Genomic DNA, 114,901 nt, shown 5'->3' with positions numbered 1-114,901 from the left:
GTGGATGTGAAAAGTCATCATGGATTCTGGACAAGATGGAGATAAAAAGAAACAACACCTCTAATCAGAGAAGAAGTCACCTTTAAGTTACCTGGATGTAAATGTTTATTGTGATCCTGCCTGCATGTCATCAGACCTGTGGTTCCAGTGGTCCGCAGTCTGATAATGATCGATAACAACAACCTCCAGCATCTCCTTACCATTATTAAGGACATACTGGGAGTCGTATATTCACGTATATGTTTATGGGGCTTTCTTGACAGTACAATTGATTTCTGTACTAAAATTAGTGATGTAGTCATGTACTTATGGTGATTCTGGTGATGCATTTGTGTACTAATGGTGGTACTGGTGTATTTATTTACTGATGGTGGTCGCCATGATGCATTCATATACCAATGATGGTTCTGCTGATGAGATATTCATGTACTGATGCTAGTGCTGATGAGATATTCATGTACTGATGGTGATTATGGTGCCGTATTCATGTACAGTGGGGAAAAAAGTATTTAGACAGATACCAACTGTGCAAGTTCTCCCACTTAAAAAGATGTGATAGGCCTGCTAGGTAGGCCCTAACTACTGTACGACCGTCAAAATTAAGAAAACAAATCCAGAAAATCACCTTGTCTGATTTGGCAGGATTTATTTTTCTAATTATGGTGTAAAATAAGTATTTGGCCATAACAAAAGTTCACCTCAATATTTTGTTATATATCCTTTGTTGGCAGTGAGAGAAGTCAAACGTTTTCTGTAAGTCTTCACATGGTTGGCACACACTGTCGGTGGTATGTTGGCCCATTCCTCAATGCACATCTCCTCTAGGGCAGTGATGTTTTGAGCCTGTCACTGGGCAACACAGACTTTCAAATCCCTCCAAAGGTTTTCTATGGGGTTGAAATTTGAAGACTGGCTAGGACACTCCAGGACCTTCATATGCTTCTTATGAAGCCACTCCTTTGTTGCCCTGGCGGTGTGCTTGGGATCATTATCATGCTGAAAGACCCATCCAAATTTCATCTTAAATGCCCTTGCTGATGGAAGGAGGTTTGCACTCAAAATCTCACAATACATGGCCCCTTTCATACTTTCATGTACTTGGATGAGGCATGGTGTTCTTTGGATGCAACTCTGCATTCCGAATTCTCCAAATATGCCGAGCTTTGTTTCCACCAAACAGTTCTACTTTGGTTTCATCAGACCATATAACATTCTCCCAATACTCTTCTGGATAATCCATATTCTCTCTAGCAAACTTCAGATGGGCCTGGACATATACTGGCTTAAGCAGGGAGACATGTCTGGCACTGCAGGATCTTGGTCCCTGGTGGCATAGTGTGTTACTGATGGTAGCCTTTGTTATGGTGGTCCAGCCCTATGCAGGTCATTCACTAGGTCCCCCATGTGGTTCTGGGATTTTTGATCACCGTTCTTGTGATCATTTTGATCCCTTGGGTGAGATCTTGCATGGAGCCCCAGACCGAGGGAGATTATCAGTGGTCTTGTATGTCTTTCATTTTCTTATTATTGCTCCACAGTTGATTTCATCACACCAAGCTGCTTGCCTATTGCAGATTCAGTCTTCCCAGCCTGTTGCAGGGCTACAATTTTGTTTATGGTGTCCTTCGACAGCTCTTTGGTGTTTACCATAATGGAGTTTGGAGTGTGACTGTTTGAGGTTGCGGACAGGTGTCTTTTATACTGATAACAAGTTCAAACAGGTGACATTATTACAGGTAATGAATGGAGGACAGAGGAGCCCCTTAAAGAAAAAGTTACAGGTCTTTGAGAGCCAGAAATTTTGCATGTTCTTAGGTGACCAAATACTTATTTTCCACCATAATTTGCAAAATAAATCTTGCCAAATCAGACAAGGTGATTTTCTGGATTTGTTTTCTCAATTTTTTCTCTCATAGTTGTGGTCTACCTAAGATGTCAATTACAGGCCTCTCATCTTTTTAAGTGGGAGAAATTGCACAATTTGTACACTGTACACTGTACTTAAGGTGGTTCTCATGATGTACTGATGGTGGTTCTCGTGACCTATTTATTTAATAATGATGGTTCTTGTGCCTTATGTACTATTGGTTGCTATGGTGTTCTATTTATGTGATGATGATGATTTCAGATTTATATTCATGTACTGCTGTGCTGATGGGTCTGGTGATGAATACAGCACCAGAGCAATCATCACTACATGAATCTTACCAGAACCACAACCAGTACAAGAATACAACATTAGACACCATTTTTTTGCTTTTGCTGGTATTTTTTGGTGAAAAAGGTAAAAATTTTAGTGTAAGTGCTTGTTAGAGCTTGTTATTTGACCTATCTGGCTGGAGACTGGGGTGCGTTAGGAGTCCTGTTACCTTAGTCTCTTACCCATTCCTTGGCTTGGGGGCTGAGGATTCATAGGTGAGGTGCACAATTGGCTTCATGTGCCTAAAGGACTAAAATACTGTGTTCCGGCGGTGCTTACAAGTGCTCAATAAAGATTTATGACTATTAAGAGCTTTAAGGGGTTAAGTGATATATTCAAATTTATGTTTTAGAATCCTTTTCCTCATTTCATTTTTTTAATTGTATTTGCAACTTCAGCTTTAATAATAATAAACACCACTCTTGCCAGTCTGAACCCAGAAGTTGACCGACCGATCATTTAAGTTATATCAGATTTAATGACTAGAAAAATGAATGTGCCTGCAGTCTAATTAATTCAGATTATGCTATATATAAGCGTATATATAAGCACTTCTGTGGAAACTGGTAACTTGATATCCAGTTTCTTTAGAGATGAGGGAATTCCTTGATCTAGTAAGACACCTGCAGGCTCTAGACATAAAATGATTAATACTTCCTAGTTGCTACTTTCTTTTTAGAATGTCATTTCAATTGCATTGAAAGTAAAATAAGAATTACAATTCTCTTAACCCTTCCATGATTGGAAATAGTTCATGCCTGAAGAAAAATGGAAACTTTTAAAATGCTGCAGTGTAAAGATGTTTTTTTTTTTACAGAACACATGGGGCTTCTCATTAATTATATTGTATTACTTATGTGAATCAGTTATACAATACTTTTGCAGGTCTTATATAGGAAAAATAGTCAGAAATGGGTAATTTGCTTTTCTTGGGGCTTGTTCATTGAATTAAATGTAATCCTTTTATTCTGTTATGTATAGAAATGTCAAACACACTCTTCAACTTTGAAATTGAAATGCCAGGAATGAACATTCATGGAATTATGAAAAACACAGGATCCATAAACATGATAATGATATGAAAGTAATTAAAAAATGGAAACTACAATTTGAAAACATCTCAACCATCTCAACCTTCAACATCAACAACCTTCTTAACCTTTCTGACTCTTTGACCCCGTGGCAACATTTCTCCAGCTCTAATTGAAACACCTGGACAGGGAAGTTTATAAACTCTTGCTCAGAATTGTCGGTGATATTTCTATTTTCCCCTGGTGTGGCTTGGAGCTATAGCTGTTGGCTATTTTCCTCTTTGGTGTTGCTGGAGGACGTCTGTGTTACATTTGAGTCTACACAAGATAAGTGTTGCCCTTGTTCATCTATCTCAGCTGTCTTTAGTGGTAGTGGGGATTGACTAGTGCTTACCCTGTCATTTTCTAAGTAGGGCTTATCGCTAGGGTCAGGCAGGAATAAGGTTCCTGCTCGCGATAGGTGCAGAACCTATATAGGGACGTTTAGGGCAGACAGGGTGACTTTAGATCTGCTAGGGGTCTCCACTCCCCCCTTCCCTAGTGTTGGGCTCCCTTCCCCTCATCCCTTTGTGTTGATCTTTTTTACACAGTGAGTGACAATTGGTTTATTCAACGCATTTCGAAGTACAGAGTGACTTCTTCTTCAGGAAAGACCACAAGTAGCTGGGACTTGTGATGTTTCCTGAAGAAGAAGTCACTCTGTACTTTGAAATACGTTGAATAAACCACCACTTTTTTTTTTTACTTCACTGGGATATACACTACCGTTCAAAAGTTTAGGGTCAATTAGAAATTTCCTTATTTTTGAAAGAAAAGCACAGTTTTTTCCAATGAAGCCAACATTAAATGATTCAGAAATACACTCTATACATTGCTAATGTGGTAAAGGACTATTCTAGCTGCAAACATCTGGTCTGTAATGCAATATCTTCATAGATGTATAAAGGGCCCATTTCCAACAACCATCACTCCAGTGTTCTTATGGTACTTTGTGTTTGCTAACTTTGCTAGAAGGCTAATGGATGGTTAGAATACCCTTGAAAACCCTTGTGCAAATATGTTAGCACAGTTGAAAACAGTTTGGCTGATTAGAGAACCTATAAACCTAACCTTCCTTTGAGATAGTTGAGAATCTGGAGCATTACATTTGCTGGTTCCATTAAATTCTCAAAATGGCCAGAAAAAAAGAAGTTTCATGTGAAACTCAACAGTCTATTCTTGTTCTTAGAAATGAAGGCTATTTCATTTGAGAAATTGCCAAGAAGCTGAAGATTTCCTACAACAGTGTGTATTTCTCCCTTCAAAAGGAGAGCGCAAACAGGCTCTAACCAGAGTAGAAAGAGAAGTGGGAGACCCTGCTGCACAACTGAACAACAAGACAAGTACATTAGAGTCTGTAGTTTGAGAAATTGATGCCTCACAGGTCCTTAACTGGCAGCTTCATTAAATAGTACAATCAAAATGCCAGTGTCAATGTCTACAGTGAAGAGGCGACTCCGGGATGCTGGCCTTCAGGGCAGAGTGTCAAAGAAAAATCCGTATCTAATAAAATCCTGTCTAATAAAAGTAAAATATTAATATGGGCAAAAGAACACAGACATTGGAAAGAGGAACATTTGGAAAAAGTGTGACAGACAAATCCAAGTTTGAGGTGTTTGGATCACACAGAAGAACATTTGTGAGACAGAGAACAACTGCAAAAATGCTGGAAGAGTGCCTGACGCCATCTGTCAAGCATGGTTGAGGTAATGTGATGGTCTGGGGTTGCTTTGGTGCTGGTGAAGTGAGAGATTTGTACAAGGTAAAATTGATTTTGAATAAGGAAGGCTATCACTCCATTTTGCAACTGTTACGAAACTGCAGCACAGAACTAGGAGAGATGGGGGAAAGCTGACCCTGCACTAAGACTAGGCTGAAACTCTACGATGGAGTGGGCAACCCATTCCTTGCGAATAGACCCACCGACGATCTTAGTCTAAACTCAGCGAAGACCTATAGATAAGGGGAAGGAGGTCCCTAAAAGATCTAAGGACTGGGTACAAAAAAAACAGGTCACCTCCTAATAGGAAACTCGGAGAAGGCTACAAACTGAAAACAGAAACAAAAGATAGCAGAACCAGAGATCCCAGAGCTGCAAAATATCAAACACAGAAAACTGCCTAAGCACCTAGCCAGAACTCTAGCAGATTAACACTGTTGTCCAGCAAGGAATCGGAGGCAGGTGCTGGGTAATAAAGGGTGATGCAATCACCTGACCAAGACAAGCCAGCACCAGGGGAAAAAGACCAGCAGCCAGAAAACCACAACAAGATGGCAGATGGTGAAAACAAAACAGATTCTAACAACAACGCCATGCCATACCCTGTGGACAGCACTTGATTGGAGCCAATTTCATCCTACAACAGGACAATTACCCAAAGCACACCTCCAAATTATGCAAGAACTATTTAGGGAATAAGCAGGCAGCTGGTATACTATCTATAATGGAGTGGCCAGTGCAGTCACCAGATCTCAATCCCATTGAGCTGTTGTGGAAGCAGTTCGACGAAACCAAGCCAAACCAACTTGTGGGAGGGGCTTCTGGAAGCATGGGGTGAAATTTCTCCAGATTACCTCAGCAAATTACAGTTATACGAAAAAGTTTGGGCACCCCTATTAATCTTAAGTTTAATGTTTTATAAAAATTGTTTTTTTTTGCAACAGCTATTTCAGTTTCATATATCTAATAGCTGTTGGACACAGTAATGTTTCTGCCTTGAAATGAGGTTTATTGTACTAACAGAAAATGTGCAATCTGCATTCAAACAAAATTTGACAGGTGCATAAGTATGGGCACCCCACCAGAAAAGTGACATTAATATTTAGTAGATCCTCCTTTTTGCAAAAATAACAGCCTCTAGTCACTTCCTGCCTGCAGCTTTTAATGAGTTCCTGGATCCTGGATGAAGGTCTTTTTGACCATTCCTCTTTACAAAACAATTCCAGGTCAGTTAAGTTTGATGGTTGCCAAGCATGGACAGCCCTCTTCAAATGATCCCACAGATGTTCAATGATATTCAGGTCTGGGGACTGGAATGGCCATTCCAGAACAGTGTAATTGTTCCTCTGCATGGATGCCTGAGTAGATTTGGAGTGGTGTTTTGGATCATTGTCTCGCTGAAAGATCCATCCCCTGCATAACTTCAACTTTGTTACTGATTCATGAACATTATTGTCAAGAACCTGCTGATACTGACAGGAATCCATGCATCCCTCAACTTCAACAAGATTCCCGGTGCCGGTATTGGTCACACAGCCTTTCTGATGTTTTTCTTGGCCTGCCACTTTTGGCCTTAACAAGAGCTGTACCTGTGTTCTTCCATTTCCTTACTATGTTCCTCACAGTGGAAATTGACAGGTTAGATCTCCGAGACAGCTTTTTGTATCCTTCTCCTGAACAACTATGTTTAATAATCTTTGTTTTCAGATCATTAGACAGTTGTTTTGAGGAGCCTATGATGCCACTCTTCAGAGGAGATTCAAACAGGAGAACAACTTGCAAGTGGCCACTTTAAGTAGCTTTTCTCATGATTGCATACACCTGGCTATGAAGTTCAAAGCTCAATGAGGTTAGAAAACCAAAAAAAGTGCTTTAGTAAGTGAGTAAAAAGTAGGTAGGAGTATTTAAAACAAGAAAATGATAAGGGTGCCAATACTTATGCACCTGTCAAATTTTGTTTGAATGCAGATTGCACATTTTCTGTTAGTACAATAAACCTCATTTCAAGGCAGAAACATTACTGTGTCCAACAGTTATTAGATATATGAAACTGAAATAGCTGTTGCAAGAAAAACTATTTTTATAAACCATTAAGCTTAAGATTAATAGGGGTGCCCAAGCTTTTTCATAACCCTTTTCATCTTTGGTGTCTTATGGTCACTTACTTACACATGGATCTGCTGCAGCTGATTTTCTATGTGACATACCTTCCCAACAGATTTAAGAGGTGAGTTTAATCTGAGCATAAAGCCTATGGAATCTCTCGGATAAGACTCTATTTTGTGCTGATTTCTCCCACAGCTCCTTAAAGATCTGATCAAGGCAGTTACATTTGCAATTGTAGACACTGCCCTACCTGCTGAGCTTACCCTGAAGGGGATTGACTAAGTGGCTACCTGGTTTTCGCTAGAGGCTTTGATTGTGAGTATAGGCTTTGACTGCAGGGTAGCCACCAGTTGCCACTCCAGGGCAGTGTCCATACCTGTAACAGCTTACCAATGGGTTAAGGCAGGGATATGTGCTACAGAGAGCACAGGCAAAGACATAAATGATCTGGGGTCAGGGCAGGTGGCACAGATTCTGAAGATGAAGCTTAGGTCAGGAGCGGAGAGATCAGAAAGAACAGTTAGGTGAGCCAGGTCGATAACAAGAGACAAAAGAGGAACACACCTCGACTGGATGCTAATACAAACTGCAGAGTAGAACCAAAGCTCAGGCAAGGAGTGGATAGAGTTGCCTAATCTGGCAACAGATAGACCAGGGAAACTAATCTCTGCAGGACACAGCAAGATTAAATTCCTGCAGAGACTGGCCATCCCTGCCTTTACCCAGGTGGAAGATGCAGCAGTGTTGTTGAGTGCTGCCAGAAGCAAGCTCAGTGAGACAGCCTGACATGAGGAGAAGCAGAGCGGTGACCGCAGTGAATAGGATGGTACTGAGAAGGCATGCGAGTTACTGGCATGAGAAGATGTCGAAGATATACTTGGGAGAGAAGTCCAAAAATGTTGTTTACCATGTCTTTCTGATGTATTCATAACAATACTAAAAATTCTGAGGTAAGAAAAACTTGCTCACACTGCTGCCTTCACTGCCTTTCTGATTTAGTGCAGGAATTGCTGAGATAAGAATCTGCTCAGATTGCTGTTTATAATGTTTTTAGGATGTATTCCTTGAGATACCAGGAGTGTTGAGTTATGAAGAGATTGCTTACACTGCTGTTCACCATGTATTTCTGTTATACTCCCAAAGATACCAAAGGTGCTGAGTTACGAACAGACCACTGACATCCATTATGTATTTCTGATGTAATCCTAGAGTTGCTAGAAATGCAGAGGTAAGAAGAGGTTGCTTACATTACGCAGTCCTTCTGATCTAATCCTGGAGATACTAGGGGTGCTCAAGTAAGAAGAGGTTGCTCATATGGCTGTCCATGATTCTTTCTGATGTAATCCTGTAGACACCAGTGGTGCTAGGGTAAGAAGAGGCTGCTCACACTGCTGTCCACACTTTCTGTCTGATGCAATCACAGAGATGCCAGGAATGCTGAGGTAAGAAGAGGCTACTAAAAAAGCTATAAACAATGCTTTTCTAAACTAAAACTGAAGATATTAGGAGTATTGAGGTAAGAAGAGGCTGCTCATGCTGCTGACCACACAGTCTTTAGATCTAATGCCGGAGTCACACTTAACCTATGAAAAATTGGTCCGTTTCTCTCAGCCAAGAGGCACACAAATGTACTCTGTATGGTCATCTGTGTGCAATGCGCTTGCAATGCGATGATGAGATTTCCTCGCATCTATGTATCCATATGACATCTGTATGACATACGTATGGCTTTACATTGCTCAGTGCTTTTCCCCAATGAAATTAAAGGTTTAATTGGCTGAAATCGCCAAACTCGGGCGATATATGCGTTAAATCGCACCATGCAGTGATTTCACTCGCACGTAGAATACGCCCGAGAAAAAAAATGGTGATATGAGCTGCCCCGTAAATTAACACTGGTCCGAGTGCTATGCAATGTTTTCTCACTAGTTACTCCGGCCTAATACTGGCTATGGCAGGAGTACTGAGGTAAGAAAATGTTGCACAGCTGTCCACTATGTGTGTCTGATCTAATTCGGCAGATAGCAAAAGTGTTCAGTTAAAAAAGGCTGATCACACTGTATTCTGCAATATCTTTCAGATCTACTACTAGAGATAACAAGGGTGTTGAGCAGTAGCATAGCTACTGGGGGGGCAGAGGGGGCCTTCGCCCCAGGCCCTGTCACATGAAGGGGCCCACTGGGAGCCGGCACTGCCACTTCTGTGACGAGGCACAATACAGCACAGGAGGAGAGCAGTAAAATGCCTGCTCCCCTGCCTGACGGAGATTCTGCACGCTGGTAGCACAGTGGCCAGTTGCAGATTCTCCCTCCTGCACTGTATTATGCTGAGCGACCTCAAGAGCGTCTCCCAGGCTGCAGGTTTCTTCCCTCCGCGTGCACACTAAGATTGGCTCAGGGTAGCACGCTGGGTCCTAGTGCCCACCTACATTTCACTCACTCAGATACTTCCTGGTCCTGCTGCAAACGTCATTGGTAAGTGGGGATAAAATGCATTAAATTGATAGGCCTTTCATAGTCACTAGGGGGTAAATGTGAGAGGATGGGGTGTTGTGGGGGCTTAGGTGGGGGAGGGGGACAGGGCACTGGGGGTGAATGTGAGAAGATAAGGGTATTGTGAGGTCTGAGGTGGGTGAGGGGCAACAACACTGGGGGGCTGATTAATATATGGTTTTGTTAAGAGACTATATGCACTCCATCACATGTAATAGTTGTTCTCTGGGAAGGGGGGGTAGGGGGCATATTATACTTACCAGCTGGGTAAGCCATGAGCTGCATCACATTTAAAGCATCACTGCAGCATTTTTTGTTATTTCACCGCTGAAGTGGTGCTTTAAGGCTATGTGCACTGTTGCGGATCCGCAGCGGATTTCCATCAGGTTTACAGTACCATGTAAACCAATGGAAAACAAAATCCGCAGTGCACATGCTGCAGAAAATACAGCGCGGAAACACTGCGTTGTATTTTTTACAGCATATCAATTCCGCAGGTGTAAAAACGCAGGCGAAATCTGCACAAAATCCGCTGGGAATCCGCAGGTGAAATGCAGGGTGTTTTTACTTGCGGATTTTGCAGAATCCAAATGGAAAAGTCCGCAATGTTATCCGCAACCTGTGCACATACCCTAAGAGGCGCAGTTACAGCTGCTGTGGCTGAAATCGTACCGATGCCGCCCCCTAGGCTGCAGTGAGGAATGAACTTAATTTCCTCCTGGCATCGTGACTCTCAGTGCAGGCGACGCACGGTGTCAGAACACTATTAACTATTATACTGTGTTTTGTATAGGGGAGCTGTGGGTGCATTATACTGTGTATAGGGAAGCTGTGGGATCATCATATTGTGGATAGGTGCAGCGCCGCAGAGATCTGGTCGTTGCAGTATGACGCTCTGCCACTAAGGGGAGTGATGGTACGTCTGATGGCACTGAAGGAATTCTCCTGACCAGGTATCACCAGAACACTTTACACTTCACACTCCGGCCACTAGGGGGAGAAAAAGGCTTTATTTATTGGGCCACTCCTCACACTGGTAAAACTAGGGGTTGGGGAGGAAGTTAGTCAGAAGCTGACTGGGTTGGATTCAGGCAACATCCCGTGGCAGGGGGTGTTGCAGGGAGAAGACACAGGGGGGTCCCTGTCAGGCGTGGGAACCTGGCAGGTGCCTAGCGAACAGAACAGAATGTAACGGAACTGCGCCTGCACTACCTTGCGGCGGTATCTTAAGAAAGAGACACGAAGGGAAGGATATTGTGGAACAGTGTAAATGAGCTCAAGCACTAAGGAGAGCCAGTAGGAGTCGTGCCATGAGACCGAGGCAACATCCTACTGAGGCGCGTAGCCGGTGGCCGGAACACCGCGGGAGTAACTGACTCTAGGCCTTACTTCGAACTCCGCAGGACAGTTAATTATAGGTTGGCTGTCAACCTTAAATTTCCTAAGAAGACATAGGGGGCAACAGTGGGAGAGGGGCGTCTCTAGGGTCCCGGAAGACCTCCAAGCCTTCCCATCATACGGGTGTGTCCTAGCCAAAACATACTGGGGGACAAGAAACTAGTAACATCTGGAACTAAAGAAAGAGAGAGAGCTGTAGAGAACGACGAACGAGAACAGCAGTTGTGAGGACTATTCCGAATGCTCAGCAGGGTAGGACTACAACACACAGGCGCTAGTGGTAGGCAACGATTTCCATCTGCGAAGGAGACTCTGGAAGTGCCCATCGGACCGGCCGGTCTCTGATAGCCCTGTTAAACGTGCTCTGGATTGAGGATCCTGAAGTCTACAGTAAAGAGGTAAAGAGACTGCAACCTTGTGTCCTCGTTGTTGCCTGCACCTCACACCATCACCCTCCATCTTACTGGGAAGCCCTGGGGACATACTTCACCTGTGGGAAGGTATACCATCCAGCTGCCATTCCATCACCCCAGCGGACCCCACAGCAGCGTCGTTCACCCTGACCGAACAGCACAGGTGGCGTCACGAACCCCTGACAGACTGCACCACATTTATTGGATGCCCCTTAGCAGGGTCGTGGACCGGGTCTAGCCACCGTGACAGCCTCAGAACCGAAGCAGAGAGGCCCGGTACCGAGAACGCGTGGCCCTGTGTCTGGGGGCGATCCATAGGGAAGCTGTGTGATCATAATATTGTCTATAGGGGAGCTGTGGGGGCATTATACTGTGTATAGGGAAGCTGTGGGTTCATCATACTGTGAAGAGGGGAGCAGTGGTGACATCATACTGTGTAGAGGGGAGCAGTGGTGACATCATACTGTGTATAGGGGAGCAGTGGGGACATCATACTGTGTATAGGAAAGCTGTGGAATAATCATACTGTCTAGAGGGGAGCTGTGGGCTCATCATACTGTGTATAGGGGAGCTGTAGTGACATCATACTGTATATAGGGGAGCAGTGGGGGCATCATACTGTGAATAGGGAAGCTGTGGAATAATCATACTGTGTAGAGGGGAGCTGTGGGCTCATCATACTGTGTATAGGGGAGCTGTGGTGACATCATACTGTGTATAGGGGAGCAGTGGAATCATCATATTGTGTATAGGGGAGCTGTAGGGGCATTATACTGTGTATGAGAAAGCTGTGGGCCCACCATACTGTGTATAGTCAAGCTGTACATGGAGGCTACTTAGGGGACATTATTAAATGTTAAGTGGGCACTTAAACATTATTGTCATATGGGCAGTCAGAGCACTGAGACCATCAAAATTTCATATGTGGTATTATTACTTTTTAGGGACAAAATGTGGAGGGCACTAGCACAGGGCATTAATGTTTTCTAGGGGTGAATTTTATTATCTAGAGAGCACAAAGGAGTCATTATTACTATGTAAGGGGCTCAGTGGTGGCATTATTATGTGGGGCAGCACCATTATTGTACTACACAGCAGGTGCAGTAACAGGGACACATACGGCAGCAGCGGCTCCGTATTGTGGTATCAGCAGAATGATTAGCTTGTGCAGGTTGGGAATAGATATGGACGGTGCTGGAAATCTGAGACATATGATGTGTCTTTGTTGTAATCTCTGCAGACAAGTCCTGGCTGGAGAAGTTCTTACGTTGCTCTGGGCCAGATGGAAAAGATGGGAAAAGTGAACAACTCCATAAGAAAGACCATCGGCTGTAAGTCACCATCTAAAACTGTCCAGTGATCTCTTGTATGGTCTGCAAGACTGGTATCTACCACTATATGGTCTCCATATAGTAATATCAGTGTTCATTTTTGTCTATAGATGTTTTTTCAGGCAGAGTGCGGTCATTTGCTGATGTTCCTCTATGCTCACAATTAGGGTGCACCATGTAACTGTAGTCAGGGGTACCTGGTTAGGGGCCCACTCAGATTTCCCCCCCCCCCCTAAGCTAAAACCCTAGCTACGCGTCTGGTGCTGAGGGAAGGTGAGGCTGCTCACAGCTTGACAGAACCTGGTATAGGCTATCTTCAGCAGCAGAACTTCCTACTAGGTTTCTGTCAGTATAGCAAGATTGAGGCAATTTTAATGTATTATAGTAATTGCCTCCCTAAACAAAACAAGTCTGATTTGCTAATTAAAGGGAATCTGTCATCATTCCCAAGAAGACTCATGGCTGTAGTAGCTCAAAAGGGTGCTTCTACTCAATACTGAGCAAAGAGTCTGAATACTTACGACCATGTGATATTTCAGTTTTTCTTTTTTTTGCAAAAATTCTACATTTCTGTTTTTTTTTTTCAAGATGGGGTGCATGTGTATATTAATGTGAAAAAAATGAACTTTTTTGATTTTACCAAATGGCTGCAATGAAACAAGGAGTGAAACATTTAAAGGGGTCTGAATACTTTCTGTACCCACTGTACAATTTTACTGTTTCTGCCTTTTCTATATTTACAGGGTCACAAACTTCATAGGTCTGACAGCTATATTACCAAGTAGAGCTAATTGAATGACATCATAATGACTGAATAAGTTGAATAAGAATGTAGTGTATGCTAAAAAACTAAGTGGATTTTAGTAATATAACAATCTGCAAATCTGAAAATTCAGTTCTGAAGTTAAGCATTTAAAAGTGGACATAAATATTGACCCCTTTGCTAAAGGCTGTATTAGATTCATGGGATAAGTCATCTATGTATGCTATGGATGAAATGGAATATTAGACTAGTCATATGGTCAAGATGCTGGGTCTAATTAGAGCCTGTATAGCTCTTACTTGCATACTATTATTTAAAGACAACACATATACAAATACATACACACAAAGACCTTTTATCGTGTCTAGTATTTTCTCATACGATTTTCTTTTAGTTATGGTTTGATGCCTAGGAGACCGACCACTTCTGATTTCTATCTTGTCAGCACTGTACTGAAGCTGGCAGGAATTCCGAGATAAAATTGTGTACCATTGTGCTGCAAAATTCAAATAAATGCTTAGGGTACCGTTACACTGAAACGACGTTGCAGCGATACGACAACGATGTTGTATCGCTGCAGCGTCGCTGTTTGGTCACTGGAGAGCTGTCACACAGACAGCTCTCCAGCGACCAATGATCCCGAGGTCCCCGGTAATCAGGGTAAACATCGGGTTACTAAGTGCAGGGCCGCGCTTAGTAACCCGATGTTTACCCTGGTTACCAGCGTAAACGTAAAAAAAACAAACATTACATACTTACATTCCGTGTCTGTCCTCCGGCGCTGTGCTTTCCTGCACTGTCAGCGCCGGTCAGCCGGAAAGCAGAGCGGTGACGTCACCGCTGTGCTTTCTGGCTGGCCGGCGCTGACACAGGATGCAGGAGGAGTGCAGGAAGCAGAGCGCCGGGGACAGACAGCTGAAGGTAAGTATGTAGTGTTTGTTTTTTTTACGTTTACGCTGGTAACCAGGGTAAACATCGGGTTACTAAGCACGGCCCTGCGCTTAGTAACCCGATGTTTACCCTGGTTACCAGTGAAGACATCGCTGAATCGGCATCACACACGACGAAATAAAGTTACTCCTACGGTGATCCGGCCACCGACTACGCGCCTCAGTAAGATGTTGCCTTCCTCTCTCGGCACGACTCTTACTGGCTCTCCTTTGTGCTGATCTCGTTTACACTGTTCCACAATATTCTTCCCTTCTTGTCTCTCTCTTAGGATACCGCCGCAAGGTGTGCAGGTGCGGTTCCGTTCCGTTCTGTTCCCTAGGCACCTGCCAGGTTCCCACGCCTGACAGGGACCCCCCTGTGCCTTCTCCCTTCAACACCCCCTGCCACGGGATGTTGCCTGGTTCCAACCCAGTCAGCTTCTGACTAACCCCTAGTTTTACCAGTGTGAGGAGTGGCCCAATAAATAAAGCCTTTTTCTCCCCCTAGTGGTCGGAGTGTGAAGTGTAATGTGTTCTGGTGATACCTGGTCAGGAGAACTCCTTAGTGCCATCAGACGTACCGCTGCTCCCCTTAGTGGCAGAGCGCTATACTGCAACGACCAGATCTCTGGGGCACTGCACATGCATAGTAGTACAATGCACAACCCATAGTCATACATAGTAGTATAATATACAGCCCTTAGTCATACATAGTAGTGTAATGCAGAGCCCATAGTCATATATTGTAGTAAAATGCACCCCCATAATCATACACATTAGTACAGTATAATACAAAGCCTATAGTCAAGTCATAATTGTAGAATTATGCACAGCTCATAGTCATACATAGTAGTATGGCCACTGATTAAACTGATTCAATTAAATAAATAAATATTCACCTTCCCATCACTTCCCTGCCACACGTGACCTCTTTTGAAGCAAGCATCTGACTTCAGCGTGCCAAGGGAGCGCATAATGTCAATACCATGTGACCGTGATCACGCGGACACCAAGGTCAGCTGCTGGCCTCTGAATGGCAGGCAGCGTTTATTGTAGCACATGTCCCGATAGTTCTGTGCGGTGCAATACACTTCAGCTGGATGTGCCTCCGAGGACACCCATTCAGTTGAAGTTTTTGCTAGCATCAGTGGACCCCTGACTCTCCGATCCCGGTCGGAGCAGCGACTGCTGCGACCTCGGTCATTACACCACTTGAAACATAGGTCAACACAATTAACAACTGTCCTCCTTTGTATCAAGGAAGACTGTTAGTGAGGAGGAAGCGAAGGGCATTTTCATCACACGTTTCAGCCAAAGTAGGATGAGTAGGATGATGTTACTTCTGAGAACAACACTGTCAGTCCTTGTTCTGCACAGAACTGTCTGATCCCCGAGCAATGTGTTATTAAATGTGCTGTTCTTTACTAATGGGTTACCATACGTTTCTATAGTGAGGTCAGTTTAACATTACTAAGGCTGTATTTATGTTAAAAAGGGGTTGGATAGAGTACTAGTAGACCTCAAAGTGTTAGAAGCTTATTTTCAGACTAATTATATTCAGTTTGTTGCAAATCTAATTTTGTGTTAAAAATCCAGGAACATGGAAAATTCAAAAAGATTTGATAATCTCTAGTAATGACAATTGAATTTGTTCATGAAACAGTAGCAGTTACATAATAACCACACTATGAAATATATATAGACATTGCAAGGACGCACAACCAGAATAGCCCTTTCAGCAAGCAAACAAATGCACATGCTGAGGCTTACTTATGAAAAGAATGTTATGAGAGAATATCCTGACAGCTGCAGGGATTACAGTAGGAAATAGTGGTTCCCCACAGATCATGGAGAAACTTCCTGTCCTTTATAAAATAGACTATTACTGGTATACACCTGCTAACTGTTAATTCTCGTAAGAAATAAATAGACCAGAAACAATTAACTCAACACGTGAATCACGAAGTGAAAACTAGCTTCAGTCATATGCTTGATTGCAGCCAATGGAACAAATAGGAAATGACTGTACTGACACAAATAATTATTTTTTTTTATACAGCAAGGCTTGTGTGTTCCACATTAGTTCTCTCAGCTCTCAGTTTTATTAAATAAATATTTATATGTAAAGGAAAATCAAATAATAAATTGAAATCTACAGTTGCTACAATATTGCTAATATACAACCTATAAAAGGATACCAGGTATCCAAAAACACCACTCAGAAGAGTATGTGATATTAAAATAAGTATACATTTTATTGCAAACTAATACGTATTAAAAAAGCATGAACCAAATGGTAACCGATACATGACAAATGAGGAATCAAAGAGGAAAAAAAATTAACAATATATAGACATCACTCAGGTCATAGCAGTGTCTCTGTTGGAAGACAGGTTGTATAGTCGCATCATGCAACAATGCAGCCTGCCATCTAGAATTAGCAGAGCTAGACCCATCATGGGACAAATGGATTATTATTAGTGACTGACGACCAAATAGGGAAATATTCGGATTCGGGAAAATCAGCACAAATAATGTCTAATATCCTTGTATTCGTACCGATTAATTAATCCAATGCAAGTCAATGGGAAAGCTAAATATATTTCTGCTAGACCCAATAATCAGATCTGGTAGCCAGGGAAAAAAACTGAAATGTACGGGAAAGATCTAAAACTAAATGGGAACAGCAGGGAGAAGATGCCTGCATTCCTTTCTGACTCACATATGGTATCTAGGAATAATGTCGTCGATTCGTCAGACTATCGCACTGGTTTTATGGATTTTTAAAAAGACATATGAAACCAAACCAATTAATTTTTTTAAAGGGAAAAATGCCAAGAAACATTTTTTGCTTCATAATAACATGTACAGTGCCTTGCAAAAGTATTCGGCCCCCTTGAACTTTTCAACCTTTTCCCACATGTCATGCTTCAAACATGAAGATACCAAATGTAAATTTTTGGGGAAGAATCAAGAAGTGGAACACAATTGTGAAGTTGAACGAAATTTGTTTGTTATTTTAAATTTTTGTGGAAAATCAAAAGCTGAAAAGTGGGGCGTGCAATATTATTCGGTCCCTTTAACTTAATATTTTGTTGCGCCACCTTTTGCTGCGATTACAGCTGCAAGTCGCTTGGGATATGTCAATGCCAATGCCAATGCCAAAGAGCTCAATTTTTGTCTCATCTGACCACAGCACCTTCTCCCAGTCACTCACAGAATCATCCAGGTGTTGATTGGCAAACTTAAGACGGGACTGCACATGTGTCTTCTTGAGAAGGGGGACCTTGCAGGCACTGCAGGATTTTAAACCTTCACGGTGTAACGTGTCACCAGTGATTTTCTTGGTGACTGTGGTCCCAGCTGCCTACAGATCATTAACAAGTTTATTTATTTTTACTCACTTATATAGCTTCATTAATTCCACAGCGCTTTACATACACGCAATTGACACTGTCCCCATTAGGGCTCACAATCTAAATTCCATATCAGTATGTATTTCGAATGTGGGAGGAAAGCGGAGTACCCAAAGGAAACCCACACAAACATGGGGAGAACATATAAACTCCTTGCAGATGTTGTCCTTGGTGGGATTTAAACCCAGGACCCCAGCACTGCAAGGCTGCAGTGCTAACCAGCAAGCCACCATGCTGCCCACAAGTTCCCTACATGTTGTTTTAGGCTGATCTCTCACCTTCCTCATGATCAATGATACCCCACGAAGTGCGATTTTGCATGAAGCCCCAGATTGATGTTGATTGCCAGTCATTTTGTATTTCTTAAATTTTCTGCAATAGTACACCAACAGTTGTCTCCTTCTCACCCAGCATCTTTCTCATGGTTTGGTAGCCCATTTCAGCTTTGTGCAGGTCTATGATCTTGTCCTTGACATCCATATAAAGCGCTTTCATCTTGCCCATGTTGTAGAGGTTAGAGTCTGACTGATTAATTGAGTCTGTGGACTGGAGTATTTTATTAAGGTTACAATGTAAGGAGCCAGAACTCTTAATGGTTGGTAGGGGATCAGATACTTATTTCTCACTGCAAATAAATTTATGTAATATGATTTTTGGATTTTGTTTTTGATAATGTTAGGGGTCGAGTTCCCACCTCTGCACACAGGGAATCTCGAACGATATCCGCTGCAGTCTCCCATTCTTCTCCAGCCACAGTAGAGCCTGCTCAGCAGAGACGTCGGTCACAGCATCGGGCTCAGCCTGATACGGTGCGGATGATTACTGCTGCCTTTCCAGGCTCAGCCATTGTAGCCAGTACTTGTCAGCGGCGAGCAGACGACTCTGGGACTAAGTCCTGCTTTTCCCCTTCTGAGCATGGCCAGGGTAAGACCTCTCATTGGAGGTCGAGGGTCACATGCTCAGGTACTGCAGCAGCTCCCATTGGTCCTCTAGGAAGGTCCTGAAGTTTCTCAGGTACTGTAGCAGCTCTCATTGGTCATTTAGGAAGGTCCTGAAGTTGCTGCTGCTTTAAAAGGTTTGCATGGCCGCGCGGCCATGTGCTAGTATTAACCTAAGTTATAAGCTCAGCGCCAGTGTGAACATGCTTGCATGTGGTCAGGGTTCGGCTGAAATAAGCCCCTAGAATACCGGCACCTCCGGTGAGGAGGTTTGTGTGTGCTATGCTGACTGCATGACCACTGTTGGCTCTATTAGGTAGCTGTTTCCCTGTGAGGTTAACAGGGCACAGCGTTCTCTTTTTGAAGTGAATCTGAAAAGTAACAGAGTTCGCTTATACCGCTGTATAGTACTGTCTTTTACTAGCAGCAGGTTCTCTCCTGCACGGTGGACCCCGGGTTGCGAACGCACCTACTACTATATATATATATATATATATATATATATATATATATATATATATATATATATATACTCGGTGCGCCAGGGTCTGGCTAGTAAATGGCAGATGGAGGGTAGGTTGGCGGCTCTCGAGCGCATAACCTCAGCTGTGGATGTAACTGCAGTTGCTGTTCTTGCTGCTAGCGTGGCTGCAGCAACCTTGTCCACTGCCACCCCTGTTCCGACTCTATATCGCCTCCCACTGCCAGAAAAATTTTCTGGTGATAGTAAATCTTGTAGGGGTTTCATGAGCCAGTGCTCTATACACCTCGAGCTTGTGGCCGCATGTTTCGACACAGAGCGAGCAAAGGTGGGATTTATTGTGTCTCTTTTGTCGGACAGGGCATTGGAGTGGGCTACTCTGCTGTGGGATTGTGGCGATCATGTGGCACAGAGTGCTCTGCTGTTCCTGACCACTCTAAAACAGGTCTTTTTAGGACCTCGAGTCACCCATGATTAGTGTTGAGCATTCCGATACCGCAAGTATCGGGTATCGGCCGATATTTGCGGTATCGGAATTCCGATACCGAATTCCGATACTTCCCGCGTATCGGATACCGGAATCGGAAGTTCCCAGAATTCAAACTGAACGCAGCAGCCAATGAGGAATGATTGGAAGTGTGGGCACATCCTGTTTAGCATGGTGGGCATGTAAGTACTGGCAAGGCTTGGATTGGCTGCTGAAATGATGTCACTCTGCACTATAAAAAACGCTGCCGCCATTTTGCGCTCACTCTGCTGTGATTTCAGTTAGGGACAGGACGCTGTGTTCTAACTGAGGGCCAGTCGAGCTAGCTAATTGCTTTATTTTCCTTTCCAAAGGCTAATTTAGCAAAACGCTGTGTGTTCTTCACTGTTCACCTTGCTCTTGCCTTGCAGCGCTGTTTTAACAGCGTTCTGCAAGGTCTCTGTGTGTGTGTGTGTGTGCAGCTCACTCTGTAGTCTGTGTGCAGCCATATACCCGGTTGTATTCAGCTCAGGGGGGGTTCACACTGCCTCACACAGTTGTCCTTTTTTGCTCTTAGTGCAGCCTGCTGCACATTTTTTCTCAAATTTCCTATTAGTGTTTTTCCACCAGTCTCCAGCTCTATTGTGGAAAAACACTACATAGGATAACCTAGAGGGGGGGTTTTGGGCCTTGCAGCGCCGTTTACGGCTGTCTGCACGGTCTCCGTGTGAGCCCAGCTCGCCCTGTAGTCTGTGTGCAGCCATAGCCGGTTGGATTCAGCTCAGGGTTCGTTACTGGCTCATACCTTGAGAAAAATTTTACTTTTTTTCAAATAGTGCAGCCTGTTTAAAATTTGAAAAAAAAAATTCCTATTAGTGTCTTTCCACTCGTATCCAGCTAAATAGTGGAAAAACACTATATAGGATAACCTAGAGGAGGGTTTTTTGGCCTTGCAGCGCCGTTTACGGCTGTCTGCACGGTCTCTGTGTGAGCGCAGCTCGCCCTGTAGTCTGTGTGCAGCCATAGCCGGTTGGATTCAGCTCAGGGTGCGTTACTGCCTCATATCTTGAAAAACAATTTCCTTTTTTTCAAATAGTGCAGCCAGTTTAAAATTTGAAAAAAAAAATTCCTATTAGTGTCTTTCCACTCGTATCCAGCTAAATAGTGGAAAAACACTATATAGGATAACCTAGAGGAGGTTTTTTTGGCCTTGCAGCGCCGTTTACGGCTGTCTGCACGGTCTCCGTGTGAGCCCAGCTCGCCCTGTAGTCTGTGTGCAGCCATAGCCGGTTGGATTCAGCTCAGGGTTCGTTACTGGCTCATACCTTGAGAAAAATTTTACTTTTTTTCAAATAGTGCAGCCTGTTTAAAATTTGAAAAAAAAAATTCCTATTAGTGTCTTTCCACTCGTATCCAGCTAAATAGTGGAAAAACACTATATAGGATAACCTAGAGGAGGGTTTTTTGGCCTTGCAGCGCCGTTTACGGCTGTCTGCACGGTCTCTGTGTGAGCGCAGCTCGCCCTGTAGTCTGTGTGCAGCCATAGCCGGTTGGATTCAGCTCAGGGTGCGTTACTGCCTCATACCTTGAAAAACAATTTCCTTTTTTTCAAATAGTGCAGCCAGTTTAAAATTTGAAAAAAAAAAATTCCTATTAGGGTCTTTCCACTCGTATCCAGCTAAATAGTGGAAAAACACTATATAGGATAACCGAGAGGAGGGTTTTTGGGCCTTGCAGCGCCGTTTACGGCTGTCTGCACGGTCTCCGTGTGATTTAAACTAGCTCTGTAGCCCGATCTGCACCAAAAAAAAAGTTAAGTTCACCAAACACAACTTAACACTTGTGTAGGCCACATTTGAAAAATAATAAAGTTTAGCCCACAATTTACAACATTAGTGTTTCTTACACCTGTTAGGAGGAGCATTTCAGGAATAAGCACACTAAGGCCTTAGTACTTTTCTGCTTATCTTTATCTGTCAACCAAGATGAAGAGGGCAGGGAGTAAGGCACGTGGGCGTGGGCGCGGAGCAGGGAGAGGAGCAGGGAGAGGACGTGGTGATTCTGTGCCTGCTGCGGGCGCCGGTGACTCGTCGTCACTCAGTTTCAGCAGGGAACAGTCCTTCATGCGCAGCTTTGTCGGAGAGCGCCGTGCACCGCTGCTACGTGAAGACCAAATTGAAGCCGTTGTCGGGTGGATGGCAGCTAACACCTCGGCATCGACTTCAGTTAGTGCCACATCCTCTCAGGCACAGAGCACTGGAGAGCAGCCATCTGTCTCTTCACCACCTGCCAAATTGGCCAGGCAGTCAGAGAGCCCAGGACAGGAGCCGTCTCTACTTCTGTTCTCTGAATCTCTTGGCTTGGAAACAGGGGGCCAGCCAAGCAGCATTGGAGAAATGGAAGAAGAGGCAGTGTGCAGTGATGCCCAAAAGCTTTATCTCTCTGACTCTGAAGAGGCAGGTGGGCCAGTGCCTCCGGTGACCACAGCGCAGTACTTATCTGATGATGAAACTCAGGTGCCGCTTTCTGATGCGTACTGTGCTGCCGAGACTACCCAGGAGGAGCAGTTGGTGGCAGAGGGTAGTGGAGATGATGAGGTCCTTGACCCATCGTGGCGTGAGGAACAGGAAGGTGGTGGGAGCAGCTCTGAGGAAGAGCTTCCCCTTACGGGCCAAAGAGGGAGAGGGAGGGCGAAGACTGCAGAGCCTGTAGCCTCCACTTTGGCACCCGTTAGGAGCCTGTCTCTTTCCAAAGCCAAAAAGGGCGCTCCCAAGACTTGCAGTGCCTGGTCCTTTTTTGACACAGTTGCAGATGACATTTGTTTTGTCAAATGCAAGCTGTGTCATCAGAAAGTAAAAAGAGGTAAAAGTGTCAGCAACCTCAATACCACAAATATGTGGAAACATGTGCGGAACAGGCATGCGGTGGAGTTACAGAAACACAGTGAAGACGTAGGCCAACCAACAGCGGCAGCTATCACCTCTTCATCTCGTGTTGCCTCTTCCTCCACTGTTGTCCAGAGACCTAGTGTAATTCCACCCACAGCACCACCTTCCCAGTCATCCTCACACTCCCAGTCTACTCTACAGCCATCGGTAGTCCAGGCATGGGAGAAAAGGCGGGCATTCTCGGCCAACCACCCCCGAGCACAGGCTCTGAATGCAGGCATTGCCAAACTGTTGTCCCTGGAAATGCTCTCGTTCAGGCTGGTGGAGACTGACAGCTTCCGTGACTTGATGGCATTGGCAGTCCCACAGTACAAGGTGCCCAGCCGCTTTTACTTCAGCAGGCAGGCTGTCCCTGCCCTGCACAGGCATGTTGAGGCAAACATAAAACAGGCGCTACTGAACGCCGTCAGTAGCAAGGTCCACCTCACCACCGATGCGTGGACCAGTCAGCATGGACAGGGGCGATATGTTTCCCTCACTGCCCATTAGGTTAATGTTGTTGAGCCAGGTACAGATCGTGCGAGTGGCGCAGGACGTGTCCTGCCCACTCCAAGGATTGCAGGAATCCAGTCTGTACGCATCGACTCCTCCTCTTACACCAGTTCCTCTGATTCCTCTCTGCAGGATCCATCACAGTCCACCTCCACATGGACCCGTGAACGTTTACCTATGACCGACATGAGCACAGCCGTGGCCAAACGTCAGCAGGCCGTCTTGAAACTAGTTTCATTGGGGCATCGAAGCCACACAGCACAGGAGCTCTGGAATGCCATCAAGCAGGAGAGCGATGTGTGGTTACTGCCAGCGAATCTCCAGCCAGGCATGGTAGTGTGTGACAATGGCCGAAATCTGGTGGCAGCTTTGGCCCTTGGCAACCTCACTCACATCCCATGTCTGGCACATGTGCTCAATTTGGTTGTGCAGAGTTTTCTGAGGGACTATCCGGATCTTGATGCCCTGCTGCACAAGGTCCGCCTAGAGTGTGCTCACTTGCGGCGTTCCAGCTTGGCCAGATCCCGCATTGCTGCTCTGCAGCGCCGATTCCGCCTTCCGGAACACCGCATCATATGTGACCTACCTACCCGGTGGAATTCCACGTTACATATGTTGGAGCGGTTGTGTGAGCAGCAGCAAGCAGTTATGGAGTACCAGCTGCATCAGGCGCAAAGAAGTCGCAGTCAGCGCCGATCAGACTTCACAACCACAGAGTGGGCCACTATGAAGGACGTCTGCCAGGTTTTGCGTCCTTTTGATTATTCCACGCGGATGGCAAGTGCAGATGATGCACTAGTCAGCATGACTGTCCCCCTTATCTGCCTGCTTCAGCAAACTTTGCAAGGGTTAAGGGATGATGTGGTGGAAGAGGTGGAGGATGAGGAGTCACCTTTTCCATCAGCTTCTGGAGAGTCAGCGCCACGTGGTTACTCACAAAGGGGTACGCAGGGGCCAATTTGTGAGGAGGATGAGGAGGAGTCAATGGAGGAGGAAGAGCTCCGTCCAGAGGAGGGAGCGACACAATTGTCCAGTGGTCAGTGTGTACAGCGAGGGTGGGGTGATGACGAGCGGGCAGAGATCATGTCTCAAGCAGGGGACAGCGTTTCTGGGCCAGTTGGCACTCTGCAGCACATGGTGGATTTCATGCTGCAGTGCCTGAGAAACGACCGCCGCATCGACCACATTCTCAACATGCCTGATTATTGGGTGTTCACCCTCCTCGATCCTCGCTACCGGGACAACGTCCAAAACCTCATCCCTGCGTTGACTCGGGAGCGTAAATTGCGGGAGTACCACGACACACTGGTGAATTCCATCATCTTCTCCTGTCCAACTGAGAGGAGTGCTGCTAGTGCTTTACAAAGCAGCTCAGTGCGTCGAGGCAGTGGGGGAGGCTCTGCCCAAAGAGGGAGCAGAAGCAGTGCCTCTGCCCAAGGCAAGCCCAGCATGGCACAACTCTGGCACACTTTTGTGTGCCCGCCCCAAATGTCTACACCATCACCGGCGGCTCCAGTCAGCAGGAGGCAACGGTTCCGTCAGATGGTGACAGACTACATGGCTTGCCCTCTTACTGTACTCCCAGACGGCTCTTCCCCGTTCAAGTTTTGGGTCTCTAAGCTGGATACATGGCCAGAGCTAAGCCAGTATGCATTGGAGGTGCTGGCTTGCCCTGCGGCTAGTGTCTTATCGGAACGTGTCTTTAGTGCCGCAGGTGGTGTACTAACAGACCGTCGCATGCGACTATCCTCCGATAACGTTGACCAGCTTACTTTCCTGAAAATGAACCAGGCCTGGATCTCGCAGGAATTTGCCACTCCTCTGCCTGATTAAGTAATTGGGTGTCATCCAGGTCTCCTGCTGTGTTCATCTTTCTACCACCTGAACTGCTATTCCTGGGCTCCAACACCGCCAGTTGCGGCTCAGAAGTGCAGGCTGCACAGTAAGAACATACGACCCAGTGTTATTGGGTTTCAGTAACGTCAGCTGATCCCCAGCTGTGTAGCCGGCAATGTGTCCTGCGACCGCCACGCTGGCACAACAACCTAAATGTAAGGGAACCTGTCCCCCCCCCCCGTCGTTTGTTACTGAAAGAGCCATCTTGTGCAGCAGTAATGCTGCACAAGGAAAAGGTAGCTCTTTTTTTTTAGCTCTTTGCACACGCAGAACTTAACACTTATAAAATGTGTTCACTGATACCGTTATACCGTCCCGGAGCTGGGACTTTCCTTCGTAATGTGACGCAGCACAGCCGTCATTCCTACCCCCTTGGTGCCATGCGCTGCCTCCTCAGCGTTGTTTTAAGCTGTCACGGAGCCTGCGCTGTTCTGTTATCCCTTGGGCATGCCCTATTTGCGCTGCCTGTCTTCTGACATAATTTGGTGTCAGGCTGGCTGCGCCTGTGCGGCCACGCTGCCCGAGATCCCGCCTCGCAGTGTCTTCTGATTGAGTCACACTGCGGGCCTGGGATCCATGGGCATGCGCAGTGCATATCTTCCCCTCGGGCTCTCGCTCATTTCCCTCCGCCTTCTTTAGACTGTGCGCCGTCAGCTGATCCCTAGCATGCCACGGCCGTGACACCGCACAGTCTGAAGAAGAGGGAAGGAGGGGAGTGAGAGTCGAGGTTATGCACTGTGCATGCCCATGGTTCCAAGGCCCGCAGTGGGATTACGTTAGACGAGACTGCGAGGTGGGATCTGGAGCAGCGTGGACGCACAGGCACTGACAGCCTGACACCAAATTATGTCAGAAGACAGGCAGCGCTAATTGGGCATGGCCAAGGGCTAACAGAACAGCGCAGGCTCCGTGACAGCTTAAAACAACACTGAGGAGGCAGCGCACGGCATCAAGGGGATAGGAATGACAGCTGTGCTGTGTCCCATTACGAAGGAAATTCGCACCTCCGGAACGGTTTAACGGTATAAAGGGACACATTTTTAGTGTTTACTTCGGTGTTTGCAAGGAGCATAATTAAAAGAGCAACCTTTTCCTTTTGCATCCTTAGTGCTGCACAAGATGGCTCTTTCAGCTACAAACGTCTTGGGGGGGGGGGGGGGGTTAAAGGTTCCCTTTCAACTTGCTCCAATCAGGCTTCGGCCTACACTCTGTTCCTCTGCTCCTCCTGCTGTCCCTGGGCTCTAACACCGCCAGTTGGTGCCTGGAAGTGCTGTGTGCACAGTCAACAGTCGCTCCTCTGTTATTGGGGTTCAGTAACGTCAGCTGATCCCCAGCTGTGTGTGCGGCAATACCTCCAATCTGCTCCTCCTGCTGTCCCTGGGCTCTAACACCGCCAGTTGGTGCCTGGAAGTGCTGTGTGCACAGTCAACAGTCGCTCCTCTGTTATTGGGGTTCAGTAACGTCAGCTGATCCCCAGCTGTGTGTGCGGCAATACCTCCAATCTGCTCCTCCTGCTGTCCCTGGGCTCTAACACCGCCAGTTGGTGCCTGGAAGTGCTGTGTGCACAGTCAACAGTCGCTCCTCTGTTCGTGGGGTTCAGTAACGTCAGCTGATCCCCAGCTGTGTGTGCGGCAATACCTCCAATCTGCTCCTCCTGCTGTCCCTGGGCTCTAACACCGCCAGTTGGTGCCTGGAAGTGCTGTGTGCACAGTCAACAGTCGCTCCTCTGTTATTGGGGTTCAGTAACGTCAGCTGATCCCCAGCTGTGTGTGCGGCAATACCTCCAATCTGCTCCTCTTGCTGTCCCTGGGCTCTAACACCGCCAGTTGGTGCCTGGAAGTGCTGTGTGCACAGTCAACAGTCGCTCCTCTGTTATTGGGGTTCAGTAACGTCAGCTGATCCCCAGCTGTGTGTGCGGCAATACCTCCAATCTGCTCCTCCTGCTGTCCCTGGGCTCTAACACCGCCAGTTGGTGCCTGGAAGTGCTGTGTGCACAGTTAACAGTCGCTCCTCTGTTATTGGGGTTCAGTAACGTCAGCTGATCCCCAGCTGTGTATCCGGAAACGTGTCATGCGACCGCCACGCTGGCACAACTAAAATGTAAGGGGACCTGTCCCCCCCCCAGGCGTTTGTTACTGAAAGAACCACCATGTGCAGCACTAATACTGCACAAGGGAAAGGTCGCTCTTGAAATTATGCACCTTGCAAACGCTGAACTACACACTCATGTAATGTGTCCCCTCACACCGTCCAACCGTCCCGGAGGTGGGACTTTCCTTTGTAATGTGACGCAGCACAGCCGTCATTGCTACCCCCTTGGCACCGTGCGCTGCCTCCTTAGCGTTGTTTGATTCCGTCATGGACCCTGCGCTGTTATGTTATCCCATGGCCATGCACAGTTTGCGCTGCCCATCCTCTGACATCATTTGTTGTCGTCCTGGCTGCGCCTGTGCGTCCACGCTGCCCGAAATCACACCTCGCAGTGTCGTCTAATGTGATCCCACAGTGGGCCTGGTATCCATGGCCATGCGCAGTGCATATACTAGCCTCTCACTCCCCTTCTTCACGCTTCTTCAGACTAGGCGGCATCAGCTGATCCCTAATAGCATGCCACGGCCGTGACGCCGCACAGTCTGAAGAAGCAGGAAGGAGGTGAGTGAGAGGCGATGATATGCACTGCGCATGCCCATGGATCCCTGGCCCGCTGTGGGACTACATTAGATGACACTGCAAGGTTGGATCTCGGGCAGCTTGGACGCACAGGCACTGCCAGCCTGACACCTACATGATGTCAGAAGACGGGCACCGCTAACTGTGCATGGCCAAGGGATGGGCAGCACGGTGGCGCAGTAGTTAGCACTGCAGCCTTGCAGTGCTGGAGTCCTGGGTTCTAATCCCACTCAGGACAACATCTGCAAAGAGTTTGTATGTTCTCTCCGTGTTTGCGTGGGTTTCCTCCGGGTACTCCGGTTTCCTCCCACATTTCAAAGACATACTTATAGGGAATTTAGATTGTGAGCCCCATTGGGGACAGCGATGATGATGATGTGTGCAACCTGTAAAGCGCTGCGGAATATGTTAGCGCTATATAAAAATAAAGATTATTATTATTATTATTATTAACATTACAGCGCGGGCTCCGTGACAGAACCAAACAACGTTGAGGAGGTGGCGCCCGGCACCAAGGGGGTTGGAATGACGGCTGTGCTGTGTCACATTACAAAGGAAAGTCCCACTTCCGGGATGGTTTGACGGTGTGAGGGGACACATTATATGAGTGTGTACTTCAGCGTTTGCAAGGAGCATAATTTTCGGAGCCACCATTTTCCATGTGCAGTATTACTGCTGTACAAGATGGCTCTTTCAGCAACAAATGCCTGGGGGGGGGGGGTGGGGGTTAAAGGTTCCCTTTCAACTTGCTCCACTGCAGGCTTCGGCCTACACTCTGCTCCTCTTTGATTCCCTGGGTTTCAACACTGTCAGTTGCCACCTGGAAGTGTTGTCTACACAGAAAAAACACTAGGTGATGTGTCAGTGGGGTTCAGCACCGCCAGCTGTTCCCCTGCTGTGTAGTCGGCAACGTGTCCAGCACAAGCCACGCTGGCACAACAGAACAAAAGCTGCCACCAGTGCAGGCTTCGGCCTACACTCTGCTCCTCTCCTCCTCCTGCTGACCCTGGGCTCAAACACCGCTAGTTTTTGCCCGGAAGTGCTAGCTGCACAGAGAAAAACACCAGCCAATGTGTTAGTGGGGTTCAGCAACGCCAGCTGTTCCCCTGCTGTGTAGCCGGCAACGTGACCTGCAAACGCCACGCAGGCACATGAACTGAAATTAAAGGGAACCTGGCCCCACCCCCCCAGGTGTTTCTATGTATAACAGCCACCTAGTACAGCAGTACTGCTGCATTTGTACAAGGTGGCTGACTTTTTCTCCTTGCCCACGTGGAACTCAACACGTACAAAATGTGTCTCATTGAGACCATTCCACTGTCCCTGAGGTGTGACTTTCCTTTCTAATGATACGCAGCACCCCCCTTGGTAGCGTTTCCCGTCTTTTGTCATCATGTTTAGCTGGCTGTGCCTGTGCATCCGCCCTGCTAGAAACAACGCCCCTCGTTGTCATATTTATTTTGTCAGCGAGGGTGTGGTTTATGGGCACGAGCAGTGCATATGTTCGCCTGTCTTAACTCATCTCCTTCCGCCTTCTTCAGACTGTGCGGCCTCCTGGCCGTGGTAGGCGATAAGGGATCAGCTGAGGCCGCCCAGTCTGGAGCAGGTGTAAGGACATGTGTAAGCGGCAAACCTATTTACTGCACAAGGCCACGAATCCCAGCCACGCAGTGTGATTTTTTGAAAACACACTGTGGGTCTGGGATTCATGTCCATCGCTAACCGCAACGGCCGACATGAAATGAGGTCAGAAGACAGGAAGCGCTCACAGCGCATGGCCAAGGGATCACAATAGCGCAGACTCCTGTACAGCAAATAACAACGCTCAGGAATCTGCGCACAGCAGCTAGGTGTAAATTTTGACACCTGTGCTGCATCTCCTTAAAAAGACAAGTCACGCCTCCACTACTGTTTGACAGTATAATGGGCTAAATAGTGTACGTGTTTTATTCAGCGTGTGCAAGGAGCAAAATTAAATAGAGCAACCTTTGACTTGTGCATCATTAATGCTGTTCAAGGTGTGGCTCTTGTACCTTGCAACACCTGAGGGGGGGGGTTAAAGGTAACCTTTGAAATTGGTTCAACTAGGCTTCGGCCTACACTCTGCTCCTCTACTCCTCCTGCTGACCTTGGGCTCAAACACCGCTAGTTTCTGCCCGGAACTGCTAGCTGCACAGAGAAAAACACCAGTCAATGTGTTTGTGGGGTTCAGCACCGCCAGCTGTTCCCCTGCTGTGTAGTCGGCATCGTGTCCAGCACAAGCCACGCTGGCACAACTGACCAAAAGCTGCCACCAGTGCAGGCTTCGGCCTACACTTTGCTCCTCTCCTCCTCCTGCTGTCCCTGGGCTCAAACAACGCCAGTTTCTGCCCGGACATGCTAGCTGCACAGAGAAAAACACCAGCCAATGTGTTAGTGAGGTTCAGCACCGCCAGCTGTTCCCCTGCTGTGTAGCTGGCAACGTGTCCTGCAAACGCCACGCAGGCACATGAACTGAAATTGAAGGGAGCCTGCCCCCCACCCCCCCAGGTGTTTCTATGTATAACAGCCACCTTGTACAGCAGTACTGCTGCATTTGTACAAGGTGGCTGACTTTTTCTCCTTGCACACGTGGAACTCAACACGTACAAAATGTGTCTCATTGAGACCATTCCACTGTCCCTGAGGTGTGACTTTCCTTTCTAATGATACGCAGCACCACCCTTGTTAGCGCTGCCCGTCTTTTGACATCATTGGTTAGCTGGCTGCGCCTGTGCGTCTGCCCTGCTCGAAACAACGCCCCTCGGTGTCTTATTTTTTTGAACAGCGAGGGTGTGATTGATGGGCATGTGCAGTGCATATGTTTGCCTGTGTTCACTCATCTCCTTCCGCCTTCTTCAGACTGGGTGTCCTCATGGCCGCGGCAGGCGATAAGGGATCAGATGAGGCCGCCCAGTCTGAAGCAGGTGTAAGGACATGTGTGAGCGTCAAACATATTTACTCAACAAGGCCACGAATCCCAGCCACGCAGTGTGATTTTTTGAAAACACACTGTGGGTCTGGGATTCATGTCCATCGCTAACCGTAACGGCCGACATTAAATGAGGTCAGAAGACAGGAAGCGCTCACAGCGCATGGCCAAGGGATCACAATAGCGCAGACTCCTGTACAGCAAATAACAACGCTCAGGAATCTGCGCACAGCAGCTAGGTGTAAATTTTGACACCTGTGCTGCAGCTCCTTAAAAAGACAAGTCACGCCTCCACTACTGTTTGACAGTATAATGGGCTAAATAGTGTACGTGTTTAATTCAGCGTGTGCAAGGAGCAAAAATTACATAGAGCAACCTTTGACTTGTGCATCATTAATGCTGTTCAAGGTGTGGCTCTTGTACCTTGCAACACCTGAGGGGGGGGTAAAGGTAACCTTTGAAATTGGTTCAACTAGGCTTCGGCCTACACTCTGCTCCTCTCCTCCTCCTGCTGACCCTGGGCTCAAACACCGCTAGTTTCTGCCCGGAACTGCTAGCTGCACAGAGAAAAACACCAGTCAATGTGTTCGTGGGGTTCAGCACCGCCAGCTGTTCCCCTGCTGTGTAGTCGGCATCGTGTCCAGCACAAGCCACGCTGGCACAACTGACCAAAAGCTGCCACCAGTGCAGGCTTCGGCCTACACTTTGCTCCTCTCCTCCTCCTGCTGACCCTGGGCTCAAACAACGCCAGTTTCTGCCCGGACATGCTAGCTGCACAGAGAAAAACACCAGCCAATGTGTTAGTGGGGTTCAGCACCGCCAGCTGTTCCCCTGCTGTGTAGCTGGCAACGTGTCCTGCAAACGCCACGCAGGCACATGAACTGAAATTGAAGGGAGCCTGCCCCCCACCCCCCCAGGTGTTTCTATGTATAACAGCCACCTTGTACAGCAGTACTGCTGCATTTGTACAAGGTGGCTGACTTTTTCTCCTTGCACACGTGGAACTCAACAAGTACAAAATGTGTCTCATTACAGACCATTACAATGTCCCTGAGGTGTGACTTTCCTTTTTAATGACACGCAGCACCCCCATTGTTAGCGCTGCCCGTCTCCTGACATCATTGGTTGGCTGGATGTGCCTGTGTGTCCCCCCTGCCCGACACAACGCCCCCCGTTGTCTCATATATTTTGACTGCGAGGGTGTGATTGATGGGCACGAGCAGTGCATATGTTCCCCTGTCTTCACTCCCCTCCTTCCGCCTTCTTCTGACTGTGCGGCCTCATGGCCGCGGCATGCGATAAGGGATCAGCTGAGGCCGCCCAGTCTGAAGCAGGTGTAAGGACATGTGTGAGCGGCGAACATATTTACTGCACAAGGCCACGAATCCCAGCACCGCAGTGTGACTTTAGGAAAAGCCACTGTGGGTCTGGGATTTATGGCCATCGTTAACCGCACCGGCCAACATGAAATGAGGTCATGAGACGGCCTGCACTAACAGGGTATTGCCAAGGGATAACACAAGAGCGCAGTTTCCTGTACTGCAAATAACAACGGTAAGGAATCTGCGCCCAGCACCTAGGTGTAAATTTGTACACCTGTGCTGCGTCTCCTTAAAAAGACTAGTAGTCACGCCTCCACTACTGTTTGACAGTATAATGGGCTAAATAGTGTACGTGTTTAATTCAGCGTGTGCAAGGAGCAAAATTAAATAGAGCAACCTTTGACTTGTGCATCATTAATGCTGTTCAAGGTGTGGCTCTTGTACCTTGCAACACCTGAGGGGGGGGTTAAAGGTAACCTTTGAAATTGGTTCAACTAGGCTTCGGCCTACACTCTGCTCCTCTCCTCCTCCTGCTGACCCTGGGCTCAAACACCGCTAGTTTTTGCCCGGAACTGCTAGCTGCACAGAGAAAAACACCAGTCAATGTGTTAGTGGGGTTCAGCAACGCCAGCTGTTCCCCTGCTGTGTAGTCGGCAACGTGTCCAGCACAAGCCACGCTGGCACAACAGAACAAAAGCTGCCACCAGTGCAGGCGTCGGCCTACACTTTGCTCCTCTCCTCCTCCTGCTGACCCTGGGCTCAAACAACGCCTGTTTCTGCCCGGACATGCTAGCTGCACAGAGAAAAACACCAGCCAATGTGTTAGTGGGGTTCAGCACCGCCAGCTGTTCCCCTGCTGTGTAGTCGGCAACGTGTCCAGCACAAGCCACGCTGGCACAACAGAACAAAAGCTGCCACCAGTGCAGGCTTCGGCCTACACTTTGCTCCTCTCCTCCTCCTGCTGACCCTGGGCTCAAACAACGCCTGTTTCTGCCCGGACATGCTAGCTGCACAGAGAAAAACACCAGCCAATGTGTTAGTGGGGTTCAGCACCGCCAGCTGTTCCCCTGCTGTGTAGTCGGCAACGTGTCCAGCACAAGCCACGCTGGCACAACCGACCAAAAGCTGCCACCAGTGCAGGCTTCGGCCTACACTTTGCTCCTCTCCTCCTCCTGCTGACCCTGGGCTCAAACAACGCCAGTTTCTGCCCGGACATGCTAGCTGCACAGAGAAAAACACCAGCCAATGTGTTAGTGGGGTTCAGCACCGCTAGCTGTTCCCCTGCTGTGTAGCTGGCAACGTGTCCTGCAAACGCCACGCAGGCACATGAACTGAAATTGAAGGGAGCCTGCCCCCCACCCCCAGGTGTTTCTATGTATAACAGCCACCTTGTACAGCAGTACTGCTGCATTTGTACAAGGTGGCTGACTTTTTGTCCTTGCCCACGTGGAACTCAAAACGTACAAAATGTGTCTCATTGAGACCATTCCACTGTCCCTGAGGTGTGACTTTCCTTTCTAATGATACGCAGCACCCCCCTTGGTAGCGCTTCCCGTCTTCTGACATCATTGGTTGGCTTGTTGCGCCTGTGCGTCCGCCCTGCCTGAAACAATGCTCCTCGTCTTATTTTGACTGCGAGGGTGTGATTGATGGGCACGAGCAGTGCATATCTTCACCTGTCTTAACTCATCTCCTTCCGCCTTCTTCAGACTGTGCAGCCTCATGGCCGCGGCATGCGAGAAGGGATCAGCAGAGGCCGCCCAGTCTGAAGCAGGTGTAAGGACGTGTGTGAGCGGCCAAAATATTTACTGCTCAAGGCCACGAATCACAGCACCGCAGTGTGACTTTATGAAAAGGCACTGTGGGTCTGGGATATATGGCCATCGTTAACCGCACCGGCCAACATGAAATGAGGTCATAAGACGGGCAGCTCTAACAGGGCATTGCCAAGGGATAACACAAGAGCGCAGACTCCTGTACAGCAAATAACAACGCTCAGGAAGCTGCGCCAAGCACCAAGGCGTTATTTGGGACACCTGTGCTGCGTCTCCTTAAAAAGCCAAGTCACGCATCCACTACAGTTTGACTGTAGAATGGGCTAAATTGTGTACGTCTTTCATTCAGCGTGTGCAAGTAGACAAATTAATAGAGCAACCTTTCACTTGTGCAGCATTAATACTGCACAAGGTGTGTCTCTTGTACTTTGTAACACCTGAGGGGGGTTAAAGGTTTCCTTTGAAATTGGTTCAAATAGGCTTCGGCCTACACTCTGCTCCTCTCCTCCTCCTCCTGCTTCAACACGGGCTCTAACATCGCTAGTTTTTGACCGCAAGTGCTAGCTGCACAGAGAAAAACACACGCCATTGTGTTAGTGGGGTTCAGCAACGCCAGCTGTTCCCCCACTGTGTAGCCGGCAAAGTGTCCTGCAAACGCAACGCAGACACAAAGCTGCCTCCAGTGCAGGCTTCGGCCTACACTCTGCTCCCCCTGCTTACCCTTAGCTCCAACACCGCTAGTTGGGGCTCTAGGAAGACAATCTTTAATAGGCAACGCATCTGGGTTCCAGCACCGCCAGCTGGTTCTCGGCAGTGTTTTTGTCACAGGTACTCCCTCGTGCCAAGCCTGGTTTCAGCACCGTCAGCTGTTTCCGGGTTGTGTCAAGCTCACTGAGACGCCTATGCTTGCCCCGTCGTGGTGCGGTCGGGTTAGCCAACTCCAGGGTGCCTCCAGTTTAGGAGCTTCCTATGTGGGCTGCGTGAACTGGTAGTCAAGGCTGGCTCTTGCACACTGGGGCAACGCATCTGGGTTCCAGCACCGCCAGCTGGTTCTCGGCCGTGTTCTTGTCACAGGTACTCCCTCGTGCCAAGCCTGGTTTCAGCACCGTCAGCTGTTTCCGGGTTGTGTCAAGCTCACTGAGACGCCTATGCTGGGGCAACGCATCTGGGTTCCAGCAACGCCAGCTGGTTCTCGGCAGTGTTTTTGACACAGGTACTCCCTCGTGCCAAGCCTGGTTTCAGCACCGTCAGCTGTTTCCGGGTTGTGTCAAGCTCACGCCTATGCTTGCCCCGTCGTGGTGCGGTCGGGTTAGCCAACTCCAGGGTGCCTCCAGTTTAGGAGCTTCCTATGTGGGCTGCGTGAACTGGTAGTCAAGGCTGGTTCTGTAGTGCCAGTAGGCCCAGCTCCCCCTGTAGGACTGTTGGGGTTCGATAAGTGCGGCTGCCTCGCGGCCTAGCTGTTCTCTCCTCTCCTGTGGGCCTTGGGGTCCACCACCTGGTTCCAGCACCGTCAGCTGGTTCCGGGCCGAGCCTTTGGCTTAGGTGCCTCCTCCTGGGTATCCGAGTTCCGCCAACGTCAGGCGGTCCTTGGTAGTGCTTTTAAGCGCGGGCACCTACAGCTTAGTAACCGGGTTCCAGCACCGCCAGCTGGTCCTCGGTCGTGCCATTGGCTCTTGCACACTGGGGCAACGCATCTGGGTTCCAGCACCGCCAGCTGGTTCTCGGCCGTGTTCTTGTCACAGGTACTCCCTCGTGCCAAGCCTGGTTTCAGCACCGTCAGCTGTTTCCAGGTTGTGTCAAGCTCACTGAGACGCCTATGCTTGCCCCGTCGTGGTGCGGTCGGGTTAGCCAACTCCAGGGTGCCTCCAGTTTAGGAGCTTCCTATGTGGGCTGCGTGAACTGGTAGTCAAGGCTGGTTCTGTAGTGCCAGTAGGCCCAGCTTCCCCTGTAGGACTGTTGGGGTTCGATAACTGCGGCTGCCTCGCGGCCTAGCTGTTCTCTCCTCTCCTGTGGGCCTTGGGGTCCACCACCTGGTTCCAGCACCGTCAGCTGGTTCCGGGCCGAGCCTTTGGCTTAGGTGCCTCCTCCTGGGTATCCGAGTTCCGCCAACGTCAGGCGGTCCTTGGTAGTGCTTTTAAGCGCGGGCACCTACAGCTTAGTAACCGGGTTCCAGCACCGCCAGCTGGTCCTCGGTCGTGCCATTGGCTCTTGCACACTGGGGCAACGCATCTGGGTTCCAGCACCGCCAGCTGGTTCTCGGCAGTGTTTTTGTCACAGGTACTCCCTCGTGCCAAACCTGGTTTCAGCACCGTCAGCTGTTTCTGGGGTGTGTCAAACTCGCTGAGACGCCTATGTTTGCCCCGTCGTGTTGCAGTCGGGTTAGCCAACTCCAGGGTGCCTCCAGTTTAGAAGCTTCCTATGTGGGCTGCGTGAACTGGTAGTCAAGGCTGGTTCTGTAGTGCCAGTAGGCCCAGCTCCCCCTGTAGGACTGTTGGGGTTCGGTAAAAGCGGCTGCCTCGCGGCCTAGCTGTTCTCTCCTCTCCTGTGGGCCTTCGGGTCCACCACCTGGTTCCAGCACCGTCAGCTGGTTCTCGGCAGTGTCTTTTGCTCTTGTACCTTCTGCTCCCCATCCTGGTTCCAGTACCGTCAGCTGGTTCCGGGCAGAGCCTTTGGCTTAGGTGCCTCCTTCTGGGTATCCAAGTTCCACCAACGTCAGGTGGTCCTTGGTAGTGCTTTCAGGCACGGGTACCTCCTGCTTAGTAACCGGGTTCCAGTAACGTCAGCTGGTCCTCGGTAGTTCCATTGGCTCTTGGACCTTCGGCTACCCATCCGGGTTCCAGTACCGTCAGCTGGTTCTCGGCAGTGTCTTTTGCTCTTGTACCTTCTGCTCCCCATCCTGGTTCCAGTAACGTCAGCTGGTTCCGGGCAGAGCCTTTGGCTTAGGTGCCTCCTTCTGGGTATCCGAGTTCCGCCAACGCCAGGCGGTCCTTGGTAGTGCTTTTTAGCACGGGTACCTCCTGCTTAGTAACCGGGTTCCAGTAACGTCAGCTGGTCCTCGGTAGTTCCATAGGCTCTTGAACCTTCGGGTAGCCATCCGAGTTCCAGTTCCATCAGCTGGTTCTTGGCATTTTCTCAGCCTTCTTGTACCTTCTGCTACATTTCCAAGTTTAAGACCCTAAAGTCGATGACCCGGAAGACCACCCCGATGACGACGACCCGGAAGACCACCCCGATGACGACGACGACGACCCGGAAGACCACCCCGATGAAGATGGCGGAGACGACGACGGCGGAGACGACGACGGCTGAGACGACGACGGCGGAGATGACGACACTGGAGACGACGACCCTGGAGACGACGACATGGAAGACCGAGAAGCAGAAGAACAAGAGGCTGCAGAACAAAGAGCAGAAGAACATTAAGCATAAGACTTAATATCAGAGCAAAAGATATTATCTAAATTATATGCAGAAGAAGACTAAGCAGTGTATGGGGGTGAGTCCGTTCCTCCTCGTGGTGCCCCTGGATAAAGCCTGATGCTGCAGGCCAAACTGAACGCGGACAAATGTAACTTTTGTGACTGGCAGAACGGAAGGTGTAATCTTCCAACTTTTATAGATAACAACTACGGGAATGCCTGTCACAAATGAGAATATGATGAAGTAGAATAGGAAGAATAATAACAGTGGAATAAAAAGAATATGTAGAATAGGAAGAATAATAATAGTTGAATAAAATGAATATGAAGAATGTAATAAAAAAAAAAATAGGTAGAAGATGAAGAAGAAGATGAATAAGGTGAAGAAGAAGTTGATGTCAAAGATGCTGATGATGATGAAGATGAAAGTGTGGGAAAAGTAAAAAAAAAAAAGAAAAAAAAGAAGGGGAAGGGCGTGGAATAGTGAAACATCATTATCTGACAAAATAAAAAAAAATTTACATACTCAATATCTTTTTCACTCCGAACGTCTTTAAAAAAAAAAAAACATGCTATTCTATTTGATTGGGCTAAACCTCATTGCCTTTAATGTCTCCGCCACCTCCCACAATACATCCTACATTATTCTTAGTTGTTTTCCTTGATGTAGAATGAACCTACAAGGAAAGAAAGGGTTTATTTTAATTCCGATATTTTGGTCCCATTGACTTGCATTGGGATCGGGTATCGGTATCGGCGATATCCGATATTTTTTGAATATCGGCCGATCCCAACCGATACCGATACTTTCTGATATCGGAAGGTATCGCTCAACACTACCCATGATACAGCACTCCAACTGTTGGCATTGACTCAGGGCTCATCCTTGGTCAGCCATTTTGCCGTCCACTTCCGTACCCAAGCATCTGAGTTGGAGTGCTTGGATAAAGTCCTTATCCCAAATGTTTTGGAGGGGGCTGGCTGACCAAGTGAAGGACGTTCTGGCCACTAGGGAGATTCCTGCCACACTGGCGGAGTTAATAGCTGTGTCCACTAGTATTGACCTCTGGTTTTACGAGCAGAGGATAGAGCAAGCCCAGTGTAGGCAAAGGTTTCAGCTGGCTCCCACCTTCGCCAAACCTTTGGAATCTCCGGTCCTGGTCCCTGAGTCACATGAGGCCATGGAGGTGTCACGAGCGAGATCTAAGTCCCGGACTGCTCGTACACTCAAGGTCTGTCATGTTTGCCAGCAGTCAGGACATCTTGCCACCAGATGTCCCCAGCGGTCAAAGAAATGTCAGCATCTAGTGGTAGTAGGTGGAGGTACACTAGACACAGCGATGCTTGCTTCCAAATTGTCCTTTAAGGGGACAAATACTATAGGCTCATTCTCTCACTCAGTAGAGCTCTGCGTGGATTCTGGGGCGGAAGGCAATTTAATGTCTTCAGCCTTCGCCCAACGTCACGCAATTCCCCTGGTAATGCTAGCTCAACCAGTTACCGTACGAGTGGTGAATGGGTCAACACTACCCTGTCAGATAACACACCAGACCATCCCTTTCACTCTGTCCATGTTGCCATCTCATCAGGAGATTATATCTCTGCTCGTCATTACTGAGGGAATTGATGAGGTCCTGTTAGCTATACCTTGGATACGGTACCACTCTCCTCATAATGAGTGGTCCACAGGCAGAATTTTGGGATGGGGTTAATCTTGTGGGGTAGATGTAAGAGGGAATGCGTTCAAGTTGCTGCTACCGAGGTACCCGCAGATCTATCCTCTCTCCCTAATCAATATTGGCCCTCAGCGGACGTGTTCTCCAAAAGGGCTGTGGAGACCCTTCCGCCTCACTGCCCCTATGACTGTCCTATAGACCTCTTGCCTGGTGCTGAGCCTCTCCGGGGTCGAGTCTATCCGTTATCTCTCCTGGAGATGGAGGCAATGTCACAGTACAGTCAGGAAAATCTGACAAGGGGATTCATTAGGAAGTCCGTGTCACGTGCAGGGGCCGGGTTCTTCTTCCTGCAGAAGAAGAATGGGGAATTACGTCCACGTATAGACTACAGGGGTCTTAATGCCATCACCGTTAAGAATAAATATCCCCTGCCCCTGATATCTGAACTGTTTGATAGGCTTCGGGGAGCAAGGGTATTTACTAAATTAGATCTGCGGGGTGCTTACAACCTGATTCGCATCCATGAGGAGGAAGAATGGAAGACAGCTTTAACACCAGGGATGGGCACTATGAATATCTAGTGATGCCCTTTGGGCTCTGTAATGCCTCAGCCATTTTCCAAGACTTTAAATGATATCTTCTGGGATATGCTCTCCACCTTGGTTGTAGTCTATCTGGCTGATATTCTCATCTACTCTCCAGATATTGACTCCCACCGGAGAGATGTTTGCAAAGTCTTCGACCTCTTACGAGCTAATTCCCTCTACGCCAAGTTGGAGAAATGTGTGTCTGAGCAGGAGTCCTTACCTTTCCTGGGCTATATCATCTCTACCCAGGGATTGGCTATGGATCCTGCCACACTACAAGCTGTGATGGACTGGCAAGAGCCCCATTCTCTTTAAGCAGTGTAGCACTTTATGGGGTTCATTAACTTTTATCACCAGTTCATTCCTCATTTCTCCACTTTGGTAGCTCCCTTGGTATCCCTCACCAAGAAGGGAGCAAATCCCAAATTGTGGTCTCAGGAGGTCTCCAAGGCCTTCACTTCTATTAAGTCCCATTTTGCTAGCGCTCCCATCCTAATCGCCCCAATGTAGATAAGCCATTTTTAATGGAGGTGGATGCCTCTTCTGTTGGTGCTGAAGCAGTCCTCATTCAAAAGGATGCTCAAGGTCGGACGCATCCTTGCTTCTTCTTTTCCAAGACCGTCACACCAGCGGAAAGGAATTATTCCATCGGGGACAGGGAGTTGCTAGGAATGAAGTTGGCCTTCTCTGAGTAGAGACATCTTTTGGAGGGAGCTCGCTTTCCTTTCTGAGTATTCACAGACCCCAAGAATTTGGTTTACCTACAGACAGCCCAGCTGTTAAATTCTTGCCAGGCAAGATGGTCCTTGTTCTCCTTCCATTTCACCCTCCAGTTCCTTTCCGAGGAGAACAACATTCGTGCCGACGCTCTCTCTCGCTCCGTTGTGTCATCTGAGGAGGAGGAAGAGGAGCCTCGACTTATTGTCCCTACCGAGAGTCTGAGAACTGTGGCTCCGATTTCGCTAGAGTCTGTACCGAATGGCAAGACTTTTGTACCATGCAGTCTGCGTCCACAGGTTCTCTCTTGGGCTCAATCGCCCAGTGTGGATGAATATTTTGGGTCTAAAAGGACATCTGACATACTGGTGGCCGCATATGGCCTGAGACGTCTCAGACTATGTCCAGGCATGTGTCTCCTGCGCCAAAAACAAGTCTCCTCGTCGATGGCCAGCTGGGTTGCTTTACCCCCTGCCGGTGGCGGACAGGCCCTGGGAGATGGTCAGGATGGATTTTGTGGTGGGCTTACCCAAGTCTTGTTAGCTGCACCATTATTTGTGTGATCACCGACCATTTTTGCAAAATGGTGCACTTGGTGCCTCTTCCACGGCTACCTTCTGCATGGGCGCTGGCAGCGTTGTTTATCAAACATATCTTTCGCCTACATGGTATGGCGGACAAAATTGTCAGTATCCGGGGTCCCTAGTTTGCGTCTCGATTCTGGAGAGAGCTTTGTCGTCTACTCAGCATTGAGTTGAATCTCTCCTCGGCATATCATCCCGAGACAAATGGGTTGGTAGAGAGAGCCAACAAGACGCTGGTCACATGTCTATGTAATTTTTTTCTGCCAGGCAGGATGACTGGACATCCTTGCTACCGTAGGTGGAGTTTGCGCTTAACAACGCCATAGCCGACTCCACCGGTCAGACTCCATTTCTCCTTAATTACGGCCAGCATCCGCGTGTTCCTGTGCCCATGCCCGTGTCTTCCGCCGACTCCCTGGTGGCAAACTAGCAGACACGGGACACTTGGGACCACACTCAGGATGCCATTCGGGCCTCCAAGGAGAGAATGAGGTTATCCAGCAATGTACATCGGCACCCCGCTCCGACCTTTGCTCCTGGCGACTTAGTGTGGCTCTCCACCCGTGACATCAGGCTGTGTGTTGAGTCCACTAAGTTTGCACCTCGCTACTTGGGTCCCTTCAAGGTCCTCGAACAGGTTAACCCTGTGGTCGATCGTCAGGCCCTTCCTCTACGACTAGGTATCACTGACTTCTTTCATGTGTCCCTTTTGAAGCCCATATGCATGTCCCGATTTTCCGAGTCATCTGCCGGGACAGGTTCATCTATGGGCGATTACGAGGTGAATACTATTTTGGGGTGCAAGGTGGTATGTGGCAAGAAATTTTATTTGGTGGACTGGAAGGGTTATGTCCCAGAGGACAGGTCTTGGGAGCCTGCAGAGCACATTCGAGCTCCACAGCTCATTGCAGCCTTCGAGCTTAGCGAGGTCCAAGGAGGGAGGGGCCCAAGGAGGGGGGTAATGTTAGGGGTCAAGTTCTCGCATCTACACAGGGGGAATCTTGAACCATCTCTGCTGCAGTCTCCCATTCTTCTCTAGCCACAGTGTAGCCTGCTGAGCGGAGACGTCGATCCCAGCATCTGGCCCAGCCTGATACGGTGCGGATGATTACTGCTGCCTTTCCAGGCTCAGCAATTGTAACCAGTACTGGTCAGCGGCGAGCAGATGTCTCTGGGACTAAGTCCTGCTTTTCCCCTTCTGAGCATGCCCAGTGTAAGACCTCTCATTGGAGGTCGAGGGCCACATGCTCAGGTACTGAAGCAGCTCCCATTGGTCCTCTAGGAAGGTCCTGAAGTTGCTAGGTACTGTAGCATCTCCCAATGGTCCTCTAGGAAGGTCTTGAAATTGCTGCAGCTATAAAAGGTTCGCATGGCCACATGGCCATGCGCTAGTATTAACCTAAGTTATTAGGTCAGCACCAGTGTGGTCATGCTTGCATGTGGTCAGGGTTTGGCTGAAATAAGCCCTTAGAATACCAGCACCTCAGGTGAGGAGTTTGTGTATGTGGTTTCAGGGTTTGGCTGAAATTACCCCCTAGAATACTGGCACCTCCAGTGAGGAGTTTTGTGTGTGCTATGCTGACTGCATGACCACTGTCGGCTCTATTAGGTAGCTGTTCCCCTGTGAGGTTAACAGGGCACAGTGTTCTCTTTCTCAAGCGAATCTGTGAAGTAACAGGATTTCGCTTATACCGCCATATAGTACTGTCTTTTAATAGCAGCAGGTACTCTCCTGCACGGTGGACCCCGGGTTGCGAATGCACCTACTACTCAATATATATATATATATATATATATATATATAGTTAGGTCCATATATATTTAGACAGAGACAACATTTTTCTAATTTTGGTTATAGACATTACCACAATGAATTTTAAACAAAACAATTCAGATGCAGTTGAAGTTCAGACGTTCAGCTTTCATTTGAGGGTATCCACATTAAAATTGGATGAAGGGTTTAGGAGTATCATCAATTAGAAAAATGTTGTCTCTGTCCAAATATATATGGACCTAACTGTATATATATATATATATATACATATATATATATATATATATATATATATATATATATGTATATATATATATATATATACTCGGTGCATTCCGCCAACCCTAACAAATATTCTTTCTCTCAATGTTAAAAGTAACCTACCCTTAAAATTATGGACTGCTCATGTCTTTGTCAAACTTACAAATTAGGCAAGGGATCAAATAATTATTTCCCTCACTGTATATTAAAAACTACGTTTGGGGTTTGGTACTGAACCATAGGCGTCCAGTATGGACCACGAACTTTACCGTTTGGATTTCGCTATGATCCAAACAAAGTACACCACATTCTCTGTAAAACATTCTTGAGGCAATGTGATGGCATGGTCATGCATGGATTCCAATAGCACTGGGTCACTACAGTTTATGCAGAATATGTTTTAATGAAATTCAATAAAATGTGTTAAAAAAGTTGAAAAGTTAACTTTGATTTTACATTTTATATAGTGATAATGGAAAGTCGTGAAAGAAAAAACTTGTATAAATGGTACATCTGTACACATAGTCTGTTATATTGAGGTTGTATTCTGTATGGATAAGTGTCAAATATAAAATTATAGCTTTAAACTAAGAGAAAAAAGAAAGGCAATTACTAAAGAGAAAGAGAAAAGAAATGAAAGGGAAGGGAAGAAAAGAAAAGAAAGCATCAGGGAGGAAGGAATCAGGGTGACGTTAGGGATGGATGATTACATATAACCGATTATGCTTGTTCAATGGGGAGGTTGTAGTTACTAATAAAGCTATGAAGTGAATAGGGATCTTTCCTTAAAAGAAGTTTAAGAGAACCAAATTCTGGAATACTGGTTCCAGTTATCATGGGCGTGTGCCATAAGAGATTCCATACGTTCTATACTATTCAGTACACATATCCATTCTTTGGTGGTGGGTATAACAGAGGATTTCCTGTGTCTGGGAATTATGATTTGAGCAGCAGTGAGGAAGAATCGTAGTTTGTATTTCTCAGCTGAAATAGTGGTATTGGGATGTAGAGAAAGAAGTGCAATCTGAGGCTAGGGGGTCAGACTAACGTGTCACTTGAAATTAGGTTTAAAAAGTTTGTGTCAAAATGGCTACATAAGGTATCAAATCCACCAACTATGGGTCATAGTGCGTACATTAGCCCCACATCTCCGGCACAAGCTGAAACATGGAGGATACCAGGAAAATTTTGTGTAAGAGTTCAGTACATCTATATCAGCGAATTAAGATATTTAAACGTTTTTTTCTTGAGCATGGCAAGATATGGACATCTTATGTGTCAATGCAAATATCTAGAGACGACCAGACCCGGACAGAGTAAACTGAAGATCATTTTGACAGATGTCAAGGGACCAAGGAACGCCATCTGAAAGGGCATAAGTGAGAATATTGGATAGGTTAGCAGAAGAGATTCAGAGAAGGTAGGGGAGTGAGGAGGTAGACCATTAGGGAAACAATGTTTGAAGGAAAGCACTTGGTTGTACATTTTCTAGCCAAGACAGAGATCTCTCTAGGCATGCTCAGTACAGGGCTGTAAAAGAGGGAAGTTTTGAGGAATCAGTCATCTTCTGCCCCAGCCGAACCTGATCAGAGTAATAATACCTTAAAAAGCAATAGTCTTTATTGATGATGTGATTGAAGACAGACGAATCTGGATGAATTCTATAGTGTACATGGCTTTTCTTTCTGCTCAGATTTAACCAAATGCAGAAAATTTGAATTGCGCTTCACAGTACAGATTGATAAGGACCCAAAATATACTACGAAAGTAGTCCAGTAGTTTTTTAAGACCAAAAAGTGGAATATTCTACAATCACTGAGTCAATCACCAGATCCCAATGCCCATAATTTCCTCACGATTAAGGTAAAACTTAAAGGGACTCTGTCACCTGAATTTGGAGGGAACAATCTTCAGCCATGGAGGCGGGGTTTTCGGGTGTTTGATTCACCCTTTCCTTACCCACTGGCTGCATGCTGGCTGCAATATTGGATTGAAGTTCATTCTCTGTCCTCCGTAGTACATGCCAGCACAAGGTAATCTTGCCTTGCACAGGGGTGTACTATGGAGGACAGAGAATGAACTTCAATCCAATATTGCAGCTAGCATGCAGCCAGCGGGTAAGGAAAGGGTGAATCAAACACCCGAAAACCCCGCCTCAATGGCTGAAGATTGTTCCCTCCAAATTCAGGTGACAGAGTCCCTTTAAAGCAGAAAGACCCACAAACAAGCAACAACTGAAATCAGCTGCAGTAAAGGCCTGGCAAAGCATCACAAAGGTGGAAATTCAACATTTGGTGACATCCGTGGCTTCCATACTTAAGACAGTCATAGCCTGCAGAGGATTCTCCACAACATGTTAAAAATGAACATTTTGTTTATGATAAATGTAATTTGTCCAATTGCTTTGAACTCCTGAAATGAGGATTCTTGGTAGAAAATGGTTGTATTTCCTAAATGTTTCACAAGATTATTATTATTATTGTTTATTGTTATAGCGCCATTTATTCCATGGCACTTTACATGTGAGGAGGGGTATACATAATAAAAACAAGTACAATAATCTTAAACAATACAAGTCACGACTGGTACAGTAGGAGAGAGACCCTGCCCGCGAGGGCTCACAATCTACAAGGGATGGGTGAGGATACAAGATATTTTTTTCTTAACTTTGTTAATTAAACCTGAAGGTTAACCATTCAATTGCATCTCAGGTGTTTTATTTTTTTTTTTAAAGTAGTGGTATGCAGAGTCCAAATCATGAAGGTCCAAATATTTCTGGACCTAACTGTAGTCTTGCCCGCAAAGATAGCGTAAATCCCTAAGCAAATCCACATAAAAATATCCACAGTTAGCCACCTCATGGCAATGATTGTCACTAATATCTGGGTTTCACCAAAAATGCTGGCTTCTTACATGGAATGTCAGAAGAAGCCAATATTAATGGGATGTTCTGGAAGAAGCCAGGATTGTGATCTGCGGCAGTGGGGTTGCATTGTGATTTACATGCTCAACACTGACACATCTATGTGGAATAATTACAGGACCTGACTTGGTTATTTTTATAGTTATTTTTCTTGGATCTTACAATGGTGGTGATTTTATGACCTCACCGAATGCTGACATTATTTTAGCTTGGTGTTGTAACACTGTGATTTTTTTCTAACTTTGTTGAGCATACTAAGGATTTGGGGACTTTTTCACTTTTAGCAGCAAATGGATTAAACATCGACACACCTGTTTGCATGTTTGTTGTAAAAAAAAAATGTTTTGTATGCATCTATATAGATTCAGAATGGCACAGAGGTATATTATAGGTTTGTTGCAGGCTTTGGATATCATATAAAAAATGCAATACAATACAATGCAATACAAAATGATCCATAGCCAACTTTACATGAAGTACATTTATCTTATATAATTATTTTTTTTAAATAATATTGCAAAATAAAATGTTTAACTCTGCTTAACAATTTTGCATATGACTTTTTTAACATATGCCAAAATGTATCAATATTAAGCATAATGCAACAATGTGAATTTATTTTTTTTTTTGACTGCATGCTTTTATTTTAGTGTAGTCCTTAAAATGTAAATGTAGAAACAGGGCTCCCCCTACAGCCTGTGCTAATCATGGTCAAGGTTATTTGATTCTGTGGTGAGCAAGCCTGAATAACATTGACCTTTACTTCCCAGTGACTAAAGATTTTTCAGCTGGGCATAATGATCTCATTATATCACTCAATCCATATCTCTTGTTATTCTCCCGTGATATTCTTTATATATACATATATATATAATATATGCACAAATATAAAGACATCTTTGTTTTGGCTGAGCTTTAAAATGCGGTGATCTGCAAAAAAAAAAGTTAAATTCCTATGATGCATAAGAAATAATCACATATAGAGTTCTTTATCTTATCTTTTCATTCTTTTAGTCTTAGCAGAAAATGTTGCCACCAAGAAATATAATAATATTCTAATTCTATATTTTTTAAAAAGATTTATTTCTTAAGAGGCTGGAAAGTAACCAATGCAATATGTTACAAAGAAATGTTCTTTTAACCTGTTGTTCATTTGCTTTTTCACCATGGTACATTAGAATAATTAACATATGGCCTGCTAAATTTTGTAGTTCCATTATTGCGATCAATCTATATAATGTGTAATCAAATCTATGCACCAGCATTGTAACACTGCAATAAAAAAAATGATCGCAACGCCAAATTTTTAGCAAGGAAATCATAAAAACTATTTCAACCGCCTGCAACCCAAGTAATCCTTGCTCTATTTTTAGTGACTTAAATCCCCAGCTACAGCAATGCTCTGATGGTCGGAATAAGAAGATTGTGAAAGTGTGAGGGATTAGCCAGTAGCATTGTATGACAAAGCAATACACTTGCCACTGATAAGACAGAGCAGGAGGAAAAGAGAATTCATAATTTAGACAAATGTTATATTTTCATAATACGTGTTGGGATTATTTTGAAAACATTTAGGCATTGATGCATTTTCAGATTATCTGAATTATTTTCATCTGAGATCTTTTATGCTGCTATTGTAGCCCAAATAAACACTCTGTACTGTACACTAATCACTCTGTGAAAAGACACAATATATTTACATGCGTGATGTTATGAAACACAAAATTACAGATCACTTTGCTGAAAATGGAAGTAAACCCCAAGTTTAGGTAAATATTATCTATCTATGTACACAGGTGGTCAAAATTGTTGGTACCCCTCATTTAATGAAAGAAAAACCCATAATGGTCACAGAAATAACTTAAATCTGACAAAGTAATAATAAATAAAACATCTATGGAAACTAACAAATTAAAGTCAGACATTGCTTTTCATCCATGCTTCCACAAAATTAAAAAAAATAAAACTCATGAAAAAGGCCTGGACAGAAATGATGGTACCCTTGAAAATATTGTGACAAAAGGGACGTGCTAAATCACGGTGTGTCCACTAGCTAGCAACACAGGTGTCTACAATCTTGGAATCAGTGAGTGGGCCTGTATATAGGGCTACAGATACTCACTGTGCTGTTTGGTGACATGGTGTGTATCACACTCAACATGGACCAGAAGAAGCGAAGGAAAAAGTTGTACCAGGAGATTAGAAAGAAAATTATGCACAAACATGTTAAAGGTAAAAGTTATAAGACCATCTCCAAGCAGCTTGATGTTCCTGTAACTACGGTTCACATATTTTTCAGAAATTTAAGATCCATGGGACTGTGGCCAACCTACCTGAACATGGCCGCAGGAGGAAAACTGATGACAAATCAAATACATGGATAATATGAATGGTAACAAAAGAGCCCAGAAAAACTTCTAAACAGATTAAAGGTGAACTTCAAGCTGAAGGAACATCAGTGTCAGATCGCACTATACGTGGTTTTATGAACCAAAGGGGACTTCACGGGAGACAACCAAGGAGGATACCATTGTTGAAAAAAAAAGAATAAAAAAGCCAGACTGGAATTTGCCAAACTACATGTTGACAACACAAAGCTCCTGGGAGAATGTCCTATGGACAGATGAGACAAAAATTGAACTTTTTGGCAAGGCACACGTCACGCTGCAGCTATGCAGGTAACTGCAACTTCCACTAGATGGCAATAGAGTGGAAGGATAGTAACAAATTCTGCAAGGGGAGACCTGCAGTGCTCTAGCAAAGCTACCATCAGGTGGCAGCAGAATAGTCAAACAAGCCGAGTCAAAACCTAGACCGTCATGCATTAAAATGGGAAAAAACAAGCACAGAGTCAGTGGAGAGCCAAAGGGTCAATACCAGACAAAAAGCAGAAGTACCAGGGACCAGAGGCAAAGTCAAGTCAAAGTCAAAGCTGAGTCAAACATCGGGAAATCCAAAAGCAATCAGGAAACACTAAGACAGGACTGGCAGAGAAGGAGGAATAGACATGGACAAGGTCAGAAAGTGCAACGGGACCAAACAGGGTACTACCAGAGTCAGATACTCATGCCACAGGCAGAAAATATAACTGATACCACCTGCAGGATGCAGTGGAGCTAAATAGCAAACCTGAATCTAGAATGAGGCAGAGAAAAGTTTACCCTTGACATGATCAGCCCGGGAAAAAGGCAGACAGGACTCAAAACCTGAATTGGATTATGACAGCACATCAGATCTATGTTCATAGATGGAAAAATGAAGCATATCAAGAAAACAACACTGTCCCTTCTGTGAAACATGGAGGATGTTCTGAGGCTGCTTTGCTGCATCTGGCACAGGGTGTCTAGAATCTGTGAAGGGCACAATGAAATCTCAAGACTATCAAGGGATTCTAGAGAGAAATGTGCTGCCCAGTGTCAGAAAGCTTGGTCTCAGTCACAAGTCATGGGTTTTGCAACAGAATAATGACCCAAAATACACAGCTAAAAAACACCCAAGAATGGCTAAGAGGAAAACATTGGACTATTCTGAGTGTGGCCTTCTATGTGCCCTGATTTAAATCCTATTGAGCATCTTTGGAAAGAGCTGAAACATGCCATATGGACAAGGCAACCTTCAAACAAGAGACAACTGGAGCAGTTTGATCTCAAGGAGTGGGTCAAAATACCTGTCGCGAGGTGCAGAAGTCTCATTGATAGCTACAAGAATCAGTGATTGCCTCAAAAGGTTGTGCAACAAAATATTAAGTTAAGAGTACCATAACTTCTGTCCAGGCCTATTTCATGAGTTTAATTTTTATTTTTTAAATTCTGTGGAAGCATGGTTGAAAACCAATGTCTGACTTTCATTCGTTCATTTTCATAGATCTTTTATTTATTATTACTTTTGACAGATTCAAGTTATATCTGTGACCATTGAGGGTTTTTCTATCATTAAATGAGGGGTACCAACAATTTTGACCACGTGTGTATCTATGTCTATCTATACACTATTGTGCAAAAGATCACTTTACTGAAAATGGAAGTATACCCCAAGATTAAGTAACTATTATCTATCTATCTATCTATCTATCTATCTATCTATCTATCTATCTATCTATCTATCTATCTATCTATCTATCTATCTATCTATCTATCTACAGTATCTGTCTGTCTGTCTATCTAGCTATCTATCCACCTATTGCTCATATCTATCTGTTATCTATCTACAGTTGGGAAAAAAAGTATTAAGTCAGCCACCAATTGTGCAAGTTCTCCCACTTAAACAGATGAGAGAGTCCTGTAATTGACATCATAAGTAGACCTCAACTATGAGAGTCAAAATGAGAATACAAATCTAGAAAATCACTTTTTCTGATTTGGCAAGATTTATTTTGCAAATTAGGGTGGAAAATAAGTATTTGGTCACCTAAAAACATGCAAGATTTCTGATTCTCACAGACCTGTAACTTCTTCTTTAAGGGGCTTCTCTGTCCTCCAATCATTACCTGTAGTAATGGCACCAGTTTGAACTTGCTACACTCCAAACTCCACTATGGTGAAGACCAATGACATGTCGAAGAGCTAAATACTTTTTTTTTTGTACAAATTTGCTAAAGTTGACACATTAGAACTTCAATCACAATGCCACACATTGGAAGCAGTGGCGTAAATCATAGCACTATTAAACCTTGAAGTAGAGGAAAATTACTCTGTGGAGTGAGGATTAATGCTTCCATCAGTTTGGGTTTAGGATTGGCAAAGAGATCTTTCCTTGCCTGACTGCATTGTGCCAACCTGTAAGGTTTGCTTGGGATGGTATAATGCTATGGGGTTTTTCACTGGTCAGCCTAAATACTTTAGTTCCAGTGAAGGGAAATCTTAATGCTTTAGCATGCCAAGACATTTTGGACATTTGTATGCTTCCAACTTAGTGGGAAAATTTTGGGAAATTTCCTTTGCTGTTCCAGTATAACTTTGTTGCTTATGCACAAAGAAAGGGTTGTAAAGGCATGACTAGGTGAGTTTGATGTGATAGAACTTTGACTGGCCTGCATACAGCTCAACCCCTTTCAGCACTTTTGAGATGAAGCAGAACTGAAACTGTAAGCTAGGGACACTTATCAAACATTTAAAAAATTGCAGCTGTGTAGTGTAACGGAAACGCATGTTTCAAGGTTATAGAATCACACTGCAAAGATTCATATTGCTGCTCTAGATCTATACAAAATTACCTTGATCAAGGCAGAGTGGCATGCTGGTATTCTTTCTGGCACATGGCATACAGTGGTGTTTTACTCCATCAACCCTCCCTAATCACATCCGTATTATGGTTAAAGGAAACCTGACAGTAGCCCAGGTCCCCCAAACTGCCATTATGTATTTATTAGTATGTTAACACCCTTCCTATCAATCCCTTTTGATTGTGTCATTGATTTCTGTATATTGCAAAAAAAACATTTTTATAACTGTGCTGTGGATATGCAAATTAGTAGGTGACTCGTTGTGGGAACATTGTTTTCCCCAGGCTAGTAAACTCACAAACCATGCCTCCCTAACAATGTGCAGTATGCCTGGCGTACATACCCTGGCTTCATCAGTGCACTGAGCATGTCGGGGTGGCAGCAGTGACATAGGACATAGTCGTTAGTTTTACAGAGTTAGTTTTACAGAGCCCGCGTTAATGGCTGGCTGAGTCCAATGCCACTCTTGCAAATCTTGCTACTCATGCCCCTGGGGTGTGTTCACATGACTAGTCAGATGACTCGTCTGGAGAAAACAATGTCAACCGCTCACCTACTAATTAGAATTTAGCCTATCTATATGATTGTCTAACGTCCACTTCCGTCTGTTTGTCTGTCTGTAACGGAAATCCTGTGTCGCTGATTGGTTGTGCCCAGCCGGCCGCTACCAATCAGCAACAGGCACAGTCCGGCCGCGAATTGGCCCCCCCTTCTCCCCTACAGTCAGTGCCCCTCCATACTCCCCTCCAGTCAGCGCTCACATAGCCTTTTAGCAGTCCGTTAAACGGACTTCGTTACACTGCGGCATAGCGCGGTGTAACGCAATCCGTTAAGCTGCTATTAACCCTATAAGTGTGACCAAATTTTTACTATTGATGCTGCCTATGCAGCATCAATAGTAAAAACATATAATGTTAAAAATAATAATTTAAAAAAATCATTATATTCTCACCTTTCTGCGTCCGCGGCAGCCTTTCTCGCTCCTCGCGATGCTCCGGTCCCAAGAATGCATTGCGGCAATGACCCCAGATGACATAGCGGTCTCGTGGGACCGCTACATCATCATGGGTTGTTGCCGCAAGGCATTACTGGGAGCGGAGCGTCGCGAGAAGCATCGCTAAAGGCTGGGCTGGATCCGGGGGCCGCCAGAAGGTGAGTATATAACTATTTTTTATTTTTATTTTTTTTTAACAGGGATATGGTGCCCACATTGCTATATACTATGTGGGCTGTGTTATATACTGCGTGGGCTGTGTTATATACTACATCGGTGTGCTATATACTACATGGCTGTGCAATATACTATGTGGGCTGTGCAATATACTACGTGGCTGTGTTATATACTATGTGGGCTGTGTTATATACTGCATGGCATGTGCTATATACTACACGGGCTGTGTTATATACTGCATAGGCTGGGTTCTATACTGCATGGGCTGTGTTATATACTACGTCGCTGTGCTGTATACTCTGTGGGCTGTGTTATATACTGTGTGGCTGTGCAATATACTACGTGGCTGTGCTATATACTACGTGGCTGTGTTATAATCGGGCCACCATCTAGTACAATTATAAAATGCTTGTTTGCAACATGCAGACATCAATTAGATACTAAAAAGGGAAAGAATGTTTGGAAAAATGGCATGATGGCATTTTGGTGGACCTGGGCAAGCTGTCAGTTTCCCTTTAAGTGGGTCCTTACAGAATACCAGCCAATAGACCACACTGCAAAAAAGACACAGGTTGGCAAAAATCAGCTTGTGCCTGCTACCATGCTGTAAGAAAGTAGGAAGTTATTTTGGATGGCTTACTGTGCCTTGTCTATTATTGAATCAATTCCACACAGAAAGGAAGCAATTTCTGATAACAGAACGAATTTATAGAATGACAGTATATATAATTTGCCAATATTCAAGGAGAGATACACTTTGAGATCTCCAGAACTGAGTCTTTTAAAGTTATCAGAATCTAAACATTCAGGTCGTTTTTATAATATGCAAAACTACAGCATAATGTTGTGAAGTTACATTATTTTTTAAGATAGTATTCGAGTTTCCTCTTAGATTAGAGAGAGTCTGTCACCCCAATTTATACATTCATATTAAAATATCACTTTTTTTTTAATCAAGTACATTTTTATTAATTTCATAGCAGTTACACATATATGAATGACATTTTCAACCCAAGGTGTTTAATCCACCCACCGACATACCCTGAAAACCTCCCCCTTAACATTTGTTATTCAGAATACCATATCATAGATATACGACCATACAAAACAGAATAAATCAGGCCGGTCAAGACCAGGAAAGTCGAAAGGCACACAGCCGACTGGCGCTTGTAAATGCAATATGTAGTGATTCCACAGCAACTGATACACATCTAACAAGATCCTATGAAAAGTTTCCCTGTCTCAACAGTACACGGTTCATCTACATATCTCAGTATGCAAGTGAGAGGATTACTAGTCACCGTTCATCAATAGGCTTATTCTACATGGCCCAAAACTGCTCCCCAATAAAAGTGCAGATACGGGCATGACCTGTTGGGCGCACCTTGGGCATCCAGATTATTATTATTATTATACATTTTTATAGCGCCATTTATTCCATGGCACTTTCCATGTGAATACGGGGAAAATACAGAGAAAAAACAAGGCACATAGGTACATAAGGAGGGAGGACCCTGCTTGCGAGGGCTCATAGTCTGCAGGATTCATGTCTAAGACCTATTTTAAACAAAATTTCAGGTGATCTGTATACTCTCTGAATGACATAGAGCTGCGAGAGTCGTTTGGGCTCACTAAGCGAAAGATTGGGTTTGTATTCCAGCACCGAAGCTGAAAAAATTACTTGTACAGATTTTAATTATTTTGCTTTACACACAAAAAACATTTTATTGAATATGTAAATGAGGAGTCCTCAGTGAAACCTTGATATGGCCAAGAGCTCAGTGCACCACTTTGTCCCTCAAAGTAGCTCTCTTATTATTATTATTTAATTATTTATATCGCACCATTGATTGCATGGTGCTGTACATGAAAAGGGGTTACATACAAATTACAGAGATCACTTACAGTAAGCAAACTAACAATTACAGACTGATACAGAGGGGCGAGGACGATGCACTTGTGGGCTTACATTCTACATGATGGTGGGGAAGGAGACAATAGTTTGAGGGTTGCAGGAGCTCCAGTGTTGGTGAGGAGGTAGCTTCGATAGTGGTGAGGAGGCAGCGGGGTCAGTGCAGGCTGTAGGCTTTCCTGAAGAGATGGGTTTTCAGGTTCCGTCTGAAGGATCTGAATGTGGTTGATAGTCGGATGTGTTGGGGCAAAGAATTCCAGAGGATGGGGGATATTTGGGAGAAGTCTTGGAGGTGGTTGGGTGAGTAGCAAATTTGGAGGAGACAGGTTGTGGATGGCTTTGTAGGTTAGTGTTAGTAATTTGAACTGGATACACTGAGGAAATGGGAGCCAGTTCAGAGATATGCAGAGGGGGGAAGAGGAGGAGTAGTGAGGAGAGAGATGAATTAGTCAGGCAGCAGAGTTAAGGATGGACTGGAGAGGTGCAAGGATGTTAGAAGGGAGGCCACAGAAAAGGATGTTGCAGTACTCAAGGCAGGAGATGATGAGGGCATGCACAAGCATTTTAGTTGATTGACAGTTGAGGAAAGGATGGATTCTGGAGATATTTTTGAGCTGGAGGCGACAGGAGGTGGAAAGAGCTTGGATGTGTGGTTTGAAGAACAGGGCAGAGTCAAGGGTTAGGCTAGGTTCCCATTGCGTCAATGGGACCACGCTAACAGACAGCGTTGCACGGCGAAATTAACACCGTGCAACGCGTCCGTTAGCGCGTCCATTCACAGCAATGGGGACCCGCATCACTAGCGCATGCCATTTTCGGCACGTGCTTGCGATGTGCCGGTGTTTTGTGGCGCGCCGCGGACGCTGCTTGCAGCGTCCGAGGCGCGTCCAAGGTCCGTTCCCCGCTCTTGCAGATCGGAGATCTGCGAGAGTGGGGACGTTTAACAAGACCCCTTTACAAAACATTGCGTTAGCACAATCTGCTAGCACTAGGCGCTAAACGGATTGCACTAACGCAATCTGAACCTAGCCTTACTCCGAGGCAGCGGACTTCCGGTACGAGTGAAAGCGTGATGTCTTTAATTGCGATAGATTGGTCAAGTAAGGAAGATCTATGAGATGGAGGAAAGATAAGGAGTTCAGATTTGTCCACATTGAGTTTAAGGAAGCAAGAGTAAAAGGAGGATATGGCTGATAGACACCCGGGGATTCTGGACAGCAGAGAGGTGACGTCTGGGCCAGAAAGGTAGATCTGAGTGTCATCGGCATAAAGGTGGTACTGGAATCCATGGGACTTTGAGTTGTCCAAGGCCAAGTGTATAGATTGAGAAGAGTAGGGGTCCTAGAACAGAGAAAAAAAAGGATATTTGTTTTAGCTCCTTGGGTAAAAATCTACAAAATTTATTCCAATAATTAAAACATGACAATGGACATGCTTCAAGACCGCACCATGTGTGCACACAGGAATAGCAAGTGACGCGTTTCGATCGCAAGAGCGATCTTCATTGGAATACATTTTGAAGATTTTTACCCAAAGATCTGGAACAAAGACCCTTTTTTTCTCTGTTGCATATCATTTCATCAGGACAGAGTTCCCATGCACCTGGAATGTGGTGGGCTGGCTTTATTTACTTTTGTACCTTCTGTCCTAGAACAGAGCCTTGGGAGACTCCAACAGAGAGAGGGTGGGATGAGGAGGTAGTGTGGGAGTGGGAGACGCTGAATGTGCGGTTGGAAAGGAATTGAGGAGATCCAGGATAGGATGAGGTCTTTGATGCCAAAGTAGGAGAGGATCTGTAGTAGGAGGCAGTGGTCAACTGTATCAAAAGCAGAGGACATGTCTAGAAGGAAGAGTACAGAGTATTAGCTTTGGCTGTAAGTAGGCCGTTAGTAATTTTGGTCAGGGCTATCTCATTTGAGTGATGGGGCAGAAACCAGATTGTAGATTGTCAAAGAACAAGTTAGATGAGAGGTGGGAGGAAAGTTCAGCATGCACGTGCTGCTCCAGGAGTTTGGAAGCGAATGGAGCAGCAATATTGGGTGATAGTTGAACATAGCAGTTGGATCGGGGGTTGGCTTTTTAAAGATAGATGTGATTGTGGCATGTTTGAAAGCAGAAGGGAAGGTGCCAGAAGTTAGTGATAGGTTGAAGAGGTGGGTTAGGGATGAGATAAGAGTGGTGGTGAGGTTGGGGAGGAGGTGGGATGGGATGGGGTCGAGCGCAAAGGTGGGAGGTGCTATTTGGAGAGGAGACAATTAAGCCCCCTTCAGTGATGTTGGATAGGGAGGTTACGGGGTTTGGGCATTGGTCTGGTATACAAAGGGGTTGTGGTGCTTGAACAATGAAGACTTGCCTTGTTTGGTCGATCTTATTTTTAAAGTGTGTGGCAAAGTCCCCAGCTGAGATGAGGGAGGATGGAGGGGGCAGTGGGAGGCGGAGGAGGGAGTTAAACGTTTTGAATAACTGATGCGAGAGTGCCATTCTGAATTAAATCCTCAGCCCTGAACATAGAATTGGGTGGCATATAGTGATAAGAGGGGGATAAGAATGCATCTGCACACTACCACCATGTGTGCTCACGGCTAGAAGAGTGTCAGTGCGTGAAGAGCTGAGCTGATGGTTCAATTCAGACAGAGGTTCAATGGAGTAGAGTCAATCAACATAAGGGGATGTGCAAATGGATTGTTTTTCGGGAGTGAAATGGTGCAGTGAGCTCTTGGTCACGTGAAGGGTGCACCAAAGACCCCTAATTTACATGTATAGTAAAACATCACTACAAGTGTGATTGTTATAGGAGTCGTGCCCTCTTTTTGATTATATAAATGATTTCATTTTTGGGTTTTGAGGGTGACAGACTCCCTTTAATCCAAGTGAAATTATTTTGTCAGTCCATTACAAAAATGTAGAAACATTTGGCAGGGTGTAATCTTATGTCTAATTGTTAAACATAAGATGCTTTCTTCTATCACTTGACGACATTTTGCTGTGGCTTAATAAAGATTTAGATAGTGATAAAATAAATTGAATCACAGCCTGTTCAGGAAAGGACTATGATTTGTAGAGCTCAATGTTCCTACTGCAACTCACTCTCTGCCAAATGGGTGTTGCCAACTTTGAAACTGCTGGCATCATTGAGCATTCACCCTGCCAGCATTGTAAAAGATCAGTTGCAGAATTCTTTCTATGCTCAACTAAATAGTTATTAACTATGGTCTAGGAATTAGCTTTGTCAAAAACATTATAGTCTAATATATAACATCAAGCTGAGCGCGTGCTCTGTCTATTGCGATCACAAAGACTATCAGATGACATAATTGTATTTACTCTGAAGACTATTTTAACTGGATACAAGCTATGTATCTATCTTATTTTAGTGGTCTCTCTTTGGAGAAAGGAGGCTGTAATAGAGCAATTGAGGCAGGAATAGAAGCCTATCCTCTTCAGCGATGAGTCTAGCTTTTGCTTGGATGCAATGACTGTGGATTGGTCTGAAGACCATGTGAAAAAGGTATTCATGAGGGAATGTAATACTGCGTCTACTCTATCAATATAATGGTGTAGGGTGGCATAATGTATGGTAGCTAGTGTTGAGCATTCCGATACCGCAAGTATCGGGTATCGGCCGATACTTGCGGTATCGGAATTCCGATACCGAGATCCGATATTTTTGTGATATCGGGTATCGGTATCGGAAGTGTAAAATAAAGAATTAAAATAAAAAATATTGTTATATTCACCTCTCCGGCGGCCCCTGGACATCTGCGCGAGGAACCGGCGTCCAGCACGGCTTCTTTCTTCAAAATGCGCGCCTTTAGGACCTGTGGTATGACGTCCCGGCTTCTGATTGGTCGCGTGCCGCCCATGTGACCGCCACGCGACCAATCAGAAGCCGCGACGTCATTCCTCAGCTAAAGTCCTAGAATGAGCGCCTTTTAGGACCTGAGGAATGACGTCGCGGCTTCTGATTGGTCGCGTGGCAGTCACATGGGCGGCACGCGACCAATCAGAAGCCGGGACGTCATTCCACAGGTCCTAAAGGCGCGCATTTTGAAGAAAGAAGCCGTGCCGGACGCCGGATCCTCCCGCTGATGTCCAGGGGCCGCCGGAGAGGTGAATATAACAATATTTTTTATTTTAATTCTTTATTTTACACTTTAATATGGATCCCAGGGCCTGAAGGAGAGTTTCCTCTCCTTCAGACCCTGGGATCCATGAGGATACATTCCGATACTTGATGTCCCATTGATTTGTATTGGTATCGGATATCGGTATCGGCGATATCCGATATTTTTCGGGTATCGGCCGATACTATCCGATACCGATACTTTCAAGTATCGGACGGTATCGCTCAACACTAATGGTAGCCAGACACCTCCAGTCTTAATTATAGTTACACGAACAGCTCGGCATTACATTGATTTGGTGTAAAACCAGTTGTACAAACATTTCTTCAAAATTTCTCAGGAGCCATTTTTCCCTGGGCCACCTGTTGCTTGCACTATTGTGAGCAGCATGGTTGTCCAAAATGTGCTACCATGGCTTGCAATCTCTCTGTGCTTGTCTCTCATCAAGCATATTTGAGACATGATTGTTCGGCAATTGCAAAAGAGCAGCCAGTAGCAGATCTTAATGATTTGTGTGCCCTAATGTATTTAGCATGGAAGAACATCCCCAGACAACCATTATTAACTGCCAAAGCGTGGGTGAGCATATACAGCTCTGGCAGAAATTAAAAGACCACTGCAAAATGTTCAGTTTTTTGTCTGATTTTTCTTTATAGGTATAGTTTTGAGTAAAATGTAAATTGTTCTTTTATTCTATAAACTTATAACAACATGTCTCCGAATTTCCAAGCAATAAATTTTGTATTTTTTTTTTGACAAAGAAAAATGGTCAAAATTAAAAAAATAAAAATAGTGCTTTCAGACCTCAAATAAAGCAAAGAAAACAAGTTCATAATCATTTATAAACAACAATACTAATGTTTTAACTCAGGAAGAGTTCATAAATCAATATTTTGTGTAATAACCATGATTTTTAATCACAGCTTTCATGCGTCTTGGCATGCTTTCCACCAGTCTTTCACACTGCTTCTGGTGCAAAAATTTAAGCAGTTCTTCTTCGTTTGATGGCTTGTGACTATCCTTCATCCTCTTGATTACATTCCAGAGGTTTTAAATGTGGTTCAGGTCAGAAAATTGGGCTGCCCATGACAGGGTTTTGAGATGCCAGAGCTGTATACTGTATATATACAAAGTGTTAGGTCTCAAGTTCCTGAAGCTGCACAGGGGAAATCTCGAACCACCTCCGCTGGGTATCCCATTCTTCTCCAGCTGCCGTGGAGCCTGCTCAGTGGAGACGTCAATCCCAGAGTCTGGCTCAAGCAGATACTGTGAGCTTGGTTACTGCTGCCCTTCCAGGCTCAGCCATTGTAGCCAGTACTGGTCAGCGGCGAGCAGACGCTTCTGGGACTAAGTCCTGCTTTTCTCCTTCTGTGCATGCCCAAGGGAAGACCTTTCATTGGAGGTCGAGGGTCACATGCTCAGGTCCTTTTGCAGCTCCTATTGGTCTACTAGGAAGGTCCTGAAGAAGCTACAACTATAAAAGGTTTGCATGGCCGCACGGCCATGCGCTAGTATCAATTGTGTTTGGTTGTTACCAGTGGATACTCTACCACTCAGTCATATGTGGAGAGTCTGTTTAGCTCTGGGGCTGTACACTCAAGCAGGCAGCTAGTGTCAGTGAGGGCAATTAGCCTTGGCTTAGCATCTGGTTCCTTCATGTGTGCGGTTAGCACAGAAGAGTTCCAGAGCAAGCACAACCCTAGTTAGGGTAATAGTTTTCTGTGTACAGCGCGACTCTGTGAAGCAACAGAGGTCGCTCAGTGTCCATCCGCCATTACTTAGCAGCAGGTATCTCTGCATGGTGGACCCCGGGCTGCGAACGCACCTCGTATCTACCTCTCATTACTCGGTGCGTTCCGCTAGCCCTAGCACACAGTGGTTTGAAAAAGTATTCTTACCCTGTGAACTTTTCAACATTTTTCTCATTGAACTCACAAACTTAGATGTATTTTATTGGGAATTTAAGTAGTTTGCTGACACAAAGTAGCAACTAATTGCGAAGTTTAATGTGAATGATACATGGTTTTCTAAATATTTTAATAATGTGGATCTGAAAATTGTGACTTTTAAGTTTTTTTAGGGACCAGATCTCATTTGAAATTACTTTGAGGGGCCTATGTAAAAGAAAACACAAAAGTGTCATTTTAAAAACATCACTTCTCAAAGAGCTTGACGCCTCATTCAATAAGTTTATTAATCCTTCAGGTGCTTCACCAAAATTAAAGTGATTTGGAAGGAAAAAATGAAAAAAAAAATTTTTCACATAAAGTGTTGCTTTAGCCCCAAATTTTACATTTTCAAAAGGATAGCAGGAAGAAATGAACTATGCAATTTGTTGTGGAATTCCTCCGATAACACATATGTGGTTGAAAACCACTGTTTGGGCGCACGGCAGGGCTTAGAAAATAAGGAGCACCATTTGACTTTTGGAATGCAAAATTGGCTGGAATAGTTAGCAGATGCCATATTTTGTTTGCAGAGCAACCCAGAAGTAACTCCATTTTGGAGACTAGCCCCTCAAAGAATTTATTTAGAGGTGTGTTGAGCACCTTGAATCCGAAGGTGCTTTGCAGAATTTTATAATCTTTATCTGTCAAAAATAAAACAATACTTTTTTTTCCACACATATGTTGTTTTGTCCTAATTTTTTCATTTTTTCAAGTGATCCCGTTTTGGAATCTACACGTCACAGAACTTATTTAGAGGTGTGGTGAGCACCTTGAACCCATAGGTACTTCACAATTTTATAATGTTTAGCTGTGAAAATGAAAAAAAATAATAATTTTTCTCACAAAAATTTTGTTTTAGTCCCAAATTTTTTACATTCACAAGGTTGTCATAAGAAAATCGACCATGCAATTTTTTGTTCATGCCTCCTGTTTTTGAAAGATTGCATAGAATCAGCACACCACAACTTTCTGAATACACCATAGCATCTCCGCCTGCACCTCCCTCATGGTCCAGCAGTTTGTCCGCTTCACTGTACTCCGCCCTATCTCAGTACTGCAGCCAGCCCTCGGTCCAGAAGTTGTGGTCATGTAAGAGATTGTTTCCTCCTACAAATGACAAAGCTAAAAGGTTGAACTCCACCATGTCAAATCTGTTGGAAACAGAAATGCTGCCTTTCCATATGGTAGATACAGATGGTTTTCGAAAGCTGATGGCCGTCGCAGTCCCCAATACCAGTTGAACAGTCACCTTTGGCTCTCTAAGTAAGCTTTGCCTGCGCTACACCAGCATGTCGCAGACAACATCACCTTTTCCTTGACTAAATATATGTCTGCCAGGGTGAATTTCACCACAGACACTTGGAACGCAGAACAGATGTGGCGCATATCACGTTTACGGAGAGGTCACAGATTGTGGATCTCTGCACCCTACTGCACAGTTTCAAAATGGCTGCTAAGATGGTTAGGACCGATGATGACTGTCTTCACACAGGCGGGTGCAAAGGGAGGGTGGATTAATGCAACTGAGTGCTTGCTGATGATACCAGACAGACTGTTAGTGAAGGTGCAAGAGCCAAGGAACAAGTGGAGGAGGAAAAGGTAATTGGTGAGCAAGTGTCAAGAGATGAAGATCTGCAACACGATCCCTGTATAGTTATGATTTGAAATAGTGCTGACTACTGGGTTGTCACTCTATTAGATCCACATTATAAGACAAATTTTGCCAGATGTTTCTTGCTCTGGAAAGGAACCCGGGAATGCTGGAATATCAAAACATACTTTTAGAAAACCTTAAGAGAGGTTTTCCCCAAGACAGCAGTGAGGCATACAATGTGCATCGCAGCACTAGAATTCCAACTTCTGGTACATCAATTCGTCAATGCCAAACATTAGCAGCAGTAGAGTAAGTGCCAGAAGCAATTTCTGTGAGTACTTTGACACTTTTTTTGACCAGATCCTGCACCAGTACAACAGGAACAGTCCAACTCTAACACATGATCAATGACTGGAGAGGATTATGCAGCAGTATATAGACCTCAATATCAATACCATCAGGGAGGGTTTGGACTGGATGAGTGACCTGAGCTCTCCTCTCACGCTTTTGTGGTTTTATCATGCTCAGCAGCCAGCGTTCTCTCTGAACGTATCTGCACTGTTGGTGGTGTCCTGATGGATAAGCACAGCTGGCTGTCCTCTAAAAGTGTAGACCCCCTAACTTTCCTCACAATGAACAAGTCATGGATCTCCAAGGAATTTTTCACCCCAATAGCAGACTGTACACACTCGTCGATGTTGTAGTTTTTAGTGTGCTGCATTGATATCGCATAATTTCAGTCTGTCATATCTTTAGTGGGGCTTCAGTACCTGATGTTGCTGCTGCTGCAGATGCTATCACTAATTTGTGGAAATGTGAACAGTCCTGGTTGGGGCTCCATCTGCTGGATTTGCTGTAGTGAAAGACAAAAAGCGCCCGAGAAAGTTCTACTGGACAATGTACTCAGATTCTAGTGTGAATGAGGAATCAAATCAGTCAAGTTTCTCAGTGGATAAGAATGACATGAATGCAGGTTCTCCTGTTAAACCTTTAGGAGGAAAATTATAAGAGGCTGCCAAAGGTGCAAGGCGGCAACCGGACCGCAAATGGAAACAAGTGTCATGGAGACAATAGTAGATGAATCAGACTCAGACAACACTATTGTCTATCTTATAGATTATCAACTAGATAAAAATTCTGTCTCAGTTCTTTCTAAAAGCCTGGCGATTTGTATTACAGTTAGGTCCATATATATTTGGACAGAGACAACATTTTTTTAATTTTGGTTATAGACATCACCACAATGAATTTTAAACAAAACAAATCAGATGTTGTTGAAGTTCAGACTTTCAGCTTTCATTTGAGGGTATCCACATTAAAATTGGATGAATGGTTTAGAAGTTTCAGCTCCTTAACATGTGCCACCCTGTTTTTAAATGGACTAAAAGTAATTGGACAATTGACTCCAAGGCTATTTCATGGACAGGTGGGGGCAATCCCTTCGTTATGTCATTCTCAATTAAGCAGATAAAAGGCCTGGAGTTGATTTGAGGTGTGGTGCTTGCATTTGGAAGGTTTTGCTGTGAAGTAAACATGCGGTCAAAGGAGCTCTCCATGCAGGTGAAACAAGCCATCCTTAAGCTGTGAAAACAGAAAAAAACCCATCCGAGAAATTGATACAATATTAGGAGTGGCAAAATCTACAGTTTGGTACATCCTGAGAAAGAAAGAAAGCACTGGTGAACTCCTCAATGCAAAAAGACCTGGGCGCCCAGGGAAGACAACAGTGGTGGATGATCACAGAATAATCTCCATGGTGAACAGAAACCCCTTCACAACAGCCAACCAAGTGAACAACACTCTCTAGGAGGTAGGGGTATCAATATCCAAATCTATCATAAAGAGAAGACTGCATGAAAGTAAATACAGAGGGTTCACTGCACGGTGCAAGCCACTCATAAGCATCAAGAATAAAAAGGCTAGACTGGACTTTGCTAAAAAACATCTAAAAAAGCCAGCAGAGTTCTGGAAGATTATTCTTTGGACCGATGAAACAAAGATCAACCTCTACCAGAATGATGGAAAGAGAAAAGTATGGTGAAGGTGTGGTACAGCTCATGAATGATCCAAAGCATACCACATCATCTGTAAAACACGGCGCAGTCAGTGTGATGGCTTGGGCATGCATGGCTGCCAGTGGCACTGGGTTTCTAGTGTTTATTGATGATGTGACGCAGGACAGAAGCAGCTGAATGAATTCTGAGGTATTCAGAGACATACTGTGTGCTCAGATCCAGCCAAATGCAGCAAACTGTTTGGTCGTCGTTTCATACTACAGACGGACAATGACCCAAAACATAAAGTCAAAACAACCCAGGAGTTTATTAAAGCAAAGAAGTGGAATATTCTTCATTGGCCAAGTCAGTCACCTGATCTCAACCCAATTGAGCATGCATTTTACTTATTAAAAACTAAACTTCAGACAGAAAGGCCCACAAACAAACAGCAACTGAAAACTACCGCAGTGAAGGCCTGGCAGAGCATCAAAAAGGAAGAAACACAGCGTCTGGTGATGTCCATGAGTTCAAGACTTCAGGCAGTCATTGCCAACAAAGGGTTTTCAACCAAGTACTAAAAATGAACATTTTATTTAAAATTATTGAATCTGTCCAATTACTTTTGATCCCTTTAAAAACAGGGTGGCACATGTTAAGGAGCTGAAACTCCTAAACCCTTCATCCAATTTTAATGTGGAGACCCTCAAATGAAAGCTGAAAGTCTAAACTTCAACTGCATCTGAATGGTTTTGTTTAAAATTCATTGTGGTAATGTCTATAACCAAAATTAGAAAAATTTTGTCTCTGTCCAAATATATATGGACCTAACTGTACCAGCGAGTTTGACATTGTGGACTTTAAAACTGATTTAATTAAAGCAATTCACAAAATATATTTGCATAAATCTTGTGTTTCCTCCCAGGCATGTCCCCCACCTCTTCCCACTCCAGGAGAAATATCCTGTAGGACTGGGCCACTGGGTTTTAGGGTGCATGATGATAAGTCTGAGAACTTAACTGTAGTAGCAGATGATGCTGCTTTATTATTGAGCATCAATGATGAAAACCATACACCAGAGAATAAGGTCTGTAGTTCTCCAATTAAACCTTTTGTTGGAGGAGTCCAATCAAATTACATGCCCCCAATACCACCATGTAATACCATTGAGATTTTCTATGAGCAACTCATAATAGACATGGAGGCACTCATATATCCCAAACTACTTTCCAATCTCACCTTGGTGGAATAAAGGGCATTGAAAATGATAAAAAGTTGGGACGATTCGATAGACAGTCAGACAAGGGTGGCAATTTGGCACTACTCACAATGGAATATTTTTTACAAGAGGCGCATAAGCAGCTGGCTGACACAGACACCTACACGACGTTTCCCTGTGATCACACAAGTAGATACCGTAGACAACTGCAATCTTTTCTAAAACACTATGTTTATCTAGGCACTATCACAAGCCAAAAAGCTGAAAAGTTGTTTCCCGAATGTCCTAAAAAGCCACATTGGTACTTCATACCAAAACTCCACAAGTAAAGAATCCATCCCCCAGGCCATTCCGTAGTGTCCGTGATAGGGTCTCTGACCAAGCCCATTTTCCAGTATGCTGACTGGCTGCTATTAAAAAGTGCACTTTCTTTTTTAAAGGATAGTGGTGATTTTTTACGCATTATCCAGGGTTTCACCTGGCAAGAAGACTTCACACTCACGTCCACCAGAATCCCCCAGGACCAAGGGGTAGATTGGATACATTCGGTCATTCTTAACACGGACAAAGCTGGGGATTTTATTGACTTCACATGTGGAACGTTAAAGTTTATTCTGAAACATAACACCTTTACATTTTTAGACGCATGGTACCTAAAAAAAACGACGCAGCCATGGACACACCAGTAGTGTGCACATTTGCTAATTTATTTTTGGCTGTGCTTGAGGGAGAGGTTGTCTACACAGGGCGGAACCACTTTTTGAAATACATCAGATTATACTTGGACTATGTGGACAACATCTTGATAGTATGGGCAGGAACTGAGGAATTTTTTCAGGATTTTGTCCACTACCTAAATACTGTAAACACCATAAACATGAAGTTCATCTCCATTTTTGGAGGGTTAGAGTTGGTTTTCTTGGATGTCAGAACTAGCATAGTGGATGGTAACATAAGAACAGAAGTACATAGGAAACCTACAGCTTTTAATTCCTTTCTACACTTTTCTAGCGCACATCCACCTCACGCAAAAGCAGCCTTACCTTATAGCCAGTTTTTAAGGTTAAGAAGTAAAATAGTGACCGCACATGCTTTTTGGAACAGGCTATTGACTTTAAAGGTAAATTAGATAAAAGGAGTTATTCATCTAAGTCCGTAGATGAGGCAATAAACAGAGTGGCAGCTTCATCCCAAAAAAGTCTGTTAGGTCTTAATAGTGACCATGATATCCCAAGTAAGAAAAATGAAAAAAGGTTTGTTTTTTGTTTTCAGTTTGGCCCCATGGACAGCCATATCAAGGCGTCTATAAACAAGCACTAGCACATCTGGAGCAAAGATGCAGATTTGACGGATATAGTGTCCCGTAGACCTTTAATTGCTAAGAAAAGAAGTACCAACTTGAAGGACCAGTTAGTACAAACTAGTCCTTCATTGTAAAAAAAAGTCATGCAATTACAGCCCAGGCATCTCAGAATTAGTCTCCAGGAAGAAGGTGGAGGAAGTCCCCCCCAGCCTCCCAAGGAAGGGAGAAGAAGAAACGGCTTTCATTGGCTTTCAACTTTATATGCAAAGCCTTTATGAATGTATGAGTATATCAACTACACTTTCAAAATATTTTAATTAAAAAAATTGTCTGGATTTAATTGGTTATTCATAGAGTATTACATGCTTTGTGTTATATTACGGTGGTTTTCAAAACTCAAAGAAAAAAAATCTGGATTCAATTAGTCATCCATACAATTTAACATGCTTTGTGTACAATTACAGTGGTTTAACCCCTTTACCCCCAAGGGTGGTTTGCACGTTAATGACCAGGCCAATTTTTACAATTCTGACCACTGTCCCTTTATGAGGTTATAACTCCGAAACGCTTCAACGGATCCTGGTGATTCTGACATTGTTTTCTCGTGACATATTGTACTTCATGATAGTGGTAAAATTTCTTTGATAGTACCTGCGTTTATTTGTGAAAAAAACGGAAATTTGGCGAAAATTTTGAAAATTTCGCAATTTTCAAACTTTGAATTTTTATGCAATTAAATCACAGAGATATGTCACACAAAATACTTAATAAGTAACATTTCCCACATGTCTCCTTTACATCAGCATAATTTTGGAACCAATTTATTTTTTTGTTAGGGAGTTATAAGGGTTAAAAGTTGACCAGCAATTTCTCATTTTTACAACACCATTTTTTTTTAGGGACCACGTCTCATTTGAAGTCATTTTGAGGGGTCTATATGATAGAAAATGCCCAAGTGTGACACCATTCTAAAAACTGCACCCCTCAAGGTGCTCAAAACCACATTCAAGAAGTTTATTAACCCTTCAGGTGTTTAATAGGAATTTTTGGAATGTTTAAATAAAAATGAACATTTAACTTTTTTACACAAAAAATTTACTTCAGCTCCAATTTGTTTTATTTTACCAAGGGTAACAGGAGAAATTGGACCCAAAAAGTTGTTGTCCAATTTGTCCTGAGTGCGCTGATATCCCATATGTGGCAGTAAACCACTGTTTGGGCGCATGGGAGAGCTCGGAAGGGAAGGAGCGCTATTTGACTTTTCAATGCAAAATTGACAGGAATTGAGATGGGACGCCATGTTGCGTTTGGAGAGCCACTGATGTGCCTAAACATTGAAACCCCCCACAAGTGACACCATTTTGGAAAGTAGACCCCCTAAGGAACTTATCTGGATGTGTGGTGAGCACTTTGACCCACCAAGTGCTTCACAGAAGTTTATAATGCAGAACCGTAAAAATAAAAAATCATATTTTTTCACAAAAATTATATTTTTGCCCCCAATTTTTTATTTTTCCAAGGGTAAGAGAAGAAATTGGACCTCAAAAGTTGTTGTCCAATTTGTCCTGAGTACGCTGATACCCCATATGTGGCAGTAAACCACTGTTTGGGCGCATGGGAGAGCTCGGAAGGGAAGGAGCGCAGTTTGACTTTTCAATGCAAAATTGACAGAAATTGAGATGGGACGCCATGTTGCGTTTGGAGAGCCACTGATGTGCCTAAACATTGAAACCCCCCACAAGTGACACCATTTTGGAAAGTAGACCCCCTAAGGAACTTATCTAGAGGTGTGGTGAGCACTTTGACCCACCAAGTGCTTCACAGAAGTTTATAATGCAGAACCGTAAAAATAAAAAATCATATTTTTTCACAAAAATTATATTTTTGCCCCCAATTTTTTATTTTTCCAAGGGTAAGAGAAGAAATTGGACCTCAAAAGTTGTTGTCCAATTTGTCCCGAGTACGCTGATACCCCATATGTGGCAGTAAACCACTGTTTGGGCGCATGGGAGAGCTCGGAAGGGAAGGAGCGCCGTTTGACTTTTCAATGCAAAATTGACAGGAATTGAGATGGGACGCCATGTTGCGTTTGGAGAGCCACTGATGTGCCTAAACATTGAAACCCCCCACAAGTGACACCATTTTGGAAAGTAGACCCCCTAAGGAACTTATCTGGATGTGTGGTGAGCACTTTGACCCACCAAGGGCTTCACAGAAGTTTATAATGCAGAGCCATAAAAATAAAACAAATTTTTTTTCCCACAAAAATTATTTTTTAGCCCCCAGTTTTGTATTTTCCCTAGGGTAACAGGAGAAATTGGACCCCAAAAGTTGTTGTCCAATTTGTCCTGAGTACGCTGATACCCCATATGTGGGGGGGAACCACCGTTTGGGCGCATGGGAGGGTTCGGAAGGGAAGGAGCGCCATTTGGAATGCAGACTTAGATGGAATGGTCTGCAGGCGTCACATTGCGTTTGCATAGCCCCTAATGTACCTAAACAGTAGAAACCCCCCACAAGTGACACCATTTTGGAAAGTAGACCCCCTAAGGAACTCATCTTGATGTGTTGTGAGAGCTTTGAACCCCCAAGTATTTCACTACAGTTTATAACGCAGAGCCATGCAAATAAAAAATATTTTTTTTTCCACAAAAATTATATTTTAGCCCCCAGTTTTGTATTTTTCCAAGGTTAGCAGGAGAAATTGGACCCTAAACGTTGTTGTCCAATTTGTCCTGAGTACGCTGATACCCGATATGTGGGGGGGAACCACCGTTTGGGCGCATGGGAGGGCTCGGAAGGGAAGGAGCATCATTTGGAATGCAGACTTAGATGGATTGGTCTGCAGGCGTCACATTGCGTTTGCAGAGCCCCTAATGTACCTAAACAGTAGAAACCCCCCACAAGTGACCCCATATTGGAAACTAGACCCCTCAATGAACTTATCTAGATGTGTTGTGAGAACTTTGAACCCCCAAGTGTTTCACTACAGTTTATAACGCAGAGCCGTGAAAATAAAAAATCTTTTTGTTTTCCCACAAAAATTATTTTTTAGCCCCCAGTTTTGTATTTTCCCAAGGGTAACAGGAGAAATTGGTCCACAAAAGTTGTTGTCCAATTTGTCCTGAGTACGCTGATACCCCATATGTTGGGGTAAACCCCTGTTTGGGCACACAGGAGAGCTCGGAAGGGAAGGAGCACTGTTTTACTTTTTCAACGCAGAATTGGCTGGAATTGAGATCGGACGCCATGTCGTGTTTGGAGAGCCCCTGATGTGCCGAAACAGTGGAAACCCCCCAATTATAACTGAAACCCTAATCTAAACACACCCCTAACCCTAATTCCAACGGTAACCCTAACCACACCTCTAACCCTGACACACCCCTAACCCTAATCCCAAACCTATTCCCAACTGTAAATGTAATCTAAACCCTAACCCTAACTTTAGCCCCAACCCTAACTGTAGCCCCAACCCTAACCCTAACCCTAGCCCTAACCCTAGCCCTAACCCTAGCCCTAGCCCTAACCCTAGCCCTAACCCTAGCCCTAACCCTAGCCCTAACCCTAACCCTAACCCTAGCCCTAACCCTAACCCTAACCCTAGCCCTAACCCTAGCCCTAACCCTAGCCCTAACCCTAACCCTAGCCCTAGCCCTAACCCTAGCCCTAACCCTAGCCCTAGCCCTAACCCTAGCCCTAACCCTAGCCCTAATGGGAAAATGGAAATAAATACATTTTTTTTTATTTTTCCCTAACTAAGGGGGTGATGAAGGGGGGTTTGATTTACTTTTATAGCGAGTTTTTTAGCGGATTTTTATGATTGGCAGCCGTCACACACTGAAAGACCCTTTTTATTGCAAAAAATATTTTTTGCAATACCACATTTTGAGAGCTATAATTTTTCCATATTTTGGTCCACAGAGTCATGTGAGGTCTTGTTTTTTGCGGGACGAGTTGACGTTTTTATTGAAAACATTTTTGGGCACGTGACATTTTTTTATCGCCTTTTATTCCGATTTTTGTGAGGAAGAATGACCAAAAGCCAGCTATTCATGAATTTCTATTGGGGGAGGCGTTTATACCGTTCCGCGTTTGGTAAAATTGATAAATCAGTTTTATTCTTCGGGTCAGTACGATTACAGCGATACCTTATTTATATCATTTTTTTATGGTTTGGTGCTTTTATACGATATTTTATAGAAAAAATAATTCTTTTTGCATCGCTTTATTCTCAGGACTATAACTTTTTTAATTTTTTGCTCATGATGCTGTATTGTGGCTCGTTTTTTGCGGGACAAGATGACATTTTCAGCGTTACCATGGTTATTTATATCTGTCTTTTTGATCGCGTGCTATTCCACTTTTTGTTCGGCGGTATGATAATAAAGCGTTGTTTTTTTGCCTCGTTTTTTTTTTTTTTTTCTTACGGTGTTTACTGAAGGGGTTAACTAGTGGGACAGTTTTATAGGTCGGGTCGTTACGGACGCGGCGATACTAAATATGTGTACTTTTATTGTTTTTTTTTTTTTTTTTAGATGAAGAAATGTATTTATGGGAATAATATTTTTTTTTTTTTTTTCATTATTTTGGAATATTTTTTTTTATTTTTTTTACACATTTGGAAAATTTTTTTTTTACTTTGTCCCAGGGGGGGACATCACAGATCAGTGATCTGACAGTTTGCACAGCACTCTGTCAGATCACTGATCTGACATGCAGCTCTGCAGCCTTCACAGTGCCTGCTCTAAGCAGGCTCTGTGAAGCCACCTCCCTCCCTGCAGGACCCGGATCCGCGGCCATCTTGGATCCGGGGCTCGAGCAGGGAGGGAGGTGAGGAGACCCTCGCAGCAACGCGATCACATCGCGTTGCTGCGGGGGGCTCAGGGAAGCCCGCAGGGAGCCCCCTCCCTGCGCGGTGCTTCCCTGCACCGCCGGCACATCGCGATCATCTTTGATCGCGGTGTGCCAGGGGTTAATGTGCCGGGGGCGGTCCGTGACCGCTCCTGGCACATAGTGCCGGATGTCAGCTGCGATAAGCAGCTGACACCCGGCCGCGATCGGCCGCGCTCCCCCCGTGAGCGCGGCCGATCGGCTATGACTTACTATCCCGTCCAGGGTCAGATAAGCCCAGGGCACCTCGACGGGATAGTACGTCTAAGGTCACAGAGGGGTTAAAATTTATAAAAAACACTTGACCTGGTGCAGTTGACAAAATATTTTTCTGCCAAAAATGTACTTTTGCCACTCATAATATTTATCCTGCTTTGTGTGAAATATTGTTGGTTTTTAAAAAAAAGGAAAATTGGCCTGCAACAGTTGTACAAATCTGGTTGTCCAAAAATTGACTATTGCTATATATACTGCAGAACTTGGGTTTGCATGAAATTTTGTTGATTTGAAATAAAAACCAAAACGGGCCTGTTACAGATGTGAAAATCTGGTTGTTAAAAAATTGACTTTTGTCTTATATACTGTAGAACTTGTTTTTTTGTGAAATTTCATTGGGTGGTTTCATTCAGACAAGTGTTTCTGATAGAAGGTTCAGGAACAAACACTTACCTCACAGATACCTGATCAGATGCACCAATCACAGCCCTCTCTTTTTTGTTTCTTTCTTTAAACAGACAGACTAAGCTAACACAAGTACCATGCTTGGCCACGTGCTCAAATTAGTTGTTCAGTGGTTTCTGAAAGTATACCCAGAATTGCCAGAGCTTCTGGTCAAGCTACACTGCGCCAGCACCCATTTTTACAAGTCAGCTACAGCTGCTCCGCTGTTGCAGTGCTGCAGAAGAGCATGCAAGTGACAGCTCACTGACTGGTGTGTGATGTGACTATGCACTGGAACTCCACACTGCACATGCTTGCAAGACTTTGTGAGCAGCATAGGACAGTTGTACAATACCTATTCCAACACGCGCATCGGTATTCTGGTCTGCTTCCGCACATAACAACTGCAGACATGGATGTCTGACATTTATGCTGTTCTCCAAAACTTTGAGGACTATGCTAAGCTGGTGAGCAGTGAAGACGCCATCATCAGCACAATTATCCCACTTCTATGCATACTTAAATAGTCACTGCTGACAGTTAATCATGAAGCTTTGCATGCGGACTATGTGGAGATGGAGGAAGAAAAGAGGCAGGGAAATACTACCCAGCCAGGCTCATCTTATCTGCTCAGCATGGATAGAGTAACAATGAGGAGGTTAAGGCTGAGGAAGAGAAGGAGAAACAGGAGCTAGCTGAGCAGAGACTAGTACCCACACAATCTATGTCCCATCTCTACTACGTGGATGGGCTGAGGAGGGGAATGAGGAGGAGGAGATGGAGAGTAGTCATCATGGTGGAGATAGGGAAGTGTTGGATTTATGTACTTTTGCCTTTCTCGTGAGACTCGAGTTACATTCATCTTCTCCAAAAAAAATGAGTACTGGTTGTTAACCCTGCTAGATCCACATGACAAGGAGAACTCTCTCCCAGATTCCAGGCCCTGATGACCGGGTATTTTTGACAAGCAGGGAAAGGTTTTTAAAGCTGGTTAAGTAATACCTGTCTGACAAAACCGTTATTCCTCCATGACTTTCTGCTATTGGGTCTCAAAGCTGGGTACGTAGCATGAGTTTTCCCATTAGGGTCTTTGTGAGTGGGTTATTAGTATGGCCTGGGGGGTCATACCAGACAGGACCATTTGCCTGTCAACAAAGTGTTGACAGGCTCACTCTGATAAAAATGAACAAAGCTTGGATTAGCCCTGACTTTTCCACACATCACCATATACAGTTGTGCTCAAAAGTTTATATACCCTGGCAGAATTTTTGCTTTCTTGCCCTTTTTTTCTGAGAATATGAATAATAACACTAGAACTTTTTCTCCTCTCATAGTTAGGTGAATCCATTTCTTGTCAAACTACTGTGTTTTCTCTTTTTAAATCATAATGACAACCCAAAACATCCAAATGACCCTGATCAAAAGTTCACATACCCTGGTGATTTTGGCCTGATAACATGCACAGAAGTTGCCAAAAATGGATTTGAATGGCTATTAAAGATAACATCCTCACATGTGACCTGTTTTCTTGTAATCAGTGTGTGTGCATAAAAGCTGAGTGAGTTTCTGAGATCCAGACAGACTCTTGCATCTTTCATTCAGCCACTGACGTTTCTGGATTGTGAGTCATTGGGAAAGCAAAAGAATTGTCAACTGAATTACAAGAAAAGTTAGTTGAACTGTATAAAACAGGAAAAGAATATAAAAAGATATGCAAGGAATTGATAATGCCAGTCAGCAGCATTCAAACTGTGATTAACAACTGGAAAATCAGGGGCTCCGTAAAAACAAAATCATGGACAGGTAGAACAACACAAATTTTGTTAACAACTGCCAGGAAAATTGTTCGGGATGCAAAGAAACACCCACAAATAACATTAGCTGAAATTCTGGACTCTCTGAAAACTAGCGGTGTGGCTGTTTCAAGATGCACAATAAGGAGGCAATTAAATAAAAATGGGCTGCATGGTCAAATCGCCAAAAGAAAGCCATTAATGCGCAAATGCCACAAGGTATCTCTCCTATAATATGCAAAACAGCACAGAGATAAGCCTCAAAACTTCTGAAACAAGGTAATTTGGAGTGATGAGACGAAAATTGAACTTTTTGGCCAAAACCATAAACATTTGGAGAGAGGTCAACAAGGCCTATAATGAAAGGCACACCATTCCTACTATAAAGCTCTGAGCTAGATCGCTTATGTTTTGGGGATGTGTGAGCTACAAAGGCATAGAAAATTTGGTCAAATTTGAAGTAAAGATAAATGCAGCACCTTATCAGCAAATACTGGAGGCAAATTTGCAATCATCAGACCAGAAGCTGCACAAGGGACATTCTTGGATGTTCCAACATGATAACGATCAAAAACACAAGGCCAAGTTGACCTGTCATTGGCTACAGCAGAACAAAGTGAAGTTCTGCTGTGGCCATCTCAGTCTCCGGACCATTGAGCAACTCTGGGGAAATCTCAATCACGCAGTTCTCAGGAATTTACTGGAACTGGAGGCTTTTTGCCAAGAAGAGTTTGCAGCTTTACCATGTAAAAAAATAAAAAACCTCATCCACAATTACCACAAAAGACTTCAAGCTGTCGTTGATGTTAGAAGGGGGCAATACAAGGTATTAAGAAATGGGGTATGTAAACTTTTGATAAGGATCATATGGCTGTTTTGGTTTGCCATTATGATTTAAAAAGAGAAAACACAGTAGTTTCACAATAAATGGCTTCACCCAACCACTAACCATGAGGGGAGAAAAAGTTTTGGTTTTATCATTCATAATCTCTGAAAAAAGGCCAAAAAAGCAAAAAGTCTAGCGGGGTATGTAAACTTTTGAGCACAACATTAGCAGCAGCACATAAAGTGTTTTTAATCTTCAATATTTGAATGAGGCCATCTAGTTGTTACCTTCAAAGTTAACCCCTTCATGACCCAGCCTATTTTGACCTTAAAGACCTTGCCGTTTTTTGCAATTCTGACCAGTGTCCCTTTATGAGGTAATAACTCAGGAACGCTTCAACGGATCCTAGCGGTTCTGAGATTGTTTTTTCGTGACATATTGGGCTTCATGTTAGTGGTAAATTTAGGTCAATAAATTCTGCGTTTATTTGTGATAAAAACGGAAATTTGGCGAAAATTTTGAAAATTTTGCAATTTTCACATTTTGAATTTTTATTCTGTTAAACCAGAGAGATATATGACACAAAATAGTTAATAAATAACATTTCCCACATGTTTACTTTACATCAGCACAATTTTGGAAACAAAATTTTTTTTGTTAGGAAGTTATAAGGGTTAAAATTTGACCAGCGATTTGTCATTTTTACAACGAAATTTACAAAACCATTTTTTTTAGGGACCACCTCACATTTGAAGTCAGTTTGAGGGGTCTATGTGGCTGAAAATACCCAAAAGTGACACCATTCTAAAAACTGCACCCCTCAAGGTACTCAAAACCACATTCAAGAAGTTTATTAACCCTTCAGGTGCTTCACAGCAGCAGAAGCAACATGGAAGGAAAAAATGAACATTTAACTTTTTAGTCACAAAAATTATCTTTTAGCAACAATTTTTTTATTTTCCCAATGGTAAAAGGAGAAACTGAACCACGAAAGTTGTTGTCCAATTTGTCCTGAGTACGCTGATACCTCATATGTGGGGGTAAACCACTGTTTGGGCGCACGGCAGGGCTTGGAAGGGAAGGAGCGCCATTTGACTTTTTGAATCAAAAATTGGCTCCACTCTTTAGCGGACACCATGTCACGTTTGGAAAGCCCCCGTGTGCCTAAAAATTGGAGCTCCCCCACAAGTGACCCCATTTTGGAAACTAGACATCCCAAGGAACTTATCTAGATGCATAGTGAGCACTTTGAACCCCCAGGTGCTTCACAAATTGATCCGTAAAAATGAAAAAGTACTTTTTTTTCACAAAAAAATTCTTTTAGCCTCAATTTTTTCATTTTCACATGGGCAACAGGATAAAATGGATCCTAAAATGTGTTGGGCAATTTCTCCTGAGTACACCAATACCTCACATGTGGGGGTAAACCACTGTTTGGGCACATGGTAAGGCTCGGAAGGGAAGGAGCGCCATTTGACTTTTTGAATGAAAAATTATTTCCATCGTTAGCGGACACCATGTCGCGTTTGGATAGCTCCTGTGTGCCTAAACATTGGCGCTCCCCCACAAGTGACCCCATTTTGGAAACTAGACCCCCCAAGGAACTTATTTAGATGCCTAGTGAGCACTTTAAACCCTCAGGTGCTTCACAAATTGATCTGTAAAAATGAAAAAGTACTTTTTTTTCACAAAAAAATTTTTTCGCCTCAATTTTTTCATTTTCACATGGGCAGTAGGATAAAATGGATCATAAAATTTGTTGGGCAATTTCTCCCGAGTACGCCGATACCTCATATGTGGGGGTAAACCACTGTTTGGGCACTCGGCAGGGCTCGGAAGGGAAGGCGCGCCATTTGACTTTTTGAATGGAAAATTAGCTCCAATTGTTAGCGGACACCATGTCGCGTTTGGAGAGCCCCTGTGTGCCTAAACATTGGAGCTCCCCCACAAGTGACCCCATTTTGGAAACTAGACCCCCCAAGGAACTTATCTAGATGCATATTGAGCACTTTAAACCCCCAGGTGCTTCACAGAAGTTTATAACGCAGAGCCATGAAAATAAAAAATAATTTTTCTTTCCTCAAAAATGATTTTTTAGCCTGGAATTTCCTATTTTGCCAAGGATAATAGGAGAAATTGGACCCCAAATATTGTTGTCCAGTTTGTCCTGAGTATGCTGATACCCCATATGAGGGGGTAAACCACTGTTTGGGCGCACGGCAGGTCTCGGAAGGGATGGCACGCCATTTGGCTTTTTAAATGGAAAATTAGCTCCAATCATTAGCGGACACCATGTCACGTTTGGAGAGCCCCTGTGTGCCTAAACATTGGAGATCCCCCAGAAATGACACCATTTTGGAAACTAGACCCCCAAAGGAACTAATCTAGATGTGTGGTGAGGACTTTGAACCCCCAAGTGCGTCACAGAAGTTTATAACGCAGAGCCATGAAAATAAAAAAAAAAAATTATTTTCTCAAAAATGATCTTTTAGCCTGCAATTTTTTATTTTCCCAAGGGTAACAGGAGAAATTTGACCCCAAAAGTTGTTGTCCAGTTTCTCCTGAGTACGCTGATACCCCATATGTGGGGGTAAATCACTGTTTGGGCACATGCCGGGGCTCGGAAATGAAGTAGTGACGTTTTGAAATGCAGACTTTGATGGAATGCTCTGTGGGCGTCACGTTGCGTTTGCAGAGCCCCTGATGTGGCTTAACAGTAGAAACCCCCCACAAGTGACCCCATTTTGGAAACTAGACCCCCAAAGGAACTTATCTAGATGTGTGGTGAGCACTTTGAACCCCCAAGTGCTTCATTGAAGTTTATAATGCAGAGCCGTGAAAATAATAAATACGTTTTCTTTCCTCAAAAATAATTATTTAGCCCAGAATTTTTTATTTTCCCAAGGGTTACAGAAGAAATTGGACCCCAAAAGTTGTTGTCCAGTTTCTCCTGAGTACGCTGATACCCCATATGTGGGGGTAAACCACTGTTTGGGCACATGCCGAGGCTCGGAAGTGAAGTAGTGACGTTTTGAAATGCAGACTTTGATGGAATGCTCTGTGGGCGTCACGTTGCGTTTGCAGAGCCCCTGATGTGGCTTAACAGTAGAAACCCCCCACAAGTGACCCCATTTTGGAAACTAGACCCCCAAAGGAACTTATCTAGATGTGTGGTGAGCACTTTGAACCCCCAAGTGCTTCATAGAAGTTTATAATGCAGAGCCGTGAAAATAATAAATACGTTTTCTTTCCTCAAAAATAATTATTTAGCCCAGAATTTTTTATTTTCCCAAGGGTTACAGAAGAAATTGGACCCCAAAAGTTGTTGTCCAGTTTCTCCTGAGTACGCTGATACCCCATATGTGGGGGTAAACCCCTGTTTGGGCACATGCCGAGGCTCGGAAGTGAAGTAGTGACGTTTTGAAATGCAGACTTTGATGGAATGCTCTGTGGGCGTCACGTTGCGTTTGCAGAGCCCCTGATGTGGCTTAACAGTAGAAACCCCCCACAAGTGACCCCATTTTTGAAACTAGACCCCGAAAGGAACTTAGCTAGATGTGTGGTGAGCACTTTGAACCCCCAAGCGCTTCATAGAAGTTTATAATGCAGAGCCGTGAAAATAATAAATACGTTTTCTTTCCTCAAAAATAATTATTTAGCCCAGAATTTTTTATTTTCCCAAGGGTTACAGGAGAAATTGGACCACAAAAGTTGTTGTCCAATTTCTCCTGAATACGCTGATACCCCATGAGTGGGGGTAAACCACTGTTTGGGCACACGTCGGGGCTCAGAAGGGAAGTAGTGACTTTTGAAATGCAGACTTTGATGGAATGGTCTACGGGTGTCACGTTGCGTTTGCAGAGCCCCTGGTGTGCCTAAACAGTAGAAACCCCCACAAGTGACCCCATTTTAGAAACTAGACCCCCCAAGGAACTTATCTAGATATGTGGTGAGCACTTTGAACCCCCAAGTGCTTCACAGACGTTTACAACGCAGAGCCGTGAAAATAAAAAATCATTTTTCTTTCCTCAAAAATTATGTTTTAGCAAGCATTTTTTTAGATTCACAAGGGTAACAGGAGAAATTGGACCCCAGTAATTGTTGCGCAGTTTGTCTTGAGTATGCTGGTACCCCATATGTGGGGGTAAACCACTGTTTGGGCACACGTCGGGGCTCAGAAGTGAGGGAGCACCATTTGACTTTTTGAATACGAGATTGGCTGGAATCAATGGTGGCGCCATGTTGCGTTTGGAGACCTCTGATGTGCCTAAACAGTGGTAACCCCTCAATTCTACCTCCAACACTAACCCCAACACACCCCTAACTCTAATCCCAACTGTAGCCATAACCCTAATCACAACCCTAACCGCAACACACCCCTAACCACAACCCTAACCCCAACACACCCCTAACCCTAACCACAACCCTAATTCCAACCCTAACCCTAAGGCTATGTGCCCACGTTGCGGATTCGTGTGAGATATTTCCGCACCATTTTTGAAAAATCCGCGGGTAAAAGGCACTGCGTTTTACCTGCGGATTTTCCGCGGATTTCCAGTGTTTTTTGTGCGGATTTCACCTGCGGATTCCTATTGAGGAACAGGTGTAAAACGCTGCGGAATCTGCACAAAGAATTGACATGCTGCGGAAAATACAACGCAGCGTTTCCGCGCGGTATTTTCCGCACCATGGGCACAGCGGATTTGGTTTTTCATATGTTTACATGGTACTGTAAACCTGATGGAACACTGCTGCGAATCCGCAGCCAAATCCGCACCGTGTGCACATAGCCTAATTCTAAAGGTATGTGCACACGCTGCGGAAAACGCTGCGGATCCGCAGCAGTTTCCCATGAGTTTACAGTTCAATGTAAACCTACGGGAAACAAAAATCGCTGTACACATGCTGCGGAAAAACTGCACGGAAACGCAGCGGTTTACATTCCGCAGCATGTCACTTCTTTTGTGCGGATTCCGCAGCGGTTTTACAACTGCTCCAATAGAAAATCGCAGTTGTAAAACCGCAGTGAAATGCGCAGAAAAAAACGCGGTAAATCCGCCATAAATCCGCAGCGGTTTAGCACTGCGGATTTATCAAATCCACAGCGGAAAAATCCGCAGAGGACCAGAATACGTGTGCACATACCGAAACCCTAACCCTAGCCCTAACCCTAGCCCTAACCCTACCCCTACCCCTAGCCCTAACCCTACCCCTAACCCTACCCCTAACCCTACCCCTAACCCTAACCCTACCCCTAAACCCTACCCCTAACCCTACCCCTAACCCTATTCTAACATTAGTGGAAAAAAAAAATTTCTTTATTTTTTTATTGTCCCTACCTATGGGGGTGACAAAGGGGGGGGTCATTTATTATTTTTTTTATTTTGATCACTGAGATAGATTATATCTCAGTGATCAAAATGCACTTTGGAACGAATCTGCCGGCCGGCAGATTCGGCGGGCGCACTGCACATGCGCCCGCCATTTTGGAAGATGGCGGCGCCCAGGGAGAAGACGGACGGGACCCCGGCTGGATCGGTAAGTATGATGGGGTGGAGGGGGACCACGGGGGGGGGGATCGGAGCACGGAGGGGGGATCTGAGCACGGGGGGGGATCTGAGCACGGGGGGGGGAATCGGAGCGCGGGAGGGGTGGAACGGAGCACGGGGGGGCTGGAACGGAGCACGGGGGGGCTGGAACGGAGCACGGGGGGGTGGAACGGAGCACCGGGGGGTGTGGATCGGAGTGCAGGGGGGGTGATTGGAGCACGGGGGGGTGATTGGAGCACGGGGGGAGCGGACAAGAGCACGGGGGGGAGCAGAGCACTGGACGGAGGGGAGCCGGAGCAGTGTACTGGCCAGATCGGGGGGCTGCGGGGGCGATCGGTGGGGTGGGGTGGGGGCACATTAGTATTTCCAGCCATGGCCGATGATATTTCAGCATCGGCCATGGCTGGATTGTAATATTTCACCCGTTATAATAGGTGAAATATTACAAATCGCTCTGATTGGCAGTTTCACTTTCAACAGCCAATCAGAGCGATCGTAGCCACGAGGGGGTGAAGCCACCCCCCCTGGGCTAAACTACGACTCCCCCTGTCCCTGCAGATCGGGTGAAATGGGAGTTAACCCTTTCACCGGATCTGCAGGGACGCGATCTTTCCATGACGCCGCATAGGCGTCATGGGTCGGAATGGCACCGACTTTCATGACGCCTACGTGGCGTCATGGGTCGGGAAGGGGTTAAGAGTGACTGGATGACCCTTTTTAAAAGTTTGTCTTGGCTTTGCACTGTGTGAAAAGCCTTTATGAGTGTAGAAGTACCACAGCTACACTTTGTTCAAAATATTTGAATGAGGTACTTCAGTTGGTGCCTTGAAGGGTGTATAGATGACCTGCTTCTAATTTTTAGCAGGCTTTGCAAAAAGTTCAAACTCTTTATTAGTGTAGAAATACGACTATACTTTGCTCACCATATTTGAAATGGGCATTACAGTTGGTGCGATCAATGGTGTATGGAAGACCCTGCTTAGAATTTTTGGCAGGCTTTGCAGTTATTGCATAGGCTATATGAGTCTAGGAGTACCACTACAGTACATGGAAATTTTAACAAAATGTGTATGAGGCCCTCCTTTATAATAATTTTATTTATATAAGTCCAACATATTCCACAGAACTTTACCTTTTAGATGGGACATGTACAGACAATAAAAAACATTACAAAATATCAATAATCACACAAATCAACAGATACCAAGAGGAGTGAGGGCTCTGCTTACAATCTATGAGGAAATAGGGGAGACAAGAAAGGTGGATGGTAACAATTGCTTTTGTTGTATGGTCCAGCCATCAATATAATAAATAGGGTGTTCATGTATTTAGTGGATGTAGTGTGTGTGAACAGATGATATGCGGGTCCTTGTTTTGAAGAAAATTTTGTAATGGTAAAACAGGGATAGTTAGATTGTGTTGAGGTGATAGGCCAATTGTCATCTGGTGACCAACGACCTTCTGACAGCAAAACGTAACAGTGACCACTCTCTGCTCATTCTTCTTGACCTTTCTGCAGCTTTTGACACTGTTGACCACCCTCCCCAACTCTCTATGCTCCAGTCACTAGGCATTAAGAACAGTGCTCTCTCCTGGTTCTCTTCCTATCTTTCGGACCGCTCCTTTAGTGTTCTGTTCTCTGGCTACACTTCATCTCCTCTTCCTTTCACTGTCGGGGTACCTCAGGGCTCAGTCCTTGGCCCCCTTCTCTTCTCCCTCTACACAGCCCCAATTGGACAGACCATCAGCAGATTTGGCTTTCAGTACATCTTTATGCTGATGACACACAACTATACACGTCATCCCCTGACCTTACCCCCGCTGTACTACAGAACGCCACTGACTGTCTGTCTGCAGTCTCCAACACCATGTCCGCTCTCTATCTGAAACTCAACCTCTCCAAAACTGAACTTCTTCTGCTCCCGCCATCTACTAACCTCCCTAAATCTGATATTTCCCTCTCCGTGGGTGGCACCTTTATAACACCCCGGCAGCAGGCACGCTGTCTGGGTGTTATGTTTGACTCCGATCCCTCCTTCACCTCCCATATACAATCTCTTGCCCACTCGTACCGCTTACACCTAAACAACATCTCTAGAATCTGCCCTTTTCTCACCATTGAAACAACGAAAACCCTCACTGTTGCCCTGATCCACTCCCACCTGGACCACTGTAACGCTCTTTTAATTGGCCTCCCCCTCACTCGACTTTCCTCTCTCCAGTCCATCCTTAATGCAGCAGCTAGGGTCGTCCATCTGGCTTATCATTACTCGGACGCGTCCGCTCTTCGCCAGTCGGTACACTGGCTGCCCATTCATTACAGGATACAATTCAAAGTACTTGTTCTTACCCACAAAGCTCTCCACAGTGCAGCACCCCCTTACATCTCCTCCCTCATTTCTGTCTATCGGCCTAACCGACCGCTGCGCTCTGCAAATGACTTTCGACTAACCTCTGCACTAATCCATACCTCCCACTCCCGACTCCAAGACTCCTCCCATACTGCGCCAATCCTCTGGAATGCTCTACCCCAAGATATTAGGACCATCCACAATTTGCATAGTTTTAGGCGCTCACTCAAAACACATTTGTTCAGAGCGGCCTGCCACGTTCCCTAATCAAAGTCATTTTATGTTTGTGTGCGTGTAGCCCATTCACTATCTCCATCTGTCCCTCATCCCCTGAAGATGGCTGGACCATCATTGTAAATACATCACTGTAATTACACACCTTTACTTTGTATCTCCCCCACCTCATTGTAGATTGTAAGCTCTCACGAGCAGGGTCGTCTTATTTCGCTTTAATTATTGCATTGTTAACGTTGTTACTTATGACTGTTGTGTTTGAAACTGTTAAACTGTAAAGTGCTGCGGAATACGTTGGCGCTATATAAATAAAGATTATTATTATTATTATTATTATTTATGTCTAATAAAGGGTGTATCTGAGTCCATTGTAGTCCCTAATTTTTGGCAGTTCTTACTTCCATCATAAATTACACTGACATTTCCAATTTTTTAAATAAAATGTTCAGTTTTGGTTTATTTAAATAATTTTTTTTTAAAATCCTAACATTTTGCCTTATATACAAGTCATTATACAGGAAAATATGTTTCTTAACATTTTTTTCCTGTAAACTCCAAGTTCTCTGGTTTTGAATGTTTAATTGTCACTCCTTAAAGTTGAGTAAAAGTGTAACACAGTTGTTCTCAGCAGTGATCTGGGAGTCAGATGTGGTTCCAGAGGTCTTCCCTATGCTGTTCTCCTTCCATTCAGCACGTTTTCAATCCATTTCAACACTTTCACTGAGCCCCAGACCTCCTTGTAGGGTTTGCCGTAAAAAAATGCTCGTGAAATGCTCAGATTTCCCTTTGACTCCCATTATACTTGTTACTCAAAACAAGCATCTGAGCATTATGATTTGCTTGGTTTGAGTAACGAGCATCCAAGGATTGTAGTGCTTTTCATCCCTAGTATGGAATAAAGTGTAATTCTCATGGATTTGTCTAAAAAAAGACAAAGTTCTGGCTTTTCTCTTACTGGTTTATATCGGCCTATTCTGCTCTAGCTGCCGAGCACCCTGGATGATACCATTACAGGTGTGATGAGCTGTTGGTTTCCTTATATTGGTTTCTTATTTTTGGCTCTTTTTACTTTACAAAGAGCACAAGTTTGCCCTTTCCAAAATGTTGCTATTAAATCCTCAAATCAGCTCTAATAACTAAGGCCTTGATCACACATTATGTGCATACCTTGTGCTTTGAACCCAACCTAGGAAATTACCAAAAAAAAGGTGACAACTAAAAATACTGCGAACTTCTATTGTTTTTTACTCATTAGCCCTAAAGCAAACTGCATGCTGGCTAATTGGAAGGCTATAGTCCAGTTGATTGGATACTAAACTTTGCTTTCTTCAACTTACTAACATAAGTCTTTCAGTAATATTACTGGTGATACTCAAACAAATTGTCATCAGGCCGGAATTAGAGAAAAACATACACTAGCTGTTAGTGTATTTAGGGAACGATAGGGAATTTTCAAAGCAAATATATTATAAAATAGCTTAGCTCATGAGACTAAATCGATACAGAGTTACCATAGCAGAAAAATTAATTTGCCTTTGGACCGCCCATTTAAAGTCATTGGACATACAAAAAATATTTTAAAGGTCCATATAATTTTTCTTTTTTCTCTGTAGATCTTAATAATAAAGCTTATAAAAAGTCTAAGAACAGTGAAAGTTCACAACATTTTAAATGTCAAAGCGATCTATTGTTAATATAGAAAAAGATAATAATTTACATAAAGAGTTTGCAGAGTGTTTAGGCTCCAGTGATCATTTTAAAGCAAGTGAATCAATTATACTGACATGGGTTTATGTGCTTGCATGTTCTAAATTGCAGCTTTATAAGAGGGCACATGAGAACAAAATAGATAACATATTTTCAAAGTGCACTGTAAACAAGCTAAGTTTGAGAAAAATGGTAATATTTAAGAATTAATCTATAAATGCTTCACTACATTTGTGTTTGCTTTAAATTAATCTAATCCTTTGCAAATTAACAAAACCATCAGATATATTGTCAAAAATCTTGTAATGTGAACATGGAAGATTTTATTTAAAATTTGCAGCAGGAATATCCATGCACAGAGCGTAATATATTGGAAAATATGTGCAATGCCATACACCTGCGATAAGTTGTGAGAAATAATATTTAGGTAAAGTTTATCAAACACTATGCATAGAAATTATCGAGAACATTTAGCTTTGTGCACCATTCTTGCCATTCATTAATGGCACAGCTTGGCAGTTTTAGCTTAACCACTGGTAAACCTAACAATTACAGGACTAATACATTTTTTTAGTCTTCAAACTAAAAATTGTTTAACTTTTATGTCCTACAAAAGCACAAAGAGATGATAAACTAGTGGTCAAACTGGTCATAGAAGTGCAAAGTCCTCATCGTGTCATAGTTTGGTGCTATCTCTTCATGCTGACCGCTTCTACCACTTCCACCAGCACAATGATTTTGTCCGCAGGGCTGACATCAGGGGCAGAGGGACGTACCAATGGTGTAACCAGTGCAGCTGCACAGAAACCCAATAAGTGAGGGGAACCATTTCCTAGGGCTGGTGTAAATAACCGGCCCAGCTGGCAAGTGCGTTGGTCTTGGACAAACGGGGATTAGCCCACTCCCTGTTAGCAGTGGTGTAAATACCTGCATCGCAAGTAGGTATTTACACCCAACTCGACCGCTGGTCTGGCAAGTGAGGGTCCTGCAGATGCCAGCAAATACTTCAGCTTGATATGTGTCTTCGGACACACATTCAGCAGAAGTGTATCTCAGCACACAGACCCAATACAAGCTGGTGGCCAATCAGAGTCTAGCAGCAGAAAGCAGCATGCACATGACAGGGGGTGCATGATAGTGACGTTATACGCTCCAGACGCTTGCATGCTGAAGTCAGCTTCCAGCTTCAAAAAAGGAGCCCGCAAGTTAGAGGGAATGAATGCGAGATGATTTTTTTTTTTAAATCAGCGGGTGCATGGTGGCCATACTACTACATGGATGACTATGGGTTGTGCATTATACTGCATTGATGACTATGGGCTGTGCTTTATGCTACATGGATGTCTATGGGATGTGCATTATACACATGTATGGCTATAGGCTGTACAATATACTACATTGATGACTATTGGCTGTGGATTATACCACATGGATGAATATGTGCATTATTTATGGAGGTGCATTATACTATATAAAGAACTATGGGCCTTGCATTATTTTATATGAAAGATATGGGCTGTGTATATAATACTAATATGGCTGACTATGGACTGTGCATTATACAGTTGTGCTCAAAAAGTTTACATTCCCTGGCAGAATTTTTGCTTTCTTGGCTTTTTTCAAAGAATATGAATGATAACACCAAAACTACTGTGTTTTCTCTTTCTAAATCATAATGACAATCCAAAACATCCAAATGACCCTGATCAAAAGTTCACATACCCTGGTGAATTTACCTGATAACATGCACAAAAGTTGACACGTAATTCTGGTGTTTCTAATTTTTTTCTCGCTATGCCATTTAGCGATCAGGTTAATCCTTTTTTTTATTGATAAATCGGGCAATTCTGAAAGCAGCAATACTAAATATGTTTATTTTTTAATGTTTTATTTTGAATGGGGCGAAAGGGGGGTGATTTAAACTTTTATTTTTTTCTCACATTTTTTTTTACTTTTTTTTTTACTTTTGTCATGCTTCAATAGTCTCCATGGGAGGCTAGAAGCTGGCACAAATCGATCGACTCAACTACATAGGAGCAGTCATCAGATCGCTCCTATGTAGCTTAATTCCTGCATTGCTATGAGCGCCGACCACAGGGTGGCGCTCATAGCAATCTGGCATCAGCAACCATAAAGGTCTCATGGACCTCTATGGTTACGATCATGTGATGGGGGTCGGAGGTGCGCTCATTTCCGGTCCGATGGCTGAAAGCGCCAGATAAATGCCGTTGTCAGCGTTTGACAGCGACATTTAATGAGTTAATAGCGGCAGGTGAATCGCGATTTCATCCGCCACTATTGCGGGTACATGTCAACTGTTCAAAGCAGCTGACATGTCCCTGCTTTCATGCGGGCTCACCGCCGGAGCCCGCATCAAAGCGGGGGTTCTGATCTCGGACGTACTATCCCGTTCGAGGTCAGAAAGGGGTTAAGGAATTGATAATGCCAGTCAGCAGCGTTCAAACTGTGATCAAGAAATGGAAAATCAGGGGCTCTGTAGAAGCAAAACCACGGTCAGGTAGACCAACAAAAATGTCGCCCACAACTGCCAGGAAAAGTGTTCGGGATGCAAAGAAAACCCCACAAATAACATCAGCTGAAATACAGGACTCTCTGAAAACAAGTAGTGTGGCTTGTTCAAGATGCACAATAAGGAGGCACTTGAAGAAAAATGGGCAGCGTGATCGAGTCACCAGAAGAAAGCCATTACTGCGCAAATGCCACAAAGTATCTTGCCTACAATAAACAAAACAGCACGAAGACAAGCCTCAAACCTTCTAGAAAAAGGTCATTTGGAGTGATGATACCAAAATTTAACTTTTGGGCCACAGCCGTAAATGTTACATTTTAAGAGACGTCAACAAGGCCTATGATAAAAGGAACACCATTCTTACTGTAAAGCACCGAGCTGTATCGCTGATGTTTTGGGAATGTGTGAGCTACAAAGGCACAGAAAACTTGGTCAAAGTTAAAGGAAAGATGAATGCAGCACGTTATCAGCAAATACTGGATGCAAATTTGCACTCATCAGTGTGGAAGCTGCACATGGGACATACTTGGACATTCCAACATGACAACGATCTAAAACACAATTCCAATTCAACCTGTCAGTGGCTACAGCAGAACAAAGTGGAGGTCCTGGAGTGGCCATCTCAGTCTCTTGACCTCAATATCATTGAGCCACTCTGGGGGGATATCAAGTGTGCAGTTCATGCTAGACAGTCAGAGAATTTACAGGAACTGGAGGCTTTTTACCAAGAACAGTGGGCAGCTTTACCATCTGAGAAAATAAAGAACCTGATGCACAAATACCTCAAAAGACTTCGAGCTGGCATTGATGTTAGAGGGGGGCAATACACAGTATTAAGAAATGGGGTATGTGGACTTGTGATCAGGGTCATTTGGATCTTTTCGGTTGTCATTAGGATTTAAAAAGAAAAAACATAGCAGTTTGACAATAAATGGCTTCACCCAACCACTAACTATGAGTGGAGAAAATGTTTTGGTGTTATCTTTCATATTCTCTGAAAAAAGGCCAAAAAAGCAAAAAGTCTGCACATGTATGTAAACTTTTGAGCACAACTGAATACGGAGGTGCATTACTCTATATAGAGGAATATGGAGGACTAAGAGTATGGCATTATATTATATGGATGACTATGAGCTGTGCATTATACCATATGGAGGACTATGGTCTGTGCATTATACAATATGGATAACTATAGGCTGTGCATTATAATTTATTTATGGCATTGTAGAATTTACAATAGAAAATATTCATGCAATGTAAGAAGTAAGTGAAATCTTTGGCATTGTACTATACCTATATTTCTCTGCCGAATCTGTGCATCATGAGTTGTTGTCAGTGTTAATGGGGCCCACTGAGACGCCATGAAAACCTGGAGCCAGCCCTGCCACTTCCACTTTCAAAACAGGTGTGATTGTACATTATAAGGATCTATTAGACTCGAAAGGGTCCATATATTGTCCTTGCACTGGGGCTGTCTTTGTTTTGTGTCCGCCCCTGCCTCAAATGCGAAAAGTGTAGGCTACATTGCCAGTTTTAAATGTTTGTTTCCTAATCTGGATTTACTTTTTCCTGGTCCTGAATGTGAACTATAGTTGGGACCTGTTTCTGTTCGTAACTTCTCTCTTCGATCTTCCACTGTACTCATTCACATTTGCTACATCAATGGTTTGAGGCCTTGTGACTACTGCCTCTTTACTATGTACCCATCTAATGTTGCATCACTGTTACTAAACCCTGGATTACCTGATTACCCTTCTGAATACTGCTTCTGTACCACATGAACAGCTATAGTATGTCATAGGGCTCTACTGTGCTTATTACCCTAATGACTACTTCTATTCAACATTCCCAGTTCTGTAGCCTCACCATTGGTGAATCCAAAACTTCTTGGTACTATTACTATTACTACTATTTCCGAAAATGCTACTGCTTCTATATGTATTGCATGCTTTATGGTCAAAGTGAACATGCATTTATGTGCTGCATGTATACCAACTTAAACCAAGCTTAATTCTTTTTTTGCTTTTATATGTAAAGCTATTTCATCAGCCTCCAAATTGTTTGGTTTCCCTAAGGCTACTTCCACACCCATTATGTCCTTTTGTCATCCGTTTTGTGCATCAGACTAGGCCATTAACCTTCACCCCCAGGCTATTTTCCATTTTTTGTTTTAATTTTTTCTTCCCTTTCTTCCAAGAGCCATAGCTTTTTTATAATTCCATAAATATAGCCATATCAGGGCTTGTTTTTTGCTGGACAAGTTGGACTTTTGAAAGGCATATCAATGATTGAATGGAAACTCAATGATTTTACCATATGTATGGAGGACACGGGTTGTGGATGGCTTTGTATGCCATGATTAGGGTTTCATGTTCCGCCCATCTGATCAGCTATTTAGAGTCAATGGATAAAAATAATTCAGACAGTTTATCTACTTCAGTTTTTAAATAGATGAGAAAGTAACGGATGAACCATGATTGCAAAATGGAGACAACACAGATACAACATAGATAAAAAATGATCCTCTTCTCACGGATGTAACAACGGAATAGGATGTGTTAGTGTAGCCTTACAATGGCGTTATCAAGCAAATCAAAACCCTTAGTAAGAACCTCATCTGAAACATCTAAGTCCTGGTTACTTGTGCTTTATGTGTGCTGTAGTGAACTGGATTTTTCATTTCATTTAACTTGTAGCAAAATAATATAAATAAATATTATTTTATCTTCCTTAAATTTTGAAACAAAGAAAAATTGAAATAAAAAATTGAGTAGATTTGAACTTAATTTTTTTTTATTGTAGCTTAAAGGGATTGTACGAGGTTTGTAGGTAACCCACTATCCTTTAACTTCCCAATCACACAGTTCACAAAAGAAGATGATCTGGGCGAAACGCGCGTCGGGGCGCACGAGGAAGGATCGGTAGGCTCTCACTCGGTACCGCTATATTCAACTGGGGATTTATCTCCTAAGGTATTTATGGCACCATATATATAGCGGTCTTAAATGCTGATACAATGACGATTGGATTTACTTACTATTGATAGGGAGATTTAGTATGGATCACCATGGCCCGCATATGTCTATAGTATAGGATATCAATGGTAATATGGGAAACACAAACATTGGTTTATTTAACTATGTGATGAATGGATTGAAATAACAGTAGGTTTGAGCCTCATTGATCTTTCTTTGGATACTTTGTTTAAGATGTCATGTGGCCTTATTTTTATGTAGTATATATTAATAAAGATTTAATATTTTTAATAGTATATATGGGTCTCTTCTTGCAGCTAAATTAATCTAAGTCTGCTTTTGGATTGTTCACAAAGAGTTGTAGTCACTCATGCACACCTCCACTACATTTATTCTCTTTAGGACCACCGAAGGTAACCAAGTCCAGAATTTGGCTGGTATGTGGCAGTCCAAATAAAAATGAATGGTGAGAAGGTGCGCTGTTGTGAATTCTGTGGCAGAGCTCCCTCCTGTGGTAACAAGTGGTACTTCGGCTGATTCTCTCTGTAAGCTTCCGTTGGTGGAGGGAAGTGGTACTGCGGCTTCTGAGTTTCCTCCCTCAGGTGATGTGGTGAGGTCGTTAGGTGCTGCTCTACTTAACTCCACCTAGTGCTTTGATCCTGGCTTCCTGTCAATGTTCCAGTATTGGACTTGTTTTCCTCCTGGATCGTTCCTGTGGCCTGCTGCTCTGCATAGCTAAGTTTTCCTTTGCTATTTTGTTTGCTTTTCTTCTGTCCAGCTTATCTATTTGTTTGCTGGAAGCTCTGGGACGCAGAGGGTGTACCTCCATGCCGTTAGTTCGGTACGGAGGGTCTTTTTGCCCCCGTTGCATGGTTTTTAGGGTTTTGTGTTGACCGCAAAGTTACCTTTCCTATCCTCGCTCTGTTCAGAAAGTCGGGCCTCACTTTGCTAAATCTATTTCATCTCTACGTTTGTCTTTTCATCTTACTCACAGTCATTATATGTGGGGGGCTGCCTTTTCCTTTGGGGTATTTCTCTGAGGCAAGGTAGGCTTTTTTTCTATCTTCAGGCTAGCTAGTTTCTCAGGCTGTGCTGAGTTGCATAGGTAGTGTTAGGCGCAATCCACGGCTGCCTCTAGTGTTGCTGGATAGGATTAGGGATTGCGGTCAACAGAGTTCCCACGTCTCAGAGCTCGTTCTATGTTTTTGGATTATTGTCAGATCACTGTATGTGCTCTGACCTCTATGTTCACTGTGGTACTGAATTGCCTAATCATAACAGTACAGGAAGCCAAAGTACTAATGATTCTCAATAGAGGGAAAAAAAGAAGTTCTGAGACCATTTTTTTTTCTCTGCACTGTGTTTTGCCTTTTTTTCCCCTAGACATTTGGGTGGTTCAGGACACAGGTGTAGCAATGGACATTAGAAGTCTGTCTTCATGTGTGGATCAGCTCTCGGCAAGAGTACAAAAGATTTAAGACACTATTGATCAGAAATCTATGTTAGAACCAAGAATTCCTATTCCTGATTTGTTTTTTGGTGATAGAACTAAGTTTCTGAGTTTCAAAAATAATTGTAAACTATTTCTGGCCTTGAAACCTCGCTCCTCTGGTGATCCAGTTCAACAGGTTTTGATCATTATTTCTTTTTTGCGTGGCGACCCTCAGGACTGGGCATTTTCTCTTGTGCCAGGAGATCCTGCATTAAGTAATATCGATGCGTTTTTCCTGGCGCCCGGATTGCTGTACGATGAGCCTAATTCTGTGGATCAGGCAGAAAAAAATTTGCTGGCTCTTTGTCAGGGTCAGGATGAGATAGAGTTATATTGTCAGAAATTTAGAAAGTGGTCCGTGCTCACTCATTGGAATGAATCTGCGCTGGCAGCTATGTTCAGAAAGGGTCTCTCTGAAGCCCTTAAGGATGTCATGGTGGGATTTCCTATGCCTGCTGGTTTGAATGAGTCTATGTCTTTGGCCATTCAGATTGGTCGACGCTTGCGTAAGCGTAAATCTGTGCACCATTTGGCGGTATTACCTGAGCTTAAACCTGAGCCTATGCAGTGCGATAGGACTTTGACCAGAGTTGAACGGCAAGAACACAGACGTCTGAATAGGCTGTGTTTCTACTGTGGTGATTCCACTCATGCTATCTCTGATTGTCCTAAGCGCACTAAGCGGTTCGCTAGGTTTGCCACCATTGGTACTGTACAGTCAAAATTTCTTCTGTCCGTTACCTTGATCTGCTCTTTGTCATCGTATTCTGTCATGGCATTTGTGGATTCAGGCGCTGCCCTGAATTTGGTGGACTTGGAGTATGCTAAGCATTGTGGGTTTTTCTTGGAGCCCTTGCAGTGTCCTATTCCATTGAGAGGAATTGATGCTACGCCTTTGGCCAAGAATAAGCCTCAGTACTGGACCCAGCTGACCATGTGCATGGCTCCTGCACATCAGGAGGTTATTCGCTTTCTGGTGTTGCATAATCTGCATGATGTGGTCGTGTTGGGGTTGCCATGGCTACAAGTCCATAATCCAGTATTAGATTGGAAATCCATGTCAGTGTCCAGCTGGGGTTGTCAGGGGGTACATGGTGATGTTCCATTTCTGTCAATTTCGTCATCCACCCCTTCTGAGGTTCCAGAGTTCTTGTCTGATTACCGGGATGTATTTGATGAGCCCAAGTCCGATGCCCTACCTCCGCATAGGGATTGTGATTGTGCTATCAATTTGATTCCTGGTAGTAAGTTCCCAAAAGGCAGATTGTTTAATTTATCTGTGCCTGAGCACGCCGCTATGCGCAGTTATGTGAAGGAGTCCCTGGAGAAGGGGCATATTCGCCCGTCATCGTCGCCATTAGGAGCAGGGTTCTTTTTTGTAGCCAAGAAGGATGGTTCGCTGAAACCTTGTATAGATTACCGCCTTCTAAATAAGATCACGGTTAAATTTCAGTACCCCTTGCCGTTGTTATCTGATTTGTTTGCTCGGATTAAGGGGGCTAGTTGGTTCACCAAGATAGATCTTCGTGGTGTGTATAATCTTGTGCAAATTAAGCGAGGCGATGAATGGAAAACTGCATTTAATACGCCCAAGGGTCATTTTGAGTATCTAGTAATGCCATTCGGACTTGCCAATGCTCCATCAGTGTTTCAGTCCTGTATGCATGACATCTTCCGACAGTACCTGGATAAATTCCTGATTGTGTACTTGGATGACATTTTGATCTTCTCGGATGATTGGGAGTCTCATGTGAAGCAGGTCAGAACGGTTTTTCAGGTCCTGCGTGCTAATTCTTTGTTTGTGAAGGGATCAAAGTGTCTCTTTGGTGTGCAGAAGGTTTCATTTTTGGGGTTCATCTTTTCCCCTTCTACTATCGAGATGGATCCTGTTAAGGTCCAAGCCATCCATGATTGGACTCAGCCGACATCTCTGAAAAGTCTGCAAAAGTTCCTGGGCTTTGCTAATTTTTATCGTCGCTTCATCTGCAATTTTTCTAGTATTGCTAAACCATTGACCGATTTGACCAAGAAGGGTGCTGATGTGGTCAATTGGTCTTCTGCTGCTGTGGAAGCTTTTCAAGAGTTGAAGCGTCGTTTTTATTCTGCCCCTGTGTTGTGTCAACCAGATGTTTCGCTTCCGTTCCAGGTCGAGGTTGATGCTTCTGAGATTGGAGCAGGGGCTGTTTTGTCGCAGAGAGGTTCTGATTGCTCAGTGATGAAACCGTGCGCCTTCTTTTCCAGGAAGTTTTCGCCTGCTGAGCGAAATTATGATGTGGGCAACCGAGAGTTGCTGGCCATGAAGTGGGCATTCGAGGAGTGGCGTCATTGGCTTGAAGGAGCTAAGCATCACGTGGTGGTCTTGACTGATCATAAGAACTTGACTTATCTCGAGTCCGCCAAGCGGTTGAATCCTAGACAAGCTCGTTGGTCATTGTTTTTTGCCCGTTTTCACTTTGTGATTTCATACCTTCCGGGCTCTAAAAATGTGAAGGCGGATGCTCTTTCTAGGAGTTTGGTGCCCGACTCTCCGTGTGTATCTGAGCCGGCGGGTATCCTCAAAGAGGGAGTAATTGTGTCTGCCATCTCCCCTGATTTGCGGCGAGTGCTGCAAAAATTTCAGGCTAATAAACCTGATCGTTGTCCAGCGGAGAAACTGTTTGTCCCTGATAGGTGGACGAATAAAGTTATCTCTGAGGTTCATTGTTCGGTCTTGGCTGGTCATCCTGGAATCTTTGGTACCAGAGAGTTAGTGGCTAGATCCTTTTGGTGGCCATCTCTGTCGCGGGATGTGCGTACTTTTGTGCAGACCTGTGGGATTTGTGCTCGGGGTAAGCCCTGCTGCTCTCGTGCCAGTGGGTTGCTTTTGCCCTTGCCAGTCCCGAAGAGGCCTTGGACACATCTCTATGGATTTTATTTCAGATCTTCCCGTTTCTCAAAAGATGTCAGTCATTTGGGTGGTCTGTGATCGCTTTTCTAAGATGGTCCATTTGGTACCCTTGTCTAAATTGCCTTCCTCCTCTGATTTGGTGCCATTGTTCTTCCAGCATGTGGTTCGTTTACATGGCATTCCAGAGAATATCGTTTCTGACAGAGGTTCCCAGTTTGTTTCGAGGTTTTGGCGAGCTTTTTGTGGTAGGATGGGCATTGACTTGTCTTTTTCCTCGGCTTTCCATCCTCAGACTAATGGCCAGACCGAATGAACCAATCAGACCTTGGAAACATATCTGAGATGTTTTGTTTCTGCTGATCAGGATGACTGGGTGTCCTTTTTGCCTTTGGCTGAGTTCGCCCTTAATAATCGGGCTAGCTCGGCTACCTTGGTTTCGCCATTTTTCTGCAACTCTGGGTTCCATCCTCGTTTCTCGTCAGGACAGGTTGAGTCTTCGGACTGTCCTGGTGTGGATACTGTGGTGGACAGGTTGCAGCAGATTTGGACTCAGGTAGTGGACAATTTGACCTTGTCCCAGGAGAAGGCTCAACGTTTTGCTAATCGCAGACGCTGTGTGGGTCCCAGACTTCGTGTTGGGGATCTGGTTTGGTTATCTTCTCGTCATATTCCTATGAAGGTTTCCTCTCCTAAGTTTAAACCTCGTTTCATTGGTCCGTATAGGATTTCTGAGGTTCTTAATCCTGTGTCTTTTCGTCTGACCCTTCCAGATTCTTTTTCCATACATAACGTATTCCATAGGTCATTGTTGCGGAGATACGTGGCACCTATGGTTCCTTCTGTTGACCCTCCTGCCCCGGTTTTGGTGGAGGGGGAGTTGGAGTATATTGTGGAGAAGATTTTGGATTCTCGTGTTTCGAGACGGAAACTCCAGTATCTGGTTAAGTGGAAGGGTTATGCTCAGGAAGATAATTCCTGGGTCTTTGCCTCTGATGTCCATGCTCCCGATCTTGTTCGTGCCTTTCATGTGGCTCATCCTGGTCGGCCTGGGGGCTCTGGTGAGGGTTCGGCGACCCCTCCTCAAGGGGGTGGTACTGTTGTGAATTCTGTGGCAGAGCTCCCTCCTGTAGTCACAAGTGGTACTTCGGCTGATTCTCTCTGTAAGCTTCCGTTGGTGGAGGGAAGTGGTACTGCGGCTTCTGAGTTTCCTCCCTCAGGTGATGTGGTGAGGTCGTTAGGTGCTGCTCTACTTAACTCCACCTAGTGCTTTGATCCTGGCTTCCTGTCAATGTTCCAGTATTGGACTTGTTTTCCTCCTGGATCGTTTCTGTGGCCTGCTGCTCTGCATAGCTAAGTTTTCCTTTGCTATTTTGTTTGCTTTTCTTCTGTCCAGCTTATCTATTTGTTTGCTGGAAGCTCTGGGACGCAGAGGGTGTGTTAGGGGTCGAGTTCCCGCTTCTGCACAGGGGGAATCTCGAGCCACTTCCGCTGCGGTCTCCCATTCTTGTCCAGCCGCAGTGGAGCCTGCTCAGCAAGGACATCGGTCCCAGCGTCTTGCTCATTCTCACTCTGTTCTGAGAGTTAGTGCTGCTTCTCCAGTCTCTGCCATTAAAGTCAGTGCTGGTCAGCAGCGAGCGGACTTCTCTGGGACTAAGTCCTTGTCTGCATGTACTGAGCATGCCCAGCGTAAGGTCTCCCGTTGGAGATCGAGGGTCATGTGCTCAGGCTCTGCAGCACATTCCATTGGTCCTCTTGGCAGGTCCTAGAAGGGCAAAAGTGCTGTGGCCACTTCCTGTGCTGCTGCTATATAAACTGCGCATGACCGCACGGCCATGCGCTAGTATTGTCTTACAATTGCTTATGTGTGTATGTTGTGAGTGCAAGTCGTCCTTGGAAACCCCTACCCTATTGAATGTCTGTTCGCGGAAGGTGTATGGCTGCTACCTAGCGCCCGACTTAGCCTACAGCACTAAACACACATCACAGCGTCCTGTAGCTGTGCCTGCCAGTACGGCGCCGTGCGCCTGCCTTGCGCTTTCCATACCCGAGTCTGGGTGGTTAGTGGCGTCCGTTAGTGCGGCATCGCTCGCACTCTTGTGCACTTAGATTTCTTAAGGTTCTCTACACACCCAGTTGCGGTGTTACGCCAGCAAGGGTCTAATCGGGCTCCAATCCCTTCTGGGGTTAAGTCCGCTGACCACTTGCTCGCGCACTAGTGCGGTACTGCGGTCCTGTGAATTAACAGGATCGCTTTCTTCACGCTGGGTGAGGTTTAACCCACGCGTGTATACTTTAGTGTACCGCCATATTGTCTGCTAATTGCTAGCAGCAGGTTCTCACCTGCACGGTGGACCCCGGACTGCGAACGCACCTTTATCATCTGTCTTGGTGCGTTCCGCCAGTCCTAACAGAATACTAGCGCCAGGGTCTGGCTAGTAAAATGGCGGACGATCAGCGTTTACAGCGGTACATCCAGCAGTTGGAGGGAAGGTTGGCGGCTTTTGAGCGTTCAACCTCAGCTGTGGATGTTACTGCTGTCGCTGTTCAGGCTGCAAATGTGGCTGCAGCTACCTTGTCCACTGCCGCTCCTGTACCGACGCTATCTCACCTCCCGCTACCAGAGAAATTTTCTGGTGACAGTAAATCCTGTAGGGGTTTCGTGAGTCAGTGCTCAATACATCTCGAGCTTCTGGCCTCTCGTTTCCCTACAGAGCGGGCTAAGGTGGGCTTTATAATTTCTTTATTGTCGGACAGGGCGTTGCAGTGGGCTACGCCGCTGTGGGAGCGTGGCGATCATGTGGTGCAGAGTGCTCCGTTATTCCTGAGCACTCTGAAACAGGTCTTTCTAGGACCTCGTGTCACCCATGACACGGCGCTCCAACTGTTGGCACTGACTCAGGGCTCGTCCTTGGTCAGCCTTTTTGCTGTCCATTTCCGCACTCTGGCATCTGAGCTGGAGTGGTCGGATAAAGCCCTTATCCCTATATTTTGGAGGGGGCTGGCTGACCACGTTAAGGACGCTCTGGCCACTAGGGAGATTCCCGCCACACTGGAGGAGTTAATAGCAGTATCTACTCGCATTGACCTCCGTTTTCACGAGCGGAGGTTAGAGCGAGCCCAGTGTAGGCAGAGGTTTCGGCTGGCTCCCACCTTCGCCAAACCTTTGGAATCTCCAGTTCAGGCTCCTGAGTTCCAGGGACCTAAGGTGGTGTCACGAGCGGGATCTAAGTCCCGGAATGCTCGTGCACTCCAGGGTTGCCATGTTTGCCAACAGTCAGTACATCTTGCCACCAGATGTCATCAGCGGTCAAGGAAACGTCAGCGTCTAGTGGTAGTAGGTGGAGGTGCACTAGACACTGCGACGTTTGCCTCCAAATTGTCCTTTAAGGGGACAATAACATTGGGCTCATCCTCCCACTCGGTAGACCTCTGCGTGGATTCTGGGGCGGAGGGCAATTTTATGTCTTCTGCCTTCACCCAACGTCACGCAATACCCCTGGTTATGCTATCCCAACCAGTAACGGTACGAGTGGTGAATGGGTCGACACTCCCCGCACAGATAACACATCAGACCATCCCTGTTACTCTGTCCCTGTCGCCATCCCATCAGGAGATTATTTCTCTGCTCGTCATTCCTGAGGGTATTGATGAGGTCCTGTTGGGGATACCTTGGCTACGGTACCACTCTCCTCACATCGAGTGGTCCTCAGGCAGAATTCTGGGATGGGGTGAATCATGTGGGGGTAGGTGTCACCGAGAGTGCCTTCAGGTTGCTACTACTGAGGTACCCGCAGATCTATCCTCTCTCCCCAAGCAATATTGGTCTTATGCAGACGTGTTCTCCAAGAAGGCGGCGGAGACCCTTCCGCCCCATCGCCCCTATGACTGTCCTATCGATCTCTTGCCTGGTGCTGAGCCTCCCCGGGGTCGAGTCTATCCATTATCTCTCCCGGAAACGGAGGCAATGTCTCAGTACATACAAGAGAATCTGGCAAGAGGGTTCATTAGGAAGTCAGTGTCACCTGCTGGGGCAGGGTTCTTCTTCGTGCAGAAGAAGAATGGAGAACTACGTCCATGCATAGACTACAGGGGTCTTAATGCTATCACAGTTAAGAACAAGTACCCTTTGCCGTTGATATCTGAGCTTTTCGATAGGCTTCGGGGAGCTAGAGTGTTTACGAAACTAGATCTGCGGGGTGCTTACAACCTGATTCGCATCCGTGAGGGGGACGAGTGGAAAACGGCATTTAACACCAGAGATGGGCATTATGAGTATCTGGCAAGACTTTTGTGCCCATTAATTTGCGACCGGAGGTTCTCTCTTGGGCTCATTCGTCCAGGGTGGGTGGACACTTTGGGACAAAGAGGACATCTGAGCTACTGGCGAGGACCTACTGGTGGCCGCATATGGTCCGGGATGTCAGGGATTATGTTCTGGCGTGTGTCTCCTGCGCCAAAAATAAATCTCCGCGTCAAAGGCCAGCTGGTCTGCTCTATCCCTTGCCGGTGGCAGATAGGCCCTGGGAGATGGTCGGGATGGACTTTGTTGTGGGTTTGCCCAAGTCTCGCGGCTGTACCATCATTTGGGTCATCACCGATCATTTCTCAAAAATGGTGCATTTGGTGCCGCTGCCGCGGTTACCTTCTGCACGGGCCTTGGCAGCGTTGTTCATCAGACATATCTTCCGCCTACATGGTGTGCCAGACAAAATTGTCAGTGACCGGGGTCCCCAGTTTGCGTCTCGGTTCTGGAGAGAGCTCTGTCGTCTTCTCTGTATTGAGTTGAATCTTTCTTCCGCTTATCATCCCGAGACGAATGGGTTGGTAGAGAGGGCCAACCAGACCTTGGTCACATACCTGCGACATTTTGTTTCAGCCAGGCAGGATGACTGGGCATCCTTGTTATCAGGGGCAGAGTTTGCACTGAACAACGCCGTTGCCGACTCCACTGGACAAACCCCATTCCTCCTCAACTATGGTCAGCATCCACGGGTACCTGTGCCTATGCCCGTGTCTTCCGCCGACTCCAGGGTGGCAGACTGGGCTGTGGAGGCACGGGATATTTGGGACCGCACTCAGGATGCCATTCAGGCCTCTAAGGAGAGAATGAGGTCCTCCGCTGATGCTCATCGGCGCCCCGCCCCGACCTTTGCTCCTGGCGACTTGGTGTGGCTCTCCGCCCGTAACATCAGGCTGCGAGTTGAGTCCAATAAATTTGCTCCTCGCTACTTGGGTCCATTCAAGGTCCTCGAGCAGGTTAATCCTGTGGTCTATCGTTTGGCCCTTCCGCCACGCCTGGGTATCACCGACACCTTTCATGTGTCCCTCTTGAAACCCGTGTATATGTCCCGCTTTTCCGAGTCATCTGCTGGGACATCGGGTTCGTCTACGGACGATTATGAGGTGAACGCTATTTTGGGGTGCAAGGTGGTGCGTGGTAAAAAATTTTATTTGGTGGACTGGAAGGGTTATGGCCCCGAGGACAGGTCCTGGGAGCCTGTTGAGCACATTCGGGCTCCGCAGCTCATTGCTGCCTTCGAACGTAGCGAGGCCCAAGGAGGGGGGGGCCCTAGGAGGGGGGGTAATGTTAGGGGTCGAGTTCCCGCTTCTGCACAGGGGGAATCTCGAGCCACTTCCGCTGCGGTCTCCCATTCTTGTCCAGCCGCAGTGGAGCCTGCTCAGCAAGGACGTCGGTCCCAGCGTCTTGCTCATTCTCACTCTGTTCTGAGAGTTAGTGCTGCTTCTCCAGTCTCTGCCATTAAAGTCAGTGCTGGTCAGCAGCGAGCGGACTTCTCTGGGACTAAGTCCTTGTCTGCATGTACTGAGCATGCCCAGCGTAAGGTCTCCCGTTGGAGATCGAGGGTCATGTGCTCAGGCTCTGCAGCACATTCCATTGGTCCTCTTGGCAGGTCCTAGAAGGGCAAAAGTGCTGTGGCCACTTCCTGTGCTGCTGCTATATAAACTGCGCATGACCGCACGGCCATGCGCTAGTATTGTCTTACAATTGCTTATGTGTGTATGTTGTGAGTGCAAGTCGTCCTTGGAAACCCCTACCCTATTGAATGTCTGTTCGCGGAAGGTGTATGGCTGCTACCTAGCGCCCGACTTAGCCTACAGCACTAAACACACATCACAGCGTCCTGTAGCTGTGCCTGCCAGTACGGCGCCGTGCGCCTGCCTAGCGCTTTCCATACCCGAGTCTGGGTGGTTAGTGGCGTCCGTTAGTGCGGCATCGCTCGCACTCTTGTGCACTTAGATTTCTTAAGGTTCTCTACACACCCAGTTGCGGTGTTACGCCAGCAAGGGTCTAATCGGGCTCCAATCCCTTCTGGGGTTAAGTCCGCTGACCACTTGCTCGCGCACTAGTGCGGTACTGCGGTCCTGTGAATTAACAGGATCGCTTTCTTCACGCTGGGTGAGGTTTAACCCACGCGTGTATACTTTAGTGTACCGCCATATTGTCTGCTAATTGCTAGCAGCAGGTTCTCACCTGCACGGTGGACCCCGGACTGCGAACGCACCTTTATCATCTGTCTTGGTGCGTTCCGCCAGTCCTAACAGGGTGTACCTCCGTGCCGTTAGTTCGGTACGGAGGGTCTTTTTGCCCCCTTTGCGTGGTTTTTAGGGTTTTGTGTTGACCGCAAAGTTACCTTTCCTATCCTCGCTCTGTTCAGAAAGTCGGGCCTCACTTTGCTAAATCTATTTCATCTCTACGTTTGTCTTTTCATCTTACTCACAGTCATTATATGTGGGGGGCTGCCTTTTCCTTTGGGGTATTTCTCTGAGGCAAGGTAGGCTTTTTTTCTATCTTCAGGCTAGCTAGTTTCTCAGGCTGTGCCGAGTTGCATAGGTAGCGTTAGGCGCAATCCACGGCTGCCTCTAGTGTTGTTGGATAGGATTAGGGATTGCGGTCAACAGAGGTCCCACGTCTCAGAGCTCGTTCTATGTTTTTGGATTATTGTCAGATCACTGTATGTGCTCTGACCTCTATGTTCACTGTGGTACTGAATTGCCTAATCATAACAGTGCGCATGATTGGCAAAGAGATCATTCAAATGGAGCTTTCATATACTCTATTTTCAGGATTCGTGGGGGTTCCAGAGATTGGAACCCTAGCGATCTGGAACTTAAAAATAGAGAATAATGTCCAAGCTTGGTAGAGCCCATGTAATTTTGCTTTATTCATGTTCTCCATTATAGTGCAAGATTTTACATTGCACTTCCTGCAGTATCCCAGTCTGTTGTGGTTACATGTAATTTATTTTTAATTGTAAAAAACAAATGTTTAAGGTGTTAGAAAGGTAACTCATCTAATAAAATAAATATCATATTTCCATTTTATCATGATGTTGACACTATTTAACTATGTTGTTTTCTTCTAAAATGGAAAATTCAGCAGAACGGGCTTGTAATGTATTAAATATCAACATGAGTGGGTGGGTTGCGTTATCTGAATACTAAATGGGAACATGAATTGGATTTTAAAATGCCAAACCAATTGAGATTGGTTATGTGACTCTTGGAAGCAATTGCTACTTCTCTCGTAAACAGTACTTATTTTTGATTTTAAATGGATGAGCGAGTTCTTTGTGTGGGACTATTCTTTAAATATTTATTTCCTTTGTTTTTAAGAGACCTATAAATGCATCCAAGATCTGTGTATAACTCTGTGTATAACTCCTGTAGATTCTTCTGCTGTTAATTTATTGTACACAAACATCAAGATTACATTAATTATATATATATATATATATATATATATATATATATATAGATAGATAGATAGATAGATAGATAGATAGATAGATAGATATAGATATACTGTATACAGTTAGGTCCATATATATTTGGACAGAGACAACATTTTTCTAATTTTGGTAATAGAAATTACCAAAATGAATTTTAAACAAAACAATTCAGATGCAGTTGAAGTTCAGACTTTCACTTTTCATTTGAGGGTATCCACATTAAAATTGGATGAAAGGTTTAAGAGTTTCAGCTCCTTATCATGTGCCACCCTGTTTTTAAAGGGACCAAAAGTAATTGGACAATTGACTCCAAGGCTATTTCATAGACCGGTGTGGGCAATCCCTTCCTTATGTCATTCTCAAATAAGCAGATAAAAGGCCTGGAGATGATTTGAGGTGCGGTGCTTGCATTTGGAATGTTTTGCTGTGAAGTAAACATGCGGTCAAAGGAGCTCTCCATGCAGGTGAAACAAGCCATCCTTAAGCTTGCGAAAACAGAAAAAACCCATCCGAGAAATTGCTACAATATTAGGAGTGGCAAAATCTACAGTTTGGTACATCCTGAGAAAGAAAGAAAGCACTGGTGAACTCATCAATGCAAAAAGACCTGGGCGCCCACGGAAGACAACAGTGGTGGATGATCGCAGAATAATCTCCATGATGAAGAGAAACCCCTTCACTACAGCCAACCAAGTGAACAACACTCTCCAGGAGGTCGGCGTATCAGTATCCAAATCTACTATAAAGAGAAGACTGCATGATGGTAAATACAGAGGGTTCACTGCACAGTGCAAGCCACTCATAAACATCAAGAATAAAAAGGCTAGACTGGACTTTGCTAAAAAAAACATCTAAAAAAGCCAGCACAGTTCTGGAAGAACATTCTTTGGACAGATGAAACCAAGATCAACCTCTACCAGAATGATGGAAAGAGAAAAGTATGGCGAAGGCGTGGTACAGCTCATGATCCAAAGCAATCCACATCATCTGTAAACCACGGCGGAGGCAGTGTGATGGCTTGAGCATGCATGGCTGCCAGAGGCACTGGGTCACTAGTGTTTATTGATGATGTGACACAGGACAGAAGCAGCCGAATGAATTCTGAGGTGTTCAGAGCCATACTGTGTGCTCAAATCCAGCCAAATGCAGCCAAACTGATTGGTCGTCGTTTCATACTACAGATGGACAATGACCCAAAACATAAAGCCAAAGCAACCCTGTAATTTATTAAAGCAAAGAAGTGGAATATTCTTAAATGGCCAAGTCAATCACCTGATCTCAACCCAATTGAGCATGCATTTCACTTGTTAAAGACTAAACTTCAGAAAGAAAGGCCCACAAACAAACAGTAACTGAAAACTATCAAAGTGAAGGCCTGGCAGAGCATCAAAAAGGAGGAACCACAGCGTCTGGTGATGTCCATGAGTTCAAGACTTCAGCCAGTCATTGCCAACAAAGGGTTTTCAACCAAGTACTAGAAATGAACATTTTATTTACAATTATTGAATCTGTCCAATTACTTTTGGTCCCTTTACCAACAGGGTTGCACATGTTAAGGAGCTAAAACTCCTAAACCATTCATCCAATTTTAATGTGGATACCCTCAAATGAAATCTGAAAGTCTGAACTTCAGCTGCATCTGAATTGTTTTGCTTAAAATTCAATGTGGTAATGTCTATAACCAAAATTAGAAAAATGTTGTCTCTGTCCAAATATATATGGACCTAACTGTATATATATATATGCAAAAAAAATCTTAATTGTATTTAAGGCACATGCAAATAATTAAGTATTTATGCCAATTCAAAATTATAAATATGCAAAGTACAAATACTGTAATATTAAACCACTAGGTGGAGAGAATGACATTTGTAATCGCATTGCAAATGGCACTGATCAAGGGGGAGATATATTACATGAACAGTCAATTCTTAAATTTGATGTGATGGAAGTAAAACAAAATTGCCAACCATGAGTTACTGAGAGGCTTTCATAATTGGGAAAGGCTCGATGACTGGAACTAATCAAAACTACTTCTCGTTGGGTGTTTAGTATCAAAAGTGGTTCAAGAAAAGATAATATATGAATTGTCCATCGTGGCACCAGCAAACATATTCAGGAAAGTGCCCCAGTGCAAGAACAACATATGAGTACTTCGCAGCCCAATAGCTCATCATAATGCACAATTTGACCTGCTTTGTAGGTCGTAGTTGGTATCCTCATCTATTGGGCGCCTGTGTGACTGCACAGATTGCACCAATGATATGTATATCCTTGGATTTCAGTACACCTGTGAAGCTTTAATACAGACCAAACTCCATAGGAGACTGAGATTTACACTATATATTGCAATAGTGTGGTATAGCGGTAAATAGTAAACCATGAAGAGCAAAAGGGTAACAATGTTTTGAACTTTTGACTTTCAGGCTCCATATCTCATTACTCACTTCTGCTTTGAACTTGAGACTGCCAAAATTTTATAGACAATCATCTTGACAATCTCATACTTAAATTTGACTTGTGAACTATTTATTATGTGATTAGTCCCTTGTAGATTGTGAGCCCTCGCGGGCAGGGTCCTCATTCCTCCTGTACCAGTTATGACTTGTATTGTTTAAGATTATTGTACTTGTTTTCATTATGTATACCCCTCCTCACATGTAAAGTGCCATGGAATAAATGGAGCTATAACAATAAATAATAATAATAATAATAATAATAGTTATGCAGATTCTTGTCACTTGTCACAAGTGTTTGATTGGATTATGGTCTGGGGACTGTGGGGACCATTCCGGAACCCCTACTTCATTGTCATTGAACCAATTATTTGACATTCTCGACATATGCTTCATGTTGTAGTGCTGTTGGAACACTGTGTAGTCCTTTTCCTACCCATAGTACTGTAGTGTCTCATCTTGTAGGATACCCAAATTTCTCAGCACTGAGACCATCATCGATCCTGGTCAAGTATCCAATGCTTTTGGCTGTGAAACAGCCCCATATCATCAGGCTTCCTCCACCAAACTTGGCATTTCCTTCTATTTTGCAATCCATTAGCCTCTTTTTCCTTTTTCTTTCAGACCCATAAACACCTATGAGAGCCTAGTCTATTGATTTTCGTGTTATCGCTCTAAATCACCCACTTCAAATCTTTAAATGTCCACTTTTTGTACTTGGTAGCAAACTTGATCCGACGCTTCTTATGAAAACATTGAAGTTGAGCCTTCTTCACCTTTTTCTGGCCACCATTCCAGACTTGTATAATTGAGTCGCACGGCGCTTGCATCAATGTCCGTAATCTCACTATCATGAAGCATACAAGCCACCCCCGCTGCCGTGTTTGTCGCACCACAACTGATAGACCTTGGGATTAGCCAATTTGTTGACTTCGACATTTTGCCTGGATCTCCATATTTTGGATTTTGACTGACTTCATTTTGTATTTTTCCAACTGTTATGGCACCCACATGATGCCGTTTTACAATTTTCTTAGCCAAGAGACTGGTAGCAATGAGCTGGATGATGCTTTTTCTCTTTTCTTGGGAAATTATCTTCACAGCTGCTCCTCGATTCGAACCAATAACCTTTCATTTGGTTATCAATCTAATAATAAACTGAGTTATTAGAGAATGTGAGTACATGTTTGTATTTTGTAATATTCAGGAAGAAAAATATTTTTCCACCACCAGGAGCAAAACAGTAACAATGCAGTGACATGAAAGGAATCTACATATCTAATCATATGCAAAATAGTTGCAAGTCAAATTTATGTATGAGATAGCCAAGTTCATGGTCTACAAAATTATGGTAGTCTCATGATTAAGCAGTAGTGGATGATGTAAATCTTCAATAATTCACAGTTTCAAGATTGAATGTCAAAATAAATGGTGTAATTCCAAGCAACTAATCCCAAAAGAAACAAGTCACTATGTGGGTATTTTGACAGAAAAAAAGAATGTCTGGCTCATGGAAGAAGATGAGAAAAAAAACAAAGCATAAAAATAAACAAATCATCTTTTATCTTTATGGGTTTAAGAAGAACCTGTCACATCTAGAAATGCTATTTACCTGTAGTTATAGAGAGAAATCTGCAAGTAAATATAGAGAGAAAGATGCAACAGCCGCCTGTACCACCCAGATGACTGAAAGTGAGTGGCAGCAGGGAGAATAAAACTTCAGTTTCTTCCTGCAGCCATGCTTTCAGTAAGCTGGCTACAGAGGATTTAAATATTATTTTTCTTCTGATTAACCCTTTTTAACTGAAGATAAAGAGGGTTTCTGGGTGTGACAGTTTTTTAACAGGAAAATACACCCTGCTACAAGGTAAATATTTTAAAAAAATGATCTGAGGGATATAATAGAGAATTTCCTTGATGTTAATCAAATTGGAATTGTTGAAAAAAAGCCCATGAAGGCCCAACCTCACAATTTACTGGATCGTAAAGGGAACCTGTCACCCCACGGGCATCAGGGGATTATCTACAGTATTGCATTCTGTAATGCTCTAGATAAGCCCCTGATGTATCCTGAAAGATAAGAAAAAGAGGTTATATTATACTCACCCAGGTGCGGTCCCATTGCGGTCCGGGTCCGATGGGCGTCGCGGTCCGGGGACTCCTATCTTCTTACGATGACGTCCTCTTCTTGTGTTCACGCTGCAGCTCCTTCAAAGTACTGCAGTACGCAGGCGCCGGGAAAAGTCAGAGAGGCCCAGCGCCTGGGCACTGCAGTACTTTGCTCTGCCCTCAACAGGGCTGACAAAGTACGCCTGCAACGGAGCTGCAGCGTGAAGACAAGAAGAGGACGTCATCGTAAGATGATAGAAGGCCCCGGACAGCGATGTCCATCGGACCCGGACCGCAGCGGGACAGCCCCTGGGTGAGTATAATATAACCTGTTTTTCTCATCTTTCAGGATACATCGGGGGCTTATCTACAGCATTGCAGAATGCTGTAGATAAGCCCCTGATGCCAGTGGCTGCAGCTCATCTTCGATTTTTGGGGTGACAGGTTCCCTTTAAGGATCTTCTACTGTTTGTAATTTTAAAGCTATGGCAAATTTGTGAAATCTTGAACATTTCAGAATACATTCAATGTCTACAAAAATATATATATTCTTTTTTTTATTGGCAACTCTTGTGCGGGATATAGGGATTGTAATTATTTTACTTTTCAATTTTTAACTTTGCTAATGTGCTCATATCAGTACACACAGATACTGCTTATCGTCTGTCCGTCACATTTTGGTTTTACAATTCATTTAGAATTATTTTTGGCTACCTATGATTTCTTGATAGCCCAGGAAAAAAACAGATTGGCAACATAAATACCAAATGTATGCTAAAGAGTTTTCGTTCTGCATATGCTTGACCAGTGTATACATACCATATTGCAGATCAATGGTAATTGCCTTGGTAGTCAATAACAGATGTTTAAAGACATCTTCCTGCCTCTCCAAGTAATAGCATATCGCTTTGCTACCTCTAGCACCCCTTCGAACCCTCTAAATAAACAGCGCTGGTTTAGGCCCTCTTGAATGTCTTTCCTCTACTTAGTGATGCCTCAGCTGCCTACTTTGCAAGAAATGGGGGTCCTCTACTTTTGCCTGTACGTTGATACTCTTAGACACCTTTCTATGCATAGAAAAGTAGCTACAAATTTTTGAAGGTGAAAACCATGCATCATCATTGAGTCTGATTCATTCTGACAATTAGTAGGTGTCTCAAATGTTTCTTCCCTCGATGATCATTAAGAAATAGGCTATACTTATGATCTGCTAGCATTTTCAAAAATAAGAAAGGAAACAGCAGTAGATGTCTTCTGGGGAATACCTTGGGATGACATTTTTAAACATGTGCACTGATAGTAAGTATTGACCACTTTTCTGAAACAGAGCCTTGCTTCATTTGATATTTTAAACTTTTATTATAACTCAATGACCCATCAAGTGGTACATCAATTTAGTTTAAATTTTAAAGAAATTAGAAAAAAGATAAACGTTCCAGTAGAGTAAGCAAATTAAGTCAAGTGGTTTTGAATTCTAAAATAAATAAAAAAATATTTGTTTCTTATTTATATTGTTTTGTAATTTGATCAGAATAAACCTAAAGGGTCATGCAAATGAAAAATATATATAAATACTCACCTTACCGCTCACCTGTCCCACCATACGCACAGCCCATTGTCTGGTACTCCGCGCCTCTTCTTTTCCCCTCTATTAGTCGCACAGATTCTCATTGTCTTTTTTTTTACTCCAGGCCTCTGCGCACCTGTATGGTGCACAATGTGATGTCACGAGTAATGGCACAGTGCAAAATGACGTCTGAGGCATGTTAATGCCGGAAGTCTCCTGGCCTGCAGTGAAGAGGCCAAAGAAAATGCACACGATGAATGTAGATGCTGAAAAGAACACACATGATGGGGGAATGGGATCGGGAAAAGAAAAGGCGCTGAGGACTAAATGGTGGGCTGTGGAGACGGCCTAACAGGTGAGCAGTGAGATATGTTTTAACTATTTTTTTACATCCTACTGTTATACTGAGGGCCTCCCGAAGAAGTATCTGGCGAAACGCGCGTCGAGGCAGAGGGACGCCGAGGAGACACCACACAGCGCACCATAGGTAATACCTGTACTTACCCCATTTATCAGTGGCTTTATATTAGCAAGGTATATGTACCATCGGGAGGATCCACACCACAGGGTGTTAGAAATTAGGCATGGTTGTGCCATTTCTATGGTGGATACTAGCATTTGGCAATTCCGCCCTTTTCCCCTTATTAGTATCCTTGTCTAGCAATTTATATAGGGTCACATGGGAAGTCACTTTGTTTGGTTGTGCTTAAGCATTACAGTGGATGTCTCTCTATGGCTGTTGTGTCCCTCTTTTTGGTTCTAGCACCTTTTTATCATTATGAGTTATTTTAATTGTTGAAAATAAAATTTATTTTAGCTACAAAAGTACCACTTTGTTTGGGATTACATTTATTCTGATCTCCAATGATGTGATTTATATGTATTTATTGGTGGTCTTTATTTCCCAAGTGTAGGGATATATTGATTCTGGGGCATTTTTTGTGAATTATGTTATACTGAGGGGTCTAGAAAGAACATTCAATGTGCAGTGAATAACTTTGCTATGAATTTTCCTGCCAAATCAGCTCAAATTGCTGAATTCACATCTCAGTAGATGATCTCATCTCTACTCTCCACATTTCTTGACAATTTTGGAAATATAGTAATAGAAATACGTTGTCTTGCTTTTGTTATACTAGAAACTTAAATATAAATATAACTAGATGCCTAGAAGAATATCAATATAAAATCTATAACTTATAATTTACCTAATCATTTTTCGACATTCTGATTATTGTTGGTTTCCCCAACATTTCATAATATCACAATTTAGGAACATTTTACTCAGTGTATGTTAGTCAGTAAACATAGCGAATTTGTTTATTAGAGCAAATTCCAGTTGTGTATAAAACAGGATTTGATTGTTGATGCTGTTGATACTGATTGTACTTTCTAGATGGAAAATAAATGTATTCTATATGAATTCCATTTTTGTAGCTCTGTTCATGACATGCATCTAGTGAGAGTAATATTTCATGTCTTACAACAGATAAATCACGCTTTTTTGGAACTGTATGATCTAGATATGCTAATTATTTTGACAATCTCGATCTCACAAAAAATTTACATACAAAATTAATCATAATAGAACATGTTTTATGTAAGAAAAAAAGAAGAATAAGGACAGGTATGATTATTTACTACCTTGTGTATTCTGTTATGTATAACATTGGCATGCTCATTAATTACGTAGACAATATAAACAATACCCGTAGTTTCAGGTAACTGTTCAGAATAATCTTCTGGCTATTATATAACTTTAATCTTTCATATTTCACCTGTTACCCTCTTCAGGGTTGACCAGAGGACAGTCTGCAGATGTAGAGTTGAAAAACGAAGAGATGTCAACATGCCTGTAAAAGACATTTGCAAACTTCTGATAGGAGATGGGAATAATAGAGCCAGCAGATGCAGAGCACAGTTTCTGAGAAGATGGTTGAGGTGGAATTTTGAAGCATGATAATTCTCACTGAGCAGTTTAGTCAGATGACCAATCATTGACTGGAGCATGTAGCCATAGCCCCGTACAGTGAGTACGGAAAGTATTAATTCTCTTTTTAAATTTTTCACTCTTTGTTTCATTGCAGCCACTTGGTAAATTCAAAAAAGTTCATTTTTGTTCACTCTGCACCCCAGCTTCACTGAAAAAAACAAACAAAAATTTAGTAATTTTTGCAAATTTAATAAAAAAGAAAAACTGAAATATCACATGCTCAGAAGTATTCAGACCCTTTGCTCAGACACTCATATTTAAGTCACATGCTGTCCATTTCCTTGTGATCCTACTTGAGATGGTTCTACTCCTTCACTAGAGTCCAGCTGTGTTTAATTAAACTGATAGGACTTGATTTGGAAAGGCACACACCTGTCTATATAAGACCTCATAGCTCACAGTGCATGTCAGACCAAATGAGAATCATGAGGTCAAAGGAACTGGCCAAGGAGCTCAGAGACAGAATTCTAACAAGGCACAGATCTGGCAAAGGTTACAAAAGAATTTCTGCAGTAATCAAGGTTGCTAAGAGCACAGTGGTCTCCATAATACTTAAATGGAAGAAATATGGGACCACCAGGAGTCTTCCTAGACATGGCCTTCCAGCCAGACTGAGCAATTGTGGGAGAAGAGCCTTGGTGAGAGAGGTAAAGAAGAACCCCAAGATCAATGTGTCTGAGCTCAAGAGATACAGTAGGGAGATGGGAGAAAGTTCCACAAAGTCAACTATCACTGCAGCCCTCTAGGCCTTTATGGCAGAGTGACCAGATGGAAGCTTCTCCTCAGTGCAAGACATATGAAAGCCTGCATAGAGTATGCTAAAAACACATGAAGGACTCCCAGACAATGAGAAATAAGATTCTCTGGTCTGATGATATGAAGATAGACCTTTGTGGTGATAATTCTATGAGGTATATGTGGAAAAAACCAGGCACTGCTCGTCACCTGCCCAATACAATCCCAACAGTGAAACATGGTGGTGGAAGCATCATACTATGGGGGTGTTTTTCAGCTGCAGGAACAGGATGACTGATTGTCATGAAGGAAACATAAATGTGGCCAAGTACAGAGATATCCTGGATGAAAACCTCTTCCAGAGTGCTCTGGACCTAGCACTTGGCTGAAGGTTGACCTTCAAACAAGACAATGACCCTAAGCACACAGTTAAAATATCAAAGGAGTGGCTTCAGAACAACTCTGTGACCATTCTTGACTGGCCCAGCCAGAGACCTGACCTAAACCCAATTAAGCATCTCTGGAGAGACCTGAAAATAGCTGTGAACGTTCACCATCCAACCTGAAGGAACTGGAGATGATCTGCAAGGAAGAATGGCAGAGGATCCCCAAATCCAGGTGTGAAAAACTTGTTGCCTCATTCCCAAGAAGACTGATGGCTGTAAGTAGTAAGGGGAGGTATGTCTCATAATAATATACTGACAGGTGCCCCGCCTCCTATCAAATTGATATCAAAATTGATATCAAAGTGATATCAAAGTGTATCAAATTGATATTAAAGGGAATTAAATAGATATCATACAGATATCGTAGAGTATTAAAGGGAATGAAATAGATATTATACGGCTATCGTAGTGTATCAAAGTGTATTAAATAGATATAATACGGCTATAGTAGTGAATTAAAGTGTATTAAATTGATTACTGACATGATTCCGACACATTGATAACAAAGTGATATCAAAGTGTCCTAAGTAGATATAATACAGATATCGTAGTGTATCAAAGTATATTAAATTGGATACTGGCACAAATCCCAGTAATCAAAGTGAAACAAAGTGCAATATCTCTTTTATAAGCTGATTGATATGTTAATCAGAATTGTTTAATTGTGCCTATTATTTTAAAGGGACAATAATTATTTTCTTTTATAGGCTTTTTGATACACCTAATTTTATAGGATTTATAGTGCCAATAATATGTATTCACGTTTATTGACAATTTGATACAATAAATAGTACTGAGTAAAATAAAGAACGAGTAATTGGCCAGAAAAATTCAATTTGAGATAGAGAAAATTCCCATCCCACCAAGTTTGAACAATGAGATGACCACTAATCCAGGATCTGCAAAAGTGCAATACCCAGTTCATACTTGTACTGTAAGTATATTTGTAGTTTGTTCTATACTGGATTTATACAAACAATGTTACATTGATTTCATGGATAACTGACACAGACAACTTTTCAAATATTATGCTGAATCATGGATAACTGGGCCATGTAGCTTGTCCAATATTACACAGGATTCACGGATAACTGACACATGTATCTTTTCGTTTAGATACGTCAGATCTTCAACCTCGAGTTTTGCATCAGTGTAATTACAGATCTGCACAGAATTCTCCACAAAGAGCTAATGTGCCTTTGAGAACAATTCCTCTTTCACCCATCTGTGTTGTGGATCGTGAGGAAAGCTCTGCGACACCCAACACCGAAGGAATTCAATCCCCAAGATTTTCACAAGCAAAATATAATAAGAACATTTCAAGAGAGAAATTTGCATGACAGAACGATATCCCCATCATAACTCAGGAAGCCAATTCCTCAATCAGCATTCCACAAGTTGTGAAAACAGAGACATTGAACAGTACTCTGAGGGTAAGAAGAGTAATAAGCGGGACAATATACGGGTGTGTCAAACTGCAGATATTACTCTTGCAGGATCGCCTAGTGATTTCGGCCTTGTATTACCTCTAAAGAAATGATCTGTATTAGAGATGAGCAGTGTTCAAGTTGAACTGTTCGCCAATATCAAATTCGAGCTGTTTTGGGCGGTGTTCGACGAACCCGAACAATTTGCTTAAAATTCGTCTGTTTGGGTTTCTGTTCGATATCTGTCTGTTCACTAAAAGCCTATCTTGATTTGCACATTAAAACTGTTTATCATTATTAATAGACTGTTTCAGTGTATAGTGGGTGGCGGGGGATAGATCTGTGCTGAAATAATGCTGATCTCTATTTTTTATTTTTCCCGCATTTACAGTGGGGCGGTGCAGTCTCTCAGCCTATCAGCAGTGCAGACACACACAGCAATGTGCATGTGATGCACACAAGCAAGGGCATGTGTCATTGGCTGTGTATGTCACATGTCCTCCTTGCCTTCTAAAAAACAGCCATTTGCCCCGTCGCCACCATTTCCTCACTGCTGCAGCTTAGTGTTAGACGGCACCGCTGCTGCTGTGGCCGCTATACAGACTAAGAATGTTTTTTTGGAGCGAATTGTCAGAGAAATAGGTTTAGGGAGTCGGAAGGAGTTGGGACTAGTTGTAATATCAGCCCTTTTCAGGGTAGGTTGCAGCAGTTCATAGCACTGTTTGCCAGGCAGGTCTGTGCCAGTGCCAGTGCTGTGGAAGTGTTTGTCACAGCATTTGGTATAACGTAGCTCAGCCAATCCTTTTGGGCTAGTAGCATTGTCTGATAGTCATCTGAGTAGCCCGCCTGTTAAGCTAGCTACACCGCCTGTGTATCTCAATTTTTACTGCATCTAACCTAGTTAATAGTTTAGGACCTAGGAGCAGTGTCTGCATGTCAGCAGAGTAGCCCGCCTGTGAAACAAACTATACCGCCTGTGTATTTCTATTTTCAGTGCATCTAATCCAGTTAATAGTTTAGGGTCTAGGAACAGTGTCTGCACGTCAGCAGAGTAGCCCGCCTGTGAAACAAACTATGCCGCCTGTGTATCTCTATTTTCACTGCATCTAATCCAGTTGATAGTTTTGGGCCTAGGAGCAGTGTCTGCACGTCAGTAGAGTAGCCGGCTTGTGAAACAAACTATATCACCTGTGTATCTCAATTTTCACTGCATCTAATCCAGTTGATAGTTTTGGTCCTAAGAGCAGTGTCTGCACGTCAGCAGAGTAGCCCGCCTGTGAAACTAATTACACCGCCTGTGTATCTCTATTTTCACTGCATCTAATCCAGTTGATAGTTTTGGGCCTAGGAGCAGTGTCTGCACATCAGCAGAGTAGCCCGCTTGTGAAACAAACTATACCACCTGTGTATCTCAATTTTCACTGCACCTAATCCAGTTGATAGTTTTAGGCCTAAGAGCAGTGTCTGCACGTCAGCAGAGTAGCCCGCCTGTGAAACTAACTACACCGCCTGTGTATCTCTATTTTCACTGCATCTAATCCAGTTGATAGTTTTGGGCCTAGGAGCAGTGTCTGCACGTCAGCAGAGTAGCCCGCCTGTGAAACAAACTATACCACCTGTGTATCTCTATTTTCACTGCATCTAACCAGTTGATAGTTTTGGGCCTAGGAGCAGAGTCTGCACGTCAGCAGAGTAGCCCGCCTGTGAAACTAATTACACCGCCTGTGTATCTCTATTTTCACTGCATCTAATCCAGTTGATAGTTTTGGGCCTAGGAGCAGTGTCTGCACATCAGCAGAGTAGCCCGCTTGTGAAACAAACTATACCACCTGTGTATCTCAATTTTCACTGCATCTAATCCAGTTGATGGTTTTGGGCCTAAGAGCAGTGTCTGCACGTCAGCAGAGTAGCCCGCCTGTGAAAGTAACTACATCGCCTGTGTATCTCTATTTTCACTGCATCTAATCCAGTTCATAGTTTTGGGCCTAGGAGCAGTGTCTGCACGTCGGCAGAGTAGCCCGCCTGTGAAACAAACTATACCGCCTGTGTATCTCTATTTTCACTGCATCTAACCAGTTGATAGTTTTGGGCCTAGGAGCAGTGTCTGCACATCAGCAGAGAAGCCCGACTATGAAACTAACTATACCGCCTGTGTATCTCTATTTTCACTGCATCTAATCCAGTTAATAGTTTTGGGCCTAGTGCCACAATTTGGCCACTCAGTTCTGCTCAGTTTTCATTCATCGTTTGTTGTGCCAACAACTACAGATACAGAGTTGCCAATTAGTTAAGCACTAAAATGAGTGGCAAAAGACCTGCTGC

At 44.3% G+C, this 114,901-nt stretch overlaps 1 long non-coding RNA gene across 1 annotated transcript; it reads left to right on the top strand.

Annotated features, from left to right (window-relative positions):
- The first annotated feature begins 9,530 nt into the window (after positions 1-9,530).
- LOC138674040 (uncharacterized) lies at positions 9,531-108,291 on the top strand. The gene is made up of 3 exons (XR_011320443.1): positions 9,531-9,570; positions 12,640-12,730; positions 108,103-108,291. It is a non-coding gene; the product is annotated as an uncharacterized lncRNA (long non-coding RNA).
- The last annotated feature ends 6,610 nt before the right edge of the window (positions 108,292-114,901 follow it).

This window comes from Ranitomeya imitator, chromosome 4 (assembly GCF_032444005.1).
Source record: "Ranitomeya imitator isolate aRanImi1 chromosome 4, aRanImi1.pri, whole genome shotgun sequence".
NCBI classification, from domain to species: Eukaryota; Metazoa; Chordata; class Amphibia; order Anura; family Dendrobatidae; genus Ranitomeya; species Ranitomeya imitator.
This window is presented reverse-complemented; position numbering and strand designations above follow the sequence as displayed.